The 144,179-nt window shown below is 40.8% G+C and overlaps 1 protein-coding gene across 4 annotated transcripts; it reads right to left on the bottom strand.

Annotated features, from left to right (window-relative positions):
• Positions 1–79,943: 79,943 nt before the first annotated feature.
• Positions 79,944–126,831, bottom strand: dipk2aa (divergent protein kinase domain 2Aa). 4 transcript variants are annotated; one of them, XM_079820419.1, is made up of 5 exons: positions 124,625–124,701; positions 124,210–124,297; positions 115,057–115,955; positions 96,522–96,825; positions 79,944–82,211 (listed from the first exon to the last, which is right to left on the bottom strand). In XM_079820419.1, the coding sequence occupies exons 3-5, from the start codon at positions 115,702–115,704 to the stop codon at positions 81,871–81,873; spliced, it is 1,293 nt and encodes a 430-aa protein (XP_079676545.1). In that variant the 5' UTR covers positions 115,705–115,955; positions 124,210–124,297; positions 124,625–124,701; the 3' UTR covers positions 79,944–81,870. The 4 variants fall into 4 exon arrangements, with proteins under 4 accessions (XP_079676545.1, XP_079676543.1, XP_079676546.1 ...); XM_079820417.1 differs by lacking the exons at positions 124,210–124,297; positions 124,625–124,701 and adding an exon at positions 126,554–126,831; XM_079820420.1 differs by lacking the exons at positions 124,210–124,297; positions 124,625–124,701 and adding an exon at positions 125,913–126,045.
• Between the last annotated feature and the right edge of the window lie 17,348 nt (positions 126,832–144,179).

The following is a 144,179-nucleotide window of genomic DNA, read 5'->3' as shown; positions in this document are numbered from 1 at the left end:
TTTGTACGAGCTCACCAAAATTGGACAGTTGAAGACTGGAAAATGTTGCCTGGTCTGATGAGTCTCGATTTCTGTTGAGACATTCAGATGGTTGAGTCAGAATTTGGCGTAAACAAAATGAGAACATGGATCCATCATGCCTTGTTACCACTGTGCAGGCTGGTGGTGGTGGTGTAATGGTGTGGGGGATGTTTTCTTGGCACACTTTAGGCCCCTTAGTGCCAATTGGGCATCGTTTAAATGCCACGGCCTACCTGAGCATTGTTTCTGACCATGTCCATCCCTTTATGACCACCATGTACCCATCCTCTGATGGCTACTTCCAGCAGGATAATGCACCATGTCACAAAGCTCGAATCATTTCAAATTGGTTTCTTGAACATGACAATGAGTTCACTGTACTAAAATGGCCCCCACAGTCACCAGATCTCAACCCAATAGAGCATCTTTGGGATGTGGTGGAACGGGAGCTTCGTGCCCTGGATGTGCATCCCAGAAATCTCCATCAACTGCAAGATGCTATCCTATCAATATGGGCCAACATTTCCAAAGAATGCTTTCAGCACCTTGTTGAATCAATGCCTCGTAGAATTAAGGCAGTTCAGAAGGCGAAAGGGGGTCAAACACAGTATTAGTATGGTGTTCCTAATAATCCTTTAGGTGAGTGTATTTCAAGCCTTTTGTAACTATCTGTAACTTCTGTAAATATAGGCTTAATAGCTTTGAGTACGAAACAAACTATTTAGTTTTGAGGACATTTTTTGAATATTTTCACATAAAGAAACACAACAATTTATATATAGGGTTTGTTTCTTTGTTTTTTTTGTTCCACAGAAGAAAGAAGTTCATACTGGTTTAGGAATTACATCATAAACAATTGCTTTTATTTAACTGACTACATAATTTTCTTTAGCTCTCATATAAGTTTAACTAAACAGGTTTCCCTCAACAGAAATGGCAAATTTCTCTCTAGTTAGCATAAAGGTCATTACCAATTTGGCTTGGAATATAAAGATATTCAAATCTCATTATTAGTACTCTTTGAACATGATATTTTTTTATAATTAGCTGTCAGGATGTGTAAGAATTAGCCCGACTCTAATTTCCCTGAGAAGCCTCTCTAGTTCCAAACCAGAAAGTGCTTGAAGGAAACTGACAGTAACTTTAATTAGCAGTCTTGTTTGGTGGCTTAGGCAAAACTCCCAACCTGCCTTGCCTGACACTGACTTCATTATGACTTCTGTGTTCCTGCAAGCAATAAACTGTCAAAGAGCTGAAGGCCAAGGATTTGGTGTAAGAACGACAAACTGATTACTGCAAACGTTTTGCATTTTTCATGTCCAAGATGACAGGTTCAACTTTTTTGGTGATCTTATATTACAATGTATTACCATTACAAACAAATGGACGGCATAGACTACTAGAGGAGCAATTCATATTTTATGAATCAATGGTGCTTTTCGTTTTTGTATTGACAGATTTACCCAATTGGTATCGAAATCCATTACACTGGACATCCTTAATGATCTTTAGTGATGTTTGATGGTAAGTAAAGATGATAAAAATCCATCGTGTTTGCATACTGTGAAACAAATCATTGACAGCTTGCATTTAACCTTAAGCTAAAAACAAAGATAATGAACCAACCGACAAACAAACAAGCAGCATATTGTGGTGCATTTCCCTTAACTTCTAAAATTCTACAGCATGTCTAAACACCTTGCCCATCATTCAAAGGTGTTGGCTGCATGATAAAGTAGTATATTAAACTCAGCATGAGGTAGGAGCAGCTATTGAAGTGTGTGCTTCCGTTGAGCCTGGTGGCCTAGCTGTTGCACTACAGTAAGACTGGCATGCTGAGCAGGCAGGTTCTCATCTCTATTAGAACATGTGGTGAAGGCTCAGTGTGGGGAAATGGGTTTGGGTAAGGGCAGAACGTCGGGCTTTCATGTCGGGTAAACTCCTATCAATCCCAGCCTGACTGCTTTAATCACTGCATGACTGCCACGCCTCAGGGGTCTGATCCGACTGGGGCAAATCATATGGAATGGTTGCCAATCATCTGGGACGAACTAAAAGACAGCCCAGAATGTATTGCCAACCTAACACAGACTTGTTGACTGCTGTATTACAGTTCATATATATTGGTATTTTAAATAGCTGAAATAGCCTATTTTTACATTGCAAAACCTGTATAATAAATTAAACAATTAATCTATTTTTGTATAACATGTTTAGAGGGTTAAGAGAAATAAGCAACATGATCATAGAGGCTTGTGTTCAAATCCAACATGATTAAACACTCAATTTGTAAGCTGTATGTAATTGTGCTGAACATCGATCCTCCATGTTCAGTGATTCTAGCAGCAAACAGGATGGAGATTTGTAATTTGATTTGAAGGAAGTGGAATTAAAATGGATTTTTATTTATAAAAATTCTAACCCGAGACACGTGATGGTGGCATAAGAGACAGACGTGTTTGCGGGAGTTCCACGGGCGCCCAAACATTTTGCAATATTCCGTTAGATCTTTACCTCTTTTTGCAAATGCTGACGCTGTATTATGACTTTGGAACACTTTTGGACTAAACAACACGAAACGATACCCTCCAGTAAGCGAAAGAACATCAAATTGGATCAACAAGCTACGGACACTGCGGCCACAGTTTTAGCTCAACATGGCAAACAAGACGTCGAAAACAGTAGCAACCCGTCTGAACCTGAACTGGAGCCTGGACTTGCTAAAGCTTTTGAGGAAATGACAAAAAAGATCATGCTGCAAATCAGCGAAAAGCTGGATCCTTTGGCGAAAACAGTCGCGTCGCATACAACCGAGCTCACACGAGCTAATGAGCGCCTGGACGAAGCGGAAGACAGAATACTATTGCTAGAAACGGCTACCGAGCCTCTCACTGCTAAAACACAGGCCCTGGAGGAGAAAGTCAAGGCCTTCGCTGACCATATTGACGATTTGGAAAACAGGGGACAGCGAAAGAATATATGTATCTTTAATATCCCTGAAGACACAGAAGGCGAAAATGCTCTAGTTTTTTTTTTTCGCTGGCTGACAACTTTCCTCGGCGTGGATATGAAGGGTGGCCGTGTCAAGCTTGAGCGTGCACATCGCTCCCTCGCACCCAAACCCGGGGATGGCCAGTCATTGTCAGATTCCACTCGTTTCCAGATAAGCAGAGAATGATGGCGGCAGCACGACAGAAAGCGGCGGAAGGCGACATTACTATGGGCGGCAAGCGGATTTATTTCTACAATGACCTCTCTGCTGCGGAAACGGAAATTTTAATTGCATGTTATACTAATAATCTTGATAATGTCAAATATTAACGTCAAATTTTGTTCATGGAATGTGAGGGGTTTGCGAGGCAAGGTTAAGCAGAGAAAAGTATTTGCTTTACTAAAAAAGGAGAAAGTTGACGTGGCGCTGCTTCAGGAATCGTATCTTAAAGGGGCTATATATATGCGTTTTTCTGAAATTTAAACTCGCGACTGACACCTGTGGCCAAAAAACAGAACTGCTCTTATTTTCTGCTCGCTCTCGGAGCGGTGGTGACGTCACATCCGCAGACAGCGCGGGAAAAAAACGACCCGCCAGAAAATAGGAAAAATAGGATGCAGGCTTATAGGTGCACCCACTGTGAGCGGACAAGGTGTCAGTATGCTCATCAGGAGATGTTTGAGTCATAAATGGTAAAATAAAAAGGCTATTGTTACGTTTATTTTGGGGAAAAAGTTGCATATAGCCCCTTTAATGATGGTGAACATCTTAGACTGAAATAGGGTTGGGTTAGCCAGGTTTACTTTTCCTCTTTTACCACCAGCAGTAGGGGTTATAATACTTATAAGTAAGAAAATAACATTTCATTCAAAGACGCATGTCACGGACACACGTGGAAGATATGTTATTATTAAGGGAATCTTACAGGGAGAAGAAATTACTGTGATGAATCTCTACTTCCTTCCTAATTATTATCCTGATCTTTTAACAAAAGCATTTTTAGAATTCACAGAAATATCGTCACCTGTAGCTTTAGTGGGAGGTGACTTTAACTGCTTGCTCAATCCCCTAATCGATAAGCATCCCTCGCGTAGCTCTGCTTTAACAAACCAGGCCAGTGCCCTATCTGCGATATGTGATGAGATGAGCTTTCTCGATGTGTGGCGAACTTTGCACCCATCGGACAAACAATTTACATTGTACTCGCCTCCTCATAAATGCCACACTCGTATAGATTATTTATTTGTCCCGAAGTCCCTCATACAATATGTCTCATCTTGCGAAATCGGGAACATTGTTGTTAGTGATCATGCTATGGTTTGTCTGAAATTGACAACTGTTGGACATTTTGCAGGAAGTAGGAGATGGAGGATTGATTCACGCCTTCTAAGAGATGATAAATTTGTATCTTATATAACCAGTGAATATAAAATCTTTATGGATATAAATTTACAGTCTACTCTCTACTTTGGGAGACTTCTAAAACATATATCAGAGGTTTAGTAATTGGCTATTCTGCCTAAGAAACGAAGACAATCAGAGCTCCAGTCAAAGCTTGAGAAAGATTTAAAGGATATTGAGAAAACGTTAACTTCATCATCCGACCCATTATTATTACAAATGTAATTTTTATTACATTTAAAACAAATGCGCTTTGCAAGCCGCATTAGACACTTTGTTAACTAAACAGGCTAAGAGTTATATTCTCTTTTCTAGACAGCGACTATATGAATTTGGTGATAAACCCAGCAAGTATCTATCTTACTTGACTAAAGTCGAATCAGATCCTCAAATAATCACCTCAATAGTTGATACTGCTGGTACTCGTTATTTTGATAATAAAAACATAAATAATATTTTCAGAGAATTTTACTCACAACTTTATAAATCAGATCTTCCCCCAGGGGCCTCTGTGGATATAGAACATTTTCTGTCTCAAATAATTCTTCCTTCTGAAACTCAGAAGGTTGAATTAAATGCACCTATTACTAAAGATGAAGCCCTGTTTGCACTTAAAACATTACAATCAGGGAAGTCGCCCGGGTCAGATGGCTTGACTGGCGATTTTTATAAAGAGTTCCACAACGTGCTATTGGACCCTTTTTTGACTATGCTAGAGAATTATTTTACTCCGGCCTTCTACCTCAATCTTTGAGAGAGGCAGACATCACAGTTATCCTTAAAAAGGGCAAGAACGCAGATCACTGTTCTAATTACAGGCCTATCGCTTTGTTAAACCAGGATCTTAAGTTACTTTCTAAGATACTAGCGCTCCGACTCGAAAAAGTTTTGCCTGTCATAATCAAGGAAGACCAGATGGGGTTTATCAAGGGAAGAAGTTCTAGCCACAATTTAAGAAGACTCTTAAATATTATTAATATATGTCAAACTCAGAATATCGAAAGTCTAATCATCTCACTTGATGCAGAGAAGGCATTCGACCGTGTTGAGTGGCCTTATTTGCGTCATATTTTACATAAGTTTAATTTAGGAGAGACATTTATAAGGTGGATTGATTTGCTGTATAATAACCCTTTAGCTTCTGTTATCACTAATGGCTGTAGGTCTAACTATTTTTCACTTTACCGCTCGACACGCCAAGGCTGTCCTCTCAGCCCCTCCCTCTTTGCCCTGGCGATTGAGCCCCTGGCCGCAGCCGTCAGGCAAGATTTATTAATAAAAGGAATAGCGCCGGCGACACTCAACATAAAATTTCTCTATACGTGGATGATATTTTATTATATATATCAGAACCAGCTTAAACTATTCCCCGTCTCATCAAACTAATTCACCAATTTGGAACATTTTTGGGTTACAAAATAAACTTTTCAAAATCTCTTGCGATGCCTCTGGGGGCTCTCAGAGGAAGGACTAATTCCCTTGTACCTTTTCCATTGCGTTGGTCCCTGTCTGGTTTTGTGTATCTCGGTATTCATATCACCCCTATGTTTCACCAAATGTTTAAGGCTAACTACACTCCTCTACTAGATGTCATAAAAAACGATTTACAAAGGTGGTGCTCTCTTGCCTTATCTTTGCTTGGTAGGGTATCTCTTATTAAGATGAAAGTTCTTCCTAGATTACTGTACCCCTTACAGATGATCCCCTTATTACGTTCAAAGTACTGAAGCTACTTAACAGCTGGTTGAGTGAATTTATTTGGAATAAAAGAAAACCCAGGCTTAAATTTTCCAAGTTACAGTTACCTACGTCGAAAAGGGTAGGTAGTAGGTAGTGCCTAACTTCAGATTGTATCAACTGGCATCACATTTGAGGTTTGTAGCCGAATGGGTAAAGGAGGATCCCACCTCTGTTTGGTTATGTCTAGAAAAGTTTCATACTCACTGCTCATTGCTCTGTCTTTTATCCTGTAAGAATATAAAGTCTGTAAGGACTTTGTGCAATAACAACCCTATAGTTATTAATACTGTTAAAGCATGGTTTGCAGTGCGTAAGTTGGAGGGAAGATCTTTACTGACTCCTTTGCTTTCCCCAGTGCAAGGAAACCCTGACTTTGAAACAGGCATGACAGGTATTAAAAAGGAATTAAAAAGATGTGTGATTTGTTTGTGGGATCCTCCTTATCCTCATTTGAACAAATTCAGGCTAAATATAAACTCCCTGGCTCTCATTTTTTTAGATATCTCCAAGTGTGAGATTTTATATTTTTAAAAACTTCATTTGCCTCTGCCTCTTTATCTCTAATAGAAAAATTACTACTCAAATGTCCAGTTAAGAAGGTGATCACTTATTTTTATAATTCAAATTCAAACTGAATTAGGTGTAGCTATTGATAAGGAGAAATGGGATGTCATCTGTAATCAAACAAAACGGATATCTGTATGTAATCGCGCCAGGTTGTTACAGTTTATGCACAGTTTGTGCTGTGCTTTGTTCTCTGTTTTCTGTTTTTCTGTTTTTGTTTGTTAAACTTAAATTTGTTCAAAAGAAAAATATATATATTTTGAAAAAAAAACAAAAAAACCACTAACATAAAAAAAAAAAATCTAACCCATTCTCATTCCCAAGGCGTCAAAATCTGAAGCATGGTCAAGTGCCTTCCACGTCACAATGAAGACGCTAAAAGTACCCCCTAGGTGTCACTATATTGACGCACAGGGGTACTCCATTGATTTCAGTTCCCTTTCAGTCGGTCACGTTCGACGTACGTCGGAACTGACCGACGAATTGGGATCTGATCTCAGAGACCAATCTACTTAGAGTGTATTAAAAACGAGCCAATGGAGATTGGCATGCGATCCACGCATTCCACGCACCGCCCCGCAGCTCGGGTATCAATAAGGAAGTGGAATGCTTGATCATTGCCTTTTTTTTCGGAGCCGAACAGCGTCATTGCTGTGTCTACGAAGAGTGTTATTCGAGTCTCGTGAGAAGGATTGCTGTTCCAGTGCGGGTGTGACGGCGCTTTTCAGCAGGTGGCCGCTTCAGAGGAGATAAAGAGCTGGTTTTGTTGGTTGGCTGGGCGTTTCCATTTCTGAGTGCTCACGCAGGCTGAACTGCGTGAGCCGCGGTCATCTCCCTGAGTGCTTCAGCACTGAAAGCGGTTTTCAGCACTGAGAGCGGTTTTCCTTTTCTAAAAGAGCAACACGGTTTGACCCTGCGTCTTTTTCAAGATGTCATTCAAACCGTGTGTTTCTGGATGCGGTTGTTTCCTGTCCTCATTTGACGGCCACGATCTCTCTCACATATAAACATGTGTGATTGCGTTCGTGGGTGATCCATGCTCTCTCAGGAGAGCATGGTCACGTCGGCGCGTTGTTCGTCTCACCTTTCTCGTAAGGGCTTTCTCGTAAGGGCTTCTCTCATGAGAAAATGACCACGTCGGTGCGGTGTTCGTCTTGCCTTTTCATAGGGCTTGAGCGTTCAGCGCACCGTGTGGCGTCGAGTTTGACGGCCACGTTCACTGTTTCACATGCCTGCTGGTAGCTTACAGATGGGATTGCTGGTCCTTTTAAAACAAGGAGACCTAATGTTTCATTTGTGGCTCTGGCAGAGGACAGATGTCAGTTGCTGCATCGGAGAGAGGGCTGTTATGCACTGGAAATGATGATGCTGAGTTTCCCACTATAATGGTGTGTGCTCTTGCTGAATCAGATTCAGAGTTGACAGCCATGCTTTCCCGGGTGGCTGAGGCGTAGTGCAACGCTTAAATCGCCTTGCCTACCCCCGTGCCTTTTTTCCCGGATGGGCATTGGAAAAATTAGCAGTATGGAACTATTTGGTGTCAAAATATGGAACACCAAAAGGGCCGAAATCTGTATAAATTTTTCCCTCTCTCACTACCCTCTGTCCTGCATGTACGAGGGTAGTCCCGACCCAGGGGTTATGCAGGAACTGCGTGCGGTGGTGGACCTCGCTCTCTGGGCGACGGAAGTCACTGCACGCTCCCTGGGTCAGGCGATGTCCACACTAGTGGTCCAGGAACCTGGGGCTAAACCTGGCAGATATGCGTGAGTCCGACTAAGTTCGGTTCCTTAACGCCCCTGTCTGTCAGGCTGGCCTCTTCGGCAACGCCGTCGAGTACTTTGCCCAGCAGTTCTCGATGGCCTAGAAGCAGACAGAGGTGGTTTAAAAAAAAAAAAAAAAAAATCCTAATTCGCAGCTCTGCCTGCTTGTCGCCGAGGGCGCCCCCCCTGCGTCCGCCTCCGCCCCTGCGAAACCCAGGCAGCAGCCTCCATCTGGGAAGCAGGGTGCCGGACGTAAGGGAGGCGCCCAACCCACTCAGGGCTTGCTAGTCTATAAGCAAGCGTAAGGGCAAGCGGCCCTGAGATGGGCAGCCCAGGGAGAACAGGAGCTGCTCCGAGGGAGTTGGTGTCCGCACCCCCCCCCCCCCCCCCCGGAGGAGGACCGGGGGCCCTGACTGGTGTCAATACTCTGCCGCTGGCTCTCCGGAGTCCAGCGGTACCCACATTTTCAGAGCAGTTTCCTCTCTCCCTGGGCCCCAAGAGGGCCAGGTTGGCAGTGTGCGACGCCCCCGGGCCTTGTCACTTCTTTCCTCCCCTCCCTTCGCCAGGGGGCAGCAGTGTGGGCAACGAGAACGCCCCCGGGCCTTCTCACCCACACTCTGCCCCACCCTGGAATACTCAGACAACACTCCGGGCCGCCTCCGGGCCTCCCGAGTCGGGTCTGTCTATTCCGCCTCGCTGCCCCACCCCGGGTACGTCTGTGGTGCCGTTGGTCCCGCTTGTGCGGTCTCTGGGCTTCGGCCCCCAGGCCGTCTCGCTGGCTCATACGTACCATCAGACTCGGCTACGCGATTCAGTTCGCTCACCGGCCTCACAAGTACAAGGGCATCCTCTTCACCTCCGTGCGAAGCAGCGATGCTCAGGTCTTGCGGTCAGAGATCGATGTCCTTCTGGCGAAGGACGCGGTCGAGCCGGTTCCTCCAGCCGATATGAAGGCGGGGTTCTACAGCCCCTACTTCATTGTACCCAAGAAAGGGGGTGGGTTACGGCCAATCTTGGACCTGCGTATCCTGAATCGGGCCCTGCACAAGCTCCCGTTCCGGATGCTAACGCAGAAACGCATCTTCGAATGCATCCGTCCCCAAGATTGGTTCGCAGCGATCGACCTGAAGGATGCGTACTTTCATGTCTCTATCCTTCCTCGACACAGACGTTCCTACCTTTTGCGTTCGAGGGGAAGGCATATCAGTACAAAGTCCTGCCCTTCGGGCTGTCCCTGTCGCCTCGCGTCTTCACAAAAGTCGCAGAGGCAGCCATTGTTCCGCTCAGAGAACGCGGCGTTCGTATCCTCAACTATCTCGATGACTGGCTCATACTCGCCCAGTCTCGGGAGCAGTTGTGCGAACACAGGGACATGGTGCTCAGTCACCTCAGCCTGTTGGGCCTTCGGGTCAACCGAGAGAAGAGCAAACTCTGTCCCACACAGAGGATCTCTTATCTCGGTATGGAGCTGGATTCGGTCAGCCAGACTGCGCGCCTCACGGAAGAGCGGGTCCGGTCAGTGTTGAACTGCTTGAATTCGTTCAAGAGCAGGACAGCGGTCCCAATTTTTTCAGAGGCTCCTGGGCCTTATAGGATCTGCAGCCGCGGTAACGCCGCTCGGATTGCTTCATATGAGACCGCTTCAACACTGGCTCCATGGCCGAGTCCCGAGGTGGGCGTGGCAGAGCGGCCAGTACCGGGTCCCAGTGACTCCTTACTGCCGCCAAACTTTCAGCCCATGGTCCGACGCTTCGTTTCTCCGGGCCGGGGTGCCCTTATAACAAGTGTCCAGGCATGCTGTGCTCTTCACGGATGCCTCCTCCACGGGCTGGGGGGCCACGTACAACGGGCATGCAGTTTCAGGTCTGTGGACGGGACCTCAATTGCATTGGCATATCAATTGCCTCGAGTTGTTAGCGGTACACTTGGCACTGCGCCGCCTCAAGGGGCCGCTACGTGGCAAGCATGCACTGGTCCGTACGGACAGCACTGCGGCCGTTGCGTACATCAACCGTCAGGGTGGTCTACGCTCCCGTTGCATGTTCCAACTCGCCCGCCACCTCCTCCTTTGGAGTCAGAAGCATCTGAGGTCGCTTCGTGCCATTCACATCCCAGGTGCACTGAACCAGACAGCCGATGAGCTCTCTCGCCAGTCGACACCTCCGGGGGAGTGGCGACTCCATCCCCAGGCGGTCCAGCTGATATGGGACCTCTTCGGAGCCGCACAGGTAGACCTGTTTGCCTCTCCGGACTCGACCCATTGCCAGTGGTACTATTCCCTGACCGGGGGCACCCTCGGCACGGATGCACTGGCGCACAGCTGGCCCCGGGACCTGCGCAAATATGCGTTTCCCCCAGTGAGCCTTCTTGCACAGACCCTGTGCAAGGTCAGGGAGGACGAGGAGCAGGTCTTGTTAGTTGCGCCCTACTTGCCCAACCGGACCTGGTTCCCAGAACTAACTCTCCTCGCGACAGCCCCTCCTTGGCCGATCCCCCTGAGGAGGGACCTTCTTTCTCAGGGACGGGGCACTCTATGGCACCCGCGTCCAGACCTCTGGAAACTCCATGTCTGGTCCCTGGACGGGACGCGGAGGTTCTAGGTGGTCTACCACAGGCAGTGGTGGACACCATCTCTTCTGCTAGAGCCCCCTCTACGAGGCGCCTCTACGCTTTGAAGTGGAACCTGTTCGTTGAATGGTGCTCTTCCCACCGGGAAGACCCCCGAAGGTGTTCGGTTAGTGTCGTGCTTTCTTTCCTGCAAGATGGGCTGGTCTCCCTCCACCCTCAAGGTGTACGTCGCAGCAATTGCGGCGTATCACGACGCAGTCGAAGGTAAGTCCTTAGGAAAAGACTTAATCGTCAGGTTCCTCAGAGGTGCGAGGAGGCTAAATCCTCCTCGTCCAAACTCGTTACCCTCTTGGGACTTAGCTCTAGTGCTCAGAGCACTTCAGAGCCCTCCCTTTGAGCTTTTGCAGTCTGTGGAGCTTAAAATCCTGTCAATGAAGACAGTGCTTCTGACGGCATTGGCCTCCATCAAGAGGGTAGGGGACCTGCATGCACTTTCGGTCAACGAATCGTGCCTAGAATTCGGGCCGGCCAACTCTCACGTTGTCCTGAGACCCCGGCCTGGATACGTGCCCAAGGTTCCTACCACTCCCTTCCGGGACCAGGTAGTGAACCTGCAAGCGCTGCCTTCGGAGGAGGCAGACCCAGCCCAGGCTTTGTTATGTCCCGTCCGCGCTCTCCGCGCTTACGTTGACCGGACTCAAAGCTTTCGGACCTCAGAGCAACTCTTCGTCTGTTACGGAGGCCAGCAGAAGGGAAAGGCTGTCTCCAAGCAGAGGTTGGCCCACTGGATAGTGGATGCTATCGTCTTGGCTTACCAGTCCCAAGACGTGCCTTGCTCGTTCGGGTTGCGAGCACACTCAACAAGGAGTGTTGCTTCTTCCTGGGCGCTGGCTCAAGGCGCCTCGCTGACAGATATTTGTAGCGCTGCGGGCTGGGCGACACCTAACACGTTCGCTAGATTCTATAGCCTCCGTGTAGAGCCGGTATCTTCCCGCATCCTCGCCCCCAGTGGCCAGTAGCGCTAAGTGCCCGTTCTAAGTGTCGGCTTGCAACGCCACTCCCGCCCTCTGGGCCGGATACGTGTGTCTATTTTTCTCCATTTGTGTTCCCCGGAAACGGCTAACCCTGTCGAGCTCCTCCGTCACCCCTGCGGTGCCAGACGTTGCGGCCGTCTGACGCCAGGCCTGCACCCGTATGCTTGTGAAACGTGTGTGTAGGCTGGGTTCCATATGTAGCGGTCCCCTCATGGCTACCCCATATGTGTATTCTTCCACGGTACCAGCTACCCTACTCGGCTAGCCCCGTGTCTTTCCCTTGACAGAGCCCGCTCTGTCGTCTCTGGGCGTGTTCTTTCCCCCCTGGGACCAGGCTGGAACCACCCCAGAGACTGCCATATGTTGCACTACCCTGCCAGGTTAGTCCTTATGTGTATTCTGCCACCTAGCCTTCTACTGAAGGACGTGGCTCCGCAGCGTACCATCTCCCGAGACGGGCACGCTTTCCGAGCGTTATCCAATAGTCACACTGGGTGGGTCTTGCAGAAACAGCAGTGACTGACCTCCCTGCTTGGAGCCCTGACTTCCGTACCATCTAAGACGGTCCAGTGCGCTCAAGCAGGACGCTGGAAGGGCCAGCGCCCTGGCGTTTTGGTAGGGATCCCAATTCGTCGGTCAGTTCCGACGTACGTCGAACGTGACCGACTGAAAGGGAACGTCTCGGTTACGTATGTAACCCTCGTTCCCTGAAGGAGGGAACGGAGACGTACGTCTCGTCGCCAGGTGCTGTGCTTCCGCTAGGGGGCCGAGTCACTAGTTCGGCTCCTCAGCAGAAAAAAGCAATGATCAAGCATTCCACTTCCTTATTTATACCCGCGCTGCGGGGCGGTGCGTGGAATGCGTGGATCGCATGCCAATCTCCATTGGCTCGTTTTTAATACACTCGAAGTAGATTGGTCTCTGAGATCAGATCCCAATTCGTCGGTCAGTTCTGACGTACGTCTCCGTTCCCTCCTTCAGGGAACGAGGGTTACATACGTAACTGAGACGTTTTTTTGCCCAATGCATCACATCAAGATTCATTTAATTCTTTGCATTTGCAAAAGCAGACATGATTTTATGAATATTTATAGGCTACTTTTATATTTTGGAGCAACTAACCCAACTCCTACCCTAAACCTACCCGCTTCTCAACAATATAAAACACGTAACTAAAAGTAAAGTCACAGGAATTTATTGCAAAAACTGACCAAAAACAGTATAAAGGTATTAACTGTTGCATTCCAAGTCTTCTGAAGTCATACGATATCTTCATGTAAAGAACAGAGTTGATCTTAATGTTTTAATCGCTGAAATGACGATCCCGCCGCTCAGCTAACACATGCACGCACTCATTCATATCTTATTCAAATGATACACCTGACTTTTGAACATGACACAATTGGCAGTGGTGGAAAGAGTACTGAAAAAGCATACTCAGGTAAAAGTACGGTTACTTGTCAAAAAAATTTAGTGCAAATAGAGTAAAAGTAAAAATGAACAGAACCGGTGACAAAGGGCAGCCCTGCCGGAGTCCAACATCCAACATAATGTTTATGGACAGAATTTCTAGGCGCAGCCAAGGGCCAGAGAGTGTCCGGTTTGGGGACCACACGATTTCGTTACTGCTTTTTGCGGATGATGTTGTCGTGTTGGCTTCCTCGAGCCAGGACCTTCAGCGTGCACTGGGACGGTTTGCGGCCGAGTGTAAAGCGGCTGGGATGAGAATCAGCACCTCCAAGTCCGAGGCCATGGTTCTCAGTCGGAAAAGGGTGGCTTGCCCGCTTCAGGTGGGTGGAGAGTTCCTGCCTCAAGTGGAGGAGTTCAGGTATCTTGGGGTCTTGTTCACGAGTGAGGGAAGGATGGAACGGGAGATTGACAGACGGATCGGTGCAGCTTCTGCAGTAATGCGGTTGATGTACCGGTCTGTCGTGGTAAAGAAGGAGCTGAGCTGCAAGGCAAAGCTCTCGATTTACCGGTCAATCTACGTTCCTACTCTCACCTATGGTCATGAGCTGTGGGTCATGACCGAAAGGACAAGATCCCGGATACAGGCGGCCGAAATGAGCTTTCTCCGTAGGGTGGCTGGGCGCTCCCTTAGAGATAGGGTGAGGAGCTCGGTCACTCGGGAGGAACTCGGAGTAGAGCCGCTGCTCCTCCACATCGAGAGGAGCCAGCTGAGGTGGCTCGGGCATCTATTTCGGATGCCTCCTGGACGCCTTCCCAGGGAGGTGTTCCAGGCACGTCCCACTGGGAGGAGGCCCCGGGGAAAACCTAGGACACGCTGGAGGGACTATGTCTCCCGGCTGGCCTGGGAATGCCTCGGGGTTCCCCCGGAAGAGCTGGAGGAAGTGGCTAGAGAGAGGGAAGTCTGGGCGTCTCTGCTTAGACTGTTGCCCCCGCGACCCGGCCCCGGATAAGCGGAAGATGATGGATGGAGAGTAAAAGTACCAGTCCTAAATATTACTCAAAGTAGGAGTAAAAAGCCCTTTTAAAAGTACTCGTGAGTATTGAGTATTATGCTATGAATGTTATTCCACCTTATACCCTGCGAATTAAAAATGTAGTTTACTATTTTATGGTTCTCAGTAAAAAAACATGAGATCACCAACAGTATTTCAGTATTTCAATGTCTCCAAGTTTGACTGCTAGCTCTAAAAATACAGCCATGTAATATTCTGTAATATTCAAAGCGTTGTACATTAACAATTTTATGTTAAAAAAGCTCTTTCTTTTCTTTCTTTTCAAGATGAATTAATGACACTGCTTTAATTTCAATGGATGTTTTCTCTGTAAAAAGAATACACTAATACGAGAATACGAGTAACTCACAATTTTCACCACTGATTATTTTTTGCTTGCAATTAAAAAAATAAACCTGATTTAAATATAAATCTGATGTTTTATGAAAGTTATTATAAACATTGATTAAAATTTTAAATCGCCATGTGAGAACACATTACATTAAAATATGCACTTTAATAAGTTGACAGAATGCAGGTTAATGCGTTTACATGCTGAGCGAAATCGGTGTAAGAGACAAAAATCTAGCAGTGACGATCGGTTAATGCCTAATGCACTTTGAAGCCTGGCAAACAATCAAGCTAAATTAAGTGTTTCCAGCAGATGGCACCGCAAGCTTGTGCAGCGCTAACAGAGTACGTACCATTTGTGCGTGTATTAGAAAATGTAATATTCTGCAGTCAATTTTTAGTAATTGTTTAAGGCAATTTCACAATTTCAGTCATCATACAGTAACCAGCAACAAGCCCCTTTCATAAAGCACGCGTGCCTCTAGACTGGTTGCTGCTGTCATGGTTGATTTGACGGGACTCAGGAGTCACACGTGTGACGCATGGAGTCACAGGACTGATTATTCGTCTTAGCCAATCACGTTGATAGGAAAAAAAATAAACAATGTAGCGACGGCAGGTTTAGGGAAAATAGTGCAGTAAAAGTACAGATACAGCACCTTAAATGTACTCAAGTAAAAGTACACTGTTTTTAAACTACTTAATAAAGTACAATTCCTGAGATCAACTACTCAATTACAGTAACAAGAGTATTTGTAATTCGTTACTTTACACCACTGACAATTGGTCACGAGACACACAAGAGCCAATGACATTTTACAATCAAAGCTGACGTGATGATGCAATTAGTCACGAGACATACGAGAGCCAATGCTATTTCACTATCAAATCTGACGTAATGTTTCTTCGGGCGGCAATTTTTGAAATTGCAGATGGAGACACTGATCGATTTTGGGGATTTTCTTCACACAAATCAATCGTTTGGCCTCTGAACACTATTTGTACTTTTTGAATAAATTGTGCATGCAGTCGTATCTGCCTGTGTTTTATATCATATAATACACAAAAGGGTAGGTTTGTAGGGATGGGGTTGGGTTATATGTTCAAACGTGTCTAAATATATGTTTTTAAATAGCCTAAATAAAAAAATTGGAATAAATGTAAATCAAAGTATGCTGGCTGGTTAAATTGAGAATCACACTCCAACATGTAATAATGACAAAATCAAAACCCAATATATAATTTCATCATGGCGATAACAATCCCATGCCCAACGCGTCTGTGTATGACACCAAAGGTTTCTCATTGAAATCAATGGAGCACCCTGTGCGTCGATAAAGTGACACCTAAGGGTGCCTTTAGCGTTTTCAATGTGACATGGAAGGCACTTGACCATACTTCGGATTTTGGCGCCTTGGGAGTGAGAATTGGTTTGAAATTAATGCTCTAATTGTAGTTCCCTTTCGTTCAGTCACTACGACGTAACGTTAGTGACTAACGAATGGGGGTTTCGCTTAGAAGCCTATCAACTTCGAGTTTTGAGAAAACGCCCAATGGCGTGCCAATGCCATGGGGCATGCGGAATTTGCATACGTAGCTCCGCCTCACTGCGTGAGTATATAAGGAAGTACGAGGCAATATCGCATTATGTTTCTGCTTTCGGAGCCAAGAGTACCTACCTCTTCACTCCTACAGCCTTCTGAGACTCTGTCAGCTTCTTCGAGACGAGCAGCTTTCCAGTCGGTGTTGGTGTGACGGCGCGTTCCAGTGATCGCATACTTCCTGCCTGCTGATCTGTGCAGTGGTCTGCATCCAGCTGGTGTGTGTTTCCCTGGGCGCTTCGGCATCGACTGTGAAGTTTCCTCTCATAAAAGAGCTTGCACGTGACGCGTCCTTTTCAGGATGTTTCGTCCGTGCACTTCTGGGTGCGGTAGATCGCTTTTTTCTTTCGACGGGCACGAGCGCTGTGTGACGTGTTTGGGCTTTCAGCACGCTCAGGCAGCGCTCGTGGATGACTCATGTTCTCTCTGCGGGAACCTGGCCATCTCAGTGCTACGATCGAGACTCCATGAATTCCGTGCTGATGCCGGAACGAGAGTCCCCTCCCCCCCCCCCCCAATCTGCGGTCTCCTCTGGAGGCGGCACTTTGGCTGGTGACCAGGGTGATCTGAGGGTGACGGTGTGGAATAAAGCTCCGACGCTAGTTCCTCGGCCCACACCCCCCTCTCAGGCACTTGACCCGGCCCGCGCTCAGGCGTCTACATCGGGGCCGGCTCCTGCTGTCCCGACTGTGGCGTTTGGCGCGGCGGAGGAGGAAGTGATGTCTATCGCCGCATCACAAGGTGGGCTGGAGTCATCTGAGGATGAGGATTCGGCTGTGCTGCCACCTTCGGGTGTCCCAGCATTGCCCGAGTCGGACCCAGAGTTGACAGCCATGCTCTCTCGGGCCGCCGCAGCGCTTTGACTGGAGTGGAACCCTCCGCCTCAGCCCGAGCGTTCGCGGTTGGATGATTAGTTTTTGGGGGCGGCGCGTTCGGACACCCGTCCGGCCGCTCCTCCAATACCTTTCTTCCCCGAGGTGCATGAAGAGGTCGCGCGTTCCTGGAAGGCCCCGTTGTCTTCCCGTGAACGTTTGGCGGCCTCTTCCGCCTTCACCTCTCTCGATGGAGCCGCGGCTCATGGGTACACTGGGGTCCCCCCAGTCGAACGTTCTGTTGCGATGCAACTGTGTCCACAGAGCGCTTCGTCCTGGCGTGGTGACCCAAAGCACCCCTCCAAGGCCTGTAGGTTTTCGTCATCTCTGGTGGCGAAGTCCTATAGAGCTGCGGGGCAGGCCGCCGCTTCTTTGCATACCATGGCAACTCTTCAGGCTTACCAAGCCAAGTTGCTGTGCGATATGCACGAGAGAGGGGCTGATCCAGGGCTCAGCAATGAGTTGCGTGCCGCCACCGACCTCGCTCTCCGGGCGACGAAGGTGACCGCGCGCTCCCTGGGTCAGGTGATGTCCACAAATGTGGTCCAGGAGAGACACTTATGGCTCACCCTGTCTGATATGCGCGACGCCGAGCGAACACGTTTCCTCGACGCCCCCATATCACAGGATGGGCTATTCGGCGGAGCGGTCGAGAGCTTCGCCCAACAGTTCTCGGCCGCTCAGAAGCAGACTGAGGCAATAAAATACATCCTGCCCCGGCGGTCAGCTGCTGCCTCCACCCCACCGCCCGCGCAGGTGCCTCAGCCTGCTCGCCGCCGAGGACGTCCTCCCGCGGCTTCCTCCGCCTCTGCGCCACCCAAGCAGCAGCCTCCACCCGGGCCGCGCAGAGGCAGCCGCAGGAAGGCGTCCCAGTCCGCTCCAGCCCCGCAGCCCGCGAAGAAACGCCAGGCTAAGCGGCGCTCCTGATGCGGACGGCTCAGGGATGGGCAGTTCTTTCCAGGAGACGGCGGCAGGGCCGCTCCTTCCCCCGGTGGAGGGCCGGGGGAGAATCTTTTGTTCAGCTGCTGGCCCCCGGGTCAGCAGCACCCTAATGTGGTTAAAGAAAGAACTGACAAACCCATCCCTGAGCCCCCAGAGATCGGTGACGGCAGTGCGCGCCACCCTCGGGTCACGCCACTCTCGTCCCTCTCTGTCGCCAGCCCCCTGGCAGAGCAGACCCCCGTGGAACGCGAGTCCTTCCCTGGTCTCCTCTGTCAGGGCGCAGCCGTTAACCGTGCTCCGACCCGGGGACGCCCAACAGCCTCCCCTGTCCGCGCCGGTAACGCTGCCTCGCTGCCCCACCCGGGGTACGCCCACTGTCCGTATGACCCCGTTGGTGCAGTCTCTGGAAGCCTGGCTTCAGCTTCCGGGGCTGTCCCGCTGGGTTGCCCGGACCGTCAGGCTCGGCTACGCGATTCAGTTCGCGCAGGCTCCTCCCCGTTACAGGGGAGTCCGCTATACCGTGACCGGGGCCCATGCCCCCGTCATGCGTGCGGAGATTGCCACTCTACTGGCGAAGGGTGCGATCGAGCCTGTCCCTCCAGCCGAAATGAGGTCGGGGTTCTACAGCCCCTACTTCATTGTACCCAAGAAAACCGGTGGGTTACGGCCAATCCTGGACCTTTGCATCTTGAACCGATCCCTTCACCGGCTTCCGTTCAAGATGTTGACTGCGAAACGCCTTTTCGAATGCGTTCGTCCGGACGATTGGTTTGCAGCGATCGACCTGAAGGACGCCTACTTCCATGTCTCCATCCTTCCTCGACACAGACCGTTCCTACGGTTTGCTTTCGAGGGGCGGGCATACCAGTACGCAGTTCTCCCATTCGGGTTATCTCTGTCCCCTCGCGTCTTCACGAAGATCGCCGAGGCAGCCCTTGCGCCCCTTTGGCAGCACGGGGTCCGCATCCTGAACTACCTCGACGACTGGCTCATACTAGGCCACTCTCGAGAGCAGGTTTGCGGACACAGAGATCTGGTTCTCCACCACTTAACCCGTCTGGGCCTTCGGGTCAACTGGGAGAAGAGCAAACTCTGCCCAGTGCAGAGGATCTCTTTTCTCGCCATGTACGCGCAGCTTTCGAGCGAGCGCGCGCAGTCTCTGCTGACTTGCCTCCGACAAATCGAGAGCAAGAATGTGGTTCCACTGAAACTTTTTCAGAGGCTCCTGGGGCATATGGCATCTGCAGCCGCGGTAACGCCGCTCGGATTGCTTCATATGAGACCGCTTCAGCACTGGCTTCGCGATCGAGTCCCGAGATGGGCATGGCAGTCTGGCACGCTCCGGATCCAAGTGACTCGGGCCTGCTTACAGACACTCACCCCGTGGTCGAACCTCAGCTTTCTACGGGCCGGTGTGCCCTTAGAACGAGTTTCCAGGCATGTTGTCGTATCGACGGATGCCTCTGCCACGGGCTGGGGTGCCATGTGCAATGGACAAGCAGCCGCGGGCTCCTGGACAGGACCCCAGCGCCTCCTGCATGTCAATTGCCTCGAGTTGCTGGCAGTACGGTTCGCCCTGCAACGCTTCCGAGCGTTGCTGAAGGGTCAACATGTGCTCGTCCGGACAGACAACACGGCCGTAGTAGCGTACATCAACCACAAGGGCGGTCTACGCTCCCGCCGCATGTCTCAACTCGCCCGCCATCTCGTCTTATGGAGTCAGAAGCGCCTGAGGTCCCTTCGTGCTGTCCATATTCCGGGAGTCCTGAACCACGCAGCCGACGAGCTCTCGCGGTTTCAGCCTCTCCCGGGAGAATGGAGACTCCATCCCCGGACGGTTCAGCTGATTTGGGAACAGTTCGGCGACGCACAGGTAGACCTGTTTGCCTCCCACGACTCTTCCCACTGCAGCCTGTATTATTCCCTGACCGAGGGCACGCTCGGCACGGATGCACTGGCGCACAGCTGGCCGCGGGGCCTACGCAAATATGCGTTTCCCCCAGTGAGCCTACTCGCACAGCTTCTGTGCAAGATCAGGGAGGACAAGGAGCAGGTCCTTTTGGTCGCCCCGTACTGGCACGGCCGGACCTGGTTCCCCGAACTCATTAAAAAACTCCTTGCGACAGCCCCTCCCTGGCCTATTCCTCTGAGACAGGACCTCCTTACTCAGAGACGGGGCACCCATTGGCACCCGCGTCCCGACCTTTGGAACCTCCACGTGTGGCTCCTAGACGGGACCCGGCAGGTTTGAGTGGCCTACCACCTACGGTGGTCGCCACCATCACTTCCGCTAGGGAAGAGTCCACTCGGCATGCCTATGCGTTGAAGTGGAACCTCTTCGTCACCTGGTGCTCTTCCCGCCAAGAAGACCCCTGGAAATGTCCGATCGGGTCCGTGCTTGAGTTTCTCCAAGAGGGGCTGGAGCGAAGGCTGTCTCCCTCCACCCTCAAGGTATATGTGGCCGCAATATCTGCCCACCACGATCTCTTGGAGAACAAAAAGGTAAGTCAGCACGACCTGGTCATCAGGTTCCTGAGGGGAGCTAGGAGACTGAATCCTCCTCGCTCTCCTCTCGTACCCTCTTGGGACCTCGCAGTAGTACTAACTGCTCTGCAGAGACCTCCCTTTGAGCCTTTGCGGTCGGTCGATATTAAGTTTCTGTCTATGAAGACGGCTCTGCTGACCGCATTGGCCTCAGTCAAGAGGGTCGGGGACCTGCAGGCATTTTCGGTTGACGAAGCGTGCCTGGAGTTCGGGCCGGCTAACTCTCACGTGATCCTGAGACCCCGGCCTGGATATGTGCCCAAGGTTCCCACCACTCCGTTCAAGGACCAGGTGGTGAACCTGCAAGCGCTGCCTTTGGAGGAGGCAGACCCAGCCTTGGCATTGCTCTGTCCAGTACGCGCTCTCCGCGCCTACGTAGACATGACGCAGTGTTTCAGGACCTCAGACCAGCTCTTTGTCTGTTATGGTGGAGAGCGGAAGGGAAGTGCTCTCTCAAAGCAAAGGCTGTCTCACTGGATAGTGGACACCATTGCTTTGGCTTACCAGCAGCAAGGCCGACCATGTCCCCTTGGTGTGAGGGCACACTCCACCCGGAGTGTGGCTTCCTCTTGGGCTCTAGGCATGGCGCCTCGCTAGCAGACATCTGCAGAGCTGCAGGCTGGGCGACACCCAACACATTCGCCAGATTCTACAATCTCAGCCAGTGTCCGACTATGTACTCGCCCCCCCGAGGGGCCGGTGATGGGCCAGGCTCAGGTGTCTTCGCTTGCTCGCCACTCCACTCCACGGACTGGATACGTGCGATATTTTCCTCAGGTGAGCTCCCCGAGAGCCCTGAGCTCCTCCAGCACTGTCGACGCCGACATCAGTTCAGTCTGCCCTCTCGAGCCCAGACCCTCATGTCCGGCCAGGTGCCCCATGTGCATGGTTCCCTCCGGCGACCCCCACATGTGTATTTCACCGTAAGTCTCCGCAGTGAGCGGGTTTCTTCCCTTGGCGTGTCCCCGCCACCCCTAGGGTTAAAAATCCACCTTCGGCTGGTACCCTAGAGATCTTCCATATGCAGCCCTTAGCGGGTCATATGTGTACTCTTAAGTCCTCCCCACGGGTAGGCATCTTGGCATTCCCTCACTGGGATATGCTTCCCAGTGTACCTTGGTAATCCTGTGTTAAGTGGGAGTCCTTCGTCCGTACTAGTCTTACGACAGGGAACTCACACTTACGCAGGGCGCTGGAAGACGGCTGAGTGGCGGGATTATATTGGGACCCCCATTCGTTAGTCACTAACGTTACGTCGTAGTGACTGAACGAAAGGGAACGTCTCGGTTACGGATGTAACCCTCGTTCCCTGAGGAGGGAACGGAGACGTAACGTCCCCTTGCCACATCAGCTGTGTTGCCTGGAACGCAGGAGTTCAGTCTTGGCTCCTCAAGCAGGTAACATAATGCGATATTGCCTCGTACTTCCTTATATACTCACGCAGTGAGGCGGAGCTACGTATGCAAATTCCGCATGCCCCATGGCATTGGCACGCCATTGGGCGTTTTCTCAAAACTCGAAGTTGATAGGCTTCTAAGCGAAACCCCCATTCGTTAGTCACTAACGTTACGTCTCCGTTCCCTCCTCAGGGAACGAGGGTTACATCCGTAACCGAGACGTTTCTGTTTTTCATTTTGAATTACTCATGAATATGATCATACACCCAATCAAACAACATCTGTGGAATTTTCAAAACATTAGATTATTAATATAGTCTACTAGGATATATAAATAATTATATTAATTGATCAAATGAATGTAGCCTTTAGTGAGCATTAGAGACTTCAAAAACAAAACAAAATCTAATAGACCCTAAACTTAATGTATTTACCAATGTATTAATGTAATTAGCAAATGTATCTTCATTTAATGATATTGGTTAGTTTAAAAATCAATCCATATGAAAATGATTTATAGCAGTGCAAAAACATCAAAACAACATTATGGCAAGGCTAACCTTATTGTTTGTATTTCAGATACTATTTAATTCCCTTCTCTTCATTAATTATTTTAATTAATTAATTTCTAACAGTTTATTTTGTAGCTTATGAGTTATTTTATCCTCCTGAGACCCAGGCATAGACTTTGACATTATAGTTCTCTGAGACCATACATGTTCAGGTTCCCTTTCAGTCAGTACACTATGAGTACGTCAGTACTGACGGAATGGGTGTTTCGCTTAGAAGCCAATTGACTTCGAGATCTACAAAACGAGCCAATGGCATGAAAATGGGCGCATCAGCATTTCTGCAGAGTAAAACTCCTCTCTAAAAGAGCTGTAGGTGGCACATCTTTTTCAAGATGTCTCGCCGGTGTACCGTTTCTGGGTGCAGTCGGCTGGATTCCTCCGGAGATGAGGATTCAACTGTGCTGCCTCCCTCGGGAGTCCCAGCATTGCCCGAGTCTGATCCGGAGCTCTCAGCCATGCTTTCCTGGGCATCTGAGAGCCTCTGGCTTGTGTGGAACCCTCCGCCATGTCCCGAGCGCTCAAGGCTGGACGATTGGTATCTGGGGGCGGCCCGTGCTGAAAGTGCCCACCAACCCATAGGGCCCTATCTTGCACCCAGCGCAATTGACTTTGTACACCGACGCATGTGTCATTCCTATTTTGCACCCGCGCAAAGCGCGCTTTTCCCTCCACAGAAGCACGTCGCTAAACTAGTGAATGAACTTGCGCTACCTGGGCGGTTCAGCGCAAAAAAGGAGGCGTGTTCCGGCGCAAACAATCCCTGGTGCTATTTTGCTGTTCCATTAAACAATTGCGCCACTGACCAGAAAAAACCTAGTCTAAAGTCAGTGGCGCGTTGCGCGTTGTTCATTATGCTATTTTAAGGGCGCATGCTTGACCATAATGTATAGCGTGCACAACGCGCATACACTTTGCTCATGTAATCTACACAGATGCAACAGTTATTTTTGCAAATCATAAATTGTTACACTAAAAAAAAATTAACACATGAGATGACGGAAATCATTGTGGTGTGCCACGAAGATGTGAAAAAATAGGCATAAATCTAGCTTACAAATGATTCAGGCTAATTGTAATAATTAAGGATAAGACCTGTTTGCCCAATAGTGGCAAGACATATATGTATATAAGGACATCTGACAAATTGGTTTGTCCGTCAAGAACCAGGAAAAAAAATCGACTGAAAAACTGAAAAAACTGAAAGACTGAAAAAAAAAAGACTGTGAAATCACCTTTACCATAATGTACAACATTACAACTTCACTTCTCTGTCTTTAACTGCTCTTACAAGCACATCAGTCTCCTCGGCTGTGAACCGCTCCTGGCGTGCGCCTGGTAAATACGCCATAATAATAGCAATCCATAATGGAACTTGCGCACCTGCTTTTAAAGGGAATGTTGGATGACGCTCGGATTGGTTTATTCACGTTACGCCCAAACCACACCTATGAATAATGAAGCTACTTCAGACCAACCCATTTTAGATTTGCGCCGGGCGCAAGAGCCATTTATCCCGCCGGGAAAATAGCAACAGCGCCGAGACCCGCCCACAAAGTTACTTGCGCTTCACGCGTTGACACTTGCGTTTCAGATCGTTAAAATAGGGCCCCTAGTGCCCTTCTTCCACGACGTGCATGAAGAGGTGTCGAAATCAGTTCCGTCATACCTTCACCCCGTGCGAACCTCACTTTTCTACGCGCCAGAGTTCCCTTAGAACGAGTTTACTGGCCTATTGTTGTATCAACAAATGCCTCTGTCACGGGCAGGGGAGCCATGCGCAATTGACATGCTGCCGCGGGCTCCTGGAAAGGACCCCAGCGCCTATGGCATGTCAGTTGCCTCGAGTTTCTGGCCATACGTCCTGCTCTGCACCACTTTCGAGCCCTGCTCTAGGACAAACACGTACTGGTCTGTCCAGACAACACAGCGACAGTTGCGTACATCAACTGACAAGGTGATCTACGCTCCCGCCGGATGTCGCAACTTGCCCGCCATCTCCTCCAATGGAGTCTGAAGCATCTGAGGTCGCTTTGTGATGTTCTCATCCCGCGAGACCTGAATCGTGCAGCCAACGAGCTCTCACAGTCTCAGCCACTTCCGGGGGAATGGAGACTCCATCCCCAGATGGCCAGCTGATATGGGAACAGTTTTGGCAACACACAGGTAGTCCTGTTTGCCTCTGACGACTCTTCCCATTGCCTGCTAGCGCTCACTTACACAAGTTTGCATTTTCCCCAGTGAGCCTTCTCAAACAGATTCTGTGCAGATCAGGGAGGACAGGGAGCAGGTCTTTTTGGTCGCCCCGTACTGGCCCGACAGGACCTGGTTCTCCAAACTCTTACTCATTGCGACAGCACCTCACTGGTCGTTCCCTCTGAGGAAGGACCTCCATACTCAGAGACGGGGCACCTTTGGCACCCACGTCCCGATCTATCCTACACGTGTGGGCCCTAGACGGGACGCGGCAGGTTTGAGTACCCTACCACCACAGGTGGTGGCTGCCATCACTTCCGCTAGGCCTTTGTCTACGAGACAGGCCTGTGTGTTGAAGTGGAACCTCTTCATCACCTGGTGCTCTTCTCGGTGGAAGACCCCAGCAAATGCTGTTCAGGTCTGTGCTTCCTTCCTCCAAGTCGGGCTGGAGCGTAGGCTGTCTCCCTCCACCCTGAAGGTTTGTGTGGCTGCAATTTTGGCCCACCACGACCTGGTGGATTCAAAAACAGTAGGACAGCACAACCTGGCACGCAGGTTCTTAGAGGAGCGTGGAAATCCACATTGCTCTCTTCAGATGTCTTCTTGGGACCTCACAGTGGTGATATCTGCCCTGCAGAGAGCTCCCTTTGAGCCCTTGCAGTCCTTTGAGTTTAAAGTCCCTTTCAATGAAGGTGGTACTCTTGATTGCCCTGGCTTCCATCAAGAGGGTAGGGGACCTGCAGTCATTTTTGGTTGACAAAGAGTGCCTGGAATTCGGGCCGGCTAACTCTCACGTGATAACCTGAGATCCCGGCCTGGATATGTGCCCGAGGTTCCCACCACTCCAGGTGGTGAACCTGCAAGCGCTGCCTTGGAGGAGGCAGACTCAGCCTTGGCACTTCCCTGGTCAGTATGCACCCTTTGCGCTTACGGAGACCAGATGCAGCGTTCAGGACCTCAGACCAGCTCTTGTCTGTTACGGAGAGCAGCAGAATGGGAAGGCTCTCTCCAAGCAGAGGTTGTCTCACTGGGTAGTGGACACCATTGTCCTGGCATATCAGGTTCAGGGCATGACATGCCCCTGAGGGGTCAAGGCACACTCCACTGGGGTGTTGCCTCCTTTGGGCTTAGCGCATGCAAGACCCTTGCCACTCCTGGGGTTGAAAGATTCCACCTGCGGTTGGATACTTCAGAGTGTTCCATATGTAGCCCATACGTGGGTCATATGTGTATTGAAAAGTCCTCCCTTTAGGCAGGCATTGTTTGCATTTCTCCACGTGGGATATGCTTCCCAGTGTACCTTGGTAGTTCAGCCTAGCCCCTCATTCATGCAAAGACTCACGGCAGGGAGCTCAGGTCAGCACAGGATGCTGGAAGACAGCCGTTATGGCGAGATTGAATTGGGACCCCCATTCCATCAGTACTGACGTAATTCGTAGTGTACTGACTGAAAGGGAACTTCTCGGTTACATATGTAACCCTCGTTCCCTGAAGAAAGGTAACGGAGACGTTACGTCCCCATGCCACAACCGCTGTACCACTGGTATGGCCGGGGCGCTCAGCCTCGGCTCCTCAGCAGGTAAATATATTGCGAGAGTGCAACGCAACTCCTTATATACCCACGCGGTGGGGCAGAGTTCTGATATGCAAATTCTGCAGACCCAAGGAATTTTCATGCCATTGACTCGTTTTGTAAACTTCGACTGACGTAACGTATCCGTTCCCATCCTTCAGGGAACGTGGGTTACATACGTAACAGAGACGTTTCACCATGACAACTCCCTCTGCTTGGTCTTTTAAATGACTAACATTGACTGAATGATCACATTTAGAACTCTTTATAAAATGTTGTAATTATCATTTAAATCTGACAAATTTTTTAATGGTTTGTCGTAAATAAACACGTTATGGAAAACTTTATGGGGTTTCAAATCAGAATATGACTTTCTGTTACGAAACAGAGCATCGATTTCATACATGCCCTCTGTAGAAGACACCAGGACTTACAACATGTTTATCAGGCATTTTGGGGAGAGACAACAAGTGAATAGAGAAATAAACGATGTATCAATATTTCTATGTAATATGAGATATGTTACTTGTTGCCTCAAGATCACATTAATATGCTGATTAGATTACACCCAATTATGGCCATTTTACACACATATTACATAAAGTAAAACAGTATATCAAATCATTCTGTTATATCTTTCATAGCATACTTGATAATCTTTATACAAAGTTTGGTTAAAAATAGCCTGAAACCTAAAAATGTTTTGGTAAATGAAAAAAGACAATTTATTTTATAGGGTTAGGGTTATATATATATATATATATATATATATATATATATATATATATATATATATATATATATATATATATATATATATATATATATATATATATATATATATATATATATATATATATATATGCCTCTCAATCACTAATCCACATCATTGGTGTTTGCATCTTAAATTAACTTTCCAGTTAGTTAGCTTTCATTTTAATGTAATTCAATGACATTGCAGTTATTGAGGTAGGTAATTGAATTCCCATCCGTTATTAAGGGCAATGATTAAGGGCTAGATTTAGCATATCCACGTGGGAGCGACTTGATTACATAGCAGCCGTCATGCATTAGCACCACTAGATTAGAAGGGAGGTCTGTATGTAGTCATCTAGTATCCTCAACCACACAATTATAAACAGAACACACTGATTACTCATCCATGCTCCACAGACTCCCATGATGTCATTGAGTACACTAAGATGTGCACTAGGTACTTCAACTAATGGTGAATTGAAAAATTTAATTATTTCTTACCAATCATGAAACTATTTTTCTTTATTTTTGATGCAAATTACAGTATTGAGCTGTTTTTTCATTTTAAAGCCATTCTCTCACACATTGTGAGTTTGTTCCTATTGCTGTTTTGTTGCTTAATGTGATAAATATTTTTCACTACATGGGAAAGCACAATGTCTATCTAGGATGCCAACATCTGAGGTAACATAAAGAGGTTTTAACATGCATAAGTAATGAAAGATCAACCAAGAAATTAGCGTCTCACAGAAGGGATAAATATATGCCAGTGACAAAACTATACTAGGTAATGGGAAAAATGACTAAACTATTCTAGGTAAGGGGGAGCCGGGGGTTCAAGACCCACCTCAGGCATTGCATGCCAGTTAACCATGACAGCAAGACTAAACCATGGAAGTAGACCCAGCAGAAGATACAACTCCTCCCTCCAATATGGAGCACATCCTAGCTGCGCTCTCTTGACAAACTGTTACCATTCACAAGCATGGACTAATTCTAACTGAGATTCTCCAGCATCTAAGTCATAAATCCATATCTCAAGCCTCTCCAGTCCCACCAACTCAGTCCATATCTCAAGGTACCCCTCGGCCAAGTCCACCAGCAGGTTTCCCACTCGTGCCTAGACTTCCAGCCCCAGAGAGGTATGATAGGAACCCAGAGAGGTGTTGAGGATTTATTACCCAATGTATTCTTGCTTTCCAATTGCAGATTAACAGTTTCCCCACAGAGAGCAGTAGAGTGGCATATATGACAATCCTTCTCGGGGGGAAGGTGCTGGATCTCTGGGAGCATCAGTCTCTTCTAACGACCATCAGTGACCTCTTCATAACGAAGATGAGGAAGGTTTTTCTTTACCCTGTCAGTGGAGCAGAGGTTGATCATCAAATACTTTAACTCACAAAAGGAACACACAGTGTGGTGGAGTTCACCATTGAGCACCCTAGCTGCAGAGAGTGAGTGGGATCAATGAGCCCTAAAAAGGCGTTTCATTGACCCTATCACGTTAAAGGATGAGCTGGCCTTCAGAGACCCAGATCCTGATTTGGAGTCTTTAATAGATGTAGCCATCAGGCTGGAGAACCGCATCCTAGATTGTCAAGGTGAACATCGTTGTGAGATTTGCTGGCTCTGCATAATTTACAAATCGATTGGTCTTCAATCCAAATAAGTGAGTGGGGGCTAACTGCTGTGTGTATCTCTGTCATTCTGTGAGACACTAGCCTTCCCTAAACTGCCGTCTGCTCTTCCCAAGTTAGCAGTCCCATCCAGAGAGGTGCTGGTCATTTCTGGTCTCAAACCAGTGGCTCCCAGTAATCTTGCTGCCTCTCCCGAGTTATCCCATGTCCCCCATGAGTATGCAGACCTCTGTGACATGTTCAGCAAGGAACAAGGCTCTTGACAGTGGATTCATCCACCCCTCAACCTCACTGCCAGGAGCTGGGGTTTTTTTGTGGGGATGAAAGATGGCAGCCTCCGACCATGTACTGACTACCGGAGTCTATATCGCTTCACTCTGAAAAATAGCTACCCACTGCGACTGATGGCTACAGCCTTTGAACTCTTACAAGGTGCAACCATATTGAACAAACTGGATCTTCGGAATGCCTACAACCTGGTTAGGATCTGTGCCTTCAACACCCCAACTGGCCATTACGAATTTCAGGTAATGCCCTTAGGGCTAGTCAATGCCCCAGCTGTCTTCCAGGCATTCTTTAACAATATTCTATGAGAGATGCTAAATCAGCTTATATTTATCTTGATGAGATTTATATTTATTTATATTTATTTTAATCTTATCCCGTTGTTACCAGCATGTCAGAGGGGGCTAGTCAAGCATTTGACCTGCTCAAGCAATGATTCACCTCCACACCCATCCTGACCCTTCCCAATTTGCCCTTTGTAGTGGAGGTAGTGGACATTGTGTTGGACATTGGAGTGGGAGCTGATTTATCTCAAAGGGCCAGAAGGGACAAGCTTCATCTGTGTTTTTTATCATGTTGACTCACCCCAACAGAAAGAAATGATGGCATTGGTAACCATAAGTGAAACTCGTTGTCGGCGGTGAAGTTGTCACTCAAGGAATGGAGACACTGTTTGGAGGGGGCCAAACACTCATTCATCATGTAGAGAGACCACAGAAATCTCACTTACATCTGGGAGGCTAAAAGGTTGAATCCATACCAGGCCGGGTGGGTGCTCTTTTTTAACTGCTTTGAGTTTCTCCTCTTATACCTACCAGGCTCTAAGAATTCTAAGCCTGGTGCCCTTTCAAGACAGTTTGACTTAACAGAAGTGGAGAACAATGGGAAATAGAATTGGCTGTGTAGAAGGCCCAATGATAACAGTCCTTCACCCCGCCTCTTTGTTCCTAATGCTGTACGTTCTGATGAGTTGCAATGGGGACATGTGGGACAAGGCATCCTGACATGGTTTTGGTGGCCCAGTATGCAGGAAGGTGCATCCATCACATCTCCTTTGACTTTGTTACCAGACTTCCTAAATCACAAGGTAACACAGTTATTTTGGTGGTTGTGGTGGATAGATTCTCGAAGGCATGCCATCTGATACCATTGCCTAAGATCCCCACATTTAGTCCAACGGCTAACTTCCTGATGCAGCATGTCTTCAGGATCCACAGGTTTCCCCAAGACATGGTCTCTGACTGGGGTCACAGTTCACTTCTCAGTTTTGGAAGGCTGATGGCCATCTTATTGGAACATCCAGTTTATCTTTTGTGTTCCATCCCCAGTCTAATGGTCAGACAGAGAGGGTCAACCAGAATATCGAAAATACCCTCAGATGCTTGATTTCGAATAATCAAAGTTTCTGGAGCTCCTGACTGATCTGGACTGAGTTTGCTCACAATACCCTACACCACTCATCCTTGGTCATGTCCCCATAATGTCAAATTAGGTCATGTCCCCTTGACATAAGGTCATGTCCCCTTCTCCAGGTACCAGCTGGAGCTCAACTGGTCCAGAGGTGCAGTCTAGCCTGGTGGAGAGCACATACAGCCTTAGTGAAAGCATTGCAACGGCAGCAGAGACAGGCCACACAGTGCCGTAGAATCAGGCCACCACTACATCAGGGCCAGAGCATGTCTACTTCATAAAATGTATGAAAATGATGGAAATATATGGTTCAGATCACTCAAACCATATGGAAATTGAGGTGCCCTTATATGGTTAGTAATGGAGCTTGGATGTCATCTAGAGGAAAAGTTTGGTATTGCGCCCAAACAAACTCTTACTGAAAGCTAATTTTTTTAAATATCAACCTAAAACTTTGGACACAACTTGTTCATAGTTATGGCTTTGATTGTCTTGTAGTTTTAGAGTAAATATTTTTTTGTAAAATACATATTATTATAAAATATTATTATAAAATATACATTTTTACATTTTCATAAACTTAAACTTTTATAACTTTTTTCATAATTTATTTGACATCTAAAATAATCTGCCAAGTGTCTTCTTTAAAACAAGACCTTAGGTCTATATTCCAAAGCATGTTTGAATTACAGCCATTTAAAGTTGGATAGTGCATTTCATGATCAGCCAACTTTAGATAACCATAACTTCTGTTTCAGACAAGCCTTGAAAGAAATGAAAATATATTTGAAAAGGGCTTGGCCCCAGCTTTCATATGGCATCAAAAACTGTAAAATGTAACATTTCACCATGTGTTGGGTTTTTGTAGATCACATCACATATTTCAAAGAAAATAGAAGTAATTGAAATTACATATAAAGATACTAAAGTCCTCTTTTAAGTTTGTCAAAAAAGCAAGTGTCTGAAAACATTACTTTCAGGTTGCACTTATGTATATTCTTGAAAGTATATTATTTCCATAATAAGTACTCTTTTTTAAAAGTATGCTAAAGTGTACTTCTTTTTCACAAGGTTTTGGACTCGTTCTACTGGTATGATATATTAAGATGAACAGATATATCTAAAGGTACCCAAAACGCATCCGTTCCGCAGCCAGTGATAATTCCCCAAAAGGAGGGTGTTTGTAGGATGCAATTATCTTCCAACTGTTTTGTCGGTTTCAAAGGGGATCCTTTGAAAAGATATAAGTCCCTGCAGCTGCCTCAGACAAAAGCCGATTCTTCTTTACTTTACTGCCATTACCACTACCACACTCAGTTTTATTAACACATGAGCTAGAATTGATCGTTTTGCTACTCTTTTTCTCACCATATCACTCTCAAATCCATACTTTGTGTCTGTTTTTTTTTTCTTTTTTTGATGAATAAATTACCATAAATTTAGTCAAATCCACACATGGATGTCGCTTCTAATGAGGCCACATTACCATTTCAGACAGAGCAGGCGCTGGTTTTTATCTTCTGTTCATAGAGACACGCTGCTACAAAGAGAATGGCAGAAGCGAGCAGTAGAGGCTCTGTCATTCTCAATAAAGCGTGATGGTGTTTATCAGGGAGGATGTTCCCTTTGCCATGTGTTAGCCTTACGAGCAGAACCCAGATCTCGCACTTTTGTTGACGCACATCATAGTCATCTACTATGGGGTTTTGTGCCACATCTAGCTGCGTTAGCATGTAGTTTGTGGCTACAGTGTGCTGGAAACAGCGGATTTGAAGTGACCCAGGTTACTAAACACAGCTTGAACCAGCTGACTATGTATAACCTAAAGCACATTTCTCATCTCAATTTAAGCCCATTGTGGCCTTGTGGTTCAGGGCCTTTTTTTGTGTTTTGTCTCTCTCTCTCTCTCTCTCTCTCTCTCTCTCTCTCTCTCTCTCTCTCTCTCTCTCTCTCTCTAAAATATGCATAATTTAAAAGAAACATTAGTTTAAAGAGATATTTCATCAGAAATTCATATTCTGTCATCATTTACTCACCCTCATGTTGTTCCAAACCCATATGTTTTTTCCCTGTGTTAATCTCGAAAGAAAACATTTTGAAGATTTTACTAATCGCTCTTTTCCATGCAATTACAATGAATGTTGATGCTTTCAAATCTTCAAAAAGGAAGCAAATGCATTGCAAAATTCATATGACTTGTGCACTATGTTCAGAGTTTTATAAAGTTATATGATACTTTATGTGAGGAAAAGTCAGAAATGTAAGTAATTTTTAATTGAAAATCCTCCTCTCCAGTGAGCTGTTAACTACTAGAGTATTGAGAGCTATAGGCCAAATTTCAAGATTTTAAATTAATAATTAATCGTCTGTTTTTCAAACAAAGCAATTGTATAAAGTCAGAAGAGTTTGAATATATAGCGCATGACTTGTATGGACCATTTTCATAAATATTTTATGTTGCTTTTGAGTCCTTTTTGAAGACAGAAAGCCTCAGTACCAATTTCTTATAATTGCATGGGAAAGAGTAACCAGTGCATTCTTAAAAAATGTCTCTCTTTGTGCTCCACAGAAGAAAGTCCTAACTAGTCCCTTGAATGGAATATACCACATTTTTGTCGCCACATGTTAGTTATGGAGTTGGGGTGGGGGGTGGGTAATCTTAGATAAACTTAAAAATGTTCCACTGAAGTAATTAAAAGATGTGTGAGTTGGGACAGATGCTGACATAACGTTTTGTTTATTATAACCCTCTCTCAGAGGACTAGTGCCATGAAATACCATTGCCATATCTGATGTCACCCATATGCGTAATTTAAAAGACTTGCAATATTTCGCGCTTTCACAGATGGTAGACAGATGGAAGCGTAGATCAGTGACAAGGTCTGTGACTACTCTCAGATCAGAGTCTTGAAAAATGGAACACCTGCATGAGACTCATTGTTTTCACCCACAGATTAAGATATTTTACACTTTATCACCTTTTAATTATCAGCAGAGTCTCATGAAAAGCCTCTTTGTCTGTGAATGCTCCACAGAGAACAGGGGTGGCAATGACACTGGAAGTTTTGGCTGTAAATCTTTCTCTGAGTAAATTGAGCAAAATGTCTCTTTGGCAGGATTTAAGAACGTGTGTGTGGAAAAGAGGAAATGAAGGGGAAATTCTTAGTGAGGCAGGCTGGAGAGTCTCAACTATTTTAGGATCAGGTTTAATTTTTCATCATGGGTCAAAACCTTTCTGAAGAATAAACCGAAACACCCGCTGGCCAGACCAATGGTCAAAGGGTGAATATTTTAAACTCTGTCTGAATGGTTCAGAAAAGAATGAAAATTCTGCCATCATTTACCCGCCTTCATGTCAAACCTTTATGGCTTTAAACACTTGATAATGACAAGTATATAAAAAATAATTATTCATATCAGCTAATGGCGGAAACTATTGGCTAGGCTATTTATAGGCAAACAGACCAACGTAGTAACTGGTTTAGACTAGAGAGTGGCATTGTTACTAACATAAACATTGTTTTGTGTACCTAGTCAGTGCACAGCAAATGCGATGCTATGCAAACTATGTTGATTCATGTTTTATTACAGCTACTGTCGCTTTCCCGTTTTGTTCGCAAACTATTTTTAGCAAGAGATTCAGTTGTTGTAGCTTCAAGCTACTTTCACTGCATATAGTAGGGTGAATTTCTTGTCTTTATTTACTACAGATATGATGTAAACACGCACAGCCAAATGACGAAAGTATGCAGTTTCCTGGGAAATCCATCCTGACAACTCTAAAATATAAATAGGATAATTGAATTACCATGGTGATTTGTGACCCTGGACCACAAAACCAGTCATATGGGTCAAAATTGGATAGGACAATATTTGGTCAAGATACAAAAAAATCTGGAATCTGTCGGAATTAATCTAAATATTGAGCAAATTGCCTTTAAAGTTGTCCAAATGAAGTCCTTGGCAACACATATTACTAATAATAATACATTTTTATATATATTTACGGTAGGAAATGTGCAAAAACATGATATTTACTTAATATCCTAATGATTTTTGGCATAAAAGAAAGATGTATCATTTTGACCCATAAAATGTATTGTTGGCTATTGCCACAAATATACTGGTTTTGTGGTCCAGGGTCACATTTATGGTAATGCAAAAACAGTTTGGAAGATGGTTTTATGTAATCACTCATTATTTATATTTGGTTGATATCAAACAAAAAAGTTACATAGTGTAGATTTAAGTAAATAACACTGATAGTGAGTTTAGAGAATGGTCTACACAATAATTAATTTCCTTACCTGTCCAACAAACACTATGGAATCCCTATTCAGGATTTTCTTGTGTACGCCGTACCAAAGTTAACCCTAATTTTTTGTCTTTGTCAGTTTATCTGTCTTCAGAACTTTTCTGCTTTTATTGATTTTCCAATGTCTCCATTGGTAAAGCATGAATAATAAGTTTGTTTCATTGTCTAATTTTCACTCTTTGCATAACCAAACACTTGGTTAATCACTACTAGCTTGTCTAAAGATGCAGCAGCCAATGAGCAAGAGGATTCTACCCTACGTTTATTGAGTTGTCATTTCCCATTTACCCGTACCATATATAATTAAAACCATTTTTATAGAAAACCATGTGAGTACAGTATTCATTTCATGTGAGTGTACATCACAAAAATGATTCCTTACAAAAATAGTTTCTTACTATAAAACTTTTTTGTTTAAATTAGCACCAAACTACTGAAAGCACCTTTAAAAAAAGAAATATAAGATGAAATGTATATAAAAAACTGTGTGCGAGAGACAATGTCCAAACTTATTTATTCGATCTCCACTAATTTTTTTCTTGACAATATTACAATACTTGGCAAAACATTTTACAAAGCTCCCATAGACTCAGATTCTGACTGAGAAGAGTCATGAGACAAAGAAAGAGCCAACATAAATAACCAAACAATGGTTTAGCTAAAATATTTAGCACATGCCAACTAGCTCTCCTAGAAGAGAAATTACCAAAGACGGACATGAAACTGCTGTCCACTGCGCTCTGTGACAGGACGAATCACTCATAATGACAGGCAGTGCAGAGCAGATAATTTCTGTCTATATATAACATATTCTTGTGTCAATCTCTTGCTCTCGCTTCCAAAGTCTTGCGTCTAATCACTGCATAATCCTGCACGCGTAGACCACCTGGAGAACAAATGGCTTTTGTCACTCGTCTAGCACATATCAATTTCCTTGTGACAGAATACTTCTCCCGTAACCCTTTTGCTTTGATAAATGTACTGTAGCAAGGGAAAGATGCAAGTCCTAATAATATTGTGTTCACACAGTTATGCTCTCTCGTAAGCCCAGCAGCTCTTTCTAGGGCAAAGGAGCCCCTCAAAGTAGTTTTATTTCCTCTACAGAAGTGAGCCAAAGCACTGCCACTAAGCTTCTTATCCTGCTGCCCTGGCCTCACCCTCAGCTCTCATGATTAGGAGCCAGGGAGGAAGAGAAAGAGAGAGGGAGGAAGTTTATAAACTGTTGGAGAGAGGTCCATCTGTTGGAGCTGGAGACAGCAGCTGTCATATGATACCCCGTTGTGGGAAAATTGCCCTCCTCCCACTAGAGGTGAACGAAAAATAGAAAATTCAAGGAATATTTACCTTACAGTATCCATGTCTTAATGCCAGAATTTTTATTTATTTATCTTTATTATTATTTTAATTTAAACATTTAATTGGGGGGGGGGGGTCTAATGCTATTTCATGACTTATTTACACTGTTAAAGAGATTCTCATTCATCGCATCAACGATCTTCGTTCAGGTTACAGAATCCATCTGCAGCGCTGTCATTTAGTTTTTGACCACAAAAATACACTAAATAAGTGTGTTTCTGATTGTGAGGTAAAGGTAACCTTGTTCAGCTTCCGAAATAATCAAATAATGCAGGAAACAGTGGATGCAGTTTGTTTTTCCGGAGCAGCAACAGAGTTCTGCAAGTGTGTTTGTTTATGATGGATGGAGAATGCCAAGATGTATTGTGTGTGTGTGTGTGTGTGTGTGTGTGTGTGTGTGTGTGTGTGTGTGTGTGTGTGTGTGTGTGTGTGTGTGTGTGTGTGTGTGTGTGTGTGTGTGTGTGTGTGTGTGTGTGTGTGTGTGTGTGTGTGTGTGTGTTTTCATGACTCTTTAGCTCCGCCCACTGCACTCTTCCATGAGTTCAGCTGTTTTCGGAAAGAATCGGTACCTGTCTTTTATAAATATGATACAACTAAAGACTCTGAGATATGAAGGGTGCAATACTACTCTGTAGATACTCAAGATTAACATGAGATTGGCAGAAACTGTGTGTGTCATGTACCCTTAGGGTGTACACACACAGGATGTTCTTAAGGATGTTCTGATTTGATCAAAGATGGTACTTGGCTGGAAATGTTTGAGAACCACTTCTCCATGCTCCATTTCTACGGTTCTGCAATAAAGTGAAGCAGGATGTTCAGCACTCATTTACTCATTTACATTTGATCATTTAGCAGACGCTTTTGTCCAAAGCAACTTGCAGGCGAACAATAGAAGCAGTTAAACAACAAAAGAGCAACAATATTTAAGTACTGTGACAAGTCCCAGTTAGTCTGGTGTGTTTCTATAGGAAAAAATAGATAGAATAGAAATATAATAGAAAGTGTTAGTATTAATTGGTCAAGTGTTGACGGAAAATATGTCTTTAGCCATTTCTTGAAAATGCACTGGTTGAATTGAGTGTAGGATCCCAATATGTTGTTATTATGATTCAAAATACACAAAATATATAAATACTCACAATATTAAAGTATCATGGTCCAGATTTTTGCACAATATTATTACCATGCAGATCCCTGCAGATTTCCACTATATCGCCCACACATACTTTGAGGGTATTGTACACCGATGCTTCACATATTGCTGCTTGGCCACACACACAAACACATGGTGGGTTTCCATGTTTTATTGGGTCTTTCCATATACATAATGATTTTATTTTGTACAAACTGTATATTCTATTCCCTATATAAGCTCTTTTCCTCATGAGGACCAAAAATGTTCCCACAAGGTCAAAGATTTCTGGTAATACTAACTTTGTGGGGGCATTTTGTCCTCATGACGTAGAGAATACCTGAACCACACACACACACGGGGAAAATTTCCCCCCTCCCACAGAAGCAAATTTTGCCAAGGGGGAACTGAGTTTCTAGTAAGTCAGAACACTAATCAGCGACCTGTTCAATTCTACTGTCTGCGCTTAAATCCTCAACCTCGTGGTCTTCATGCTATGAAGTATATTGGTAATGGATTGCATGTATATTAATATTGCCCTAAATGTAGGCCTATATTTACATTAACCTAGATAAATAAATAATAACTTGCTTCTAATCAATTTCGTGAGTGGTATTTTCTCCATCTGAGATCTGGAAGTTTAAACATTTGATACTATCGTTCCAAAATCTAGTGAGCTGCCTACCTAACATTTTAAGGCAACATAGATACACTCCAGATGTGCAGCCATTCCAAAAAGTAAGCAGTGATATTATATTTACTCCATATTTGCAGAATCGTATGTATACTTTATGAAGTCAATCCCAGGATGCACTGCAAGAAACTCAAGGAAGCTCATTGAAAAATATGGACAGGGAAATGTATCACATTTGATATTTAAAATGCACTGATAAAACAAAAAAAATGTGTGTGTGGTGTGTATTTTAAATACTTTTTATGTATATTTTAAGACCTAATTTAAAAGTTTAAAAATGGGTGCCTAAACTATTTTGATCCACCAGTCTCTGCAAATTGGTTGCCAGAGGCTGAAGTTCAGACAAAGATGGACAATACACCAAAACATGCAATCATCTTCAGAATAGAAAAGAAAATATTTTGAATAATGCTGGAAACAAAACAGTATTGGACCTCATTGAATTCTGTTGTATGGACATTTCTCAAAATATTTTATTTTCCAAAGAAGTTTCCAGAGTGTGAGTAAATTAAGTGTACTTCAAACTTGTAGTGTATTTCACATTATAAGAATTCCACAACAAACTATCTACTTGCATACCAATCAAATAAAAAAGCCAAATAAATACAATTCCCTTTCGTTCAGTCACTACGACGAAACGTTAGTGACTAACGAATGGGGGTTTCGCTTAGAAGCCTATCATCTTCGAGCTTAGAGAAAACGCCCAATGGCGTGCCAATGCCATGGGGCATGCGGAATTTGTATACGTAACTCCGCCTCACCGCGTGAGTATATAAGGAAGTACGTGGCAATATCGCATTATGTTTCTGCTTTCGGAGCCAAGAGTACCCTACCTCTTCACTCCTACAGCCTTCTGAGACTCTTTCAGCTGCTTCGAGACGAGCAGCTTTCCAGTCGGTGTTGGTGTGACGGCGCGTTCCAGTGATCGCATACTTCCTGCCTGCTGATCTGCGCAGTGGTCCGTTTGACAGCTGGTGTGTGTTTCCCTGGGCACTTTGGCATCGACTGCAAGGTTTCCTCTCATAAAAGAGCTTGCACGTGGCACGTCCTTTTCAGGATGTTTCGCCCGTGCACTTCTGGGTGCGGTAGATCTCTTCTGCCTTTCGACGGGCACGAGCGCTGCGTGACGTGTTTGGGCTTTCAGCACGCTCAGGCGGCGCTCGTGGATGACTCATGTTCTCTCTGCGGGAACATGGCCATCTCGGTGCTTCGATCAAGACTCCGTGAACTCCGTGCGGATGCCGGAGCGAGAGTCCCCTCTGTCACCCCCCAATCTGCGGTCTCCCCTGGAGGCGGCACTTTGGCTGGTGGCCAGGGTGATCTGAGGGTGACGGTGTGGAACAAAGCTCCGACGCTCATGCCTCGGCCCACACCCCCCTCTCATGCACCTGACCCGGGCCGTGTTCAGGCGTCTACATTGGGGCCGGCTCCTGCCATCCCGACTGTGGCGTTTGGCGCGGCGGAGGACGAAGAGATGTTTATCGCCGCATCACAAGGTGGGCTGGAGTCAACTGAGGATGATGATTCGGCTGTGTTGCCACCTTCGTGTGCGCCAGCATTGCCCGAGTCGGACCCAGAATTGACAGCCATGCTGTCTCGGGCTGCCGCAGTGCTTGGGTTGGAGTGGAACCCTCCGCCTCAACCTGAGCGTTCGCGGTTGGATGATTGGTTTTTGGGGGCAGCGCGCTCGGACACCCGTCCGACCGCTCCTCCAATTCCTTTCTTTCCCGAGGTGCATGAAGAGCTTGCACGTTCCTGGAAGTCCCCGTTGTCTTCCCGCGAACGTTTGGCGAACTTTTCCGCCTTCACCTCCCTTGATGGAGCCGCGGCTCGTGGGTACTCTGGGGTCCCCCCAGTCGAACGCTCTGTTGCGATGCAACTGTGTCCGCAGAGCGCTTCAACCTGGCGTGGTGACCCAATGCACCCCTCCAAGGCCTGTAGGTTTTCGTCATCCCTGGTGGCGAAGTCCTATAGAGCTGCGGGGCAGGCCGCTGCTTCTTTGCATGCCATGGCAACTCTTCAGGCTTACCAACCCAAGTTGCGGTGTGACATGCACGAGGGGGGGGCTGACCCAGGACTCAGCAATGAGTTGCGTGCCGCCACCGACCTCGCTCTCCGGGCGACGAAGGTGACCGCACGCTCCCTGGGTCAGGTGATGTCCACAAATGTGGTCCAGGAGCGACACCTATGGCTCACCCTGGCCGATATGCGTGACGCTGAGCGAACCCGTTTCCTCAACGCCCCCATATCCCAGGATGGGCTAATCGGCGGGGCGGTCGAGAGCTTCGCCCCACAGGTCTCGGCCGCTCAGAAGCAGACTGAGGCCATAAAACATATACTGCCCCGGCGGTCAGCTGCTGCCTCCACCCCACCGCCCGCGCAGTTGCCTCAGCCTGCCCGCCGCCGAGGGCGCCCTCCTGTGGTTCCCTCTACCTCTGCGCCACCCAAGCAGCAGCCTCCACCCGGGCCGCGCAGAGGCAACCGCAGGAAGGCGTCCCAGTCCGCTCCAGCCCCGGAGCCCGTGAAGAAACGCCAGGCTAAGCGGCGCTCCTGATGCGGACAGCTTAGGGATGGGCAGTTCTTTCCAGGAGACGGCAGCAGGGCCGCTCCTTCCCCCGGTGGAGGGCCGGGGGAGAATCTTTTGTTCAGCTGCTGGCCCCCGGGTCAGCAGCACCCTAATGTGGTTAAAGAAAGAACTGACACCCCAATCCCTGAGCACCCAGAGACCGCTGATGACAGTGCGCGCCAGAGCATGTAAGCGGAGCGGAGCGCGAGCGGAGCGCGAGCGGAGCGCGAGCGGAGCGCGAGCGGAGCGGGGAGCGTAGCGGTAATATTTCCTCCAGAGCGGTGAGCGCCTTTCTGAAGATTCCGCTCAACTCGCTCAGCGCCGCTCGCTCAACCCGCTTAACAGAATGTCCTTTGGTGATTTGCTAGATCTAGAATCTGTGAAATAGCTAAGCAATAGGTTATGGAGTTCAAATATTGTTTTAATGAAGTTGCGAACCTTATACATAAATGCACAAAGTTAAGAACGAGCAGGGAGAAGAAATTGAAAGGGAGTGTGGAGAGATTGTGAGAGTTAGCTAAGATATTGGAATCTAAAGCGACATTGCCAGAAAGCACGAGGATGTGCTACGCAAACATGGCAGTGCAGCAAAAGGTGAGCTATATATCATTCGATAATAAATTAATAGATAAATAGGTAAGGCACGGTAGGTCTGTCGTGTATACGGAGCCCTGCTCTTATTACATGCAGACAAAAATATACCATGGCCATAAATTAATATTTCGTTCCCATGAATTAAGAATTCGTTTTCTCATTTCTAAATCGTAGCCACGAATTAAATTAGTTCCCACAACTTCTTAATTCGTTCTCCCTGGTTAAGTAAATCGTGGCCACGTTGAACTAATTCGTTCTCTAATTTTATTAAAACTATAGGGAACGGATTATTACAATGTGGCCACGATCTAATTAAAATGAGGAAACAAATTATTAAAACATGCTGACGGGTGGTAATGAATTGTTAATTCGTTATGCATTCATGGAAAGCACTTTTTTTTTTGCACTCTGCGCAAAAGTTCAGTTAAGAATTTTGGACTAATAGTTCATTTTAAAACTTTGATCTAGGCCTATAGCCTGTATATTTTCATTTATATAATTAGGCCCATTAATTCGTTTAATTTTACAGCTTTCTTTTTGTACAATTGATATAAGCCAATTTAAATTAATCCTGCGCGCTGCGCAAAAATCAGTTAGGCTACAAGAATGTGAAATCAATTACAAGAATGTTGGCCTAATAGTTAATTTACTTTTAAAACGTTTGTGGATTTTGTATATTTTTGTTTATATAGCCTACATTTTATTTATATTATTAGGCCCATTTATTCATTTAATTTTACAGCAGTTTGTGTGTACAATGTATGGATATAAGCCAATTTAAATTTTAATCATGGGCGTTGCGCAGAAGTTCACTAATCAAAATTCTGGCCTAATAGTTCATTTACTTTTAAAACTTTTATGTATATTTTTGTTTATATCATTTTTATTTATATTATAAGGCCCATTTATTCGTTTAATTTTACAGGACTTTTTGTGACTAGCCTAATTTGTAATTTGAAATAAAACATTTTTGTTTGAAAAATGTTGTTGTTGCTCAGTTCTTTAGGAGGTAAGGCTGTGGTCTAAGCTAAAAGTGATATACATGTAGATTTTTTTCCTTTTTTGGAGCGAGCGGGGGGCGATTTGAGTGGAGCCCAAAGCAAACTGCGTTGAGCGCTGAGCGATAATGAGCGGAGCGGCCTGATGTAGCTTTGAGCGGGGGAGCGGAGGGGTGAACAGTTCCGTGAGCGATGAGCGGAGATTCTCACCGCTCCACTCCGCTCATATGCTCTGGTGCGCGCCACCCTCGGGTTTCGCCACTCGCATCCCTCTCTGTCGCCAGCCCCCTGGCAGAGCAGACCCCAGTGGAACGTGCGTCCTTCCCTGGTCTCCTCTGTCAGGGCGCAGCCGTTAACCGTGCCCCGACCCCGGGACGCCCAACAGCTTCCCCTGTCCGGGCCGGTAACACTGCCTCGCTGCCCCACCCTGGGTACGTCTGCCGTCCGTATGACCCCGTTGGTGCAGTCTCTGGAAGCATGGCTTCAGCTTCCGGGGCTGTCCCGCTGGGTTGCGCGGACCGTCAGGCTCGGCTACGCGATTCAGTTCGCGCAGGCTCCTCCCCGTTACAGGGGAGTCCGCTATACCGTGACCGGGGCCCATGCCCCCGTCATGCGTGCGGAGATTGCCACCCTGCTGGCGAAGGGTGCGATCGAGCCTGTCCCTCCGGCCGAAATCAAGTCGGGGTTCTACAGCTCCTACTTCATTGTACCCAAGAAAACTGGTGGGTTACAACCAATCCTGGACCTTCGCATCTTGAACCGATCCCTTCACCGGCTTCCGTTCAAGATGTTGACTGCGAAACGCCTTTTCGAATGCGTTCGTCCTTACGATTGGTTTGCAGCGATCGACCTGAAGGACGCCTACTTCCATGTCTCCATCCTTCCTCGACACAGACCGTTCCTACGGTTTGCTTTCGAGGGGCGGGCATATCAGTACGCGGTCCTCCCATTCGGGCTATCTCTGTCCCCTCGCGTCTTCACGAAGATTGCCGAGGCAGCCCTTGCGCCCCTTCGGCAGCACGGGGTCCGCATCCTGAACTACCTCGAAGACTGGCTCATACTGGGCCACTCTCGAGAGCAGGTTTGCGGACACAGAGATCTGGTTCTCCACCACTTAGCCCGTCTGGGCCTTCGGGTCAACTGGGAAAAGAGCAAACTTTGCCCCGTGCAGAGGATCTCTTTTCTCGGTATGGAGATCGACTCGGTCGCCGTGTGCGCGCAGCTTACGAGCGCGCGCGCGCAGTCTCTGCTGACTTGCCTCCGTCAAATCGAGAGCAAGAGTGCGGTCCCACTGAAACTATTTCAGAGGCTCCTGGGGCATATGGCATCTGCAGCCGCGGTAACGCCGCTCGGATTGCTTCATATGAGACCGCTTCAGCACTGGCTTCGCGATCGAGTCCCGAGATGGGCATGGCAGTCTGGCACGCTCCGGATCCAAGTGACTCGGGCCTGCTTACAGACGCTCACCCCGTGGTCGAACCTCAGTTTTCTACGGGCCGGTGTGCCCTTAGAACGAGTTTCCAGGCATGTTGTCGTATCGACGGATGCCTCTGCCACGGGCTGGGGTGCCATGTGCAATGGACAAGCAGCCGCGGGCTCCTGGACAGGACCCCAGCGCCTCCTGCATGTCAATTGCCTCGAGTTGCTGGCAGTACCGCTTCGCCCTGCACCGCTTCCGAGCGTTGCTGAAGGGTCAACATGTGCTTGTCCGGACAGACAACACGGCCTTAGTAGCGTACATCAACCACCAGGGCGGTCTACGCTCCCGCCGTATGTCTCAACTCGCCCGCCATCTCGTTTTATGGAGTCAGAAGCGTCTGAGGTCCCTTCGTGCTGTCCATATTCCGGGGGTCCTGAACCACGCAGCCGACGAGCTCTCGCGGTTTCAGCCTCTCCCGGGAGAATGGAGACTCCATCCCCAGACGGTCCAGCTGATTTGGGAACACTTCGGCGACGCACAGGTAGATCTGTTTGCCTCCCACGACTCTTCCCACTGCAGCCTGTTCTATTCCCTGACCGAGGGCACGCTCGGCACCAATGCACTGGCGCACAGCTGGCCGCGGGGCCTACGCAAATATGCGTTCCCCCAGTGAGCCTACTCGCACAGCTCCTGTGCAAGATCAGGGAGGACAAGGAGCAGGTCCTTTTGGTCGCCCCGTACTGGCACGGCCGGACCTGGTTCCCCAAACTCATACTCCTTGCGACAGCCCCTCCCTGGCCTATTCCTCTGAGACCGGACCTCCTTACTCAGAGACGGGGCACCCTATGGCACCTGCGTCCCGACCTGTGGAACCTCCACGTGTGGCTCCTCGACGGGACGCGGCAGGTTTGAGTGGCCTGCCACCTACGGTGGTCGCCACCATCACTTCCGCTAGGGCAGAGTCCACTGGGCATGCCTATGCGTTGAAGTGGAACCTCTTCATCACCTGGTGCTCTTCCCGCCAAGAAGACCCCTGGAAATGCCCGATCGGGTCCGTGCTTGAGTTTCTCCAAGAGGGGTTGGAGCGAAGGCTGTCTCCCTCCACCCTCAAAGTATATGTGGCCGCAATATCTGCCCACCACGATCTCTTGGAGAACAAAAAGGTAAGTCAGCACGACCTGGTCATCAGGTTCCTGAGGGGAGCGAGGAGACTGAATCCTCCTCGCTCTCCTCTCGTACCCTCTTGGGACCTCGCAGTAGTTTTAAGTGCTCTGCAGAGGCCTCCCTTTGAGCCTTTGCGGTCGGTTGATATTAAGTTCCTGTCTATGAAGACGGCTCTGCTGACCGCATTGGCCTCAGTTAAGAGGGCAGGGACCTGCAGGCATTTTCGGTTGACGAAGCGTGCCTGGAGTTTGGGCCGGCTAACTCTCACGTGATCCTGAGACTCCGGCCTGGATTTGTGCCCAAGGTTCCCACCACTCCGTTTAAGGACCAGGTGGTGAACCTGCAAGCGCTGCCTTTGGAGGAGGTAGACCCAGCCTTGGCATTGCTCTGTCCAGTACGCGCTCTCCGCGCCTACATAGACATGACGCAGTGTTTCAGGACCTCAGACCAGCTCTTTGTCTGTTATGGTGGAGAGCGGAAGGGAAGTGCTCTCTCAAAGCAAAGGCTGTCTCATTGGATAGTGGACACCATTGTTTTGGCTTACCAGCAGCAAGGTCGACCATGTCCCCTTGGTGTGAGGGCACACTCCACCCGGAGTGTGGCCTCCTCTTGGGCTCTAGCGCATGGCGCCTCGCTAGCAGACATCTGCAGAGCTGCAGGCTGGGCGACACCTAACACATTCGCCAGATTCTACAATCTCCGAGTGGAGCCAGTGTCCGACTATGTACTCGCCCCCCCAAGGGGCCGGTAATGGGCCAGACTCAGGTGTCTTTGCTTGCTCGCCACTCCACTCCACGGACTGGATACGTGCGATATTTTCCTCAGGTGAGTTCCCCGAGAGCCCTGAGCTCCTCCAGCACTGTCGACGCCGCCATCAGTTCAGTCTGCCCTTTCGAGCCCAGACCCTCATGTCCGGCTAGGTGCCCCGTGTGCATGGTTCCCTCCGGTGACCCCCACACGTGTATTTCACCATAAGTCTCCGCAGTGAGCGGGTTTCTTCCCTTGGCGTGTCCCCGCCACCCCTAGGGTTAAAAATCCACCTTCGGCTGGTACCCTAGAGTTTTCCCATATGCAGCCCTTAGCGGGTCATATGTGTACTCTTAAGTCCTCCCCACGGGTAGGCATCTTGGAATTCCCTCCCTGGGATATGCTTCCCAGTGTACCTTGGTATTCCTGTGATAAGTGGGAGTCCTTCATCCGTACTAGTCTTACGACAGGGTACTCACACTTAAGCAGGGCACTGGAAGACAGCCGAGTGGCGGGATTATATTGGGACCCCCATTCATTAGTCACTAACGTTACGTCGTAGTGACTGAACGAAAGGGAACGTCTCGGTTACGGATGTAACCCTCGTTCCCTGAGGAGGGAACGGAGACGTAACGTCCCGTTGCCACTTCAGCTGTGCTACCTGGAACGCAGGAGTTCAGTCTTGGCTCCTCAAGCAGGTAACATAATGCGATATTGCCACGTACTTCCTTATTTACTCACGCGGTGAGGCGGAGTTACGTATGCAAATTCCGCATGTCCCATGGCATTGGCACGCCATTGGGCGTTTTCTCTAAGCTCGAAGATGATAGGCTTCTAAGCGAAACCCCCATTCGTTAGTCACTAACGTTACGTTTCCGTTCCCTCCTCAGGGAACGAGGGTTACATCCGTAACCGAGACGTTTCTGGCCTATGTTTCTTAACACACTTAAGTAGACTTTTTAAAAAGTCTACTTTGTGATAATGTCAAATTTAAAGTTTTTGCACTTTTTTTATTACACTTATCCAGACTTAACATGAACAAGAAACAACAAAAGAACAGGCAGAAAACAAAAGAATAGGAAGAATCATCAGCAAAACTTGAAATGGCTCAGCGATTTACTGCAGAGCAAGTACTGAACGCAATCAAATATTACTGTCACTGACACTTGATGGTGGGTCTGGTGAAGAAGCTGTCAGCGATCAAAATATTGATTTCAAAGATGTTGAAAATTATAGTTTTGAGAAGATGTTCGAGATGGCGAATATGAGCCAGATGCTGAATGTACTGGGAAATGTGCTCTGACGAGGACAGTGATGATGGTATAAAACATCTGCTCAAACTGAATCCTTCCAAGCTCCAAAAGGAATGCTTTTTTAAATTCTTCTGTAATTATTACTCTAATGTCAGGAGAGTTTTATATCGCAACATGTAGAGATCCATCATAAAAGTTTAAATAGAGATGGCATTTAAGTATATTTATAGTTTACCATAAATGCTTGTCAGTACATTCAGCACTCTGCACTTTAACCATATTTCAAAGACAGTAGAAGTAATTATAAATTCTTAAATGGGTAAAAAACACATTAGTATAACTAATTGCATATAATTTAAACTGCTATACATTTTCCTGTAATTTAATGGTAAATAACATGCAATGAATTATCTGAAAACATTGTTTTATTTGTACCTGTGTATATTTGTTTAAAGGATACTATTTCCATAATAATTAGCCTTTTAAAAAGTAAAGAGTACTTCTTTTTCATAAGGGAAGGTGATTTTTAAATAAAACAACTGAAAATTCCATTGAATCTCCTGAGCTGCAAAAGAGCAATGAACTTTTCCTCTTGGCAGAACTACCTGGCCACATTCTTTCAGGTTCTTCCTTCAGTTCCTGGTTGTTCTCCAGCTTCTTCAACATCGATCACTGCTGCTCTTTGTCTTTGATCACAGTATTTACTTGGATGGACAGATCGTACTTGGATCTAAATCCCTAAGTCCCACAGGATGTTAGCCTTCCACCACTTTCGGTGGAGTATCCCATTTGGACTTGAGAGTTGTCGGCTAATGCCCAGTGCAGATGTCCCTGAACTCAATCCTGCTGACTTCAGTGTGCTGGTCAGTGTATGTTGTTCCTGCTTGCTTCTTGCATCCTGCTATTAGGAGCTGGATTGTCCTGGGGGATTAACTGCACACTCTCCATCTTGGGTTGTTTGGTATTGTAGACTTTCTATTGATCTGGTACAAAGTTATTGTGCTGCTATGATTATAACCTCTGTGCCTTTCCTCAGGCCTGACACTTCCAACAGCTCATGGGATTTTGTTATATGGCATCTCATGTTCCACTTCCTCCTCATCAGTTTCTCCAGCTGTCGTATCATGTCGAAGTTGGAGTGCAGATTGAATAACATTTGTTAAACATATCTGAGAGATCCAAGATATCATCACACGGTTCAGTAGCTGTGTTATTGATATCAATTCTATATGACAAAATTAAACATAAAGTGTTAATATGACACTGAGTGGATTTAGAGACATGAAGGATCTCAGTAGAGTTGAGGATGTCAGTAAACGACTATCTAAAAGAATCCTATTCATCATCTTTGTGAATGTTGAAGTCTTCACTAATCAAAGCTCTTTCCACAGTCAGGCGTGCCGCTAAGGGGGGTGGAAAGTTAGGACGATTCTAAGGGCCCATGCACCCCCAGAGATTGGTTTTATTTGTAGTAACAGTACTAGTAGTAATGTAACAGAAATTATAAATGTATAATCTACCAAAGAGTAACAAATTAAACAAAATTATGTCTTACTATGTCTTATTTCTGACCTTTTTTTTTTTTTTGGTTGAACAAATGCTTTATTATATGTTTGTTTTGTTTATTCATTTTTCAATAAAACATGTCTAATCAACTAAATTCAATAAATGATTATGAATTAGATTAACAACTTATTTTTGTCATTAATTTATTAAAATGTTTAAGAATAATAGAGTCCTATATGACATTTTTATGTTATGATTTAATACAAATATCTTATCAAAAACGTGGTACTCAAATAAAATTTAACAAACTTTAATCCTTTTATTTTTTTGCAAAGTGCTGCAAAACAGAGATTTACTAAATTAAACCATGGATTAAAAATATATATTCTTAAAAAATGCTTAAATTATGTATTATTATTATTATTTTGACAAGTACATTCTGTTGTAGGCCTACAATAGTAATATATTTATATTAGTAATGCAATAGTCATAATTTTTTCTAGTTAAACAAACTTTTATTTTGACGGTTGTAGTGAAGACCTGTTTCAGACAAGACCTGTTTCAGAGTGTTTTTGACAATGGGTTTTAATAAAATAAAATGATGAAAATGCTCATTAGGGGTTCTCTCAGATCAGCTCTGGAAATGTTCATGTGTTCATGTCCAAATATGGTTTTTGAGATGTCAAAACACCACGAGCATCACGTGTCCTTGAGTATGCAGTAGACAAAACGGTGCTGCTCATTCACACAGAGACAGAACAGGCAGATCATATATTTATATAGCAGTGTTTTGCGCTTAAATATTCACAGACCATGTCGCGATTTGATTTATTGTACAACTCTACTTTCAATTTATTCATTCATCCATCAGTTTGTGTGCTTTACATGACATTTGCGTTATACTGTAAATTCAATTGTCATGACTGTATTCCGGGATTCCCTCTGCATCACAGAAATAATTCGGCCTTAAGTTATAAACATACCTTTATCTGCACAGAGGGATGGTGTTCCCAGGGTTTTTTTTTTTTTTTCAAATTGGATATCCTCCAGGACAACCACACGTTAATATTTTTTTCTATATCAAAAGACTTATTTCCATACCAGTCTGGGTTTCACGATACGTTTTGCTTTCAGCTGGGTCTGCATCACTGACATCTGTCTTGTCCATCGCCATCTTTTTGTGATTTTTGCACAATTTTTTTTTTGTTGCAGTGATTTTTTTTAGGGTTAGTAGCCTAGAAGTTGACATGTCCTTGCAAAGTTACTTATAGTCAGTAGACTATAAGTTACTTATAGTCATGTCTGTTGGGGAGCATCATTATAAAGTGTTAGCGGATATTAAGCAGACAGTCTACTAATACTTTAATGACGTAGTTGACATGTAGGTCAGTTGTGTCACTCCAGAGCGCGAGCCTCTGCTGACTACACGCGCACCTCCCCAAACGGACGAGGCATTTATACTTGACGCACTCGCCTTTGTACTATTCTTTGAAACGACGGGGTGACTCTGAGTAATTGTCCTCTAAACCATCAGAAATCAGCGGTGAGAAGAAGTAAGCTACACACGTGATGTTTGTTTTAGTACACTTTAGTACACTTCCCCACGTGTAAAAACCCAGTAAACACTGAGATTACTTGTGACATTAGAACAAAATATATGGATATGAGAACATGTATACAACTAAATTAATGATCTCTTAAATTTTTTCTAATTTCACTAATTTCGTGAACATTTTTATTAAACATGGACCTTTATTTTCATCAAAAGGTCTAATTTCTACTATTGTAGGCTCATTTTGTAAATGTAAGCAACTAATTTAGATACATGCAAACTGGGTGCCGATGTGGTTAGACAAGTATGCTCAGTCAGATTCGCCTCGATTCATCTCCGGAAGAGGAGTTGCGCAGAAAGTGACAAAAATGCAGTGCACACCACCACACGAAATAAGTTTGCTCTGACTCAATCAGCACTTCTGCCAACGTCACGATGACGTCCTTTTTGCTGTGCACACTCAAGCGAACTTGCGGGCATGTTGAGTATAAATCGCCCTTTGTTAATTCAGGAAGGTAGCAAGTGAATATTTATGAATGGGTCATTGAATCATTTACTTAACCGAAAGCTCTTCAACCAGGGTTTCACGACCCCTAGAGGGTCCGCAGCAGTACTGCAGTGGGTCCGCAAATTAATGTTTGATCACAAATAATTTTTTGTTAAAAAAAATTTAAACATGGGTAAAAACAACCCAAAGGCAAATTTAAATATAAGCACCCTGAAACGAAAGCAAGACCACCCTCAGATGATACTGTAATAATATAATATTATTGGAGATTTGGCAAACATTGCGTTTTTGAGCTTTCACCCTGGAGAAAATGAAATGTTCCTATATACAGTATGTTTTTTTAGTGGTGAGAAATATTGCCAATCACAGTCATATTTGTTGATATCTTGAACACATTGGTGTTTCAGTTAAAATTCAATCACTGCTCAAAACACCAGAGTTTTTGTTCAGTGCTGAGTTCTGCACTCTGTCGAAAATCTTCTCATTAACAAACAAACACACGAGGCAAGTATAAGAGATACATTATGCAGTGTGTGTAGAAAACTTTATTGATTTTAATGGAATGTTATGAGATCGCGAACTGTGATGAGTGACAGCTTTTTAGTGATTGTAAAGTGAGCACGCTTTCGAGGCTATAGCTATAATCCATTGAATAAAAGTATTGTTTTTCATGCTGCTAAAAGCCAATTACTGGGCAATTACATGCTGCAAAGTTTTGTAAGTGACATCTACCTAAAAAATACAGGATTCACTCTCAAAATTGCAATTGACTTATTGATTAATAAAAAAAAAATTTATCAATGCAAATCCATTAAAAATAATTTACAACAACTGCAAACAACTAATGAATTTGTATCGCAACGTTGTTTATTATGATGCATAAATCCCAATTTTAACAATGAAAAGTAATATACATGCAGTTATGCATGTGCAACAACAATAATGTGCATAGTTCTGATCTACTGTCTTAACAAAATATAACTTATTCGTAATAATAATATGGTTAGTTTCTATTGATATCGGATATGCTTAATATGTATCTCTCACACATTTTGTCTCTGTCACTTAAGGGGTCCGTGCTCTGAAAAACATTGAGGACCCCAGCAAAGGCTCTGCTGTGGCTTTCGTTGGCGAAATAAAGCAAAAACTAACAATTGTAGCGACTATGAGTCAGATAAAATAATAACTCAACGGGGAATTGAATTAAAATGAAAGAGACTCGAATGACACTATAATTTATAAATAATTCAGAATTAATGTTTACACCTTAACTTATTCGTCCGCCAATATTTAAGAACTTAAAGGGGGCTCTGTTAAAGGAAAACATGTATATTTAGCTCAAATGAATGAATTAGTGCATTCATAGGGAATTTTGAGAGTCTATTTTACAGCCGAGCAAATGACTCTTCCAGCGTTCATTTGAACGGGCCGTAAATATTAACTCTGCAGCGGATATTAATATCCGAACAATAGTGAAACACTATTTAACAGCCAGGTAACTTAGATTGGCAGTTCAAGACATTAAATTGATAAGCACATAACACAAGAACAGTTATCTTTGAATACAAACGGAACTTTATTGATTACTCTAACACATTAAACTATCTAACATAAACACGCACTCACACTCTCGTGGGCGTTGTTTGAAGTTGAAGCGCGCTTTTGGAGACTCGTTGAGTAACTTTTGCGGCGAAACTTAACAGAACCCGAGACTTAACGGAAAGAAAATAAACTTTAAGTAAAAGAAAGGAAAGTGAGAGAAGAGCAGATGGCCTGAATGAAATCGTTATTTAACCCATTTTCTGTGATCTTGGTCTGCCACGATCGTCTGATCGTCTCCTGGGAGCTCTCCGTTCAGAACTCAATCTGGTCAACTCTGAACAACTCTGAACTGCGAACCAACTTGAACTGGCGGGAACTGGATACTTCGTTCGTGTTCTGAGATTAAACTCAAATATTTGCCCATCCCCTGGATGGGTTCTGGCCAATTAGGGTTCAGGGGTGACTGTGTCTCCACCCCTCCCATAAAATTGGGTTATCTATTGTAATTTAGTTTCCTGCTCTTAAGCAAAGAGTAAATTTAGACCTCATTTCTTACTATAAGGACATGATCAATTCTATAAAGATTTCATTCAGCTCATCTGTTGGATTATACCCATACGAACACAAAAATATCAAACACGATGCCTTTTCATCCACTCATTCAATAGTTACATAATTGCATGAACTGGGAGTGATATTCATGCATAATAGTCATGTGTATTCAGTTGTAAACACACTAACAAGCTATGTCAAAGGCTATTTGAATGAAAGTCCAATAATCAGTAATTTCATGCACTCCATATGTAACAGTTTCTGTGAGTTTGCTTGGAGTTTTAGCTGTGTCACGTGGAGTTAATTTACTGGTCATCGAAAAGACAGAGATCTGGTTTGTTTCTTTGTCTTGTGATCACAACGAGTCCTCTGTCCTCTTTAACTAAGTTTGGACAAAAGTCCATAGGAAGTCGGTTAATTATTATCTACAACTAGTAGCTCCGGGCAGAATGGAGCCTCCGTGATAGATGGTCGATTTACTGGGGTCTGGAGCTGAATTGATCTTTGTGAAGGGGATGTTCATTTGATCGAATCATTTGGAAGATTCATTAAACTATGTGTCTGCGTACACAATTCCTACAGACGCTACACAATATTGATAATATTGTGTCTAAAATGAAAGTCACTTAATGCAGCAGTGGCCAAAAGTATTGTTAGTGACAATTTTTGTGTCAATCTTCAGTTGGTGTGGTGTTGATTCACATTGTTTCTAGATTATTGCACAGAGTAGTAATCAAAAAGATTAATTGGACAAAAAAAAACTTTATTACAAAAGACCACATTTCACTTTTGTTTGGCTCTGGCACAAAACCATCTAACATCATTTCACTAATCATATCATCGGCACATGAGAAAGTGTGAACAAGTACTAGTCAGGTGAAATCACTCTATTTTTATGATTGGATTATAAGAGCAGACTGATTGCTAGAAAAGGAGGGAAGTGCTTCCATTCATTGTGTTCTTGTTTTAGCAATGGTTACCTCCAAAGAAAGATGTGCAGCCATCATCGCTTTGCATCAAAACGGCCTCACATGCAAAGAAATTGCTGAAAAAATATTGCAGCTGAAAGAACCATTTATCATCAAGAACTTCAAGGAGAGAAGGTTCAACTTTTCATGTTTTTCATGTCACACGCATTGCGAGAATAAAAACATTGCGCAATGAGGAGTCTTCACACACATCAACATAATAGACACATGTTTTATCACTTACCAAGTAGTCCAACTTCCTTGCTTACTTTTTTGTATGGTCTCTGTATGAATAAGAAGTTGCGTCATAAATTTTGGGGTGCCCGCTTGACGGCTACAATAATGCTAATTTTCTGATACAACCGGACGTGTCAATAAGCTCTTCGCTGATTGGCTTGCGCGACAACATGTCATGCGAATTTCCTGCTTTAGTGGAAATTTTTCCACTTGAGCGGAAGACGCGATTGAGGCGAATATCGCTCATTCGCGGCAATCGTGTCGCCCATTTTGCATCATCCACGCCTTTGCATTGACTTAGTATGTAATCTAGCGCAAATAATTAAATTGGCTTTTGGTGTGTGGTTGTGCACACACCATCAATCCCATTGAGTACCTGTGGTCAATCCTCAGAAGGCGAGTGGACAAGCAGAAGCAGAGACATTTTCAAACATGTTCTTTACAGAATTTTCACTTTCTGGTGAAATATCCCTTTAAGGCACTTTTGAAACTAACCTGCAGTAAAGCAAATCACTTCAGGAGGTGTTTTTGTATAGCTTCTTTTTTTCTCACCTAGTGAAGTTTGTTCACAGTTCTAAGTGTCAGTGTCATTTTTGTTTTCTCTACATGGCATTTTTTACCCAGCAAAGTTGTTTTTAGTTCAGATTTGTCACTAAGTTCTAAATCACTATAGATAGATTTGAGCCAATTATTGCCAGAGATAATTTCATTCCTGGCAACAGCATATCGCTGGCTATATTAGCTTTGATGGTTCATCAGGATATGCCCTGAGGGAACCCACTGCTTTCTGAGCTTTATTGATCATCTGCCGTCCAATCTGCCACTGACTTTTTTTGCTCGAGTGAGAATGAAAGATTGGTCAAAAATTTCAGTTATGTGCTTTGACAGCTCACCCATTTGCTACCTTATCAGAGACACCACCTGTGTTCCCCTATTACCAAGATCGCTGAAGCATATCCACTGTAGATGTTGAAAAATGAAGATGGATTTCCCTAAAAGCAGAACAATCTTATCAATGTCCTATAGTAGCACAATTGCTCTCCTTATTATTCCTTTTAAAGTTGTAACTTGTCTTTATAGCAATCCAGATTAGACACCATGGACTTAAATGACACTTTTCCAAGTGTGCACCGCATAAAACTTCACCAGACAAGCGTTCCACCAGATGGCCGGCCATTCAGAAAATAAACACAGACCCATTTTAAAAGCACCACGTGAGTTTTAATGCTAGCTTTCCAAGTCTCAAAGGGAGTTCTAAATATTTCCGACTGGGACAGTAGCCATTGCTAAAGCATCAGCATAAATGAGGATACGCAACTCAGTAGCGCAGTGAGCTACAACCTCTGTCTCTTTTCTTTTTGCGTGTCTCAGATCGTCTGTTTTTCAGCAGTGCATGTGAATTCCTTCAAATCAGATTTGGCTGGTTGGTATTTATGGTGCTGTGGCACTTTGATGCGTCCGAATATAGCATTTCCTACTGTCTCCCCTTATCTAAAATGCCATTACATGCTGGCAATGAGTGTTCAACATTTATAGAAAGCTTCCCTTGAGGAAACCACACTCATCTATTTTTCAGCATGGTTCTGCTTTTATAATTAGCACAAATTAGCATCAACATTTTCCACTTACAGCACACACACACATTGTTAGCAAGGGAATCCGAGTCATATGATGTTACATATGGCTAGCATCGGTGATCTGTCACAATTAGAGTCTGTTACTATGTGATATAAAACTAATTTAACAACGATATCAATTTACCCTAGAGAGGACAGCAATCATGTCGGTCTAATGCCTCGCCTTACGCTTGGCTTTCCACTTCTTTTTGGTTTATTCAGTATGCCACACACTCGAATACTGCAAGGAATTGCACACAGAGCTGCGGCTCCAGCTGGCTGCTTTGTCTTTAGTGAGATTCACACTTAGACCTGACACGCTGAGACCACTGAGCTGTGTTAATCTCTCCCTGCTCAGACAGGCTAAATTCACAGTACAAATGCATGGTTCCTCGGGCTATACTTCATCAAGGAATGCCATTAGTGGATTTTCATTCATACACGTACCAAAAATAGACAATAAGAGCCACTGAAAAGACACATGGATTAATTGCCATATAAGTTTTTTTGGCTCTGCTTTTGTAAAAGTAACCCTCAAAATAGACACTTTATAATTGCATTTCTTATCATTAGTTAATGCATTATCTATCTAACTAATATACATGTTTTACCTTTTAGATTTTAATCCTTGTTAAAGTTACTTAAAAATACAAGTTCATTGTAGTTTCCAAATGCATTAATGTAAATTTATGAAATTAAAATTGTTCATTGTTAGCTCATGCTGGCTCAAGACATTAAATAATCTTAATAGTTTTATATTTTACATTTATATAGCGCTTTTCTAGGTACTCAAAGTGCTTTACATATAGAAGGGGGGAATCTCCTCAACCACCACCAATGTGCAGCATCCACCTGGATGATGCAACGGCAGCCATATGGTGCCAGAATGCTCACCACACACCAGCTTATTGGTGGAGAGGAGACTCCAAATTTTTTATGACCCCAGATAGTTAGTACCTCGGTTTAACGTCTCACCCGAAGGACGAGAACTTTACTAAATTAGATTAATAAAAGCTTTAGAAGTATTTTCCATTGCTAGCTCATTCATGTTAATCTTATTGTAAAGTGTAACCATATAGTATGTAGAAGTATAGTTCATTGTTAGTTCTGGTTATAATGACAATGATGATGATACATTTCAGATCTCTGATAAATTTCAGAGAAAATATTTGTTCCCCCATCAATTAACATTACTTTTAAGTGAGGTTTATGCTTAAAAAACACTATGCCATGGGGTAAGACTAATTTTGGAGTTGATAATATTTGAAAGAAATCTCTTTTGCTCAACAAGGCTGCATTTATATATAACATATAGGTTTTTTTTAAATATTTTTTAAATATTTTTGTTATGTAGTTTATTTTCAGCATCATTACTCATCATTACTCCAGTCTTCAGTGTTGCATGGTCCTTCAAAAATCATTGTAATATGCTGTTTTGGTGCTCAATAAACATGTATTAGTATTATGTAAGTTGAAAAAACAGTTGTGCTGCATGCTTAAATTTGTGTGTAAACCATGATCCGTATTTTCAGGTCAAAAGAACATCATTTATTTGAAATATAAATCAAAACAGCAAAAATGGCACATTTCATCCATTTAATTTCAACTAACAGTACATCTAACTGCGGAAGTTTGTGAGCCCCTCAATCCATACCGTGTTGAAACCCAGTGACATTTTCTAATCATCCTCAGAAGTAAGCTCGCTCTGGGAGACGCGCGTTGTCAACAACATGTTGCTCTGAACTGATTCGGCACTGATCTTCATCAGAGTGAAATGTTGATCAAAAGATGAAGTCGAAGCATCCCAATTTGTTGGCTCGGCACAGCGCCGTCCTGAATCACAAGCTTTGCTCTATTGATCCGCACTGCCATGCTAAAGAGTTGTGGCGTCTCCGAGCGTCCTGCGCCTGAGTCAGCATGTCGATGCATTTGATCTGTGGATGCACCTCAGGTCTTTACTCTCCATTCATTTAATAGAGATGGAAAACCTGGTCTGCTCTCAAAGGTGAAAATTGGATATTCAGCACAAAAAGGCTCAATAGAGGTTTTCAAGCCCTTAGTTGAGCTTTATTGCTTGAAAAGCGAAAGATGAAGAGAGAAACTGTGGAAGGGAAATTGGAAATTCATGAAACTCACCACCAACAAAGTCAAATATCTCAAATGTTTAAATGTTGATATATTTGGACTTTGGACACATGTTTCTCATTATTTAGAGGTTGCAGAATATCTATGCTCTGTGAAGTATTATGTTTCCATTCAATGAAAGGAAATAATGTGCTATTGTCAAACTCAAAAAAGTAAAAAAAAAAAACACTTTAAAAGTATCATAAAATTAGCCTGGAGTGATTCTAGGATTTCACCTTTAGTTGGGCTCAATCCCTTAAACTGGGCATACACTGTGCGATTTCTGTGCAATTTCAGCAAGGTTACTTGTTCACACTGTACGAGTAGATCACATGCGATGTAAAGCCAAAGCTCACGATTTATGTGCTCACACTGTGTGGTCCGATCGTCGAGCGTGACTTGTCTGCTCAGACTGTACAAGTGAAATATGCACAATAAAACCCATGTGCCTAGTTGCGACCATGGTATAGCTATTATAGAGAGATAGCCTATCAAATGCATCAGCTATCGATATTAAGAGGATTTAGCATTTCCAATTTATGTAAAAAAATGATGATTATTATTATTAGGGAAGGCCGACTTTTTTATTAAAGGGGTCATGAACTGAGAAATACAATTTTCCTTGAGCTTTTGACATATAAGAGGTCACCATACAATACGAATATCCTCTAAGTTTCAGAACTGAAAACTTCCTTGTTTGTCCAATAAAAGCTTTTATTGACACCAGGCCCAGCAAACGACAGGTTTTACAAAGTGGGAATCTGACGTCAAAGGGAGGCAAGCACCGCCTCTGCAGAAGAAGATCAACGCCTACTTCGTCACTGCCTGTTTAGCCCCGCCCACCGATTCACGCATAACATGCAATATAATAGGTACACTCTAAAAAATGCTGGGTTAAAAACAACCCAAGCAATTGGGTTGTTTTAACCCAGTGATTGGGTTTTTTTAAGCAATCATTTAACCCAACCGCTGGGTTAAAATGACCCATTCACTGTGTTAAAACAACCCAATTGCTGGGTTAGTCCATTTTCAACCCAACTTGGGTTGTTTTTAACCCACCATTTTTTAGAGTGTAGCCTTCAGTAACATAGGCCATGTTGTGTTAAACCAGATCAAGCTACACTCAATCATTACATTTCAGATCAGGCATTAGAATTAACACAGTTACTTACATGTTGCGTTATGGTCAAGCCCAGGCACTGCACAATATTTTGTAATCCTCAACGGCATGTTTATTGCTTGGTACACTCAAAAAAATGTTGAGTTAAAAATAATCCAAGTTGGGTTGAAAATGGACTAACCCAGCAATTGGGTTGTTTTAACCCATCGATTTGGTTGTTTTAACCCAGAAATTGGGTTGTTTCAAGCAAACATTTTAAGCAAACATTTAACCCAACCGCTGGGTTAAAACTACCCAATTTTTTAGAGTGTACCAAGCAATAAACATGCCGTTGAGGATTACAAAATATTGTGCAGTGCCTGGGCTTGACAGTAATGCAACCTGTAAGTAACTGTGTTAATTCTAATGCCTGATCTGAAATGTAATGATTAATGTACAGTCAGATGTTCTTTGTCTGTGTGTCAGGAAATCAAACTATTGACTCAACTTGCGTTGTTTCTCTTAGTAGAATGAAAATAATCTAGCCTGGCGTCGTCATACTCAATTCTAGTCAGAATATGAGTCTGATACTGCTCCATTGGGTTGTGATTATGGGGGCGTGTTTCAACTGAACCAGGAAAGAAAATGCCTCTGCACTCAATTGGATAGACCTACAACCACTCAGAGCAACAGAGCGACGCATAGTTGTCAACAGAACTCAACTGCACACACGCTGGAAGAAGTAGAAGAATAAGATGAGTGTAAACGATCTTTACCGGTGTTGTAAAAAATAATTTAAGGATACATGGAGTACTTACCAACACAATCATCATTTTTGAGAGAAATAGTAAAGGTGAATGCATATACGAACAAGATCTCCTTTTAGGATTAGAACGAATTCAACCCAATCGCTCTTTGGTGATGTGCATGATTACATTACTGTTGAGCATCTGTCCATCATCGAATAAAGCCCGCCCTGACAATTTGATTGGTCTGAACAGCTCTTGTTCAAGCATAGTTTCTCCACAACGGATCAAGTCCAGACTGAACTTTTTGACCTCAAATGTTGTGGGCGGGGCTAAATTCGGCTGGCATCCAGGCTAAAAATAATCTGTTATTTAACGGTGATTAAATTATATAAAGAAAACGGTCAAAGAAAGCTCCCTGGAGCAGCGCTAAAAGAGAAAATAATACTTAGCTATTTCCAATGGAAAGACGTTAGCCAATCACAGCAGTGGCCGTTTACACTGAAGTCTCACAGCAGACACACCCCTTAAAACAGATTGTTCAAACCAGAGGGCTAAAATCAGGGTAGGAAAAATGCCTTTTATTTATAAATTAAGACAATTTTTGTAGAAAAAGCATTCTAACATTATAAGTGCACCCCAGGAAACAACAATCAATATTGCAACGTGACATTTTGTGTCAAATGATGGACAAAGGTTCACATTTCCTGTGATAATAGAATTAAGTAAATATGAAATAATAGTAAATAAAAGTAAATAAATAAAGTGTGAAAGTAAAACAAGTAAATTAATGATCAAGTAGCTAAATGAATTAAAGAGCCACTGGATAGGCTACGCAGTGGTTTGGAAGACTTAGATTAGGCATTTTACAACACGAACTGGAGGTGCAACAGTTTGCTAAATTTCTGCTATTTGATAGCTGCCTACAGAACTTAATGATCTCCCTCTTTTCATTTTCTTTCTTGCTGCATTAAAGATGAAATGGTTCAACTTCTGATTCCACGGAGGCGCAGTGAGGGCAATCATTTCGTAGCTCTGCTTCAGCTGTGCGATAACCTCACGAGGGGTGACCAGAATTTCTGACATGCCAGAAATTCATCCGAACAACCGACTGCAGATCGGGAGAGGTTTGTCGCCTCTCGTTTCACTCTGTACCAGTGGCGTAGGCAGAAAGTGGATGATGAGTGGGCCAGCTGCCGGAATAATTTGCATTACCCTTAATTTGTAAGAACAATCCGATTGAAACATAGCAACACAGCTAAAAGTATTCCTCATATGTTGGACCTTTTATTGTCTATTGTCTTTTGATATAGTCTACTTCTACATGTGGATGCCTTCTCAAGCCCCCGTACGAGCTGTGTTTGTGACGTTTGAGCGCAACGTGCGGAAGGACCATTTGCAAGGTTGTTTTATTTATTTTTTGAATTCCGCAAGGTGCTACTAGTGTCACAGAAACGAAATACTGTAAGCACTAAGCTCTATGCGATCAAGTGTTAGCAGCTGCTACGTGGAAAAGATGAAAACAAAAACAAAGCAGGAGAGAGATCCAACCCGAGTCCTGATAACTATATCATGAAGAGAAATCACAATGTCTGAGTCCTGTATCGAAATCCTGCCATTGCTAATACAGTACATGTGGCCTATGTACATTTCAGAAAACCACTTGCTCACAAATATTACATGCAAATATTGCATAGCCATGCCACGACGGGCCAGACTAAAAACCTCCCATAGCTTACCTTGTATAGCTGATGTCTGCTCTAAACAAGTCAGAGTTGGCTTGGTTTTGAATTGAAGATGTTGCTAAGGTTATCATGTTCTGTTAGTTCGCTTTCAAACTAAAAAAGTGTTATGGCATCCTGTCATCTTTGTCAAGATGTGTTTCTTTCTTAAATGTGTCATAAATGGCAGTTTAGCCATTTTTTAATAACAACAAAGGTGCTGCTAGTTGGAATCGAATCTGGATATTGCCGTGAAGAAGAACATAACATTACCACTGGCGTGACGTAACTGAAGAGACAAATTAGCATATTTGTATTAATATTAGAATAGAGTTCTAATGCATGACAAAATAAATCACATTTAAAATAATTATTGAAGAATTGTTAAACGTTAGAAAATAGATATATATATTATATAGATATATATATATATAAAAAAATATATATATTTCCCTGGATCTGACAAGATGGGCAAGTTGTCAATCCGTAGCTATGCTAGTTCTCTGTACACTGCACGAACCCCTCACGACAAACGACGCACGATAAATTGGCTCAACCCAAAAAAGAGTTGCACGAGTCAGAATTTGGCTCGAAATAAGATGAAAATTGCAAGGTGTATGCCCAGCTTTACGTAAAAGCGAGAAACTGTGACTCGTCTGAGTGTTCTTTGCCTTTATAATGTCTGCAAGAGATTGCAAGTTTGTATCTTGATCGTCTGACAAGACTTTAATGTTGCCATTAAACAGAGGTTGCGACATGCTTGTAAGTTGTGACATATGTCTGAGTGAACGGCTTATCGAACAAGAAAAAAAAAATGTTGGGCAGGTTCTTATTATTTATCACAGGAAGAGCAATTATTGATTTAATCACAGCAATTACAAGGACTACAGTAAATATTCCTAATGTTGTGTTGGATGCTCACAGATGCTCGATTGGATTGAGATCTGGGGAATTTGGAGGCCAAGTCAACATCTCAAACTCGTTGTTGTGCTCCTCAAACCATTCTTGAACCATTTTTCCTTTGTGGCAGGGCGCATTCCCACCAGGGAATATCGTTTCCATGAAAGGGTGTAAATGGTCTGCAACAATGCTTAGGTGGTAAATGTCAAAGTAATATCCACATAGATGGCAGGACTCAAGGTTTCCCAGCAGAACATTTCCCAAAGCATCACACTGCCTCCGCCAGCTTGCTTTCTTCCCATAGTGCATCCTGGTGCCATGTGTTCCCTAACTAAGCAACGGACACGCACCCGGCCATCCACATGATGTAAGAGAAAACGTGATTATCAGACCAGGCCACCTTCTTGCATTGCTCTGTGGTCCAGTTCTGATGCCGTTTTCGCCGGTGGACTGGGGTCAGCATGGGCACCTGACTGGTCTGCGGCTATGCAGCCCCATATGCAACAAACTGTGATGCGCTGTGTATTCTGATACCTTTCTATCAGAACCAGCATTTACTTCTTGAGCAATTTGAACTACAGTAGCTCGTCTGTTTGATCGGACCACACAGGCCAGCCTTCGCTCCCCACATGCATCTATAAGCCTTGGTCGCCCATGACCCTGTCACCGGTTCACCACTGTTCCTTCCTTGGACAACTTTTGATAGATACTGACCACTGCAGACCGGGAACACCCCACAAGAGCTGCAGTTTTGGAGATGCTCTGACCCAGTCGTCTAGCCATCACAATTTGGTTATCCTTGTCAAACTTTGTTTACAGTTTAAATAATAGCATGTAAATAATAATATTTCATAATATACAAATAAACATATTTTAAAAGACTTTAAATATATACAAATAATGAATATGTTTATATAATTTTAACATTTTAATAATGTTCAGTGTTTGTCGGCTTAGTTGACATATTACCGTAACAGTTTTGTATTTGGTTTAATTTTATTTTCTGATTTCACTAGAAAGGATAAGAAATAAGATATGGCAAAAGTGCAAACTGTCTGTGCTGACCATCATTCACAAAAGGAAGGATCGAAGAATAATCTAATAAAATTTACTACACACATCACATCATCACAAATTTTTAAGGGGGCTGCCAGAGAGTTGATTGTAGATCTTTGGGGTGACTGAGATGAAGTAGCCCATAAAACTTGTACATTATTGTACATCCTTAAACCTAACCTCACACAAAGCTAATATTGAATTGTCATTGATGATGCAACGTGTCTCTAACTGATTGTCTGTGTGAATGTCCCTGTCCACATATATTGTAATTAGAAAAGACCATCATGAACATTTTGTTTAATCTTCTTTTGTGTTCCATGGAAGGATTGAGAGAATAAATGACATTTTGAATTCTGCCTTTAAATAAAGGTGAAACTTCTGAAGTTTGCCGTTAAGGATAAGAGCAATGAGAAAGAACTGAACAACACTGTGTCCTGCAGTGCTGTGTTATTTGTGCCAGTAATAGAGATGGATGGCAGAGAGGTCAGTGTGTAGTTCTACACACACACACACACACACACACACACACACACACACACACACACACACACACACATATACACACACACACACACACACACACAAACACTCAGAGCTGTAATCATGAGGCCAACACAGCTCTAAAAGTCCCCCAGGGGGTATGGATGATGTTCTCTTTTTTTTCTTCTGCTCAGGTCAATAGTAATCACATCCTATGTGTTCTATGGGGTGGTCATGTGGGCAGTGAGAGTAATGGGGGCACAGCTGTTAAGATGCCCCACTGTGTTGGTTTTCCAAGCACTCTCTGTTTCTCTAACCTCAGTGCCTCTGGCCATCTCACAGGACCGCGCTGACAGAAAAGACTCAAGCTCTTTTCCAAAACAGAGTGAGCTACCTCCATACGCACCAATTTGAGATATTACAGGCATACGTTTGTTTCAAATGGTCTTAAATTGATTATGCCGCCTCCTAAAATACTATTTTATTACCAGATTATTTGTATCCTTTTCAGGAAAAGCACTCCCATGCATATAAATGCAAGATGACAGACAACATTTTGATTATAAATATACTTATAACTCACTGAAGCAATACACCACAGGCGAAATGTCTCAGGTTGTGAATGCAACCTGGTTCCCTGTTCGATGAGAAACGAGATGCTGTGTCTTGGTGTTGATGCTATGGGGAACACCCTCAGCATGACTGATGTCTGAGCATGTGTAAACAAAAGCCAATAATTATTGGCATAAGGCAGTCTAGTATGTCACACGGGAAGTGCCCCGGAATATAAAAGGGCGCCTGAGTTACACATCATCAACTCTTTTGTCTGAAGGAGGCGTGCAGGCATGCTCTTTAGCATACCAATGAGATGCAGCATCCCATTCCCCTTTGCATTCGCAACCTGAGACGTTTCCTGTCTAAGTGGAACTTTGTTTGTGCATTGTTGACGCTATGGGGAACGCAATACCTACTAAGTCATACTAAAAAAAGTCTTAGCATTTAAGTAACTCCACAGATCAAACCAGAGTCATAAGAGCACATCAACACAGATGCACAGTGGCTCTGTTCCCCAGGCCAGTAGTCGTGGAGTAACCAACAAGCTTCTGACTTCAGATGAGGAAGTCCAGGTTTAAACAGCCCCATCCTCTGCCTGAAACCCCAGAAGCAAGGCTATAAGGGGAATACACAACATAACCACAGCAATGTTAAACTAAGCCTGAGAGGCTCAGAGAGCGCAGTCTAACAAAGGGAGAAAGTCAGTACCTCAGTAGGTTACTGAGAAAGGTGACATGTGAAGAACTTAACTCTTCCCATGAGCCATTAGCTACCACCTTAGTATAATTACCAGCCAAGGGGGAGCACATATCTCAACCACATACAAATCATAAGGGAGGGAGGTAACAAGACCATGGGACATACTGTGGTATGCAAGGAAGTAAAGAGATTCTCATAAACCAAGCTACACCCCAAGGAAGTCACCCAACATAACTCCATCTACCTATCTCAACCCTGAGGAGATACTCAAGGGAGTTGTAATTGGAATATTTACGCCCTAATTAAAATCCTGAAATGGAGAGGACAGAAGAACACTAGCATGGGACGTATAGTGTTCCAACTATTGTGGCATACTACCAAACAACTCATCCAAACAGGGAGTGTACCTCTCTACTTGAAGCCCAATGATGGTTGGGGAGGGAGATGAATGGCTGGTGGCCCAAAACAGATCCATTCATCTTGTATCACAACTAAGGAAGATATGATTGGAAGTAATCCATTAGCCCTACTTGAAACTCATATATAGCATATAGCATATAACTAGAGAGGGTGGTAAAAAAGAGGGGCATGGGGCGCTTAGCGTTCTGCCCTTGACAACCACACTTCCACCCAAGGGGTTCAAAGTCAACAGTGCATCAACAGTGCATCAACCATATCACAGTGTCCGAGGCAGAGCGGCGAGTCAGGTCATGGGGTTTACAGATGGATCTGGTAAAGGGGTTAGAGATGGGCTCAGCCATTTCTCTACCCTCACATGCCAGAGCCAGTGCTTTATCTCCGGGTCTGGAAGCACACATTGTGTTTTTTTCCACCCTGAGTGAAACTATCCTCTGAGGAGTTGGATGTTGTTAGTGTCGAGACAGGAGATGTTGAGGACTCGCCACCTCACACTCCTGCTCATGAGGAGCTCATAGAGGTTGTGACTCGTGCTGTGGCCAGACTCAATATTGATTGGCCGGCAGAAAATCAGGAAGTTTGTTATAAAAGTAAATTAGATGAACGTTCTTCCATCCCGATCACAACCTCCTCATCGCTGATCTCGCAGGGCTCTCCGCCGAGCCCATATCCCAGCAGTGCTAGGCTGCTCACCCCCTCTGAGGAGGGTCTCAGAGCAATCAGTTTGGTTGTTCCCTGCTGGTTTGCCATTTCAGGGCACCAACTTAGTTGCTCAAATCACTCCAGAGGCCAGTCTCAAGATAATGGTTCCCTTAGTAGATTTTTTGGCAGCGTGGAATACGTAATGGGTCGGGGGAAACCCATTACGTATGATCAAGGTCACACAGCGATGCCTATGTGCCTTGGTTATGTGGAAGAAACCTTGGTTTCTTTGCAAAGGGCCTTGTGCTGGGGGCTGCTTGTCATCGTCTAACGCTTACGATGGATGCATCCCTTACTGGCTGGGGGGCAATCATGTATGGTCGCTCGGCTCAGGGTCTGTGGTGGGGCCATCTTCTCTCGTGGCACATAAACTGCCTGGAAATAATGGTTGTGTTTCTAGCACTCAAACACTTACTCCCAGACCTGAGAGGCCATCATGTGCTTGTTCGTACAGACAACACATTGATGGTCTCTTATATAAACCATCAGGGGAGTCTGTTGTCGCACCCGTTAAGCTGGCTCACCAGATCCTCCTGTGGGCCCAAGGGAAGCTGCTCTCACTGAGGGCAGTTTATATCCCTGGGCAACCAAATCAGGGAACAGACATCCTGTCGAGACAGGGGCTGAGGCCCGGGAAATGGAGACTCCACCCCGAGCTGGAGGAGCTCCTAAGCTCCAATGGGAGAGCTTTGTTTGAGCGAAAGTAGATCTGTTCGCTTCTCTAGGGACGACACATTGTCCACTATGGTTCTCCCTCACACACCCAGCTCCTCTTGGGCTGGATGCCCTGGTGCAGACGTCAACAAATTAAAACTGACTGACTTTTGAACCTGGCTTTATTCAGTATTCAGATTTCTGATCTATAGATACTGTATATGCAAATTAGTGCATATTTAATTAGATACTACCTCATTTAAAAAACAAACAGCTACTGTCCTTTAAATGTTGTTTCTTATACTCAAATAGCATTAAAAAAAGCATTCGTCAGTTTGGCATCCATCCATCCATTTTCTAAACCGCTTGCCCTATGTATGGTCACAGGGAAGATGGATAATTCTGACAATTATCAACAAAAACTGTTTAAAATAATAAACAAAACATTTAAAAAAATGCTAAATGTGCTATGTGTTAATACAGCATAGCAGGGTTCCTCTCACAGCTCCTATTTTGAAATAATTTGTGATCTTTTGTTCGCTTTTCAGGCAGAGCTCATGCCTGTGTACAGTGTCCAAATCAGTCTTTTATGAGCTTATATCTGTCTTACTATAGGATGCTGTCACTAAAGGCAGCTATAGCAACAGTTGTGTGTGTTCTGATTTGAGCTCTCAATTGACAGTGTATATAAAGACGCTTATGGTGTTGTTGATACTGTCAGGTCAGGTGCTTGTCATTTAAATTCTTTTATCTTTGTTTTCCCCCAGTTCCTCATTCCTCAGAGACAAAGCACAGTTCCACTGCAGAAGTTCCTTATTTGCTTCTTTCATTGCCTCTATTTACAATGAACTATTGCTGTAACATCTGTGCTTACAGCTCAAATTTCATAAAACCACAACCATGTGGCTTTTTCGAGTACATGCTGACATTTATGATGTGATGTTTTTGTCTGCATAATCAGCAACAAAGTGGCCGCAATGTGCAAAAGTTTCCCATTGAGACTGAATAACATTATACACAGCTGTAAATTTGCCACTTACAAATTGATTCATGAAGTTTACTTTGTGAACCTAACCAAACATTCAGATAATAAAACCGTTTATAAAACCCCATACAGCTGGACAGTCCTCTAACCATAAGATGCAGATGTGTTCTGATTTAAGATCTGAACAAGAACACTTTCTTCTGATGTTCTGAAGCTACAGTATTCAAATAAAACCAGAACATTATTCAATGCACATTCATGCTACACGACTTTTGGCTGGATTTTGCTGTCACAGACCTTAAAAATCTCCCGTATCGCAGGCAAATCAGTGCCCGTTGCATTCGCAGATGCTTGTTAAGTATGAGCAGGCGACTGGTCTCGAGCAGTGACAGACGCTGCAAAATTTTCAAACCTGTTTGATATTATTGCTATGTGATCTTGTAGTGTGGCCAATGCAATGACAAGGTGGAACTAATCCAGTCAATTACAGTGCAGAATGGGAAAATCTCATAATCACTGTGAATTTATGTGGGAAAACATTTTGAGAAAACCTCTTGACCAAGGCTGTGTCTGAAAACTTAAAAATGTTGCCTTCGGAGAATGCATTCCAAGGTAGGAAGGCATCAAGGCACGTCCAAATCCAATGTTGGCTTCACTTCCTGCCTCCTGATAGCCTAGAAATCTAGACGCACCCTAGCGGCAGCAAATATAATTTGCAACCAGGGTAGTCTAGCAACTCTCCGTTGGCTTGCGAGCTGGAAAAACCAAACTCTGGTCAGACCAATCACATGGTGTGTAGAGTCGGTGGGCGGGCTTAATATAATGATGGCAGAGTTGCCACGGTTCCACATTCTACTCGTAAACAAAGCAGCTGGCGAACAGCTGTCTTTCGAATCGGCATTGGCCGCGACTCTGGAAGACTTGGGGTTAAGATTTTCTTTGAGAAAAGAACAAAGAATGGCACTGAAGTCATTCTTAAGAAAGATGTGTTCGGAGGTTTGTCGACCAGCGAAAGTTTAATCTCTCAACTACCTCCGCTTCACCTTCGTGGTTGCTCTGGTTGGTTGGTTGGTTGTAGCGCTATCCTATTGCGCGCAGAGGAAATTTGAAAGACAACTGTTTATCCCGCCCCTCGGATTGAGCAATGCCAATGGTGAGTTTCCAGACCCAACATCTTTATGTGGGTCTGGCTTGTCAGGCTAGCCTCCTGAGAGACGTTCATATCATTGTTTTTTGAAGGCAGCGCAGATATATCCTTTGCTATCTTTGATATCCCACAATCCTGTGCGTTCCATTCTATGACAGTTGAGCTAAAGAATAAAGATGGCATCTGAAAGTTGCGGTTGCTGATCAGTTTGTGTGGACATTTTTGACAAACATTTTCCACTTCTCCATAGTATTTAATAGGGCGGTGACAAGATCTCTGCCACAAGATCTCGTGAGATTAAAGTGTGATGAGATTTCTCGTCGAAGTGAAAAGCTGTCTTGCGCAATATTGCCATGACGGAGTGTGAGGGAGAAGTTAGGATAGAATATGCCACCACTACGTTTACATTACACCTCCACTGTCATTTTCCTTTTTATATAAATCAATTCCATCCAGCTCATCCAACACGAACTGCAGAGTCGTATTCGTAGTGCGCAGCAGGAATCAGAGTTCACTGACCACATGACGAGATGACGGACAGGAACATGGCGGAGGATTTGTTGCACAACAGAGCGTCTGAGAAAATGCCTGATCTTGTAGAATGCGCGTTCAGCACCTCTGCTCCCTATTCAGAGTATGCGAGATCACAAAATTGAAAGCGGAAGTAAACTCGAGCATGCATTCAAACGCGATTTCAAAACCCCGCATTTTGAAACCGGCTCCCTGATGCATGCGAATATCTCTCAATATTAAAGCTATCTTAGACTGGGCTGTGTAGTTGTAACCACCTCTTAGCTCTGTATCATGCTTTAAGAAAAATGTGGTCTCTATTTGCACTTTAAATATTGAGATGGTACTTTGATTATGGTTGCACTTATTGTTTGCACTTTATAAGACTAATAGAAAACTGTTATTCATTTCTATTTATTCTGTTTTTAGTTCTATGATCAATTTGTGGAAAGGAGTTCAGTTAGCAGGTCAAAAGTTGTAAAAGCTCATAAATCATGTGCAGTTCTAATGTCTGAAGAAGAGGAGAGAAGACAGTCAGTTGAGTTTGTGGCAAAACCTTTTACAGTGCTTGTATATTGTTGTACTGTATATGATAATTCAAAGTCAGAAAGTAGAACTGAAATTACATTCATTACAAGATGATGAGTTGAAATATTTCAAATGCACCTGCAGACTACTTTTCTATTTCATCATTGAGGATTTCTTAAAATACTGTGTAAAAATATTGTCTCGTCTCGTTCTCGTGAACCCAATCTTGTGTCTTGTCTTGTCTGGTTAGCTACCTGTCTTGTCACACCCCTAGTATTTAAATATTTGCTAGTTCTCACTAGGGGTGGCACGGTACATGGAAAAAAAACGAACCATTCGGTTCGCTTGTCTCGGTTCGGAGTGTGTGCGTTGCACTGTTCGACGCATGCACAATGTATCCTCGTGCCCGTATGTTACCTCAGACATTGGATGTCCTTTTCGCATGAAATAAGAGGTGTGTGTGTGTGGACATACAGTAAAGTAAAAGTGGAGTGTTGCAGGTCACGTCACGTGTAGAAATGCAAGTGGGAGAGATAAGGAAGGCTGCCCGGAGTTGTTGTAGGATGCGCCAGCATCATATAGCAGGCAGGGCAGATGCAGTGCGGAGAGCGGGAGCCGCGCGCGCCTGTTGCGCATACACACACACTGGCAGTGTTTGTCTCGCGCAGCTGAACCATGGCTCGTGTATTGCAAATACAGACAAATATTGTCCATTCTGTCACATTTTCCGGTGTTCTCCTCCGACCCCTGTCTGTCTCATGCTTTGATTTATGATGGGTAGCATATATCTGCTGCAAATGCATGTGTCTCATACACACATGCATATATAACATGTTGTATATAAGTAGTTCACATGATAAATGTAACATTTAAAAGTTAAGATATGCTTCTAGTTTTAATAATTTAAACATGCCTTTGAAGTTTGGGCAAAAACTTCTGGCAGTGTTGCGTTTTCGTGTATTTTTTATTTTTTTCACAGCGCTGGATGTCATATGGTGATTGTGAAACACACGGAACACTTCATGGTGAAATGTGTTAATCAGGTCAGCTGAATTAAAGCCACAGTGCATTGTTCTGATCAAAATTGATATGATTAACATGAAAAATGTTACGCCAATGTGTCGGACTCGGTAGACAGCCAGTTAGGAAACAACTTGATATAACAATTTTTTAATACTGTATCCTAAATTGTGTATGATTAAGCTATATCATATGCTGAAGTAAATTTCTGGAGTGTTAACGATTAAAAAAAACAACAACAAGAACCGTACAGAACCGAAAACCATGGCCCTAAAACCGTGATACGAACCGAACCGTGGGTTTTGTGAACCGTGCCACCCCTAGTTCTCACCAAAGCTCGCTCTATTTTGCTGTAGGTCATTAAACCATTACGCTGTCTCAGAAGTCTGTCTGAAATCAGTTTCGTGAGGTACCTTTGTACACAAATGTTGCCTGCAAAGTCATTGCCTATAAGGCAGCGAGGCAACAAGTCAACCTAAGTTTTCGGACGCAGCCCAAAAGTCATGTAGTTTGTGTATCTCGTCAGTGTTGAGTTGTGTAGTATATGCTCGTGCTATGACAAGACAACATCAGATGACAAGAAACCTTGTTGTGCAATTTGAGCACAACAGCAATGTAGTGTAGTCAATCCTGTAGTGTGAGCTTGCCCTGACAGTCAAAAGCTAATTGTGGTTACATACCTGAAAATGAATAAAGGCCTACATTTCAATCTTTTCATCATATAATGTGGTTATTAATTCCACAACTGAAGTTTTAGCCAACAGTAACAGTCTCGTAACCTGTGAAGCTTAATTTCACGTTGCCAAATATGTTTCCCTGCCTTGACTATTCTCCATCACCATCAGATAAAACTAAAGACTACAGCATGTTTTAACTGCGTTCAGACTGTGTGGTGCCTGTGAGGTCATGACCAGAGTCTTGAATTGTACATTTTCACACCATCGTGTCAATTAAATAATGTAATCTTCTGAACTTATGCCTATTACGTCCCACATGTTAATATTCAGATCATCATGAAAAGTTCCTCTCTTCCTCTCTACTTCTTTCCGGAACTAAAGACTTGGTAGAACAACTCATCTGTCCCAAAAAGACCTGGATCAGGCACAGGCTGGGCAAAGCTGATAGTCACACTTTGGAATTACTGTAACATTTAAATACTTATCAAGGACAGAAATTTGGGGTCTGGGAAAAAATTTGTGAATTTAAATATAAAGTGAATTTATATTTTTATTTAAAATGTGAATGTAAAAGTGGGGTCAGTGTTTTTTATTTATTTATTTACTTTTTTTTTTTAATTATCACTTTTATTCAGCAAGAATGCATTAAATTGATCAAAAGTACAAATAAATGATATACTTCCCTAATGTCACCAAACCTTTCTATTTCCAATAAATGCTGTTCCTTTAAACTTCCTATTCATTAAAGAATCTTGGAAAATATACTCGTTTGCATAAAAATAATAATTAGCACAACAGTTTTCAACATTGATAATAATAAAACAAAAATATTTATTGAGCATCAAATCATCATCATAGAATGATTTCTGAAGGATCATGTGACACTGAAGACATGTGACACTGAAAAAAAAGGTCCTTAAAATAAAATAAAATAAAATAAAATAAAATAAAATAAAAGGTTTCTAATAAAACACATTTCTAACACTGGTGCTCATGTACCTTTTCCACTTTCCAGAACCTTTAGGAAGCCTGAAACTTTCTTCTTGTTTAGCCTGGAGTGTATGAAAAGGGTGAATAATAAGAATGGTTTCGGACTATCTAGGGTATTGGATATCTTTTTTCACCCGAGATTTTTCCCTCTTCACTAGATTTCGAGAACTGTCAGAATGGTGCTGACTCTGTATTCTCTAATCCTTGCCATGGGTTTTGCAACCAGAGGAAGAAATCTATATTTAGGATGCCATGGGTGAATGTGTTTAACTTTAGCCCAGAGTCTCTCCATTCATCACTAGAACACGCTCAAAGGAGGGCAAACCTTGACACCAGCTTCAGGCCATGATATTAATGACTTCTGCGGTCAACCCGAACGGCAAACACTTTAAATTTATTTACAGTATATTGGCCAACAAAAGTAATGCTTTACAACACAAGAATTATTGAACTCAGGTTATCCTTAAGCAATTCACATTCTGTTGAAGCTGAAGGACTAAACTGAAAAAGGGTTCATGTTCTGTTCAGTTTGTCTAGCTGTCTTCTCACACTTCTCTGTGGCTCCTGCTCAGGATGTGTGTTGGCTTTATTCCAGATGAAACCATATGGAGGTCCTCAGACACAAATCACACACACGTTGGGTTTCCATGTTTTATGAGGATATTCAATAGACATAATGATTTTTATACTGTACAAACTGTATATTCTATCCCCTAAACCTACCCATCACATTTTTTATGGGGCTTAAAGGCATACCTTAAGAATTTTTTTTTCCACAACTCCCATAGTTTATGATTGCAGAAAAATGTTTGTATTAAACATTGATGGAGCAACAGATTTTGTGTGAAAATAAATCATAAAAGTGGTTAATTTTGTTTAAAAATCAAATGTATGAGGTGGCAAGGGGGGCCTTTTACCCCCCACGCACAGGGCAAAAGGCACAAAGTATTGATACAAATACTTTAGCTAAAATAATATGTTGTGTCTTTATAATAATGTAATAAAGGTAATACTTGTTCAAAAAAGCACTTTAGCAAAGTTTGTACTATTTTCTGTTTATTTTGATGAATAAAATAATTCATTTTTGTTCAATAAATATACTGTCATTCATATATGTTAATATAAAATTATATTTTAAAAATACATAAACAAAATTATTTTAAAAACTAAAGATTCTGAAATCATTGAAGGAGATCCCATAATAATTTAATTAGTTAAAGGAACACACCACTATTTTTGAAAATAGGCTCATTTTCCAACTCCCCTAGAGTTAAACAGTTGAGTTTTACCGTTTTCGAATCCATTCCGCCAATCTCCGAGTCTGGCGGTAGCACTTTTAGCATAGTTTAGCATCATTGAATCTGATTAGACAGTTAGCAGCTCGCTCAAAAAAATGACCAAAGAGTATCGATATTTTTCCTATTTAAAACTTGACTCTTCTGTAGTTACATCATGTACTAAGACCGACGGAAAATGACAAGTTGCGATTTTCTAGGCCGATACTAGGAACACTACTCTCATTCCTGCGTAATAATCAAGGAACTTTGCTGCCGTACCATGGGTGCAGCAGGCGCAATGATATTATGCAGCACTTGAAAATAGTCCCCAGCTAGATAACCAACGTGACCGGCACTAAGGCTGAATCTGAAATCGCACCATATACTCTCAAATAGGGCATTATTTAAGGGGACAGCCATTTGTAGTGGTGTCCGAAACCACAGTGGATGTTACTGAGTGCACTCATTCAAACGCACATTGCACCGCAATAACAAGTGTACAGTCGATGTACACACAGCGGCTGTCTGAATTCACTCCTTCAAGTAAACTGTATTAGTGGACTTACATAGGGAATAGTGAATGAGGGTTTAGGGGGCAATCTCGGATTCAGCCTAAGTTTGTGTAGTTGCTGAGTATATGTTGCAGAGTTTACGATATGTTTAACAGTCCTCTCTAATACAAATAATTCGTTACTGTACTTAAGTAGATTTTTCTGATATTTTTACTTTACTATTTACTTTTGTGTCGACTCCTTACATTTTAATACAAATATCGGTACTTTCTACTCCACATTTTACAAAATTGGCTCGTTACTTTTTCTTTCAAATAATTTCAGTGGAGTTAATGTTATTATTTTTCACGTCATCAATACCGCATTCAATCTAATTGGATGGGAATATACGTTGCACTTGACGCACCACTACAAGACGACTCAACAGATTCGGCGGCATTCATTCACGGTAAATCATTGCGGCTTGATGGTAACGTTAGCATGTAGTATAGACGGCGGCGGCATTATTGAAGAAAACGGAGTAGACAAGCAGCAAGACATTCCCAATCATCATTGGCCTTATCTGAGAGAGATGTTTGAGATTGTAGGCATCAAGAATGACTCCTGGCGAATGTGCTGCAAATTGTGCCAACCAACACCCCGAACTGCTGGCTTTCAAGAATTCACCATCGAATTTGAAAGAACACCTATAGGGCCTAGAGGTAAATGCATCTTTTTGTTGTTTTAAAAAGCTATTTGTTTGTTTCAGTAACTTTATTAAGTTTACGTTAATGTTGGTCAGTTACATTTGCTCTCTTGCTAGCAATGACCATGCTTTGGTTCGCTAGCATTTAATTAAGTAACCAAAGTAATATTAAGGTTAGGAAGTGTTCAGTTTATTAGAAAATAATCTACAAGCTGATACAATATCTGCATGTATAGATTTAGATTAAAAACAAATTCAGGGTGCTTTCACACTAAGCTCGTTTGCTGCGGTCCGAGCCCGATCGGGATTGTTCCCGGCGCCCCCAGCAGCATTGGTCTGTACTGGTTTCACACTCAACTTGATTCTATCGAACCCTGGTGCGTTTGTTTGCATCTTACGTAATCTAAAACGTGCATGGGTCAATATATTGTGTTTTTTGTTAATTCGGTGCTATTATGAGCATGGCTGTAGTAGACAGCTATGAGGTCACCGAAGTCCGGACTTTCAGTAATTTGCATATCAATAAAGAATTTAATACAATGCACATTGAATTTGTAATTTCTCTAACTTTTATAGCACTTCAATTGTAAAAATTGTGAGCCTGACTTATTATTATTAGCACTCCATGTTCAAAGTTTTAGGCCTATTGGCAGGCATCCATTTAAAATGTACGCAATGGCATATTTTTTCCATATCCACTTAAGTTTCTCAGCTTGCACTCTAGTAACCTTTGTGTGGTCCAGGTAGCTTTACATAAAAAATGGTTGTCATTCGCAAGGCTACTTTTACTTTTATACTTTAAGTCAATTTCCAAGCCTGTACTTTGTTACTTTTACTTAAGTAAATAAGTTGAATCATTACTTGATTTTTTTGTATCTGTACTTCTACTTGAGTACGGGAGCTGAATACTTTTGCCATATCTGACGTTATTAACTGATAAACAAAGGAAGTATACTATGGGGCGCCGTTTGTAAAGCGGCTCACGCTGAAAATAACAGCAACATTTTGACACATTTAGCTTCAAACAATGTTTAAAAAACTGGTATGAATTTTTGGCGGTCACTTTTTTAGCACATTTACAACAATATTTGTCAACTTAGAGATATTTTAAATAGTTAAATCTAAATGTTAAATGTTAAATCTAAATGTTAAATCTAAATCTAAATGTTAAATCTAAATGTTAAATCTAAATGTTAAATCTAAATCTAAATGTTAAATCTAAATCTAAATGTTAAATCTAAATCTAAATGCTAAATCTAAATGTTAAATCTAAATCTAAATGTTAAATCTAAATCTAAATGTTAAATCTAAATCTAAATGCTAAATCTAAATGTTAAATCTAAACGTTAAATCTAAATGTTACATCTAAATCTAAATGTAAAATCTAAATGTTAAATCTAAATGTTAAAACCGGTTATCTGCATTCTGAATTTGCATATTAGTTAAATATTTAGTTTCACCCGAAACATTTAGATTCAACATTTATATTTAGATTTAACATTTAGATTTAACATTTAGATTTAGATTTTGTATTTAGATTTAACATATAGATTTAACATTTAGATTTTACATTTAGATTTAGATGTAACATTTAGATTTAACGTTTAGATTTAACATTTAGATTTAGCATTTAGATTTAGATTTAACATTTAGATTTAGATTTAACATATAGATTTAGATTTAGCATTTAGATTTAACATTTAGATTTAGATTTAACATTTAGATTTAACTATTTAAAATATCTCTAAGTTGACAAATATTGTTGTAAATGTGCTAAAAAAGTGACAGCCAAAAATTCATACCAGTTTTTTAAACATTGTTTGAAGCTAAATGTGTCAAAATGTTGCTGTTATTTTCAGTGTGAGCCGCTTTACAAACGGCGCCCCATAGTATACAGTTTATGAAAAGTATTAGCGTAAATATATATATTAGTAAAAGTATTGGCATTTGATTTGTGGTTGATGCCCAATGTCGCTAGCTGAGCAGAAATACATAATCATGTTTCTCTTTGTCCCCTCAAAATTGCGTTGGATTTTCCTTAGCTTAAAGATTGAAGTGTCCATCTATCACCGTTTTCCATGTTTGTAGAATTATTTTGTGGAGTAAATATATAGGCTAAAATCTGTGTGTAGACAGCTTTTTGAAAAATCAGTGTACACTTACGTCACAGGTTGTTCCTATAGAGTGGTGCAGGTATGACTTAAAAAGCTAAAGGTAGGTAAAAAGCTAAAGGTAGGCTATAAATGGACTACACCACAGTCCCACGATTTCAATGTCACCATCACTAAGATTTTGACAACTCTTTCAGTTTTTATTTCAAAACATTTTTCAAGAATGTTTGAGTTGGTAGTTTAGAAGGATAATGAGGCTGTAAAAGTGGACTGGAGGTTACCTGTTCAGCGTGACGATGTTTAATCTCTCTTTAGTCCCATTTCGCCACTTGTTAGCAACCACCTTTTTCAAGACACATAACAGCCTCAAAAAAATCATGAGTGGGGTAATACTGATTTATTTTATGTCAGATAATTTATGTCAGAGAATAAAACGTGAAGGAGTCTTGAGCTTGTGCTCACCAGACCTTATTCAGCCATTTAAAAACAAATCCCATTCAAAAAACCTTTTGACTTTGGGAACCGGAAGTGTTAAAATGCTAACTTGCTTCTGCGTTTTGGCCTACAAAGTGATGTCATACCTGCACCACTCTATTGTGCTGGGTTAGACTCTACTCTGAAATAGGAGCAAAATTAGTTCCCCCAAAAGGTGTTTCTAGAACTAAAATCGTTCTTAATTCCTGTGGTGCGAACACGCCAAAATTCAGGTACTTCCACCAATTGTTCTAGGAACATCCTCTGGTGCGGAAGACCAATGAGAGGAGTTTACTCGCACTCGACTCGTTAACTCATTTTGGTCCATTTTAGGGCTGGTCCGAATACCATTTTTTGAGCTTCGAAGCTTCTGTAGTAATCAACATCGAATATTCGAAGCTTCGGAGGGAAGGAGCTGAACATATCCTTCTCTCTAATAAAGGCTGGAATCAGGAGAAGCGGCGCGCCTCACGCGGGCAGGGCTTATATGCTCCGCGAACGGGCAATGAATAGTGATACAAAACACACAGACCTGTTACGTCCCAGTTTTGATATATTATAGTAGCTAGTAAAAATAATTCTGTTCAGTTATAGAACAGACTAAGAGCCCCTATTTCTGCCCCTGGGGCCAGTCTTCGGGACAATTTTCACGTCATACCTCAAACGCGGGCTTTTTCCTTCATTTTATATTTTAGACATTCATTAATTAAAAGAAACAATGAGGTGTGCAGCGCTGGTGGAAACAACATGAGACTATGACAACACGACTGTTAAGACGGTGTTTAGAGTAGGCCTATCGCCGCAAATGAGTAAAGCAAGCCAACACGCAAACTGCCGAACCTCTTAGATGCTCAAAAACACAATCATCTTCATTAAAATGAATGAGACTAAATGCTCTTACAGTGCTTAGATCACTCGTTCTGATATTGCGGTCTTTGATCTTGAAATGAGCTGATGAATAGCCTATAATGCAGCTAATATCTTTTGCTTTCGTTGACATGAACTCCGTTAAATGTGCATATAGCGCAAGAATTGAAGATCGGATTTATATTAATTTTGCGGAGAGGTGTAGGCTACTAAGTTAAGACAACCTGCCTAATTTTTATTTATTTATTTTTGAACACGTTTCCTCAAAAAAAAAAACGTATTATAAGCAAGACAAGTTAAGTGTTGATTTAAGAGGATAAATGGATCAAACATGTGTTGTTAACTCACTCAGTCCGCTTGGTCGTTACTTAAAAAAAAGAAAACTTTAATTTAACAATCAAAAAAATGCTTTAAACATTTTTCTAAATTAACTTAATAAAGAAACGAAACGAAATATAACTACTTTGACATTAAAAACAAAACTGAACTATTTTAATGGCTGCAACGATGTGTAGGCCTAATAGGGAGGATAAAAAAATAAAAGAAAAAAAATCACGGGACTCGGGCCGATAGTTTTGGTAAGCTGTTTGACACGGCCGGGCTAGGGTCTAAGACTAACTACAATTAAAAAACTGAACGTGCCACTCGAGCCAAACTAACGGCCGTCTCAGCACATCAGCAGCAGCAGTCAGATCATATTCTACATGAGAGCGAGGAGCTAAATTACAAGATGATCGCGGAATATTTGGTTTTAAAGCGATGTAAAAGCACCTTAAGGGAGTTTGTCATTGTACTGTTTTGTTGCTATGTTTTTCATTATAGAATAATAGCTAATGAACCCACAATTCAAGCAACCCGCCCCTGAATTGGCAAACCGAAAGTAAACGCGGCGCAGGGCTGCATGCGTTCAGCCGCTCAGCGCACAAGCACAGCATTGAGGGAAACGCTGAGGGAATATTTTTTCACCGTCACATCCCTAACGTATAAAAAGGATAATACATTTTGATTATATTATTCTATTTTCCACAATGTCAAACGAACGCAGTTTAACCCAAAATGCAAGCTCAGACATGGCTTCTGCCATATAAGCTTTACATATGTGCAGTTGTGCGCTCTGCTGCAGGGAACACTAAGAAGAAGAACATATATTTATTAAGTATAACGACGCTATTAAAAATGGCTTGGCTATAAGATAATTGAAAAAAAGTATTGTATTTTATAGTGATTTTATAGTGTAAACATATGCAAGCGCGAATGAGAGCCGATGCCAGGTGTTCATGAAAACAACAACAACAACGAATATTCGAATCACAAATTTGAAAATCGAATACCAACCCATCGAACGAATATTCGAATATTCTGGTCCAGCCCTAGTCCATTTAGAAATGTTTCTTTGTGAAAACGAAACAAGAACCAAGAACAAATTGCAACATAGAAACAATTTTAATCCTTGTTTCGGAACAGGTGTGAAAACACCCATAGTATGATGTATAAGCTGTTTTCCTCATGGGGACCGAAAAATGTCCCGACAACAAGGATTTTTGCAAACCTCATAATGGATTCGATAATGCTGATTCAAAAAAAAAAAAAAATCAGAACAGGTAAGTATAGATAAACTTTAATATACTTTTAAAGTCTTATCCTGTCGAAAATACAACTTTTGAATGAAAGGCACAGTACGACCAGACTTTTCCATAGTCTCAAAACAAACACGTACAGAAAGCAGACATTTCTTCTTACAGAAAATGCACATAACTCATATTTAACATAAACAGCGGATTTCAAAAGTTGGAATGTCTTTAACCAATATGAAATGAGAGGAATTTTTAAAGCGGTAGTTCATTAAGCTCAATAAACTCCCAATATTGCTTATTACAAACACAGGTAACATTAGTAGGGGAAAAAATGCACACAAAAATATTCTAAAGGAGACAAAATTGATAAGAGGGCAAAAAATAAAGAGTCTATGAGGGAAAACAATGATCTGAAAATGTAGTGCAACTTGTCTCTGTAAACTTAATGCAAGTGCAAGTGAATGTGACGGGATGTCATGGTTGCCAGCTTATGAAGAATTAAACTGCATCGGTCCAAAAAAAGGTTACAATAACTACAACAACAAAGGTTTATGAATAAAGAAACATGAAAACATAGGAGATCTATTGTGGTTTCCCTTTTGAACAATCTTGGTCAAAGCATTTCTAAACGAACAAAATTAACCACACGATGGTGACGATATTCTTTGGTATTTTTATTCTTGCATACTTGATTGCTTTAAATCCTTTTTGTTCTTTTTTATATTGAAATCATGTCGTCCGACTACCATCACTGACACTGACTGCCACTTTTACAAAAAGCATCAACGTCTCACCAGAAAGGTTCATTGTAACAGGAAACACTTGATCAAATTTCCCTTCGACAAGAGGCATAATTTGACCAAGCACACTTTAAAATTAACGTAAGACTTTTGCAAAGATTCTCGTAGCAAAGAAATCAGGTGGTTAATCGAATATAGAGAAAACACAAATGGATGAATCCCAAAGCCTATCAAAAACATGTCCTGGTGATATTTCACCAAAAGAAAGAAAAAAATAATAATAACAATAATATTTTGCTTAATGTGTAATTTGATATTTAAAAATGTATACATCATGGTAGTATTAGACTGCCTTAAATGTATGATTCTTTAAAAAAAAATATATATATTGTTTTTTAATTTACTGTATTTACGTAATGAGATTAAGGAGAGTTCCAAAAATAAAGCAAAACCCCAAAACAAACCCCAAAACTAAACAAAACAAAAGCCCCCCCCCCCCCCCCAAACTAAACCCCAAATAAGGAAAAACAAAAGCAAAAAAAACAACTAAGCAAAAAAAACACAAAAACAAACAAAAAACTACAAAAACAAAAGAGTTAAATATTTGGGCATTACGATAATGAATTTTGGGAGATAATATGCAAAACATTAAATATAATTATATTCCTGGCTAAAACAGGAATATAATATATTGAAAATAATTGTTTATTTTTTAGGGTAAAACATGACCTGGACACTTTTTTTTTTCTTTTTTTTAAGATTCACCCAAACATACACAAAGCTCCCTGCGTCACATCAGTAATAACCGCTGCTCACGGTGCACTTACAGCACCCAATTTATAAATTAATTAGAAACCGAATTATAGGATGCTGATCAGAACCGATAATAGCAGTGAGAGTTCATTGAAGCATCAGCTCACAATCACACACACACAGACACACACACACACACACACACACTAGTGCGATCACAGCAGTTCGATCCTCTAGTCTGCTGATTTTCACACGACCCTTTAATCCATGTTCATGTGCAAACTTCTTAATTAGCCCCGGACAGGACTGGAACCAATGTTGGCATGATTGATAGGGCAACGAAATAGCAAATCCCTTGAAGGTGTACAAATGCGTTCCACAATCTGGCAGAACATTTGTAAAAGTACTTTTGAAGTCTTTTTTTGAGGGGGGCCACAGCAGCAGCGCCTCCCTGTTCTCGACACTACCTGTTAGTATTGCTCGGCTGTATGAGTTGTGTCAGGAACTCCCGCAGTTCTTTAGCTGCCTGGAAGCGGCCGTAACGTTTCTGAGGCTTGGTGCACTCATCCAGTAGGGCCGTGAGGCGCCCGTCTTTGACCACGTCAGCAGGGGGGTCGTGGAGGAGACCGCCCGTGGTGCCACGCCAGGTGGCGAATCTGGAGAGCAGGTTCTGACAGACAGCATAGTAGTTGTGGTCCACGGTGACTCGCGAGCAGAGGATGTCCTTGGAGAAGGAGAGGCAGGCCTCTTTGTCGCATTCCTCGTAGCGGCTCTCATACCACACGTCATAGTTCTCTGGTTTATCTGAGTGGATTAAAACAAAAAAATAATAAGTCAAGGGGGCATGATATCTGCCAAAATAAAACATGAGAATGAACTTTAAAATGAACACATTGTGTAACCCATGTTTCTGTGTGAAACTGGATGCTCCACAACTAAATATTGAAGACTGAAGTTAAAGGGTTAGTTCACCCAGAAATGAAAATTCTGTTTGCAATACGTCAACAGTGTAGGAGACTGGTACTATCTTAACGATTTACTACCTTTCTGGGCCTTGAAAGTGTTAATTAAATTGCTGTCTATGGAGGGGTCAGAGAGCTCTCGGATTTCATCAAAAATATCTTAATTTGTAAAGGCAAAGAAGTCCAGGTTGCTCAGGGAGTTCAATCAGACGTTTGAAGGTGCTCTTTGGGGTTGGGAATTCAAAGGAATGCGGGAAAAAAAGGAAAATCCAAGGCACTCTTCTTCAAATTATTAAAAAGCCTTTATTTTACTGGCCATTTCATTATAGAAAATGTAAAAGACATAAAAAAAAATTAATAAAAAAAAACACGTGTAGCGGCACAGACAGCCTTCTTCACAAATTATCTTAATTTGTGTTCCGAAGATAAACGAAGGTTTTACGGGTTTGGAACGTCGAATAATTACATTACATAATTCTCATTTTTGGGTGAACTAACCCTTTAAGGACCATTGCAGAAAACCTGGACAGAATCGCCAAATCCGGAGTATAATGAATGTCAATGAATTTTAAGAGTACATCAAGAATTAAAGCTGTATACTTAATCAATTTGTTATATGCACTAAAGTCTTTTAAGTCAGCACTTTCTGCGTGCTTCTATGCGAATGAGCGCTGCGCGTGTTTTCAGCATCTGAAATTAAATGAGCCATGAACTTTATCTCCAGACCTGATCTGAGATAGTTCACCAGCACTTCATTTCATTTCATTTGATAAAACTATCATCATTTCATATACACACAGAAACTCAGAGGTCGTAATGGCAACTCATCAAAATAGAAGTTCAGTTAACTTGAAATTTTGACAGAAATACATTACTATTGCGCAGTAGAATGTACTTCTCAAAATAGTAATACAAGTATTTAAACTTAAAGAATTTAAATGTCATTAAGGAAAATCATAATTTTTCATCCTACTTTTAATTTGAACATAACCTTTCAGCACAATGTTTGCTGAAAAAATAAAAGGAATTGTTTGATTTTAATTTAAATGTAAATGTTTTATGCCTCCTACCACCATTTTTGATAATACATTTGTATTAAATAATTCAGAAAAATTAAACACATTTCATAAGGCCTTATTATTATTAAAAAAAATTAATCAGTTAATAAATAAACTTTTATGAATTTAATTGATTAGACATGCTTTTTGAATAATACAATTTAAACGGAATCCAATAAAATTAAAATGGAAAACACTGAATTAATTAAAATGGATTTTAAAGGGCCCTAAAAAATTGTTAAGCTTTTAATAAAATTATGTTAAACTGTTTTATGTTAAAAGTTTTACAACAAATGTAATTCAGATTTTTTTTTACTGATTTTATAGGGTCCTATGTAGTGGAGCCAGGGCAGAATGAAAGTTTGCGGTCACCGAAATGCTGCTGATATCATGAGGAGTTAGGACCCCAGGGGGAAGCCGGCTAATCAAAAGCTGTTATTGCAATATCTTGGTGTAGCCAATCAAAACAGCCTAACACCTGTTATCGTTTTGTAGCTGTGGTAGCTTGATATAGGCCAGACAAAAGTATACTTAAAGCTTCAGTATAGATCATTGCAGAGTTAAGGGCCAGTGCCAGGTTGCATAAACCACCTTAAAGGGGCTATATGCAACTTTTTCCCCAAAATAAACGTAACAATAGCCTTTTTATTTTACCATTTATGACTCAAACATCTCCTGATGAGCATACTGATACCTTGTCCGCTCACAGTGGGTGCACCTATAAGCCTGTATCCTATTTTTCCTATTTTCTGGCGGGTTGGTTTTTTCCCGCGCTGTCTGCGGATGTGACGTCACCACCGCTGCGAGAGCGAGCAGAAAATAAGAGCAGTTCTGTTTTTTGGCCACAGGTGTCAGTCGCGAGTTTAAATTTCAGAAAAACGCATATAGCCCCTTTAAGTGTAATTTTCCCTTAAGTTCGCCCTTATGTTTCCCTTAAACCTAAGGGTGTTGCAGAAAAAAACCCTTAAGTATTACTTAAGGGTTTCTTTAAGTGAAACGTCATAAACGCTTAGAATTCCCCTTAAAGGCTGTTTTTTCACTTAAGTAATCCCTTAAAGCGTTAAGTGTTGCATAAAGCCCCTTAACGGTCATTTCCCTAAGTATAACTTAAGGTTTGGAAATCGTAACCTTAAGAGTAACGCGGACAAAAATAAGATGACATGGCTGAATTTATGGAACCAGCTGAAGATCATTATATGCCAGGAATAATTTTTAGGGATAGGGAGAACCCTTTGGACCATCTTAGCGATGAAAAATTGTTGCAAGAATACCAATTTGACCGTCACACATCGCAACCACTGTGACAAAGAACACTTGCAGTCATACGTACATTTCTGAATGAGATGAAGAAAAACTCACATAATTAAAGTAGTCGTTTGACGTTATAACAAGTCATTAATGTCTTTTAACTTATACGTTTCATTTAATAGAACCGAGCTATAGATTGTGAATTTAAACATTTCAGCGGCAAAAGTCAGGAGGACTAGCCGAGATAAGGCTGTTCCAGGCGGGTTACATGAGCGCGATCTCCCGGTGATTGCCGGGATCTCACAAAATTTTTAAATAGGCGCTATCTTTACAAATAAACCACATATTTGAGCTTTAAACAACTACATTCTCGACTGAACAACTCTTAAAACTACATTTCGTGACACAATAACAGTAGTATTTTACAAATTCGCGGCCGCACACAACCACTATGAAAAGAGCAAAAGGATGCGCGTCAATTTAGCTTCAAACGCTTGCTTTTTACACGTGCCCATCTCGCTTTGGACGCGTGAATGCATTCAAAGTTCAAGCGTCAAACTAGACGAGAATTTGACCATTTATTCAAATTTGGTGTGAACGCAGCATTAGTGTTAGTGTTTTGCGTATCTATGGCAACAAGACTTTTATAACGTTAATCCAGGATCGCTGTCGTGAAACACTTAAATGTTTCCCTTATCTAAGAGAACCGTTTAAGAGATTATATGCAACACCCTTAAGTTATTCTCTTAGGTAAGGGAAAATCACCCCTTAAGTATCATACTTGAGGGAAAAACTTAAGCTGCTTTATGCAACCGGGCACAGATTTACTAAACAGGGCAAATTAGCGTGAGAGCTAAATTCCCAAAAAGCGCGTGCGATGCACACATTAGAACACAGACACAGCCAAATCATTTCCATAATGCCCAACCCAATCTACCAAGCGTCTGGTTTAAGAGATGCTTTTTTTGGGGCGGTAAATAATGGTGCAAATACCAGTAAATTGACTAGCGCAAACCTTAGTAAATCACCTTGCATGATTCATTTAAATACTCTCCACCCATAAATTTTGAATCTAAAAGGAAAACTCCTACAAATGCATATGCAATAAGTTCAGCCGCAAAAATAATCCGGTCCACACTTTTTAACTGCGTGTCTTTAGTAAATCCTGACCCCCAAAAGAGGGTTTGTGCTGGCGCAAATCTGGCCCTAAGTGACTTATAGAGTGTAGTCTATAGGCAATGCCTCTGGGCAGCTATTTTGGTCATCTGAGACCAAGTCCTATCTATTTGAATTGGGAAATCCTGAAATTAAATAACATTTCAAATCAGCAAAAAAATCTGACATGAACTGTCCCATAAATGTTATTTCTTATGCTCAAATATGGTAAAAAAAAGCAGCGTATATTTCAGGCTAGACGAGCCAGTGCGCATGTGCAGTCCTAAGCACGAGTCTCAGGTTTCTATGGGAACCAGAGCTCCTAACGGCAGCTGCAATGGCGTAATGACTTTATCAAGCAGCGATTGGCTGCCACTGATTGGCTGGAAGTATTCTGCCATATTATGCATTGCAGTTTCTCCCATTCATAACTAATAGGAGTGAATGTCTTTCTATATCTATAGTCTTTGCTATAGGTTAAACTAGCAGGGTCAACAAATAATGGTATTCTAAGCTAGTACAGTGAGTTAAGCCTGCAAACGATCTATAGCTTCAGGAATTTATTTTATGCAACAGAACTTTAAGTGGAAATTAAGCTGTCAGTCAAGGCAACATTATTTAGTAAATGGATTTACATTTTAATCAAAAATTGTCTAAAGATGTCGCAGCATGGCCATCGCGTCCAGTGTAGACACGGTGAAAAGACAAGAAAACAAGGCATATCTCGCTCTCCCTGAAGAGAGACAACAGTGTGTTAAGTGCCTCAAAATATTAGCTTCTGACAGTATGAAGCAAAACAAGTTAAGACTTCATATCAAGACCACAAAGACAAGCCTGTTGAAGTTGAGAAGTTGTAGTAATGCATTAATAGGGGCTTTTGCACCAGGTAGTTATACTGTAGGAACTAGCCACCGGGGCGGTTCCCCAGAAACAAAATGTTCCCCTTGGGCCATTTTCCTGGTTGCATTCGCACTGACAGTAGGAGCTTTAAAGTTATGCAAGTTCCTATAGTGCTGGGTTAGACCCTACTCTGAAGTAGGAGCTAATTAAGTTCCCCCAAAAGACGTTCCTAGAATAACATTCATTCTCAGTTTGTGCGGTGCGAACATGCCAAAAAGTGGGTACTTCTGCCAAATATTTCTAGGAACTATGAAAAGGTTCCTTCGGGGCGAAAGTACCTACTTGCCTACTTGTAAAATACGATTTTGCAAGCAAGGTCATGTCTGAGGGTGTCTTTATGTGGGTGCATGTAGGTGGGTGGGGGCATATTTTTTTCTACAAAAGGGGGGCCTGGCAGAAAAAGGAACAACTGCGTTAAATAATGGACAAAACAGTGCAAGTGCATGAACACAGCATGCAAGTTAATTACAGCTGTATGAGCACAGTGACAAAGCTCACACGTGTTCAGATCTGCACGTGTGTGCAAAACAGACTTGTGGTCAGTTCTCTGAGTGTGGGACCTCTTAGCATTTTCGCTTTTGTTATTTCTCCTCGCAACATGTTGCACAACCATATTTCTTGAGCTCGGAATTTGCCATTTCTGCAGGTTTACATTTCACGTGCAAGCTTTGACACTTTTGTGCTGTGTTCATGCTATTGCGTTGTTTTGTCCATTTAACAGCATACAAATCTATCATTATTGGCAATTATTGTAGTATTATACTTTTATTACAACATTAACTGGCATTTCATTGCTCTTAACTACTACATAAAAAGTAGTCTAAAACAATTCCTAGATAACTACTTGGCTGTTGGTCTAAATAATAAAAAAAAAAAACAAGATTCCGTATAACAGGCAAAAAAAGAAAGAAAGAAACTAACATAAGTGCTTTATTTCTTCACGGTAACTTCAAAAAGCATGACATACATTGCTATTGAATGACTATCTGCAGAATAAAGACGCTGAATTGATTCAGCACTGGAAGACGACAAATAAGAAATTCTTCTGACAGCAGGTGCAGCTCTTCTCTGGCCACACATTTTAATGCTGAACAAATCAATAAAGCTGAGGATCCTTTAGGAGGAGGTGGTGGGGTGCAGAAATAGACTGGGCTGCTGTGACATCTATTCATCAGCAAAACTATATTGAGTCATAAAGTGCCTTAAAGAGTGGGGGATCTGCAGTCTTGGTCATTTGACACAGCTCAATATTGTGCCAATAACTAATTAGAGAAAATGAAGTCACCGTGCTGCCAATCACTCTCGAGGGAGCCAATTATGAGATCCAGAGGAGTTAATGTGCCACAGCCAATCAGAGTGCATGCTGGCTTCAGTGCTTTTCTCTTTTGCTGTGTGTGTGTGTGTGTGTGTGTGCTGAGAATCAAATCCAAAGCCTTATGGAGCAACAACATGAAAAAGGAAAATACTGTTCCAGAACTGATGGAAAAAATCTTAAATTAAAGGGATAGCTCATAATTTATTCACCCACGTAATTTAAAACTTGTATGACTTTATTTCTTCGATGGAATACAAAAGAACCCCACTGATTTTCATTGTATGAACAAAAACAGATGAAACAATCTTCAAAATACCTTAAGAGTTAGTTCACCCAAATATGAAATTCAATTAGTCTTCAATTACTAACTCTGATGTTGTTCCAAACCCGTAAAACTTTAGTTCATCTTCGAAATACAAATTAAGATCTTTTTGATGAAATCTGAGAGCTTTCGGTCCCTCCAATGACAGCAAGAAACTACTTCAAAAAGAAAGTTCATAAAGAAATTGTAAAACTAATCCATATGAATGAACCTCATTGGTTCTTGCAGAAGCTCAAACGTGCTGCGTAACATGAGAATGAACCTCATTGGTTCTTGCAGAAGCTCAAACGTGCTGCGTAACACAAGAATGAACCTCACTGGTTCTTGCGGAAGCTCAAACGTGCTGCGTAACACAAGAATGAACCTCACTGGTTCTTGCGGAAGCTCAAACGCACTGCATAACATGAGAATGAACCTCATTGGTTCTAGCAAAAGCTCAAACGTGCTGCGTAACATGAAAATTAACCTCATTGGTTCATGCAGAAGCTCAAACGTGCTGCGTAACATGAGAATGAACCTCATTGGTTCTAGCGGAATCTCAAACGTGCTGCGTAACATGAGAATGAACCTCATTGGTTCTAGCGGAATCTCAAACGTGCTTAGTAACATGAGAATGAACCTCATTGGTTCTTGCAGAAGCTCAAACGTACTGCGTAACACGAGAATGAACCTCATTGGTTTTAGCAGAAGCTCAAGCGTGCTGCGTAACACGAGAATGAACCTCATTGGTTTTAGCAGAAGCTCAAACGTACTGCGTAACACGAGAATGAACCTCATTGGTTTTAGCAGAAGCTCAAACGTGCTGCGTAACATGAAAATTAACCTCATTGGTTCTTGCGGAAGCTCAAACGTGCTTAGTAACATGAGAATGAACCTCATTGGTTCTTGCAGAAGCTCAAACGTACTGCGTAACACGAGAATGAACCTCATTGGTTTTAGCAGAAGCTCAAGCGTGCTGCGTAACACGAGAATGAACCTCATTGGTTCTAGCAGAAGCTCAAACGTGCTGCGTAACATGAAAATTAACCTCATTGGTTCTTGCGGAAGCTCAAACGTGCTGCGTAACATGAGAATGCGCAAGAACCAATGAGGTTCATTATCATGTGACTTAGCACGTTTACGCTTCCGCAAGAACCAGTGAAGTTCGTTTTCATGTAATGTAGCACGTTTGAGATTGCGAAAGAACCAATGAGGTTCAATCTCGAACGTGCTACATTATATGAAAACGAACTTCACTGGTTCTTGCGGAAGCGTAAACGTGCTAAGTGACATGATAATGAACCTCATTGGTTCTAGCAGAAGCTCAAACGTGCTGCGTAACATGAGAATGAACCTCATTGGTTCTAGTGGAAGCTCAAACGTGCTGCGTAACATGAAAATTAACCTCATTTGTTCTTGCGGAAGCTCAAACGTGCTGCGTAACACAAGAATTAACCTCATTGGTTCTCAAACATCAAGCGGACATCTGTTCATCCTATAAAGCGATTGTGTCTCTTCAGAAAATATGGACTAAATCGCTCAATTCATATGGGTTATTTTTACGATCTCTTTATAAATGTTTGAAGCGTCAAAGTGGTAGTTGCGTGGACTGGAGGAACAGAAATCATCAAAAAGATCTTCATTTGTGTTTCAAAGAGGAACAAAATTCTTACGGGTTTGGAACGACATGAGGGTAAATGACAGAATTTTCATTTTGGGTGAACTATCCCTTTAAATTGTCAACACTTTTAGACCTTAAAATATTCTCAATAAAATAAGCTAAGCGTATTTACACATAAACCACCTTTGGATGGAATCAGTGAATGGAAATCGTTTCTGAAGCCATGAACGGCAATCTTTAAAAGGTTCATATTTGAATTCATTTGAATTAGTGCACTGAGATATTATTATTAGCAGAGTGAATTAAATTGAAAAAAAAAAAGGATAAAAGCTCTATCCACTGCCCTCTGCAAAATGACTTTGAACCTTGATGCCCACACAGGTCCAGTGAAGTGCTATGACAACATAAGCACATGTCAATTCAGAATAGAAACTTGAAAAAAAAATATTGTGTTATCTAACATTTCAGAAAGACCCATCTGTGAGCAAATGCGCACACACACAAGCTCCATTCAGTTAAATGCTGGCAGGCTGAAGCAAATAGCCATTGTTATGTAGCACACATGCTCCAAGTTCATCCGCCAGCCCAGTTTGGCCTCTCTGGATGGCAGATACACTGGCACACATACTTGGTCCAGCACTGCACCGATCCATGCCAACTCGCTACCGTTCAGAATCAAAAGAGCAGCTTTGGGCCACGTTCATCTGTAACAATGCAAACGCTTCAATAGCAATACTTAATCAAATGTGAAACTGGAATTTAAACACTATGCATTATTAAATAAGGGGCTCTACCAGGTCAGAAATTAATTTTTCCATTGAGGGGCAATATTTGACCCCTGGAATTGACTTCCAGGGGCATTTTTTACCCTTGTAAGGCCCCGATCACACAGAACGCGTTTTTGCAGCGAGAGGCGCCTCTTTTGAATAGATTTCTGTTGGCAGAGAGCGTTATGCGCGCTGCTTATGCGCCCTGGGCGCCTCCCGTTTTAACCGCCTGCTGTGCCTCGCGTTTTAGAAGGAGCGCTCTGAGCGCATGAAGTTAAAAAAAGATCAACTCTGAGCGGAAAAACGCCCGACGTCATTGCAGGTTTTTTTCTATTGTCCAATCGAATGAATGGAGAGGCGGGCTTTCCGTTGTGGCGACCATTACCTTGATTAGACAGACAGCACAGCTGATTCGGGGGTTTCCTAGCAATGTAAAAAAAACACAGCAGCGCACTTCTCTTTTCTAAATGAAAAAACGTCAACCAATAAAAGGCAGTGCAGTGTGCCTCACGTTTTCGAACATGAAAAACGCGTTCTGTGTGATCAGGGCCTAAGGGTATTATTTATTACCTTATTAAAGGCCTTTACTAACAGGTTGCGCCAACACAAACCCTCTTTTGGCGTTAACAAAAACTACTGTTAGGATTTAGACACGCAGTGAAAAAGCAGTGCTGAAAAGGCCTGGACAGGTTTTTTTTTCTTTTCATTACATACTGTATGCATTTGAAGGAGTTTCCCTTTCAGATGCAAAATTTATGGGAGGAGGGTATTTAAATGAACCATGCAAGGTGATTTACTAAGTGCTAGTCAATTTACTGGTATTTGCGCCATTATTTAACGTCCATTATTTAACGTCCATTATTTAACGTCTGGTTTAAGCATGTCTTAAACCAGACGCTAATTTGTGCTGCTCTTGGTAGATTGTATTGGTCATTATGGAAATGATCCGACTTCGTTTGTGTTCTTTAATGTGTGCATTGTCAGTAAATACAATACTTCAAAACATCAGAATACTAGTGTTGTAGTAATCGAGACCGGTCTTGGTCTTGTCTCGGTCTCGACCACATTTGTACTTGTCTTGGTCTCAGACTAAGAGGACCCGGGATGTTGTTTCAAGACCACAACTGCTGGGATATTACTAAATTAACAGTGCATTGCCTAATTTATTTATTAACATCATTAATGTGATTGGATGTAAAACTGACTGCTTCAGATGCAATCAATAACATTTCTAATTTGATTTCTGTATTTATGCGGATTCAGAAATTAATTAGGGATTGTGTCAAATGTCACCAAAAATTAATACAAATGCTCACAAAATTGATATTGTTACAAAAAGTTATTGTATGAGATCTGGATTTATAACGTGATATAATTAACCAATATCACAAGCGCAAGAGAGCTGTTTTCACAAATTTGAGCATGACTGCAAACATGATATAGCCTGGTCCTACCAGACTCTCGTACATTTCATTTGTAATGTACAGAGAGTCTGGCCACTCTCCATTGACAAGCGTTTACTTCCTTGAGGGTGGGTTCTCAGTTGAAGTTTAAAACTATTGGATCTGCCCAGTGCCACTCTGGATCTGCCATAACCAATCGCTAACGTTTGGTCGTGACGTATGTCATGCGTCGTTCGCCTTTTTTTCTCACATGGAAATCCGTGAAAATATCTGCAGATTGTGCAGCCACCCCAGTGATAAAGCCTTGTGCATTCGGATTGTGATTTATTCACGGTGGAGGGGAGAGTTTTGTGTTCGGGAACGCGCTGCTCATGTGGTCCATAACATACTGTAAATAAAATATAATTTGCTTGGTATGATAAGAATAAATGCTGTTGTAAATAACGGCCCAATTCAAATGTTTACGTGCTTTTCTTCCTTTTATATTTTTGAGCGTGATGAAATATATTGCTCTTGAAAATACTTGCCAGCATTTAAAGTCTAGAAATGCATCCAAATGACAGCGAAGTGCGGCCGTACGGTGCTCTGCAGTGGTCAAAAAGGATATAAACAGTGAATTTTGAAGTGATATATTCTTGAAAACTCAGATATAGATCATTATATATATATATATATATATATATATATAATAATATATAACTCAGGTGTTTGTCTAAAACAGTAGGTAATTCGGCTGGGGATTTTTATGCTGGTGGTAGGAGACGAGTGGCAATAAAATGACTGACTAGCCCCTGTAAATGATGACAATGCCTTACGACCGCATGCAAAACAACTAACTTACCGGGGCTTCAGTCAACTCCTTCACCACTAACGGAGCGAGCTGGAAAATCAAACTTTTCCCGGGCCACAACATCATGGCCACCAATAAAACTCAGCAAAGATTGTTCTTGCTCTGGCTTTAACTTCTGGATATTCGGCAGCCGTGCCAGGAATGAATGGCTTCACTCGCATTTTTCTCCGCCGCCATTACTGAACTACAACTCAAACTAGCGCACGACATCGTCATAATTTTCACTCACTCCCTCTGTTCGCTGATTGGACCGGTAAAAAATTGTTCTGAGAAAACCTAAGCATATACAGCAGTCCCAGACAGAGTACTGAAGGAAAATTAAAATTGAGCTGAAGTACGTAGGAGGGTGGAGCCAGGCTAAACATGATATTGCTTTAACAAACATTCAATAATTAAAAAATAAAAAATATTTATGCATTTGTAATTTACCAATTCAGATGCATCTTCTGTATCACCTCTGTAGCGCAAATATGAATTTTGTTGTTAATGATTTCATTTGATTGGTAAAAGCTCTATATAGTGTCTTATTCCCAATTATATTTATTATAAGTCATTTATTATAAGTTAGAAGTAATTTCTCATGTGGTAATGTGGATCGCTATGAATTTAAGAAGTGCTGGTCTGGTCTTGGTCTCACCCTGCCTTGGTCTTGGTCTCAACCCCTCAAAGTCTTGGTCTTGTCTTGGTCTCAACACGCATTGGTCTTGGTCTCGGATTAGGTAGTCTTGACTACAACACTACAGAATACTAAAACCGTTACAATACAATTTTATCAACATCAAGTCATCTTTATACTGCAAATGTGGAACAGAAGTAGCAGCATCAGACATGGCTTTTAGGTTTAATGCTGCTGAAAGATGACATACACCTTTGACTATACAAATAGACTACATAGACTATACAAATTATAAAATTAAATGGTAACAGCATTGTTTAATGAGACATAAGTCAGATTTTGGCTACACAGAAGAAGAAAAAAACTGTTTTACATAACCATTTATGTATTAGCTTATTGCTTTTTTTCATACATTATAAAATCAAGAATTAACATTGATTATTTTAGTAGCATGAAAAACAAAATGGTTGTTCAAACTGGGAATAAATTATATGCAGAAAGTGAGCAAAAAATGTTCTCCATCACTGAAGTGGTCCATGACTTCAGTCAAGTGCAATATATACACTCTGGCAGAAACTCCCATTACTCAATCTGTCTATACTGCACAATGAATCTCTTATTTTCATTGGATCTGCACTTTGTTGTTTATTAGAGAATTCACAAGAATGCAAAGTTCAGATTGTAAGAGTATGCACTTAACAAAAACCGGACGTTTTCAATGGTGACGAAAGGCCCCAATATACTTCAAACGAAATTGAAGAATGATTTGGTGTGATGCCATTTCAAACAAAATCAGGCAAAAACGAAGTTCGTTTAGGAGTTTGTTTCGAGAGTTGGAAACAGCTTGCCAAAAGTGAACTTTCGGGAAAAGTTTGCTCCGGTTGGTAAACACAGTAAAAATGCCATTGGTCCATGGCAATTACTTAATAGGTAGGTGTGGCTCTAACCCTCTGTGTTATTTGACTTTGAAATCTTCTACATTTACATTTATTCATTTTGCAGACGCTTTTATCAAAAGTAACTTACAAATGAGGAATACAGCAAGCGATTGATCGTGAAGAGGCAAATAAACACAAATGCTCAAAAGTTTTAGACATAGCTTAGATTAGCATAAGTTAGAATAGGGAGGGATTAAAGGAAAGTAAAAGCATAGATTTTTTTATTTATTTATTCTTTATCTTCTCCGGTTCATTTCTTCTGTTCAGTCCATTGAGGTCAGATCAAGTAAAAACATGAACTCAATGGGAAGCCGCTTTATAGTAGTGATGCACCAATCATGATTTTACATGGTCGATTCCGTTACCGATTTTTTTTCAAGAAAACTGTCCGATTCCGATACAGATTTTTTTTTTTTTTTTTTTTTTTTACACAATAAAAGAATGAAAGTATACATGAACAAGATGTTTATTTGGTATTTAACAGGCTAAATTGGCTTTTGGCTAATGAAAACAAGTCCGCAATCTGAAATTAACAAGAAATTTAATTGAAATTAAATTGAAAGGTGAAATTAAAGGCAACAACTGCATATTCTGCAATCCAAACAAAGATGTTACTTAAATAAGCATTTGTTTTTAAATTCAGTGTAAAGAAAAAAAGTCTTTACCAGTGAAATTAAATAAAAACCAAAGTATATAATTGTTCCAAAATGTTAAATCAAATAATGTTTAGTGCAACGAAAAAAACTAAGATGCTGCAGCAGGTGCTTTTTAAATCAAATTAAGTCAATGTAATTTTAAGGTAAATTAAAAGGTAACACTTTAGAATAATGGTCATTAGTTAACATTAGTTAATGTATTAACTAACATGAACTAACCATGAGCAGTACATTTGTTACTGTATTTGTTCATCTTTGTTAACGTTAGTTAATATAAATAGAGCTGTTCATGGTTTGTTCATGTTAGTTCAAAGTGCATTAACTAATGTTAACAAGATTTTAATAATGCATTAGTAAATGTTGAAATTAACATTAACAAAGATTAATAAACGCTTTATAAGTGCAGTTCATTATTAGTTAATGTTAACTAATTTAGTTAACTAATATTAACTAATGACCATTATTCTAAAGTGTTACCAAATAAAAATGATCATCCTATAGGCTACAGAACTGATTTTCATTTCAAAAGTGCATGCATGTGCTTCTTAGTATTTCGGCTTTGTCACAAGTTAGTCTGTTTCGTTCTCATCCGATCCAACACGTGAGAAGCTGAGCTGAACAAACGCTCACTATCTACGCTTGTGCAGGGCGCGGAGAGGTAGGCTCGCGCAACTTCAGCTCGTGCAGGAAAGCGGCTCTTCATTCCCTTCAGCGTATCTCGTCTCTTCCCCCAGTTCTCCAGTTTGTGTTTGTAACACACAAGTGACATGTTCGCGAATGATTGCAATATAGGCGTATGTGCACGCGGGCGCACTTCCGGATAAATTGGCAGAAAAATACAAAGGTTCCGGTCAGCCGGTGCATCCCTACTTTATAGTAGAACATTTTGTTGTAATTCCAATCGAAAGTGACACGGTCACTGTTTTTTCATGTTTAATACTGTAAAGCTGCTTGCTTTACAATCTATTGTATAAAGTGGTTTATAAATAAACATGACTTGACTAGAGTGCTGAATTGCAGAGCTTGTGCAATGTGTCTACAACGCTATCTACAAGACTGTGATAATTCTGCCTGAAAGGTCAAAGAAACATTTATGACAAACGGGGAAAGCAGTACAGTAATAAACAGGCCAAAAAACAGGTGCTCTAGCCCATCTGAGGGAAAACTGAAAGTGGGTCACAGCATATGAAAGAAGAAACAAAATAACAAAACAAATAAAAAACAAAACACACCGTCTAACCTGGATAACAGTTTCCTGCGCTATTTATTAATGTCGTAAAGCAAACCAAGACCACGGAGACACTGGAATGAAGTCATTACTTACTCTGCTTTATTAACCTTTTGTCTGCCACAATGACGTTTTCTGCATCGACGACGATGACTTTCCCGTCACGTGGACCGACTGCAAAGTTGTCAAAGCTGACGTCTAGGAGGTAAAGGGCAAAGTCAAAGTCGTTATTGGTCAGCTGCTCTGCGATGTCCATCAGCTGCTTGGCCAGATCTACTCTTTTCTCCCAGGGTGCATTGTAGAAGCTCCAGAGCTCCTCGCCCACGTAATTCACAGCCACCATCCGGCCGCAGGCCCCCAGGTATTTGGCGAATGGCCAGCCCTCATCAGAGGGAAAACTCTGTAGAGATGAAACATGAGGAGAGTCAAGGTGAGAGAGAAGTTCTCTGTTCACACACACGGTAAAGAAAAAAACAGCATGTCCCCTCAAATTTGGAGCAAAAGATACACATTAAGACACTGATAAACTGCACAATCATTAGCTTGGAGCAAAGTAGCTGTACCAAACTTGTCTTAAGTGCTCTGGATAGTCGATAGCCCCATTTCAAGTTGAGTCATTAAAAATGCATAAGTGACCATTAAACTTTAATCCCAGAGATTCAAATAATTTAGAGGACAAAACACAGCATTCTGTAACCAGTCGAAGCTTCCAACATCTGGCCTCTGTGGTCTGGGCTGCTATTCACGGCATAGACGGTTTGTGATGGACATTTGGCAAAGCGAATCAGTCACGTATATAACATTTTAGTGGCTTACACTCCTAATGTCATAAATCTGATAACTGCAGGAGGCATTTCAGTGATGTGTCCAATCTGTTACACTCATCCTGTCCTTGTGTCTTTTAAGGGGCACAAGTGAATTAAGCGGAGACAAAAACCCACAAGATCATCCATATTTTCCTCTTGACTTGACCAGCTGTAATACTCACAATGGTACCAACTAACAAAAATCAATTGTTGATTATATCCCTTGACATTGTAATCAAGATTATTAATGTAGATTGCAGATTAATGGGATTTATATTAATGGAATGTATATTAAAATGCTATTTTTTGTGAGGAATGTGACATATCAACAAAATGTATTTATTGTTATTTGGTAGTTAAAGACTAAATGATTGACTTCAATTGGCTCTCAGAGCACCATCAAAAACAGAAGTTATTTTTAACAATAAATAAATATACAGAAAATTACCAAACACACATTATACTACCATTCCATTATAACCACAACAAGTTTACAGGTTCACAACTATTTGATCTCTGCAGTTGAATGTGAGCTCTGAATTCTCACAAATGCTCCTATTATAATAGACAAAGCTGCCCACGTGGTAGAATTTTTTTTTTTTTTTTTTTTTATACAATCCTTTGTTTAGTTGCACGACAGCTAGCCATCCAGAATATACTTTAAGAAACTAACAATGAAGCTTTGATGTTAAAGCTTTTTGACTGTCTGGCGATGTTTCTTCAGCACTCATTTTTGTGTGCCACAATAAACTAAATTGAAACATTAAAACACAACATTTGGTTTACCTATTTTTGACCTAATGTTGTAAATGGAATGCTGTAACCATTGTTTTTCACAGTAACTAATGGTAATCTTGATTTTTTTTTTTCACCCCAAGCCTGTTAACTTTATTATGCAAGCATTAAATGCTCTTGTATTTAAGTTTTGGTTTTAGGATTTAGATATGTTGAATTGTTTGGTGCTGACTGAGTAACTGCCCAGCATGAGACAACGAGTCAATTAAAGAAGAGAACATGGTGAAGTGAAGTGTCAAATGTCTGTAAAAGGCAATGTCCTGTGTGAGAGTGAGGTTGAATTGTTACTGGGAAAAAAAAAAAACTTCAGTGTGCAGAAACGAAGTGGTTGCCCCTACACTCTGTTGTTAAACTTTATAAATAATAGATGACCACCAAAACGTTCTCACTATTTTCCTTTTCTTTTAACCCGACATTGTCAAAATAAATAAATATAGCTCAATACAGTTACGCTCTTGTGACGTTGCTGTGCTGCGCCATCACGAAAGCTTATTATTTGCATGTGTTTTTAAGCCTTGCGGTTTAAAAAGAGATGATTTGAAACCCTTCAAATCACAAAAAACAGTGAAAACGAACTTATTTCGGTATATGCACTCACAGAGATGGTTTCTGAGCACTGTCTGAGAGACCGGTGCACAATGCACATGAAGAGAGCGTAAGTACAGAACTAAGCTATTTTTACCGCCTTATAGACCTTATTCAGAGCAGTGACATGAGCGATGCTGTGAGGCATAGGGCCCTATCTTGCACCCAGCGCAATTGACTTTGTACACCGACGCATGTGTCATTCCTATTTTGCACCCGCGCAAAGCGCGCTTTTCCCTCCACAGAAGCACGTCGCTAAACTAGTGAATGAACTTGCGCTCCCTGGGCGGTTCAGCGCAAAAAAGGAGGCGTGTTCCGGCGCAAACAATCCCTGGTGCTATTTTGCTGTTCCATTAAACAATTGCGCCACTGACCAGAAAAAACCTAGTCTAAGTCAGTGGCGCGTTGCGCGTTGTTCATTATGCTATTTTAAGGGCGCATGCTTGACCATAATGTATAGCGTGCACAACGCGCATACACTTTGCTCATGTAATCTACACAGATGCAACAGTTATTTTTGCAAATCATAAATTGTTACACTAAAAAAATATTAACACATGAGATGACGGAAATCATTGTGGTGTGCCACGAAGATGTGAAAAAATAGGCATAAATCTAGCTTACAAATGATTCAGGCTAATTGTAATAATTAAGGATAAGACCTGTTTGCCCAATAGTGGCAAGACATAGCCTATATGTATATAAGGACATCTGACAAATTGGTTTGTCCGTCAAGAACCAGGAAAAAAAAATCGACTGAAAAACTGAAAAAACTGAAAGACTGAAAAAAAAAAAAAAAGACTGTGAAATCACCTTTACCATAATGTACAACATTACAACTTCACTTCTCTGTCTTTCACTGCTCTTACAAGCACATCAGTCTCCTCGGCTGTGAACCGCTCCTGGCGTGCGCCTGGTAAATACGCCATAATAATAGCAATCCATAATGGAACTTGCGCACCTGCTTTTACAGGGAATGTTGGATGACGCTCTGATTGGTTTATTCACGTTACGCCCAAACCACACCTATGAATAATGAAGCTACTTCAGACCAACCCATTTTAGATTTGCGCCGGGCGCAAGAGCCATTTATCCCGCCGGGAAAATAGCAACAGCGCCGAGACCCGCCCACAAAGTTACTTGCGCTTCGCGCTTTAACACTTGCGTTTCAGATCGTTAAAATAGGGCCCATAGACTTACCGTGTTTCAATGGCATCCACTGGTTCCTAATTCCCTTCTAATTGTCCACAGCTCATGTTGTCTGGAGTTTTTTTGTCTACTGAAAATGTATTGCGAATACATTTTTGCAGTGTTTCATCAGCAGAACAATCCAAAAACATATATTATAATAGTATAATAATAATAGTACAGCCCACTAAAGAGATGTATGTCTATCCCTCACAGCCTCATTTTCATTCTCGTTAAAAAATAAAGATAGCGCTGTTGTGAATAAGGTCTATTGGGCTTGGACGGTCAAATACACAAACTTATGTCAAAATGTCCATCTTTGCGAATATCCTTGTAAACAGACATTTAGGGTTAACGACTAAACGTACCTATTAAGCTCACCAAAGTCTACATTGAGACATTTTAGTGCACAGGGTTTCAGACGTGATGTTAAAATAAAAGCTTAAAGGGAGCACACTGAGCTTAATTGGAACAGCAAACTTTTTTTATTAATAAATATTATTAAATTAAATTTAGAAGGACCATTTTTCTAAATAAATAATCTAGGTCATGTATTAAGTTAATACATAATTTTAATATGAACAGCTAGCTATTATTGAAAATATCTATGAAATTATAATTTTTTTCTTATTGATGTCACACTGAAGCAGTGATTTTCATAAAAGTGCACCCTTTAAGCTCACCTTACAATAATATGAAGTCTTTAAAAATTACAACAGTGTAAAACCACAGAACATCAATAAACTGTACATTTACAATATAATGTATTTAAAAGTACAAGCCAGTAATGCCTGTGAAGTAATATATTAGTATAGCACACAATCATATACAGCTAGTAAGCTAACAATGTTCTGAAGCATCTGTGCTATGTTGCTAAAACTATCTTTTGGATCTAACTGTAATTATTTCCCACATCCAGGTTCCAGGTTATAGTATGCAAAAGTCTAAACATTAATCTCTTAATTTTGCAGTAAGAAGTTATACTTATCCAAAATAAAGGCTAAAACATCTAAAAACAAAATGCACATTTAAGGGGCTACTATTCTGGTTAGGGGTGCTCCGATCGATCGGCAACCGATCTCGATCGGTCGATAATCGCTTTGGGATGATTGATCGGCGGTCTCCAAAAAGGCCGATCTCATGAACCGATCGCATGCTGACGACACATAAACCTGCCGTGAGAGCTAGGGCATGATAAGCAGCGACACCGTCTCATTCTCTTTCCAGCGCGGGTAAAATAATTATAATGCTGAAGGTGAGGTACAATTCATATTTCTATATTAAATAAGTTATGCAGTCATTTGAAAACGTTCTATGGGACGTAAGTTCACAAACAGCGCGCGTGAATCACCGTGTGCGCGCGCTCTCTCTCTCTCCTTTTCAAAATGCTCAAATGGCTTCACATCAGCGCATCGCATGTGCACTAAAATCGAGCAGCACAGTTGACACAGGATTTGCCACTTTGCACAATCGAGGCAGTGTCGCATCGTCACTAAAGTTTATCATTTGCATTTATTTTTAAGTTTTGCCAGTGTTCAAACCGCACTCGCACGCACGGTCTGGAGAGACACTGGAAGCTTGCGAGTACAAATTGAGCTGAAATGGTCAGATACACACAAATCGTATGTACTAAATGACCGTCTTGACGAGTATGCGCGTTAACCCCGCCGTGACTCGCGAGTGAACGTTTGTGCAACTGCATGTAACCTATCCGTGTTCGCTCTTAAAGTGACCGCTGTCGAATAAACTGCTGCTGTCTCTGAGTTTCTCTTTGTCGTGTGTTGTTTGATGAACCTTTATGACACTCACTGCTCTTGAATGACTAACTTTTGCAACCTTAAGTGTAAGGATTAATCTAATTTAATTTATTCAGGGAAGACCAATATTAATTTACATTTGATTTCTTATTAAATGTCTTTAGCATTTCTTACCTCAATACTAATGTTAGACCTACCTGAAAAATTGTTTTTAAAAACAAAAATGCACTGCATGATCAAATATTTAGGTGAAATAATTATATACATTTATTATATACATTTATTTGGGAAAGATGGCCTACAGTAGCCTTAAGTTATCTCATTTTCTAAAATAAACACTTGGTGGTTCTTCAAGATCTTGACTCAGTTAATTTAGAGTTAGCTTCATTTCTACAAATGGTGCAAACTCTGCAAGATTATAGATAAAAGATTGCCATTCCCCTGCCATTCTGTGATCAGCAGTGATCGGCAATCGGTAGATCATGATCTTGGTGATCGGTAATCGGTGATCGGCCCCAAAAATGCTGATCGGAGCATCTCTAATTCTGGTGAAAGTTTTCAGACAGCTTTCAAAATGGCCACCACACAGTGTGAACACATAGATACCCATATCTCAGTGTGCAATGGTCTGATTAAAGCTTGAAATTACAGGAGGTATATAGTAACAAACACATCAATTGGTTAACCCTTAATCGTCCCTTGGGGTCCAGCTAACCCCACTGGACTTTTCCTCCATTTTTTAAAAGTGTTCCCTTCATCTCAGGGCCATGAGACTCTGTGACTTTTCCTAAATAATCTATCTAAACATGCACAAAAAATCTGGGCTTGATTTGGTTGTTCTAAGGGTGTGTAAAAAAAAAGTTACAGTTTAAGTCCCTCGGGGTCAGATTGACCCCACATTGAAAATGAATGGGAAAGTGTAAAAAATTAAAAAATTTCACTTTTTTTGTCAAATTTTTTTTTACTAAATCCAGTATAAATCTGAAAGTTTCCACATTTATATCAAGGTCTGGTCCTAGAGCATAAACACAAAGTAGAACGAACTTTCTATCTCATACACACACACATACACACACACACAAACACACACATGTGTGTGACTGCAACAGAGAGTATTTTTATTGAAATTGGCAAATAAAATCAACAAATCTGGCATAAATCTGAAAGATTTTCATACATAAATGAAGGACAAATACTAGAGCACAAATGCAACATGGAACAATCATGAGAAAGACAGGGAAAAGGGCAAATAAAAGAAAGATGAAAGGCAGCTTAACTTTTGCATAACTTCCCTATGGACCTCTATAGGATAATGTGGTCATTGCACTATCTTTCTCTTTAACTATAATTCCTAAAGTTTTTCCACAAACCTACAGATGGCGGTATTCTATCCCTAACACATAGAGCAATGTCCAAAAACTATTTATATTTATTTAAGATCATCATTCAAGTGATTTTTTCATAAAAAAAATAATTTTTAATGAGCTAATTTATGACATAGTTAGGTATTTGTGCAGCAAATAGGTAAAAAACTACCAAATACCCACAAAAACACAGCATAAATGTATAGTTGAGAAGTAAATAAAAAAATGATATATAGTTTTCCATGTAAAAAAATTATATTTCCTTATGCAATCGCTCTGTAAAAGTTTGGGGTCTATCTGACCCCAAGGGACTCAAACGTAAACCCTACTCGAGGGGCGATTAAGGGTTAAGACATCAAGTAGGATGATAAATTATTTTCTTCTTTTTATAATAGGAGTTCCCCTAGCCTATATATGGTCCCCAAGTGGCTAGAAATTTCAATAGGTGTAAACCAAGTTCTGGGTGTCCTGCTCTGCCTTTGAGAAAATGAAAGCTCAGACGAGACAGTCTGGAATCTTCCCTGTATGTCGTCATACGGGGAAAGGTTACCTCCCCTTCCTCTACTTTGCCCGCCCAATGAATTTGGAGAAATAGATTCAGTTTATTTTAGTCGCAATGTCAGCACAGGCTTTACAGACAGACTTTTTACAATATGGATTCGACAGCACCGCCACAAACATCGAGTAACAGTGTTCATTAATGCCTGATCTGTGATCAGTGATTTCTGATGTATAGCTAATTATTCAAGTTCACTCAGACTTTCTTTCTAAATCGTTTAATACCACTGGTGTAGTGCAGGCTATACGCAGGTATACGGCGTATACCCACTTCTTTATCGGTCGGCATTGCGTATACCCACTTTTAAATCCCCTCTGATGCGCATCATTCAGCAGTGTTCTGCATTAGCCATGCAGCACATAATTTATAATTATATGTATCTAACGTCGTATCACAAAATTAAATTTCAATTACAATTCTTTATCGATTAACTTGCAGTTATTGAAGGCGAGATAGGCGGAATCGCGCTGAATGACATACAACAGAAGCTCTCTCTCTGTCGCACGCACGATCCGTTCTCCTTGCGCCTGAATGGTCAAATACACGCGCAGACAGATGTCAAAATATCCATCGTGTGGAGTATCTCACAAGAACACAGTCGGTTATGGCTTAAGTGTATACGTAAACAGGTGGGTAATAACTGGATATGTGTCAGAATATTACGTCGATTTATTCAGCAGCCCAATTAAATACCTGTCTGTCATTCATGTTAATCAAACAACTACAGGTGTTAAATAAATGTATACATATTAAATAAACCTACTGTATCTGATTTTTTTATTTTTTTATTTAGGCTACTATTGTTTTTGTAATTTGCTTATTTGCTTCTTTGTTCTTTTATATAGCCTAAAAAATAACTCATATCATATTCAATTTCTCATATTAGCCTGATGCTCTTATTGCCCACCTGCACATACCAGCTGATATGCAATGTAGTATTGATTTGGGTGGTCACTCTGCATTTGAAAGTTTGAAAGGGTTTTAAATCTTCTAAATCAAGTAAAATTACTCAAAATTAAGTAATTGAAGCATGCCGAAGTCAACTTTAATCATATAAAATCTAATTTCCAAACAGCAAAATTGTGGCCAGTGAAAATGCTGAATGGCTAGTAACTTTGGAAAACCACAAGATTGTTTTGAATATATTGTTGAATTCTTTGAAAGATGATATTTAAAAAAAATAAACTAATCTCTGACACCATGCTTGCCTCATCTTGAATATATCTTATATTCATTCATTAGGCCTGCGTAGGACCAGTAATATTTGCAAATTGCAACTTAAACTTATAATGTTGGCACACTCAGGCCTACACTATCTGTTGCAAATGAGCCATTCCAAGAGATAGTTCACAAAATAAACTACTGGCAGAGACTGTTTTGAGAGAATAGTTGTTTGACAGGTTTGAAAACCCCTGGAATAAGGAATAGTCAAAATGTATAATTATGTAGTTGTCTCTATTTTCTGTATGCCAGTATTGATTGCAAAATCTGCACCTCTTCCGTGGCTAATATTAATGTCATTGTGATCCTTACTCCGTGAAGTCAAGCAGCAAAAGTCAAGAGACAAAATGTGCAAATACTACTGGCTCATTTTCGGGTGAACTAAATATGCAAGACTAGTCTTACATGTCACTGTTGCTAACACAGGATATTCATCTATTGCTGGGCCACTTTAAAAAAAAATTGGGGGCATTAATTAAGAGTATACCCACTTCTCCAGGCACCAATACACCACTGTTTAATACTGTTTATGCATCAGTGAATCAAGCCAGTGACTAAACGATAAACTTCACATTGTTTCTGTTAGTAGCATGAAACATATCTGTTATGATTAAACTACAGAGAGCTAGGGTTGGGTATCGTTTGGGTTTTTTTCGATACCGGTGCCAAACCGATACTTTTAAAACGGTACCGGTGCCTAAACGGTGCCTGAACCGTGCACTGCGTTCGCTTCGCTTGTGCCTTATCGCACTTGGTTTAAAAGCATTTACATGAGTAAGAATGTGGTCATGTAATATATAACGCTAGCCTAAAGATGACAGAAAAAATGGTGTTGCGTTAATTGTGTTAAAGACTTTTAATGCATTACACTGAAAAAAAATAATCATTTGTTAACGTGAAATTTGACAGCCCTGATATAATATATGCATTTTACAAACAACAAATATTATATTTTTCAGTTCCAGTACTCATTCCATATTCCATGTTTAAAAAAAAATAAAAAAAATAAGTTAGAGTAAATAAATTAAGTTAATTTACAGATCTAGAAAACTTAAGCTTGTTTTGTCAGAGGAACAAGCAGAGCTCATGACTATTTTGCAAAAACCTTTTTATAGTTGCAAGTCAAGTCATTTTATTTATGTATTCTCTGCTTACATTGTGCATTGATTTTATCAAACATCACAGCGTCATTACAATGTCTCCTGTTCTGCTACACTCTGCTATCAAATATCCATGGATTTGCATCATTACCAAATGTGAAGGAAAACCAAATCCATGTTTATTAAAATTAACTGTGAAACCAGGTTGACATAAAAACAAAACAGCTCCAAGAATTTTAGTGAAATAAAACAGCCCTCCGCACCACAAACCTGTTGAGCTGCAGTTGGCTGTTTAACACGTTACGGAAACAAGCTTTTTTTTCTCCTCTCTTTTTTCAATTTGAAGTGCTGTTCTAGCTATAATTGAGACTCTGACTAACACTTAACACTATTTCCTTACCCACAGAGCTGTGACTGTCAAGGACTCTGTAAAATGACGATGTACATAACCTTCAAATGTATATTAAACCGTTTCTAAGGGATGGTGTAATGCTTTACCAAGAAAGGTCAAAGAGAGCCTCGATTCTCAAAACTAAAGTACTATGTGTGAATAACTAACACACTAAAGCAGCATGTGTGAATAACAAGTGTAAACTGTATAAGGAAAATTAATTATATGAAAAAGCTGCAAACCCATTCAAGGGCAAATTAAATATGAGGTGATTGTCGGTCAAATTGTCGCCTGAAATGACAGGGGTCACTCAGCTACATTGAGTTTTCCGCTACATGTGCTTTCAAGAGTAATACAATCTGACTAATTACATCACAGTGTGTTGTCAGATCAGTAAAGCATGGAGTCAGTGACAAACACAAGCAATGCACACAAGAGCGTGCAGAGAGAACCGTTTCAGAGGAGTTAGTTATTTGTTTTTCCGACCCAGTGGAAATTCTAGCCCATCAAGAATAGGAATGTGCGTCTGTTTGCACTCGACCCTTTCATAAACTCCAACAATGGCCAAATGGCTGCGTGACACACTGAATAGGTGGTTGTAGGCAGGTGAAAGGTTTGTTTTAATAAAAGCACCAACACCACATAATGACAGATGTGCCAGGTGCTAGTCATCTATATCTAAGAGACACCCTTCTAATGTAACCTGCTGATGGGTTAGGACTATGCAGTATAATAACAAAACAACATTTCCATATGTAGGCCTATTTATTTAGGGCCTTTTGATTTGATTTAGGGCCGGAGATGTGATTTACAGTTGCAATACAGAATGTAACCAAATCGTGATATGGACTAAAGCGAAAAAGACTAAAATATTAAGTCTGCATGTTCCGCATGTCTCTGTGAATAAGCAACATAGTTTCATCTACTACATATTCATACATAAACTCAAAAAGATTTTCATGACAACCCTTGAAATAAAAGGTTTAACTTGAAGAAATTGTGCCAGAAATATATTACTATTGTACAGTCACAGATGAGGAGTACAAACTTAACAGTCTTTAATAATAAATCCACTAGATCACAGGAAAGAGACACTCAGGAGACAGCATAATAAATCATGAAACTCATTGACGATACCGGACAAAGAAACTGACAAACAGAGGGTTTAAATACACAGAGAAAATTAACGTAACCAGAATCATGTGCATAACTCAAAAACTAAAGGAAACACAGGCAAACAGGAACAGAACACAGTGAAAAACCCAAAACTGAATATGCACGTTGTAGAAAGTACTTCTTAAAGCAAAATTAAAGGTTACACTTTATTTTAAAGGTAGTTACATTGTACTCAAATAAATAATGAGTAATATTAATGAACTACTAACTATAGAGTATGTAATTATTTTATAGAGTAACGGTTAGGGTTAGAGGTAGATTGAGGTTTAGTTACTTGTAATTATGCATAGTATAATGTTATTACTATAGCAAGTGCATGTAGTAACGTGTAAGTACATCACCTTAAAATAAAGTATTACCAGATTAAATCACTTTATTTAATGTTTTATTTTTAACAGTAAACCTCTGTCGTGCAGCACTTTGTTAGCCAAAATACATGGATTGTTACATTTGAAATTTTAAAAATATTAATGAAATTGTTCATGTTTTACTTTTATGCCTTCATTTGATAACCACCATTTTTGATAATACATTTTTATTAAAAGTTATACAAAAATAAATAAAACAGATACTTTTTTAGAAAAATAAAACATTCCATAGGGCCCTATTATTGTAAAATAAATTGTGAATTAAATTGATTAGACATGTATTTTGAAGTTTTCAATTGAATTAAAATGGAATCCAATGAAAAATAAAACAGAATTTGGGGAAAGTAAAATGGATTTCATAGAGCCCTAAAAAAAATTGGTGCACTGTTATTAATTGTGTAATTTTGTTAAATTATATAAACGTTTCATTATTTAAATTAACGAGACGTGCTTTCTCATAATGGAATCCAGGGGGGGAGAAAAATTTATTTGAGAAAAAAATAAAACAGATTTTATATTCTATGCATTTCAATTATTGGTCTGTATGGATTGTATATCATATATTTAAAGGTCGACCATCTGTTTGTGTCGAGCCACCACTTTAGTATCAATACCAAGGGTCTGACGCTGTGCCGATGCTAAACTGTTGGTATCAAGCCAACCCTAGTTAGTGTAGTGGCAGCTTAATGAGATCTCGAGAAGCAACGGGGAAAAAAAATGGTTCCAACCTTCCAGGGCCAATTCCAGAAATTGAGAGTTGACTTATCGCCCGGGCCAGGTGGTCTCAGAGAGACGGTCCTTGTAATATATGCATGAAAGTTTTGTTCACTCTTTATATTAGGTGTCTTTAACTATGAAGTACTTACATCAAAAATAATTGTTAGGTAAAATGTACATTTTGTGTTCATGTTGTATTGCAAAAGACCTGCTGCTATGGGTAAGGTTAGGGACCAGTTTGGTGGAATGGGTAGGTTTAAGGGGTAAGGGAAGGTAATTAAATTACAGCTATGATTCCATGCAGGTATTTTTTAAATATAAGTACAATGAAAGACCATGTATGTACAAAATAAGTGCATTGCATCAAATTATTAATTTAAATGCCAGTACATAATAATTAAAGACACTTATAAAGTGTGACCAAAGTTTCTTAAAAAAAAAAAAACACATCTGCATGACAACTAATAAAGAACGGCAACTTCCATTTGGGTGGCGAAGCTCCAGTTTGCACACACTCTCTACAATTATAGAGTCTGTCAAACTGGTGCTGATGTGTAAGGAGGGAATATCAACTCTGCACAGATGGCTATGCTCTAAGTGACAAACTGTAAGAAAAATACAGCAGTGCTATTTTGAAAATATGGGCATGTTGGAGCTGTAGCACATCGCACTGATGCTCATGTGAGTAATGCTGGTTTTGAAGCCTATTATTGTATTATTGATTGCATTATGATAAGTTGACATGTTATGTGATGTGGTGTGGTTTGTACGCATCTACAGTGGAAACAAATTTCCTCTTGAGGGAAAATAAACTATGATATCTTATCAAAGCCTGCAACGTTTTCCAATACCATTCCCATACTCTACTATATTTGTGTTTACAGTTAAGCACTTAAAATGAAAATCAATGGGGCAAGGCATTGCAAAAGAATAAAGTCCTAAATATTACACATAACCTAAAAATAGTGCAATAAAATCACCAACTTTGTATGTGCAAAACTCAGTACGTTTCCTATGATACAGAAAGAGTGAGGAAAAAGTCATCCACAGGAACTACACTGGTGCTGAAAGTATGATCATCTGTCTAGTCTTGAAAAGACTACTTAGTATGTATAGCTCAAGTAACACATTTTTCTATAGAACAATTAATGCACTTTAACAAACCTTTGCAGCACATTTCTGCTTTTAAACCCTCCAGGATGTCTATTGAAAATGCATTTCTTAAAGGGATAGTTAACCCAAACATGAAAATACACCTAGGATGGCTTGAGGGCGAGTAATTTTCATTTTTGAACTATCAATTTTCAACTATCCCTTTAACACAATTCACACTATAATGTAAAAAAAACAAAACAAACAAAAGCAAATTCACCTGATAAATTGTGATGCAACAAGACATGATTGTTAGCTGATCTGCCAAAAATACAAAGGCTGAACAGCTACAGAGGAAAAACAACAGGATACAGAAGGAAGGGAGCTCTCCGCCAAAAAAAATCAAGACCTATTCTGAGACTCACACCAAACACTAAGTTTTTATTAAGACTGGAGATGTTGTGCTCTTTTGTGTGTGTAATTTGTGCAATAAGATGAATGTTAATGTTTAACCCCAAATATTTTAACGGTATTGTATATTACATATTTTACGCTTCACACTCTACTCAGAGTTCCTTTAAATCTGCAGTATGAATGTACCTTAGTCATCTTCTGTCTTAATGGAAGCCATCTGCAAACAATAAATCAGATTTGTACTATTTAAGATATAAAACGGTAAACTAGATTAAAACTTTCTAGAATCTCACTCCAGGAATCACTTCAAAAACACTTTTTTTAAAGTACTGCAGGCACTGTCTGGACAAATTTCTACAGGAGGCGAGTTCAGCGGTTTACATGCATTAAATAATAGGCATGTCCTTGATAACAACCTTGCTGTGCTCAGTCTTGTTTGTGAAAGCCTTACACACAAACAGCAGTTGACTCCTGTCAGCTCTGGGACTGTTTAGAAAGGTGCTCCGGGCATGGCAACCTCATAATAACCTCATTGTCAGGTGAAGGGAGAGGAGGCGCACACCGCGCACACTGGGCTGTGTGCAAGATTAATGCCGTGATGGACGTGACCCTCAGGGCTCTGCCTGTGCTATTCTCAGCCTCGCCGAGCAGATGGGCCACGTTCTCAATGGAGGAAGGAGGCACGAGTAATGCAAGCACAAAGTCAAGCGCAGCAGCTTTTTTTCTAGAGGATACATATTTCACAATACTCTGACACAATAACAGGCTAAGGGGAACAAATTTGGTTTCTGACCTTTACTGCTATGAATAGCAGGAAAAATGCCAGTGGACAAAGTCTTTAAAAAACCACCTACAGGAAGGGGCATCTGAATTCTTGTCACACGCTGATTTTGTAATCCTCTCAGTGTCTTGCTCGTCTTCGACTCCATAGGCTCCTTTCCCCCTTGAGCGCAGCACTCCCGTTAACTCCAAACACAACAAATTACTATGTTCTTTTTTTTACTCAAACCTAAAAATACACACACCACAAAAATCTGAACTTGAGTTACTCCAGATTCATCCTGCAGGGCAAACGGAAAACAGTAGTATGACAGAATCTAAATTTGGCTTTCCAACATACAGAAATCCTTATATCCAGTATAAGGACCATCTAGAGTGTCTGTCTCCATTGTGCTCAAAAAACGAAAAAGACTGCCTTCGAAAGCAAAATACGAAGGTAGGAAACCAACAAAGCCTGTCTGAATGCAATATGTATTTAAAAAAAAAAAAAAAAGATTTCTGAAGGCTTGTACTTTGTTGCTTACTGTATAATAATATCCCACAATCCTGTGTGTGTGGATCAACCATTGGTGGAAAATCGAATATGGCATCTAATAGAATGACTGAAATGTCCATTTATTTTTACTGGAAAATAAGAACTGTAGTCAAAGTTAGGCCTGCACCTGCACAATAAATATACATTACCAAAATGTTGTATTTAAATGTGCGTCTTGCAATTAATGTGGGGTAAAAGTAATTCATTACTAGGTACTAATTACATCTTCAACAGAGTAATTAGATTACTGTGCTAATTACTCTCTCTAAAAAGTATTCCATTACTTATTACGAATTCCTTTCTAAATCTCAAATCAACCTCTACCATTTTAACAATGTCTATCCTTAATAGACATGAAACAGTTATTTTGATTCTTTCAAATAAATATAAAATAAATGATACATTATTATTATTGAACTGACCAAAGTATTTAAAGGGAGGTTACATTAACAATATACATTTTAACATTAGACATTTTAATGTTAAACCCACTATTGTTTTATATAGAATTTTTCTATAGCCTATATAATAATATTTAATTCAATTACATCAGAAGTTACTAAAAAAAGTAACAAGAAGTAATCAATGACATCAGAAGTAATCCCTTTAAAAGTAATTAAATTACATTAAGTACTTAATAATGAGTTGCACCCAACACTGATATGCATAGCGCAAGAGTTTGCAATAACTGAATGATTTTTATATTTTAAAAAGTTACGTTCATGGTGATTTAGTCAGTGGAGAAAAGACTGGCCATGCAAATTATTCTTGCTTCAATGACATATACGAGACAATCAACAAGCCGCAGTGATGCGCTCATAGAAAACTGGTCATCTGAAAAGACTTTCTTTTACCCAAAATAGCCATTTTTTGCACCATTTTCAGTTTGAAAATATATTTGAAGAGGACATTTTCTAAATTTGAGTTATCAATCTTATTGTGAATGATTCATGTATGCTTCTCTTTTTTTTATGTGTTTTGACCTTGTAATTTGTAATTAAAAGGTTATTAATCAATCTTCACAGCAAACAACAGACTTTTCTCTGTTGACGTGCCAGACTCAAAATGTGTAGTGTGCTTAAACCCACCCATTTATTACAATAGAACGCAAGCTCGTAATCAGATCTGCCTCCATCCAAATCAATAATTATCGGGCAAAACCCAGTCCCTGCTCTACAGGTTTTCCTCTTACGATAATCTGTTTAACTCAGATGTGTCCCAATACGAAATAAAATATGTCTCTACTTCTGTTACTTTGCGACTTTAATTATATAATTAAAATATATTTCACATACTTTTAGGACTATCGGCTCGCATATTGCATGATTTAATAAATTATCATGTTTTTCTTCACTTTACGGTGCTTTTGAGGCACCTTCATTCACATTGACTGACAGCAAAGCAGCTGCCTCAGGTTTCCGATTGGAAAGCAGATTTTGCCTGCCTTAGGAAATTCCAAAAGGTTACTATAACTTCTGGCAAACTAGAAAAACTGGCTTTTCTTAGCTTCAGGAAGTGTGATGAATGATTTAAAGCATTCTGGGGAGACAAGCATCTGTTAGCTTTAACATCATGTTTTCAGCAGGGGAAGGAACAGCAAGCACTGATGAAGATCACACTTAATCGCATCTATGGATTAGGAGCCAATTCATTAGCGGCATCCACGGCAAACTAACAACATTTCATTATGTTGACCAAACCGCTGCAAAGGTTGCAGGGCAAAAGGGGGCTAAACTGTATGTTGCTAATCAAATCGAGCGGCTCGCTCTCCGGAGAGATCAGATTGCCTTTATCACCTAGAATGCCTGAGGTGTGGCAGATGGACTGAATGATGGGAGGTGAGAACGGATATTGGCTGCTCTCACAGAGATGTCCTTTTGTTTGCCCAGGCCTTCGACAAGCTGGGTCAATCGCAAAAGAAATTGGTATAGATTAGCTGGGTCTAAAAATCAATGCCAGACCGAGGGGTGCAAAAAAAGAGAGCTGTCAAGGTCTCTCATTGGTGTGAATGAAAACACAAGCAAAACGTACAGTGAAAATATGAGGTATGCAATATGTATAGTCTACAATATATCAGTAGCCCCCAATCCAAGTGAGTTTTGTCCAATGTTGCCAGATGGGACATCTGCCTATTGACATGTGCACACTGATCAGGACATCAGCAACTTTTAAACCTAAACACTGTACTCTACTTGTCTCCGACAGCTGCTGAAAGAGGTTTGAATCAACGATTAGTCAGTTTTGACTATGCCAAGTGCACTATGTTCTACATATGAACATACGTACTTCATAAGTACTATATATGAAATATGTACTTCACGAAAAACGTAATGTTCTTTCTTAATTTTAAAGCACATTGTTGTTATTTTTTGTTGTCGGATTATGGTACAGTATCAATGAATGACACATTTTGGCTGTGGGGTGTGGGCATTAGCGTGTGTGAAATGCCTGCTAATTATGTTGCTTATTCCAAATTCTTATATTGGGAACTTTTTGCACTTAAATTGGCTTATTCTTACTGTTGACATTAAACAAAGATGCATGTGTTTTTCCGATGGTTAAAGTCAATGGTTTATTTCTTGATTGCCATGTTGACAGTTTCCACCTGGACATTTTAGTCATATTTGCTTATTCTCTTTCCTGCATTTGTCCTGTTTTGATCTTTTTCCAGGGAAATTGATTTTGTTACATTTTCTTTTGTCATCATTTTGTTTAAGGAGATACTAATGGTGCTTATTAACTATGATTGTATGGCAATAAAATTATATCACATAATTTTGACAGTTAAAGTTTTGGGGGGTTTTGGGGAGCTTTTGGGCTGGAAATCCTCAATCCAATCTGGTAACACTGGTTTTGTCTTATATGTGTATTAAATTATATAGTTAGGCAATATCACCAAAGCAAGAATGCTGTTTTTCTCAAATATCAACACGAATGAGAATATCATATCGATTATATAAAACAATTAAAAAAACAAAAATAAGATTTAAGTTACATTTTAGACACAATATTAACTGTCAACAATTGTGCAAATTCATGCCACTTCAGATGCAGCGTCGATGTAACTTCTGTAGTGCAAAGAGGGATTTTGTTGATTTCATTTGAACAGTGTCTTACTATTCTAACTGGATTTATAATTAAATATAATACGAGATAAGACGAGGTATACATCTATTAAGGTTATAAATAAAATGCCATCATAAAGGTAGAAATCCCCAGGAAATCATTTTGAGAAAATATCACCCCTCAATGGAAAGGTTAATTTCTAAATCACTGCTGTGAACTGACCAGCACACAGAATATGAAATATATGAAAAGCTTTGGGAGTCAGCTGTTCTAAACCTGGTCTAGTACCACAAAAACACACTCAGCAAAATATTATCTAATGATCACTGTTGACAAAATTCCAGAAAATATTAAGATTAACGCACAACTCTACGTAGGAAACTTGTGTCATACCATATTTTGGACAATCTTTGAGAACAATACAGCCCCTCTGTATCTTTAAATGCCAAATTTGCTTATGGAATAACAAATGCCCATGATTTATGTCTCCAGGAATTCTTCAGGACAAGCATGCTGTTGCCCAAAGCAGAGAAATCTCTTAGTGACCACCGACAGACACAAAGTATCTATTATTTACACAGCCTTGTGCAGAACTTTAAAATATGCAAAGATGCAACGTTAATTGCTTGAACTTTCAAGCGGGCATCAGTATCAAAAGAACTTCAGCAACATGAAAATGCATTTAAAGGAGATTTATATTGGCTAGTGTGTGAATACCTGTAGGACAAGAGGCTCAGGGTTGAACGCCAACGTCATCAGCAGCTGCATTCGCTCCGTGTCCTTAAGGTTCTTCAGCAGGAAGCTTCCAGAGTCCTTGGTCTCCGCGTACCTCCTGACCACTCGGTCCAGAAGCCTCTGCGAGGGGCAGTGCACCAGATCCGACCAGCCCTCCACCACCTCTGGGGTCAGCAGTCTTACATCGCCGTTAAGTCGGGCAAACTCCGTTTTGTACATACCCTGAATGAGATCACATCGCGGTCTTCCAGTGGCCCGTTTGCAGATCTTCTGATCGATCTCTGCCAGCTCTTGGTTGGAGCCCAGGCGCTTGAGCACGACCCTGCGTGTTCCTTCCCTGGGTTCTCCATACTGAGCAAAATAGACATTCTTTACATTGAAAAAGTCTAGGAAACGCAGACGACCCCACATCTCGAAGGTCACCTGGCCGTTCATGAACTTGCGGCACCAACTAGTGCCGAAGCAGGCCGGACATTTGTTGAGGCCGATGAATCTGCGGTCAGTAAGCTCGTTCCTCTGAAACGAGGCGAACAGGTTGTGAGTGTTCATCAGCAGGATAACAAAAAGCGCTACGATGAAGAGGAACTTGCCACATCGGTAGACGCGGCCAAATTTGAGCGACCGCAGCATGCTGATTGGCTGCAGCGCACTGAAGATGGATGGAGTTAATCTTCGTCAATGTGGGTGTTCCATCATTGCATTGTGTAATATAATTATCATCCCCATTACGTTCACGTTAGTTAGAGAGGTCCATGCTGGCAGCAATGTTGCCTGGTAAGCCCATCGGTTTCAAGAGCCTCCCTCACCATGTTTTACAGGAGGGTTTTCTTGTTTTACATTGAGTTCAGGCATTAAGATGCAACATCAGTAAGCCACTCTACCTGAAACAGATAAATGAAATCAGATTAATAAAGCCGTACAATGAAATCATACGTGATAATGATGCGGTTATATGCTTCTTTTAAATGTATTTAAGAGAACAGATTGTTCTAAACGGTTTATTGGGGAAAACAGATGAATCAATCTGCACGCTAGCAGTTTCTTGTGTCAGTTTATGTTTCAATCTAACATTAAAAGCCCAGCCTTGAGGGGAGGGCAACAGAATGTGGGAATTTTTAAATATGTCAACGCTCACTGTGACTTCTTAACACTTCAAATTCAGTGATGTACACTACCGTTCAAAAGTTGGGGGTTGGTGAGATTTTTTTATGTTTTTGAAAGAAGTTTCTTAAGGCCTGTTCACACTGGGACGATTTTCGTTTATCGTTTAATCGCCGACGTTGAACTCCTTGTGACTAAAAAAGGAGCGCCAATGTGAGTGTACACCTACGCGTAAAACGCTAGGCGTAAAAGCGTCATTATAAAAAAAAGCCTTGGGTTTGTTTTTTTGTTTTGACAAGGCGCGTTAAAAACCGCTTTTGTTCACGTGCCTGGAGATGCTGAAATTACAGTAAAACACGACTTGGTGGCGCTCAAGCACAAAACGGTCTTGCCAAGCACACATTGATACAACGAAGAAGAAGTACGTACACAAAGAAGAAGATGAGCTGCTAATGCTGCTTGCCAGTTAAAAAAAAAGTGTGTGAATGTTTTTTGCAAGCATGTAGATACTGTCTCTCTTCTTCTTCTGTGTGACAAGCAAGTGTAAAGTGGCACAGCACCACCTTGTGTACCGGGAGTGCTACTGAGTGAATTTGCACGTTCACTCAGCACATCGCCAGTGATAATCGTTTGGGTGTAAACACTCAATACGCGCCGAAAAACGTCTAGAATATTCATCGCGCAAGATATTCGTCCCGGTGTGTACAGGCCTTTATGCTCAACAAGGCTGCATTTATTTGATAAAAATACACTCAAAACAGTAATATTGTGAAATATTATTATAATTTAAATATAATATATTAAAATATAAAACAGTTCAAATCAAATTTATTCCCGTAATGGCAACGCTGAATTTTCAGCAGCCATCACTCCAGTTTTTAGTGATTTTCAAGATTCTTTGATGAACAGAAAGTTTAAAAGAACAGTATTTATTTGAAATAGAAATATTTTGTAACATTATACGTTTTTACTGTTTTGCCCAATTTAACACATCCTTGCTGAGAAAAGTATTCATTTGTTACAGACCCCAAACTTTTTAGTAGTGTATATTTCAAAGCATTTTCAAAGCGGCTTAGACAAAGACAGAATTGCATAGAAAAAGGTTCATATGAAATGAACAGCATGTTAGAAATGTATTAAAACATTTTAGCCCATTAGAATAGTTCAGAAAAGCATTTATAAACACATTAAAGAATTAAAAGTAGAGCCCGACCGATATATCGGCGGGCCGATTTTAGGCTTTTTCCAAACTATCGGTATCGGCATTTATGATGGCCGATAAATTAATATTTAAAAAAAAAAACAAAAAAAAAACGGACGAAACACTGCTCAAACTCATTGAGTGTTGGCGTTTCAAACGCATTGAGTGTTGGCGTTTCATAGTTTGTCCACCAGAGTGCACTCTACAACGTGCCGGGTTGGCAACACCAGCTGATCCAGCTGAGCGCTGCATTCACAATCACAACACAAGGTTGATCATCCGTGAAGTGCATGCAAGTTGGCAACGAGACAAACATTGCTTGAATAACAATTAAAAAAAAATTCCCCATCAGTTCTCTTAACTCAAATAACATGACAAAATTTGTAACTGCTAAAATTTGTAACTGCCAAGTCCAGTTTTGCTGGCCAAGAGAGCTGGTAATTGCACTAGGTTGTTGACTGACTTAGTTTACCTCGGACAATGTGACTGAATAAGATGTATTTCTTTAATAGTCTGACAGCATAAGACGTATCATCTCTCCCCTGCCCGTTATTTTGAAAAAGTATACATATTTCTAAATTATGACTTATCATAGACGCTAACCACAAAGCTAGCTAATGCCATGGCTATCAGTGGGAGACCGCTAACATTAATGCGCCTTGGAAATCACAAACTTATTCTGCCCAAATATTTGTATCGGCCTTAAAAATCCTTTATCGGTCGGGCTCTAATTAAAAGGCATGTATAAGAGGCTCTAGATGTCATTTGATGTACAGAAGAAAAAAAAAACTGTTGCTCTAAGAGAAGACTCTTTCCAGAACAATGTGAGATGAGGTTCCTATACAAACACTGTAAAACATTTTCATTTTGAAAAATTGTGAAAATTGACAATAACATATAAGCTCAATACATGACTTCCAAATAATTATCTCCATGCAAAAACATGCATTGTAGGTATTCAAAGCTTAATGTCTTCAGTTAAAAAATTTATATACAATCACCAAGTCCTAACATTAAGTGTTTGTCATGTTCTGACAATAAAGAGTAGTTTAAAACCCACAGTTTATCGTCTGGTTTCGACAACTTTCACTTATAGGAGCAAAAATCTGCCTTTAAACTTGAAAGAAATAAAGATTTGACATTTATCATGATAATTATCCATATCAACTGATATGAAAAACTGCATCTTGATAATTTTTTTGGACATATCGCCCAGCCCTATTTAAAAAATAGCAACAAAAAAAAACAAAAAAATGAAGAGAATCGTACATAGTGAATTTGCAGGTGCAGCTGATAATCCAGGCATGATCGGGCTAGTCAAATGTGTCCGAGTCAAACGAGATATGACTCAGTGATTATATCACTAACTTGAATTCAAAAGACGGTTTTAAACAAGGCAGCAGCATGCATACTTTGAATACAGTATTTGACTTATTGGATAGAGTAGGGTAGAGCAATTTTGAATGAGGACAAAAGCTCCCTTAATAAGTACACAAGTTCATACTCTTTGTACACAAAACCTTTCATAATAAAGTGTTAAGGGCCCTATATGTGTTTGGCACAGTTGTTGTTTTGGTTGCCTAATGTAGCCAGATTTTTGGCTACAGTGGCATAAAAAGTCTGGCCTACTTTGAAGCGTTCACCAGTAAAACACAGACTTAGACAGGAAGAGCACAGCATGTAAAGCGCTCAACCACAGTTTTTGCTTTTACGTGTCATTTAGAGTTGGGTTGATCTGAAATCACTGATAACACATTAATAGACCGATGGGTGGAAAAACTAAAATAATGGCACAGCAATGTCGGTAACACTTTACAATAAGGTTTCATTAGTTAACATTAGTTAATGTATTAACTAACATAAACTAACCATGAGCAATACATTTGTTACTGTATTTGTTACATCTTTGTAAACGTTAGTTATTAAAAATACAGCTGTTTATGGTTTGTTCATGTTAGTTCACAGTGCATTAACTAATGTTAACAAGATTTTAATAAAGTATTAGTCAATGTTGAAATTAACATTAACAAATATTAAATAAATGCTTTGTAATGGCAGTTCATTATTAGTTCATGTTAACTAATGTAGTTAAATAATGTTAACTAAAGAACCTTATTGTAAAGTGTTACCGCAATGTCAGCCCATGATCAACTGCATAGAAGAAAAAACTAAAAATGGAAAACATTTACCCAAAGGAAATAAATATTGATTATTCAATAGACATAACTGGAAATGCTTATAGCAGCTCTGCTTATTGAAATAATTATGGTAATCTTCAGGAAATGCCAATTGTCACAATGACAAAACAATTAGATATTTTTGTAACAACAACGCCTATAATAATGAATATGCAAAAAAGAAAAAACAGTGAGACAACTGAACAACCAAATACGCATGTCAGACACAGACACTGAATGTTATGAAGGAAATGAAAAATCAATACACTTGAATATTTGTTGCCGAATTATTAGCATGAAACCTTCAGTAAGGACCAGTTCACACAGAGCGCGTTTTTGCTGTTAAATGCTATGAAAAAAGAGCAATGTCTAGAGACGTGTTTTTTAAAAGTTGAACATCTTTAAAAGGCAGAATATGTTCGATTTTTGGATTAAAATATCCAAAACCTACTAGATCACTGTTATATATTTTGTTGACTTGTGTACTTACATTATCCCAAATGTTTCCAAGAATGTTTAAATCCAGAGAAAGAAGCATTTTAACCAGGACACAGACCATGCCCTTGCGTCGCCCATTAATGACATCATACCCATTTTACCTTCGATTTCTGGTTTTATTTTGTTGAAACCATGGAAACACCAAAGAGGCTTTAATACATGATGTTTTTTATTAGACCGCTAAGCAACTGTTTGGATACATTCATCGACAGAAAACGAATCATTGTTATATAGCTCAACACAGTTAGTCTTATTGTCTTGATTTACCGCGAGTACCATGTTTTACCATGCCTAATATCGATCTAGTAGGGATGTGACGGTGAGGAAATTTTCCCACCGGTTAATTGATGTGTGATAACACCGGTAATACCGGTATCACCGGCGGAGGCTTTTAAATCACTAATTCTATCTAACCGAAAGTAACATGCACACGACCGCTCTGAACTGAAAACGCGCCAGTGCGCACACTCCGTGAATGACAGCTCGTCTGTAAATGCGCGCTCTGTGAGGCCATGGGTGCGTCTCAATCAGTTCCCTAGTTCAGTAGTCAGGGCACTGATCAAGCATTGATCAGTCTATGATTGAGATGCACGCCATGAATGAATAACAGTTCGTTCGTAAAGCCTTTATACTCGGTGCGCGCGGCAGAAATAAATGCGCGCAGTCAGCGTAGCGGAGGCTCGCACTGCGGAGCCAGGCGAAAGTAAACAATGCGCGCTCTGTGCGGCCGTGCATATTTTACTTTCGGTTTTTAATTAGCGCCAATTCGGCTGCGGGTTGCTTGAATTGTGGGTTCATTAGCCTATTATTTTTAATGAAAAACACAACAACAAAAATGACAAACTCCCTTAAATAGGCGCTTTTACGTTTCGCTTTGAAACCAAATCTTCCGCGATCATCTCAGTCAGCTCCTCACTCTTAAATCTGATGAATGACTCCTGCCGCTGCCGAGACTCACGGTCGGATCCTGCTTTATTAAGCAGATACGTTCAGTTTTTTTTTTTGTATCGTCTGTTCTCTAACTGAACTAAATAATTTTATTACTATAAAAAAATCAAAAAGACGGTGGGCGGTGCCACGGTGGGCAAGTGATGTAACCGGTGTTGAGTCTGGACACCGGTAACACCGGCAACACCGACTATCATAGCAAGCCTACGATCTAGCTTACTGCAGTGTGCAACAAGTGTCTCATAGTAGCCGCCAAGCGAAAGCACAGCGTAGCATTATAATCTAACTTTTAACACACTCAAATAATCGAAAATGATAAAACAGCACTGCGTTACCCCACATTCGCATGAGCAGAAGCGGAAGCAGTCGTTTGCGGCATTATAAAAGCTCAGCGAAATCAAGGTGACATCAAGCTAAGCCTTTGTTTTAAATAACAGGGTTTTTCCTGGGTCAAAAATGGTCTTCGATGGTGGTTGACAGACATGGTCATCCATACACACACACACACACACACACGCACACCGTAAAAAAAGTACCCTACCCACGTAATCTGCAAGCGCAATACTGACAATACATTTTAAATAAATTCAAAGAAAGTTTGTAATTTTTGCTTATCTTATGTTTGTTTTTGTTCCTCATTTTTACACTATTTACTGATAATTGTTTTGGTATATAATCATATCAATATTAAAAAGTAGTATTAAAAAATAAATTTAACAAAAAGCCTAATTTTCTGCCATATACAATTTCATAAAATTATCAGCTAGCTAATAACAACTTTGTTCTTGAGTTCACCTCACTCCAGTCTAAACTAAATGATTTATAGGCTATTTATTTTACTACACATTTTGAACATAAATAAGCTGAAATACGGTGGATAATTAGAACTAACTCTTACACCCACTCTTGCTAAATTGTGTAAGCACACTTGTGTTCTCATTTCAGAGGTGTTCAGAGTAAATGATTAAACTGATTCGTGAGTTCAGTGTTGGACAGATCAATTGTTCTAACCAGTCGTTAAAATGATTCGGTTCAAAGGAGTCATTAGGTCGCGAATCGGACATTAGCAGACGCGTTGTGTGCGAATCCCGTCTGTTAGAACATCTCGAAAGATGTCAACACACAGAAAACACTTCATAACCGGATAGTATTTGTTTCCCGTTTATTGTAAGTTTCAATAAACGGAAAGTATGGTTTATGTCAGCTGGTCAGAGAAGAGTCAACATTTATTGAGCGCAATTCACACCCAGCGGCAATTAAAGGAAAAAGTCGTCTGATAGCGCCACGTGCAACATGGATTCAGGTCTTTCCGACCTTTTGATTTTGATTAACATAATATGTGAAATATTAGAAAGCTAAGAATGCTTATTTTGAAGACAGAGAGCGTGCGAGCGGGGGAGGAGCTCTCTGATCGTTCTCTCTGTCACTCAGTTAACGCAAGCGCAGCAGCTATTCTACATCACTCATAAATCACAATAACTGATCAAATAAGGCGGGACAAAAATTTGTTTTGGCGGCCGACAAAAAATTTTCAATGTAGGAAAAACCCTGAATAAGCGACCTCTAGCGGCGAAAAATTACATATTGTGGCTTTAACTTGAGTGCTGCATTTTTTGAAAGCCGTGTCTTATGCGTCGCTATAAGATCAATATAAGATGGCTCTAATAAACTTGTGTACGACATGTAAACTGTACGATGATGACACCTATTGAAACTTAGGCTACGACACAAGTTAGTATAGAAGAAAAACCTGTCAATAGCATATGCACTAGTGGTAAACAAATAAAGCAAGATGAATCACACTTTGGCAATTGTGGTTTATGTGCTTAAATAAAAAAAAACAGGAAGCGAAAGAGAATATTGACGCAGTCATGGCTAGGGAAAAGAGGCCAACTTGGCATGCCAATTTTGCAAATGGAGCTTGAGCTAAGTAATTTTAAGTTTTAGCATCATGTTGATCAATACGCCATTTCATGTTGCATTTTTATTGGCTAGTCTAGTGGTACTCAGGCTGCCTCTAGTGGTACACAGAGGAATCACTAAATAATGTTAAAACACAATAAAACATGTTTACATTTAAGTACAGTACAGTACAGTTTTAATTTAACTTTTAGGTACAACACATTTTAATTGAATCATTATTTAATTATTTTATTTACCTGCATGTAAGCACAGTGCAGTGTTAATGTACAAACTGTGTATTTAAAATGATAAAGTGGTTGACAACAATAAATATTAGGAATAAACTGCCTCATTTTTTAACTGTGCAGAGATGTAGCTGAATAGTTAGGCCTACCATGCTACTGTATTTTAATGCTGGTCATTATAGTGGTACTTGGAAGGCCAAATATTTTCTGAGGTGGTACTTGGTATAAAAAGTTTGAGAACCACTGGGCTAGTCAATAGATGTAGGTCGTAGCAGCAAACACTGCGAGATGATCAGGCTACATTTCTGACACTGTCAGAAAATTATAAGTGATGAACTGTACTATGGTGACTGAATTATGGTCACTACATTTTTCAACTAAATATCCAAATAAAACGAATTAGTACTAAATTAACCATATAAACTAAAGTACTGATCTAATTACTAATCTAATGCCCACATTGTTACTGTATGATAATTTAAATGAGCTAGATGACATCATTTTCTCCGGAACGGCTGTACGGCCGAACAAAATTCTGTTGCATTATTTTCCTGTTTAACACAGTGAAGCTGCTTTGAAACAATCTGCATTGTATAGCAATCAAGCGCTATATAAATAAAGTTGACTTGACTTGTGTCTGCGTCTGCGTCTCTCGGTGTAGTGTGAAATGGCCTAAATAAAAGAATATACAAAATATACTGTCTCTCGCATGTTTACATTGAAAAACAAAGGAATATTAGTGCAGTTTGGACTTGGAAAACATGTTCTGAACTGAACTAAGACTGGAACATGTAAATGTTTTTTCTTTGAGGCTCATGTGAGTAAAGCTGTAGTCATTTTCTGCCTCTCCCTCAGCACTTTACGAGCGGGAAAAAGGTCCAATAAAAACCACACCTCATCATGGAGAGAGAGCTCAGATAACCAAACAGCCTTCTCACCGGACAAGTTTCCCATACAGAAAAATACCAAAGCTCTCGCTACTCACATTTTTCAAGACTTAGTATAGAGCGCAAAACTTCTTCTGAAGGGATAAGGCACATCACGCAGAGAGAGGTAAACAGACCTGGAAAACGTCTGGCAGATGGTGCCGGTTTTCGAGATGATTCATCAACACCAGTTTCAAAGCTCCACAACAAACCTGGGCTCCAGTGCTGCGAATATCAGAAAAAGTTTCTAGTGCAAATGTTCAATATTTACCCTTGCAAAAGAATTTAAACAATGATGTTTGGGAATGAGCCCTGTCACACTATGCAAACTTTACTCTCTCACAATATTTTGCCAAATTTCCATCTGCAGGACTCCAAAAAGTTATACTTACTAAAATGCGTCAAAAGTATCTAATTAGTATCACACACACACTTCAGTTCTGAAAAAAAGTCAAAGCTGACTAATTCAAAATGTAAAAGAACATAGACTAAATTACAAGACAGTAATGAAACGTGAATGTCTTTGCTTTTTTTTTTTTAAGTCTCTCTTACCTCTCTATAAATGTTTAAACAATGCATGCTGAGCCATTCATTGTGTTGCGTGCTGCTTTAAAGTTGCACTCCTCTGTGGTATTGAAAATGAAAAACCACAGTTGTCACAGTTATTGACTGCTTGAGTCAATAATGTTTGATCACACAACGTGGCCGAGTCGCTATGCTGCAAGTACTACAGTCACTAACCCAACCAGATAAAGAGCTATAAATTATCCATGCTGTGCGTGTTAGAAACCACACCGAACAGGAGCCAAGCACAAATGTTGGGGGGGGGGGGGGGGGGCAGATGTCAGCTTGCACTTTACACTCTTATGATTGATGGCTGTACTGCGTGAAAGCAAGTGGGTGACCTACATGAACAACCCTTAAAGGGATAGTTCACCCAAAAATGAAAGCTCTGTCATCATTTACAAAGCTTCATGCTTGTCCAGGGCTGTAGACTAACATTTGACAGGTAAAGTTCTATGGAGTTCAAATAATGGCACCAGCACCTGATTTGGTAGCACCAAAAGAAAATTAATCATAATAAATTAATAATGTCATGTCTCTTGGCAAAATTGACACCACTGCAATCACTGCAACCTCTTACAAGATTTAGTTGCATCAGCAGGAGAAAGTGTCACAAAATGCGAATGCTTAGTCGCAGTCTGGAGCCCTTATTTCGTTCCAAACACATTTGCCATTCAATTTCTGTCAAAACACACACACAAAACAAAGTTTTGACGAATATTAATAGCTTACTGCTCACTTTCATACAATGATGGGTAACAGGAGCAGTCAAGCCCCCCAAAAAGACAAACCAACACACTGAAAGAAAGCATCATGAAAGTAGTCAAATTAGGTCATGCACTGCATTCATAGTCTCTAAATCAATACATTAGCTTTTATGAAGATCAACTGAAATTTAAGTTTGTTATTCACTGAAAATATTGCTTGATAACTCTGTGAAGTCCACAAACACCTCATTCTGTGCTACAAAAGAAGAAGGAGTCATACAACATGCGTATAGACAACAACTTTTGGGTAAACTATCACTTTAGCACAACTCCGCCTAGAAAAACAGAAACAATGCACTCATCTCATGTGTCATTCACTTCCGTTTAGGCTAGTGTTTGTCTGTTTGGTAATATACTTGAAAGAAATGTCTTCATACTCAGCTAATAGGCTTCCAGAACATATACCACGAAACAGCTCTGAGAAACAAGTTTTGTTTGAAGTTTTCGGGCTGTAGCCTAGCTCACTAGTTGAGTGTCAACTTTGCAAATATTACCATGATGATACTCACTGGAGAGGAGACGCCTGAACAAACAACATACACTGGTTTAAGTTATCTTTCTTTAAAGATAACGTTGAATTATAGCAACTGCAAACATCTGTTTTAAACCATGTCACCAGCTGACCGCTCAAACTCTGACCGCAGAAGTCAATGGTCAACTCGCCACGTCAATCAGGCACGAGGAGACTGTACAGCATTTAATAGAGTTGAACAGCAGGTAAAGAAGAGCAACTAAACAGTCTGACTGCGAGGAATGGAACTGAAGTAATGCACTCGGGAACTTTGACTTTGTTAACGCAGTTGTGATATAAGATGAATGACAAACGTGTGTATGTGATGCACGCGACACGATAGCAGAACGAAATTGTTGTTTATCATCATTTCCACCGCTGGTGATCGATACGAACAATACGATATAGCTAAATGTTTATTGTCATTATGATAATAATAATAAACAATATTGAGCAGTTTGTGATCCATTATCATTAGTGCAAAAGAGAAAAGTTTCTCCATCCATTCACTTTACTAGATAACAGCATAACTGAAGTTACTTCGTTTCGATACACAAGTTCATACACATTTACGGTAGAAAACATTGGACATATGAATATGACCACATGAAATGATGGCATGCAAATTTCACAACCTACCAAATAAAAATGTGTGAAACTGGGGGTTTATTCCACTCGTTTGAGGAAGCATTCGTTGTCTATTTATGAACTCCTGTCTTTTAACACCAGCCGCGCGCATCGAAGCTTTCCCACGCGGTCCATTTGTTGCGTGCACATTCCCATTCCCTTTTCTTTATTCCTTTAAAATTCGCAAAGGTTGTCTTCTCAATCTCGAGACAAGTTCAGTCTGCGAGCGTTGAAGCAGCTGCACAAAAGATCCGACTTCGCGGATCGGGTTTCGTATTTACGACCCTTCTGGTCAGTTTACGTTACTGGTTACTAGGTGATCGTGTTGTAACTCCTCCCTCGATCTCAGGAGCGCTGCTCTTCACGTCCTCGTGTAGGAGTAGTGCATCCTCAGGTGTATTTATCCTGACCTGTATGAAGATTTAATACATTTTATAAGAATAATCTTTTTCATGAAGGATAGCCTACCTACTACATTTGACCACAGGTAAATGGAAAATCAGTGAATATCCACTGAGTTGAACGCCCACATAAACACTTTCCACGTACGGAAATGGCAATTGATGAGTGAAGAGATTGAAAGCCACTTCTGTCGGTTATTTTTGAGTTCCTGTGTTATTTGTTATTTGTGCATGGAAAATCAAACTGTAAGCTATGAAAATCTTATTAACAAACACATTTTTGGACTTCATACAATTTAGTAGGCTTTATTAGGCAACTGGAATTAACAGGAATATGCAAATGCTGTATAACTTTGTATAATTGGCTTAACTTTATATCATATTATTTGTTGAAAGTGTAACATTGATTACTATTATTAATAGCCTATTATGACTTTGAATGAACAAGAACATGCAAATGTTGCCTGACTTAGAAAATGTAGCTCCAGATAACCTTATATCAGAATATTTAATGAAAGTATGACATTGATTAATAACAATTCTTTAAAAGAAGCAATATTAATTTATTTGGAAATAATGGGAGACCCATGAATCGCTCATCACAATATTAAGAGCTCTCTAACAGATGCCAGTACTCTGGTGACATCTTGTGGTGACTTATGACGAATCAGTTGATGTTGACTAATTCACACTTCAGAAATTGGGGGGAATGACAGAATTTCATTGCATTAGATAAAACATTAAACTTTTAAATACCAAGTGCTGTTTGCATACAAATGATGCTTCTCAGAACTAGAGTTTTTACAATGACCTTAGTCTGTTGCTTCATCATTTGAAACAATTCAAATTATTGTAAAATGTTTTGTGTGCTTGTGTTGCATGTAGGCTACTAAGTGAGTTATATTTGTAGGAGTCAAATGAGGCCACCAGGTATAAGATTTTAACAGATAGACCACAAAAAAAAAAAACACTGAATTAATACCAATGCTCAAACGAAAGGTGTTACTTTCATCCCCAGTCTCCCCTAAAACCTTTCGAAATCTTAAAGGACAATATCTGAGAATGAATGAGTTCTGCCGGGGCCGTTTGGTGACTCTCTGTGCTCGACATTAGCCTGCCATTAGCCTGATGTTCCAGATGAGCAGAGAGAAGAATGATAAGAATATCATCCCATTACCGAGTCCATTAGGAATGCCAGAGAAGGGAGAAGATCCATGCCGTCTGCAGTCAAATTTCATTCACCACCAGCGCAGAGATAATTAGTCTACAGACGAGACAAACCACTCATATGAACAACAGGACCACACACACCCTCAGAGATCCAGTTCATTATCCTGGATGACTTTGACTGTTAAGTAGCTGCTCCCACCATGCATCTAAACAGCTCTTGTCTTTCAGGTTGCTTAAAGTTGAAATCAAACTATTGATTTAATATCCATTAAAGGATAAAGGTGTGGTAAGTGTTATATATACTGCTTTAGAAATGCGACTCAGGCCGAGTACAATAACAAACTGATAGCCAATCAGCATTAAGGGGCGGGGAGTGCTCAGTGCATGTCATTATTCAAAACAAAAGACATGACTAGCTGAGCGATGACAGAAAGAGAGATGGCAGATAAAAAACAAATGTGGAAGATGTCTGTGGAACAAAAGAAGTAACAGCTTTCCAGCACTGGAGAGAACTCAAGGAGTGAAGGCTGAGGTTGCTTTATTTCTTCTCGATAGGCGAGTAACATTGATTTTGTTTTGTTTCACATAACTAATGCTGGCTTTTGCTTGAATATGCTTGTGTGTCTTGTTCGCCTGTTTGTCCAATTGCGATCGTGTTGTCGTTCACTTCAGCTATGATAAAGACCCATTCATTTCCACACTGTATAAGCCTGGAGCGTCTAAACCCCCTCACTGTCTGTTTCAAGCATCAGCTCCCAAAATGTGTCCAAGTAAGATAAGGTAAGATAAGATAAACTAATATAATCCTAATATATGTTTGTTTCCTCTTTTCGTGATCGATATCCCTCTAATCTGGTCATAATTGTAATATGTTCATTAGTTGGACTGTCGTGTTCGTGCTATCGAGCTGTTCATGAGAACTGTTTGTGTTGTGATCGCTATGACCCTCTAATCTTGTCATAATTGTAATATGTTTGTTAGACTGTCGTGCTCGTGCTATCGAGTTGTTCATGAGAACTGTTTTTGTGTTTTTGGCATGGAAGGGATGACTTTTTCATTAAACATTTGACCTGGGGTCCGTTCTTCGTACCTCGCTTAATACATCTGAGATGATTTGACAGATCCCAGATCGTTTCATCGTGATAACTGATGTCTGGCTAATTTGGTTCTTCAAACGAATTTGCGGATTGGATTTAAATATCTGGATTAAATTATCTAAGATCACTGCACGTTCTTGTTTTCCCTGAAGAGGGCAGATGCATCGATACTCGAAACCATGATCAGCAATGCAGCGATTGGCTGGTGTCAAGACAGCAACGTAATGACATCATATAATTAAAAAAGCCACCTGGCAAAAAACTTGGCAAATTACACAAAACAAAAAACACGAATATCTGGACTTTTATAAGGAAACAGCTAAATGACCAAACCAACATAAAAGTTATATGATCAATGATACATTTTTTTTTATTAACATGATTACCAATTATTTATATTCACGATTTTATACAGTACTTGTACACCCTTTAAATTTTTATTTCAATGTTGTAAATTAAATTTTTTATTCAATTTGAAGCAGATTTGTAACATGACAGTATTAAAGTTTCTTAAGGGTCAACATCAAATTCTCTGCATCTCCAAGTGGCTGTGTCTATAGTATTATACACAACATTATAATATTATATACATTCTCATATACATATACAATTTAAAATTTGTATATTATTATTATTTCAAATTATTATTATTGCCCCTGGTTCAGTAATAAACTCTTGTAATAAAGTAGCAGTGGCTGGGGCGGATTTTAAGTATCACCTCAAGATGCAATCTAATCCATGTTTACATGAAATAAGCCTGCTCCCGAGCAGGTTTAAGCTTACGGACATGTTGCTATGACAGCAAGTCCAGGATGAGCGTCGAAGAACCAATTAATCCAAGATCATGCCAAATCGTCAACAATCAAATCCAGCTAACAGAGTTAGCGAGGTATGAAGAACGGGCCCCTGGATTACCATAGTAACACACAGATTCCGCCATAGTCGGGTTGCCTATGTGTGGGGCGGAGCTATCAAAATAGGGGCGTGTCTGTTTTGGTGATTTGAAATATCAACATTGGTTACCATGGGTCCGTTCTTCGTACCTCGCTTAATACATCTGAGATGATTTGACAGATCCCAGATCTTTTAATCTTGATAACTGATGTCTGGCTAATTTGGTTCTTCAAACGAATTTGCGGATTGGATTGAAATATCTGGATTAAGTTAAAGATTACTGCGTGTGAACTATCCCTTTAAGGGATTAAACAGACAGGACAAACCACATTCTATATTTCAAAAGAGATCTGTAGTAGGCCTGCATTAGTGTGAATGCAGCTTATTAGATCTCCCGCTGTCTGATGTCATCAGTCATAATAATAAGAAATGCTGATTCATTGACAACATTCAAAAGTCAACTAAAAACTCATCTCTTCCGTGAGCACTCAACCTCTTAATAAAAAAATAAAAAATAAAAAAAACACCTTTCCTTTCCTCTTTTCCTCCTCTTTCCCTCCCTACTCTAGCCTGTACTACACTGAGAAATGTACACGGACTAAGTATTTCAGGCACTTGTTGTGCTCACTCGACTCTTCACGACCAATCGCTTATTGTACCCCCAAGTTGTAAGTCGCTTTGGATAAAAGCGTCTGCTAAATGCATAAATGTAAATGTAATCAAAAGCTTAGAAAAAGAAAAAAAAATCACACCCAGCTCTTGAATGGAAAACGTTCAAATACTGAAAGCACTCTTTGTTTATTGCTTGTAATGTTTTTTGTTTGTTTTTTCCCCTTTTTATTGTTTTAAAAAGTAGGCCTACTTACAGAGTCTTGTGTGGGGGTCCTGGAATATTTCCTAATAGGAAGGAGCCTTGGAGGCAAAATGTTGAGAACCATGTTATCTTCGGGGAAGTGCACTGTATTTTAATGTGCTTTTTTAATCCTTTCCCCAGCTAAACTAAAAGACTATAGAGTTAGAGAACCGTTAAAGAACAATACAGGGGCTTAACAGATTCTTTGTATGGCAGTGGTGCTATATTACACCTAAACCCCCCAAAGAACCGCTGAAGAACCACACTGGGCTTAACCGGTTCTTTATATGGTAATGGTATATAGCACGTCAACCAACCCCAAAGAACCGCTAAAGAACCTTTTTTTATTATTATTATTATTTTTTATAAATACTAGTCTGAATACTAGCATCACTGTGTGTTCTCTGTTGATTTTAAAATATATTCAGCTGTAGACACAAACACATGAGTGAAAATAGGCCTACATGTTTATTTAACTCCTTAATTGCCCAACCCCACATAGACATGAAAATTCACTATCCGAACGTAAATGGTAATTCAAGAATGCTTTGGAATATGAACGTAAGATTGGTTTTGTTTTAAAGAAGACAATTGACAGACTATTGTAGAAGTGGAATTAATAAAGTGAAACAGAAAAAAAGCTATAGAAGTTTGAGTTTATGAAAATGGACAATGTAAAAATAGAATTATTCATATTTTATATAAATATATATATTTTACAAAACATGTTGGACTCTAAAACTGAAAGAAAATCAAAGCCAAAAATCGGAACAAATTCTGTTCCAAATTTAAAGGGGTGGTAAACCACGATTTCACTATTCTAACTTTAGCTAGCGTGTAATGTTGCTGCTTGAGCATAAACAACATCTGCAAAGTTACAACGTTCAAAGTTTAAAGCAAAGGGAGATATTTGCTTTTAAAGAAATCAGTTTCTAAGAACTACAGCAAACGGCCAGTAGGCGACTACAGGCATTCTTCCAGGGTTGGTGACATCACCAGCCCCAATATTTACATAAACCCCTCCTCCGAGAATATTAAATAAGGGGGGGGGGGGTGAGGCCATTTTGTATCGCGGCGCTGTTGTGGTATAGTTAGGCTGGAGTGTTGTTGCCGCGATGCCAAGGAAACGCTGTTATTTTCATCCGGATTGCATTTCTGGGGTACTTGCTCTGTTCAGCCTTCCTTGGGACAGGGGTGCTTTGCAGAGCGTTTAACATACAACATGTTGCACGTGTGTATGAGACAGCGGGGAACAGGCGCGCGCGCGGGGCTCCCTGCAGCACATCTCGGAGGAAAACATCCACCGTCTTCGCGATTTCAATGCCGGATTTGCACAACGTCAGCTGCGTGAAAAAAACACTGCCAGTGCGTGGCTGCACGACGCGCCCGCTGCACATTTCATGGAGGACAACTTCCACAAACTTCGCGAGTTCAATACAGGATATGCACAACGCCTTGTCCTGAAAGCTGGATTTACAAACAGAAGCTGTTCACGGGCCACAACCTGTAAGTCTGATTTATTTTTCATCGATGTGTTTTCCTGTAATAGGTTGTAGCAAGGAAATAAACAGATGACAGCGCTGTTCTGCAAACCAGTCTGTTAAATGCTCATTCATACTTAACGTTATCCGACGAACACCTAACGTTACAAACACTAACGTTAAAAGCACAACAGCGAACTTGACATTAGTGTAAATGATTCTTTGATTAGAGCTTTTATGTATTGTTTATCTACAGGCATGCTAAACATGGTTCTGTGTGTGATTTGGCTAACTTACTATTTAAAGCCAGTGCTTAGTGTTCGTTTTGGGTTAGTTCTTGCGACAGATATTTGGCTATAATCGTTCTAAAAATACAAAAGTTAAAGTGCCATTCAGTAGCGATCACTATAGATCCGCAGTCTTTACTCTTGAGGAATGAACAGGTTCTGCTCGATCATCTTCACTCAAATGTTCTGGGTCTGATTCGGGCTCATATGGTTTTATTGACGCCGTTGTTTCTAATACTGACCAAAGCACAGTCTACCGGTAAGGGGCGTGACGTTTCCGACAAACGTGCTCTAGGCGGTTAGCGAATCACAACACACTGGGCCAGCTAACCAATCTGAGCCCATCGCGTATTTTTGACTGGCTTCATACAACCCGGAAAGCATCAGACCGTTTTACAAGGAGGGACAGAGCAGTGTAGAATAAAGGTCAAATATATGAAAAATAAGGCACTTTTTTTTAAAACGAAGCATGAAAACATGTTACAGTGCACCCCACAAACACAGTCAAGCCTTCAAAAGAATGTGTTTTACCACCCCTTTAAAGGGTTAGTTCACCCAAAAATGAAAATTCTGTCATTAATTACTTACCCTCATGTCGTTCGACACCCCTAAGACCTCAGTTCATCTTCGGAACAGAAATGAAAATATTTTAGTTGAAATCCGATGGCTCTGAAAGGCCTCCATTGGCACAATGGCACTTTACACTCTCAAGACCCTTAAAAGGTACTAAAGACGTCGTTACAAAGTCCATTTCACTACAGTGGTTCTAAAATTTTTATGAATCGGCGAGAATAGTTTTGTGCGCAAAAAAAACCTAAATAACGACTTACATAGTGATGACGATTTCAAAACAAATCGGCGAGTCGAATCAGGGGTTTGAATCGCCAAATTTCAGCAGTTTGGCGGTTTGACACGCAATCCGAATCTTGATTCAGCTCACTGATTCATAACGCTTCGAAGCTTCATAAAAACTATTCTCGCCGATTTATAAAGTTATTTTAGAACCACTGTAGTGAGATGGACTTTGTAACAACATCTTTAGTACCTTTTAAGGGTCTTGAGAATGTAAAGTGCCATTGTGCCAATGGAGGCCTTTCAGAGCCATCAGATTTCAACTAAAATATCTTCATTTCTGTTCCGAAGATGAACGGAGGTCTTACGGGTGTCGAACGACATGAGGGTAAGTAATTAATGACAGAATTTTCCTTTTTGGGTGAACTAACCCTTTAAGGTTGATATCTCAAAAAGTTTGCTTTCATTAAGATTTTGTTTGGAGGCAGTACCAAACTTTTTCATTACTGACCATATACGGGCGCCTACAATTCCATGGTTCATGGTTTGAGTGATTTCCATAATTTTAATACAATTTATCAGAGGCGGAGAGCAGTGTAGTATTTTTTCTTTCCAAGTAATTTTATGTTATCAGTGTTCTTCTTTGGAAAACCTTTACTTCACAACATTTCAAAACATAATATTGTACTTTTTACTGCACTACGTTTCATATTGAATATCATTTAATTACATTACAAATGTAGTACTTTCTTACTTTTACTCAAGTAAAAGTAATTAAAAGTCTTACTTGAGTACAAGTAAGAAAGTACTACATTTTAAATGCAATTGAGTATTAAATGATATTCAATACGAAATGTAGTGCAGTAAAAAGTACGACATTATGCTTTGGAATGCAGTGAAGTAAAAGTTTTCCAAAGAAAACCATGATACATATCATATACTTGAAAAATATACTTCAGTAGAAAGTAAACATACACTGTCTGCCTCTGCAATTTATGAAGTAGACATCCTATTCAGGAGTAGTATGGGCAGTTTGACTGTATTTGATTTTAATTCAACCGCTAATAAACACATAAAAAGGACACATATGTGCGTTGACTGCTGCATCACAAATGTGACCTGACCCTGTCATAAGGGTACATTTTTTTAAATTGAGATTTAAATATCATCTGAACGCTGAATAAATAAGCTTTCCATTGATGTATGGTTTGTTAGGATAGGACAATATTTTGAGATACAACTATCTGGAATCTGAGGGTGCAAAAAAATCTAAATATTGCGAAAATTGCTTTTAAAGTTGTCCAAATGAAGTCCTTAGCAATGCATATTAATGATACTAATATATATATATATATATATATATATATATATATATATATATATATATATATATATATATATATATATATATATATATATATATATATATATATATATATATATATATATATATATATATATATATATATAATTTCATATATTTACAGTAGGAAATTTAAAAAATATCTTCATGGAACATGATCTTTACTTAATATCCTAATGATTTTTGGCATAAAAGAAAAATCGATCATTTTGACACATACAATGTATTGTTGGCTATTGTCACAAAAATACCCATACTACTTAGGGTCACAAATGGAGAATCTATAATTTTTTTTTTCTTTATATTTAAAAAATTTTCAGACCTTTTTTTTTTTCTTATAAAATATAATGCATGTTAACATTTGAACTCTTGGCATGAAAACAAACTGAGGTTTCTACCAATCTTTCATGATTTTTCAAGGTCTATACTGAGGTCTTATGAGTATGAAAATATTCTTGTTGCAAATTGGTAAACTACTGCTCCTCTGTAATATATTTAGAAATATATTGAATTATGAAAACTAGAGATTGTAAGCTTTCAAATTATATATAGTTTGTCAAGATTAGTTTAGGTTTAGTATAGGATATTACTGTTTTAAATAAACAATTGCAGGGGGCCAGTGACACTTAAGGGGTTGTATAACAGTGACTTTTATATATTTATTCTAATATATACATTATACACCGATCAGGCATAACATTACAACCACTGACAGGTGAAGTGAATAACACGGGTGGGATGTATCGGGCAGCAAGTGAACATTTTGTCCTCAAAGTTAATGAAGGAACAGTGGTGAACCGGTGACAGGGTCATGGGCGGCCAAGGCTCATTGATGCATGTGGGGAGCGAAGACTGGCTTGTTTGGTCCAATCAAACAGACAAGCTACTGTAGCTCAAATTGCTCAAGAAATTCATGCTGGTTCTGATAGAAAGCCATGCTGACACCTGTCCACCACCGAAAGTGCCAACAGGCACCCACTGTGAGCATCAGAACTGGACCCGGGAGCAATGGAAGAAGGTGGCCTGGTCTGATGAATCACGTTTTCTTTTACATCACGTGGATGGTGCATGTGCGTCGCTTACCTGGGGAACACATGGCACCAGGATGCACTATGGAAAGAAGGGAAGAAGGCAATGCTGGCGGAGGCAGTGTGATGATTTGGGCAATGTTCTGCTGGGAAACCTTGGCTCCTGCCATCCATGTGGATGTTACTTTGACACGTACCACCTACCTAAGCATTGTTGCAGATCATTTACACCCTTTCATGGAAACGGTATTCCCTGGTGGCTGTGGCCTCTTTCATCAGGATAATGCTCCCTGCCACAAAGCAAAAATGGTTCAGCACAACAATGAGTTTGAGGTGTTGACTTGGCCTCCAAATTCCCCAGATCTCAATCTAATTAAGCATCTGTGGGATGTGCAGAACAAACATGTCAGATCTTACTGGACTTACAAGATCTGCTGCTTACATCTTGGTGCCAGATACCACAGCACACCTTCAGGGGTCTAGTGAAGTCCATGCCTCGACAGGGCAGGGCTGTTTTGGCAGTAAAAGGGGGACCAACACAATATTAGGAAGGTGGTCATAATGTTATGCCTAAATGGTGTATGTGCACCACTGGTCAAAAGTTTTTTTTGTGTGTGTGTGTTCAAAATAAGTCTCTTTTGCTCACCAAGGCTGCATTTACTTGACAAAAAATACAGTAAAACAGTAATGATGAAGTATTATTACAATTTAAAAGAACTTTGGTTTTTATATTTTATGGGGGCATTACATTTTTACATTTTCAAAAATAAACATAGATTAGTATGATTTATAAGTTCACGGTGAACAAAAATATTCACAAAAGGATTTCGGATATTGCCATCTTTGTGGTAATACTTGCAGTGTGCACTAGATGGCGTCCAACATTGAGCGATGCTTGTTAGGACTTCATTTCTCCATTAATGTTGAAAGAATAGCGGTTTGTGTGGACAGTTCTATGGCCTACTCAGGGGTTAGGAAAGAAAAGACAGTGAAAATAAAATACACAATCTTGTGAATTTAGATGGAGGTTGCTCTTTATTACATTTGCTCAGAACTTACCAATGCTAATGAAACTGACCCAAACCTGACCTGAACCCCTGTCCCAAACCTGAGGGATCGTAGGAGGATATTTGAACACCTCCCACATTCTAACTTAATTAAGGCTTGCAGTCTTACCACTATTGTGTTGCATTCTTTCCCTGTGCAGACAAGAGAGGCACACAGATACACAGAGGTCACGGTAATAAGTGAAAAGCAATTCTTATGTGGAAGAGATATTTTTAAGGGTACAGTAGCACCCAGTCACTCAGTTCAAAGTTCAATGGCCTCTAACTGCGAGGACTTGACTGCATTCAATAGACTGCTGACACCACTCTGAGAGCATGCTTTATTTAGAGTTTCTCTGACCTACGGTATCTAGGGAAATGCTCGATATCACTTAAAATAGGCTTGTCGCAAAGAGCATTTCATGAAAAAGAGAGTTCCCTTCTTTTTGAAAAGAAACTATTCTAGGACTAGCTGATGGAAAGGGCTGACCGCATAAAACTGAAATGACCCTGACAAGGATTAGACCCAAAAGGCCAGCTATATCACTCCTCCAAGCCTCCAGCCCTAAAGATTTGGCAGGATACGAGCATGACTGTAATTTTCCATGTAGAATTACTGGACATATGTTTCTTTGTCTGAAAATATGTCATATGTCATAATCCTCAGAACATCTGGTTCAAGTCATCTTTTTGCAATATTTTGCTCTTTTATGGAAGTGCAAGTATTTGAAACTCTCGGATCACCCTTGGAAATTATGGATAAAACAGAAATGCTCTTTTTTTCAAAGCAATTATTGTCTTATAGGCTTTGGATTGTCCCGATCTCATGAAAGTGTGTATATAACATAACACAAATTGTATTTATCATGCAATTTATATGCAAAAATGAGTTTTTACATGCATTTGACATGCAGTTTTTGCGTGCATATGATACAAACATTATGCAGTGTAATACACACGTAACCCACACCACTAATCCTACCCAAGGGGTTTACAGTGCGTATCATATGCATGCAAAAACTAATTTGTGCGTAAAAATCGCACAATAAATATAATTTGTGCTATAGATAAGCACTTTCATGAGAACGTGTTGACTGTATGGATCAGATACCAAATTAAAGCTTCATTTGTGCTATAGGTAGGCTTTTTTTGCTCAATTTAAAGTAGTTTTGAACATTTGTAAGCTGATGCAGGCGTGAGAGTGAAAATGAAAGAATGGAGCCGACCAATAGAATCATTGTGTCACTTTGTTGCCTCAAAGGCTTAAGATCACAGAACACAGAGCCCACAGGACACAGAACACGAGGGACGCATTTTTCACTGGTGGATGTATTTCGCAGTAATTTCAATGCATTATATGCCTGGTTCAAACACACAACTGCTTATTGTTAGAATAGGTAGTATATTAACAGAAGGTACAAAGCAGGCCTCTATCAAGGCTTGGTATCTTGGTTTTGTAGAAGAAAAAGAAAATGTAGATATTGATAACAGTTGAAACGATATCTCACTTTACAATATAAAAGGGTATATGTGAATTTGGACATTGGTTTAAGTTGAAAGGTGACATTATCAGGTAGCTTACACAGCCAATGTTTATACATCTAGGATGACAAAAATGAAAAATTTGGAGATCAAGCCTATACCCAAGAGTTGAGCCCTGTTGACAGCTTAATGGCACATCATTTAAATGAGTGCATAAAATGTGCTGTAGTAGCTTTGTTGCCTGTAAATTGAGTCTATTACCAAGAGATTTCAATTATAGCTAAGTGCCCCTTTCCTCTCAATGAGCCTCTGTTTAAACTCTTTCTCAATGTTCGGTCTTGTTCTGCATTCAACACCATTGTATCCCATAACAGGCTTCAAATGCACACTGCTCTTTAATTTTTTGCTTTAGGCATACGCTTTACTTATCGTTATTTTATTTCTGTGGTGCATTTAATATAAGACGGCTCTGTCTCCACTGATTTTTTTATTAGACAGTTTACAGGAAATAAAAGAAATACTACATGAATTATATCCAAATAGTTAAATAAAGTAATGCACATTGGAGTACATACAGTAGTATGCACACACAAATAACAAGATAAAATAAAATGAAAAGCTATTCATGAACCATCACCTGAAGAAAAAACTAAAAGCTAAACAAAACACAAATAGCAGCATTAGTATAGGGCAGATTTGAATGAACGAAAAGAGACAGAACAAAGCCTTAGCTAACCAAAATGCGAGTGCCTCATATGACCGCAACATACATAGGCCTACGGATAAAAACTTTTTTTATGGTTTTTCTGACATAATTTGGCTAGCGTTACATTACATGATCACGTTCTTATTCACGCAAATGCTTTTAAACCATTCAAGCGCGACAAGACAAACGAGAACGCTCTCTGTGAATGTTCTGTCTATGTGACACACACAGACAGCGCGCCAGACTTGAGTTCTCTTTCGCGCTTGAACAATCAATAACACACAGAATTATGCCAAAAATGCCCGTTTTGTCGAGTATTCTCATAAGAGCAGTCTTAAATTAGTTAAATAACTTCTTAAATGAACTTAAAGAGTTGTGAGAAAATGAGATGCGCGTCAGATCCTTGTCATGTTTGGCATCGGCAGATTTTAAAGTGACAGCAGCCACTATTGCTGTCTGTCATTAATGTTAATCATAGAACAAAGGTAACAGAGAAAATTTTAGCTTTAATAAGGATGAATCTATATTTAATTTATCATTTATGCAGTTAAGACTGTAAAGTTTTTGATAACTTTATTCAATTTCTGTATATTTTCTAGACAGTATATTTGTTAGACAGGTAAGAAGGCCACAGGTAAATATGACATTTATTATAATGGGTTTATGTGAAGATTGTTTTAAGTTCACTTAAATTAAAAGTTATTTTTTTAAAGCCTAATGAATGTTGAAATCGATAGCTTTCAGTTATACTGTAATGTTGAATGTCTATAATTAATGTTTAACATTTTGTAGTTTTTTATTAATTTTTTTAATTTTTTATTAACAACAACATTTACAATATTAACAAATAATATTAAACATAATTCAAAACGTTTAATGGTGAGCTTACTGGGTAAAAGCAGGACACAAGATCCAGGGGAAAAAAAACTACAATGATACAATCAGACTGTCAGGATAGTCATGGGCAGAAAGATTAAGATCGAGAGAGACAAGTATTAACTCAAACCAACACAGAGATGGGCGACAGTCTACTTTATCTGGTAGACTAGCTACTATCAGGCCAATACCACGAGTGTCGATTCAGATACCTCTATTAAATAGTTGTTGTTGTTGTTTTTCCCGCAGGACTATACTTTTCTTTCTTTTTTTCTTTCTTTTTTTAGAAAACAAGACTTAATTCCTTAAGTATACTGCTCAAGTAAATGTATCTTCATTTGAAAAATTTTAGATATTTGTACTGTAAAACAAGTTAAAAAAATACAGAGTTATAAGATCAAAGAAAACCCTGGGGAAACTTCAGGGCTGGAAGACGAGCAGAAAGAATGTGGCAAGTAGGAACAAGTCAAGGTGGTTGTGGAGATTATGTGATGCTGCATTTTCTCCATGTCGTAATACCGTAAATAAAGCTCTGTATGCTTTGAATCGCTCTCGAGATACTCTGATGTCATACACTGATTTGGTCTGCACAGTTCCACTTCAAGTCGAACACACCTTAAAGGGATAGGTCACCCAAAAATGAAAATTCTGTCAGCATTTATTCACCCTCAAGTTGTTCCATACCTGTATGTTATTTCTTTTTTTTCTTCTGCTGAACACAAAAGAAGATATCTTAAAGTATGTTGGTAAACATTCAGGGCCGGACGGATTTTACTAGGTGCCCCTTGGATCAAGGTTTAGCACTACATGTTGTCTAAGTTGTAAAAACTGGTACTGTTTTATTTTTGTAACTGTTTTTTTTTATATGTTGGTTGTGTTTTAAAAATTGTATCAGTCCAGTCCATTTTACCCTGCCAATCTGTCCATGATATTATTTTTCTGATGATAGTTAAACTATACTGCCGTCCAAAGGCAAAGCGCAGTAACTACACATTTGGTCAAAATTGAGTTGAGACTTGAAATGGGCTTTGTGACATCTGTTCTGTCTTGTGACAAAGTTTGCTGGTTCAATTGTGTCCAGTTTTAGAGAAATGAGCGTGTCAAAATTGCAGTAACTACAAAATCCAATCTAATACCAAGGCAAACCGCAGTAAGTGATGTTACTGCGTTCTAGCTTTGTTTCCCCGATTTGGACACAGCAGATACTGCGGTTTCAGCCTTGTCACAATGGGGATTGTATGCGGTTTGCCCCTATCGTAACACACAGAAACAACAAGCCAACCATGGCACAATCCCGCAGCCAAATGATGGTTGAACTCGCGTTAAAATGCAAATTCAAAGACTGGTAAGGAAGATAGCAAAATAATAACTCATAGTAAGGCAACTGACAGCTTTATAATCAGTTAACATTGACTAGCCAGCCGCTAGCAAATTTTGACTTACCTGTGCTGCTCTATTAAAGGCAATATCCTCTGACAACGTAAAGATAATCGATTTAATCACGTTGGTGTTTGTTGATTCGGACATCTCTCCGTTTCAGGCAGCTAATCCAATTGTATTGACTGGGGTTACTTCTTCAAAAGTTAGCTGGGTCTGGTAAAGTTATCTTGTTAGACAAAGTTACTCTAAAAGTTAGCGGCGCCAGTCAGCAGGTGACAAACGGACAACCGGACAAGCGCAGTCGGGCCGACAGCAAGCACACTAGGTGAAAAAGTACACTTGCATAATGTACTGAAAGTACTCTATTTTCACGCACTAATTTCGTAGGCTACTTAATATACCAAAAAAAAGTGCTCAGTTTTTTTGGATTTCACAGATAGCCTATCTAAGAATACATAATAATTATATTTTAATTATTAATTATAGCTTTAAGGGTGTAGATAGCATAAACAGGAAATGTACATGTTTGAGAATAGCTTAGAAGTTAGGCTAAAGGGAGAAGAAATACGTAAGTTAACTTACTCTCTAACCTCTAATTCTAGGAAATTATGTATGGCCATATTAAAGGCATAGTTCAACTGAAAATGAAAATTCTGTATTATATAAAGTTTATTATTACTATAAACATGTATTAAGAAGCATGAAAAAAAGTTGGATGAACACATTTAGTTTGTAGATACTGCACTTTGCCTTTGCAATAATGTTTTAGTTGTTTAAGATCATCCAAAGGCAGAGTGCAGTATCTGCATTTTGGGGGTCAAAGATCACATCGGTGGTCATGGTTTTTATCTATAAAAAATTTCTTCCTAAGAAGGCAATACATGAATGCATTACCACTAATCTACCCACAACATGTTTGACTGGCTGGTGTAAAAACTTTAAAGCCATTTTTCTCAGTTTCAGTGTTTGCGTAGTTACTGCACTTAGCCTTTGTAGGGCAGTATACAAAAATAGCACCTATGCCACATTACAGCCTAAACACAAATAGCAAGAGTAACTGCATCTAACATTCATGCACAAACTATTCATTGAGAAATGAAAGCTCTAGCATAAGTTCTGCTGGGGAGACTCAATTACTACGTCACTTATTGCCTTCATTCTAACCCAATTATATTCTCATGCTCACCGTATAAAAGCCCAGTACTTACACATGTTTGAGTTCGCAGATACTGAAGTGACGATTACGCAGATCTGAAGCGACGATTACGCAGATCTGAAGCGACGATTACCCCCATCCTCCCCACCACCACCAGGATGGTCCTGTCCATACCTCCCGGGGGGTCGGCTGCGCCCCTGCCCTTGTCTTCAGGCAGGAATTGCAGATCCGATACCCTCGGATTATGCCTACGGACGGGGCCTACGCCAAATTGACTTTGTATATTATTAGCTTGCTGAGCTATCATTAAATGCACTATTGTCGATATAATTCTCCCGAGTCTTTCCTGCAGAACTAGCAAAAGTGTTTGTTTTCCAGTAGATGGTAGCAATTTTCCACAAAACTATGCACATTCATCATGTTTTTTTTTTACCATGAATTACACCAAGACATCTAGATATTTAATGTGAATTGTACATAAAATGTTGCTATTTTAAATAAATGTAATATAAAAACTGTAAACTGTATATAAATATTACTAATTTCGGCAAATACATTATCCCCTTAAAACTGCACAACTGTAGAGTAAAAACATTAGGCCATTAAAAAAGTGATATTACATGTGTTTAAAAAAAATGACATGACATTTTACACAATCACACTGAGAACCCAGAACAGCTTTGGTCTTTTTGACACTGTATCATGTGAATTCGGCCATCCATCATAAATAATCATGCTACTTTCACTGTGTCTGGAGCAAGCGGCCAAGCACCCTAAAAAACATAAGCAATCCTGTCTGCATTGGATGCGGCGAGAGGCGATGTGACACAACATATGCCCAACGTTAAACTGTAACGCGTTCTATTTCTGAAGCACTTCAACCATTCGCTGGGCGGGGGAAGAGTCTGGGGATTTAGTTAAGTTTTTTGTTGTTGTTGTTGCTTTATTTGGTAATATTTCGAAGTAATACTAATGAAATAGTATCACTAATAAAACGTGGGGGGGGGGGGGGGGGGGGGGGGGGTCACTCCTTTTGGCGCCCCTATAGATGAGTGGCGCCCCTAGCATTTGCCAATTCCGCCTATGCTGCTGGCCGTCCCTGTAAACATTTGGCCGTAGCCATTGACTTCCATAATATTTTTTTCCTATGGCAGTCAATGGGTGCTGTCAACTGTCTGGTTACCAACAAACTTTATAATATCTTCTTTTGTGTTCAAAGGAAGAAAGAAATGTATGAAGTTTTATAACAACTTGAGTAAATGATGACAGAATTTTTATTTTTGGGTGAACTCTCCCTTTAAATCTGTAGTGGTCAAGTGGCCACATGCTACAAGTCGTAGCTCTCAAAAAATTACGAGTTTACACAATGTAATTACAAGTTCTAAAGGCATGTGAAGGCTTTTTACAGTTCAGAATCATTACAGCATGAATGACCTTGACATATCAGCTGGATACCAGTTTCCAAAAAAAAAAAAAAAAAACTAGAAATGTGTCATCCAGAGCTAAAATAAGCTAGTCATTATGAATTCTCACAGTCTAGTCATTTCAAACAGAGCTTGTCTGAAGTAATGCTAAAAGTGAAACTTTCCAAACTATTTTTTATAAAAATCAGTACCCTTCAAACGC

This window comes from Gobio gobio, assembly GCF_949357685.1.
Source record: "Gobio gobio genome assembly, chromosome: 6".
Lineage (NCBI taxonomy): Eukaryota > Metazoa > Chordata > Actinopteri > Cypriniformes > Gobionidae > Gobio > Gobio gobio.
The sequence above is the reverse complement of the archived record's forward strand: the minus strand, read 5'-3'. Positions and strand labels throughout refer to the sequence as shown.

What these genes read in the sequence shown, in the direction of transcription:
- dipk2aa (XM_079820417.1), bottom strand. Translation starts at nt 115,704, where the DNA reads ATGCTGCGGTCGCTCAAATTTGGCCGCGTCTACCGATGTGGCAAGTTC. An exon ending in CTGAGCCTCTTGTCCTACAG is followed by an intron (nt 96,826 to 115,056) that starts GTATTCACACAC and finishes TCATCTCTACAG; the next exon opens with AGTTTTCCCTCTGATGAGGG. An exon ending in CAAAAGGTTAATAAAGCAGA is followed by an intron (nt 82,212 to 96,521) that starts GTAAGTAATGAC and finishes TAATCCACTCAG; the next exon opens with ATAAACCAGAGAACTATGAC.